At 38.6% G+C, this 144179-nt stretch overlaps 2 protein-coding genes across 3 annotated transcripts; one reads left to right on the forward strand and one right to left on the reverse strand.

Annotated features, from left to right (window-relative positions):
- Window positions 1-5476: 5476 nt before the first annotated feature.
- Window positions 5477-49744, forward strand: ttc33 (tetratricopeptide repeat domain 33). Of its 2 annotated transcripts, none has more exons than XM_041227338.1 (5): window positions 5477-5902; window positions 7351-7569; window positions 32007-32088; window positions 35802-35933; window positions 48629-49744. In XM_041227338.1, the coding sequence occupies exons 1-5, from the start codon at window positions 5844-5846 to the stop codon at window positions 48998-49000; spliced, it is 864 nt and encodes a 287-aa protein (XP_041083272.1). In that variant the 5' UTR covers window positions 5477-5843; the 3' UTR covers window positions 49001-49744. The 2 variants fall into 2 exon arrangements, with proteins under 2 accessions (XP_041083272.1, XP_041083282.1); XM_041227348.1 differs by lacking the exon at window positions 5477-5902 and adding an exon at window positions 6426-6688.
- A 6510-nt stretch (window positions 49745-56254) lies between these two features.
- LOC121299567 (prostaglandin E2 receptor EP4 subtype-like) lies at window positions 56255-61401 on the reverse strand. The gene is made up of 2 exons (XM_041227359.1): window positions 60115-61401; window positions 56255-57904 (listed from the first exon to the last, which is right to left on the reverse strand). The coding sequence occupies exons 1-2, from the start codon at window positions 60913-60915 to the stop codon at window positions 57311-57313; spliced, it is 1395 nt and encodes a 464-aa protein (XP_041083293.1). The 5' UTR covers window positions 60916-61401; the 3' UTR covers window positions 56255-57310.
- Between the last annotated feature and the right edge of the window lie 82778 nt (window positions 61402-144179).

Below are 144179 nucleotides of genomic sequence, written 5' to 3' on the forward strand. Positions count from 1 at the left end.
TATCTTATAATGTTTTGCTAGCTCTCCAGGACCAGGGTTGGAGAACCCTGATTTAGAGATGTCTGTATTTAAAGACAAAAACATTTAAAAAGATATCTGAAAATGCATTTTAGATATTTCATTTAAAGCTCCATTTAAAAATATCTGGAAATCATTTTGAGAAGTGCATATTTATTCCTATAGGGACTACAGCAGCCACAATAAAATTGTATTATTGAATGGATGTGTTTTCATTCTGGTAGGGTTAATTACAACTATTAGGTAGTTGATATTTCTTTTATTTTTCTTATTATTTTTTATTATTTTCTCCTCAATTTAGTAGTGTCCAATTAGTTTTAGGCTCAGCTCACTGCTACCACCCCTGCACTGACACACGTCCTGTCCTCTGAAGCGTGTGCCATCAGCCGACCACTTCTTTACACACTGCAGACTAACCATACAGCCACCTCAGAGCTAGAGCGTCGGAGGACAACGCAACCCTGGGCAAGCCTGCTGTCACAAGTAACGTTGAATCAGCTAGGCTGGTCAGTAAAACATTGAATCCCTTTGCATGGAGGATCTCAGTAGCTAAGGCTCATGGTTCATCAACTGATTCAGATTCAGTTCTATTGTGTCTGCCAACTGATGATGTGAGGCAGAACAGTAATTGGATACCAGAAAATATGAATAACAGTGAGTTTTGGCCTTCTTCAGTATTCTGGATGGAAGGCATACCTTGCAAAGTGACCTTGTGTGAGCAGAAAGAAATGTATAGTAACAATGTGTACAGATCCAGAACTATTGTACATGGTGCAGAAGTAACCCTGACACATAAATTAAAACATAATCCTCTTGTTATGTGTGCATGTAATATGTGCCAAAGCAAATCATCAGTGACTGGGCCCAGACTTTGTCCGGCCTGCAGTCATTTGGCTAAACACTGTAGAATCTTGTTTGAATGCAATGATCCTACAGGAGTTTCTTTCTCTCATTTAAATGTAAACCCAAAAGATATTAAGAGGATTGAGTGCATGAGTTGTGAAGGAGGTCACTTAGTGAAATGGGCACATCTAGGTAAATTGGAATGTGTAGAAGGTGTCCCAGCTAAACGTGTCCAAGTATCTTGTAGGTACGAGGTGAGGAAGATGGCGTCTCACACCTGTGATGCTAAACTTTGGATAAAGAGACCTGTGATGGTATTTTTGGAACCAACCAGAGCTGAACCCGGCACAGAAGTTGAATCCTGCTGGGAACGTGGGGATATGCTGGACATGGACTAGGCAATTTCAAATATGGAATGAACTTTGATATAAAAATGAAGTGTTAGAGGCTTTTTGGAAGGAGGGATAAAGAGGGAGTATCCTTGTACCACTAGTAGATGGCTCTCTTGTTCCATGAAATAGGTCAGTCTACACATGTTTTTAATTAAGTACTTAGTAAAATGGGAATTTCTAAGAAAATATATAATGAACGAACCACTTGTATATCTTATCCTTAGAAAGCATGACGCTAGATAAAAAGCACCATTTCTGCTAAAAAGTGAACGTTAATCTACAAATTTATGTTCAAACAAAATAAGATAAGAAAGGGATTCTTAACCACAATAAACTAATATTAATCCTTGAACAACCAAAGTCTTAAGAAAAAAAAAAAACTGTCTCAGCTGGATTTTGTATGAACAAAGAACAGGGTCAAGCCTAGTTCAGTCATTATAAAAATATGAGTCAAATGCAGTTATATTAGTTGATGTTTGAATTTAAATCTTAGAGGGAATCACCAAAGAAATAAAGTGATATTATAAATTCTAGGAGCAACTGTTAAACTGAAGTAAATTAATTGAAAGATTATCTTATAATGAAACAGGTTCAGTGCTAATTGATACTGTTTATAGTTCATAACAGTTAAAAAATAGTAATTAGACAGAAAGGTATTATAAATTAATAAAATAAATGATTAACTCCCTTTTTTAGACAGCATGATATTTGAAACTAAAAATTATTATTTGATTTCATTAGATTAATAATATGTTTTAAGTATTTGCTATAATAGAAAACATTATTTAAAACTGACAAGTATTATTGCTTGTTCATGACTTTGTATTGATAAGAAGATTAAAAGCTGGAGCAGTATTCGATTTAATTAAATGGGAAAATGATACAGGTTCTTTCTCCTTCTATTGAACTGCTGCATTGAAAAAGGGGGCCTCTCTCCTTATCCAAAAAGGAGGAATGTCCTTGGGTTCCACTTCAGCAAAGCTGCAAGTCTTATAGATTTGGAGATTTAAGGTTTATGGAGTTAGTGGTTTAGCACAGATAAGAATATGCGGCAGGCTTTGGCGGGGTGAACGTCCGCATGAAACCGTGTGTGTCTATTCTTATATATGATCTTTATTATACCTTTTCTAGAAATAATATGCAGAAAGTATGGCTTAACAGACATTTATAGGTCATAAATATAAAAAAGTGTTTGCACAGACTCTGGCTTTGGAGAAAGCAAGAAACTGTGGAAAACTGCTTGGAATAGCACATTTAAAAGTCAGTTACAGGTCAGAGCCTGGTTAGTACAATTTTTAAGGGATAAATAATTCTAATGAAAACTATTACCACTTAAACTTAGTGAAACTAATTGACTTAAACAATCTTTTGTCAAATACTCTGTTAGACATTGGTATATGGAATTAAAACTGACTCATTAATAAAATGATGAAACAATATGAGGTTAAAAGAAACACATACCTTTAATTTAGTAAAACATAATCAATTAGAAGATGATGTCACATATTAAGAACATCTCTCATATATAACACATATAAAAATAATGTTTTGCATGCACATATAACAGTAGTGTTTTTTTATTATATTATAAACCAAGATCCTGGGAACATTGGTTCACTTGACTTTTCAGATAAAGGAGGGGCTCGGAGGAAAACAAGGAATGAAATCATAAGAGTTGAAACAAATGTGAAGTTTTGAATTTATTTGAGTACATGACACCTATTAATTCTGAAAAGTTAGTCCGGATCTTTTGAAAAACTATTATTTGTAAAATGGATAAGAACTGTCTCACTGATTAATGATTGGATTTAATTGAGGCGTCCCATGTATTCCAATGGGATGAAAAACCTATATAACTCCTAGGTAAATTACAATAGACTACCACACTTATCACAGACAGGGTAAGGTGGTCCATCTTCTGCAAACCAAAACACAATTGAGCTGAATAAACTCAGTTTAATTTGCCTGGTGAAGAAATCCTATCCTTTTACGATCTATATTCAAGGGAAAGCATTAATCAATTATTATTTAATCTCACATGTATTGCATGTATTGCTATAAGGGACTCACACTATGTTTTAGAAATTAGAGAGTGATTTGTTGAATGTGCTGAAATAGACCATTGGGTACTTTAAGTGACATGTTCTTGGCCTGCTTGTCGGCCTTGAATACATACATATATACATGTATTAAAGTGTTAACGTTGATATCTGTTAAGACTCTGGACTGCCCAGTGTGTCTGTCAGCTGGGGATACGAAGTAGACTGTAACTACTCTATCCAATACTTAACCGTTAATAAACCGAAGAAATACTGATCATACTCCGATTCGTAAAAAAACTGTCAATTTCTTGGGTACTATATTAGTCATCTGGATATATTGCAGGTCCAGTGCAGAACAATACCCCACTAGGAGTAGTATCGACTCTGTCCTCCTATCGTCTCCCCTGAGATAAGAGTATATGCTGAGCGATATGGAAAGAGTACGTAAAGAAATCTGAACCCACGGATTTCGTGACACTGCAGGCACCCGGCCAGACCACAGGGGTCGCTGGTGCGCAGTGAGCTGAGACACCCTGGCAGACCTAGCCCTCCGTCCCTTCCCTCAGCCAACTGAGGGCCACCCCCTAGGAACTCCAGGCCACGGTCGGCAGTGACATAGCCTGGTTTTGAACTTGCGATCTCCAGGCTATAGGGCACATCCACACGGAGGGTTTTACTGGATTTTTAAATTGAGTTTTAGATCCTACTAGAAGGAGTTCAGATTTGTTAGTGTTCAATTAAAGAAAATTGGCAGGCATCCAGGTCTCAATGTCTTGAATGCAGGCAGAGAGCTAGACCATGGCAGAGGGGCTTCCAGGGTCGAGTTTTAAGTAGAGCTGGGTGTCATCAGCATAGGAGTAAAACATGGTCACAAAATAGTCATTGCTATAAAGAAATAATACAAACGTATGTATTGTGCTGTCACGTGAAGTAATGAGTGGTATTCTAACAGGCAGATCTGGGATTCTAATATAAAGTATGACTCATGAAGTAATCATTAAAGCCCATTTCCACCACATCAAACAAGAAAGGAAAACAATAACAACAATAATATAAAACAACTTAGGATTTTATTATTTTGACTCACTATTTCTGCATATATCGCTGTTGTGGGTAATAATAAACAAGGCTAAGGCAAACTGGATTTTGGCTTTGCTATGTTAATTACAATGGACTATCTACAATTATCTAGGGACTATTTAGAAGTTTTCCTTTTAGAAGTCAAACTAAAGCACAAAGTGGTCTGACATCTCCAAGGATTGTTCAATACCAAATCCACCACAATGATGAAAAAGTCCCATCTCACGATTTAGCGTATATTTATGTAGTGGAAGATCCAGCTCAGGTATTATGTCACGCAAAATATTGAAGGTCATGATGAATACACATAAGTGATATACCAACCCCCAGCAACACAAAATAACTACACAAGACCTAACTTCCTCTCTGTAAAAGAAGAATTCAAAGGGTTATTGACATTGTAAAAAACATTTTAATAAACTCAAAATCACTCCAAAATGAGATGCTTTTCAGGTGTCAATATAACAAGTGAGAAATCTACATGATCACTACAGGGATATTGCTAAAATTACTGACTATATCTCAGAATTGGTGCGCAGTACACTGATTTCCAGAGTCACTTTCGACTTACTAATGGACAAGCTGAGGTAGGCAGTTGTGACAGAAATATAGCGTGTCCGTTCATGTCGCGCAAACTTGTGAGAGTGTGCGCAAGTCATACGTCAAATGACACGGTTCTGAGCGCATACCCTGTCCAACTTCAGGCAACCTGCGTGACCGCAGCCGGATCTGACAACAGATATCACGCATCCCCTTGGCGAAAATCCTGCGCATTCAACACAGACTCTAAAAGGGGCTGTGCTGGAGCAGACACGTATTCTAAACAATGGAAGAGGAGTGTAGAGAACGACATGCAGCGATTAGAGAACGTGTACTGCCACCTAGGATGGGGGTGTGAATAACACAGAAAAGGAGCTTGTATAAGTTACAACCTACTGTATTGTGAATGACAAAGACATCTTAAACAGTCTTGAAATTACGGAAGTGACTTTGCATAATTTATTTTCCATTTTAATGATTATGGAACTTTGTGGGATCAGAGAGAAAACTATAGACACACACACATACTCATAGTGTTCGTGAATCTTGATTTATAAAATGCATATTTGAAACTATAATTCATATGTTTATTTTCTTTTTGTTGGGTTGTGACTTATTTGATCCAGATGATGGGTACAACTGCTTAATAACTCTTCTACTATTAGAATTTAAAAAATTCAACAAAGTTAGCTGACGTCATATGTTTATACGTCTTCTATGCCAGTCTATTTCGAGTTTCCACGCATTACAGAAACTTTGGGACAATTAAAGCATTTAAACGTAGTAGAACACGATTGAGCCAGTGGTAAATTTTAACTTCCCTTCTGTAAAAACGTCTTTGATCCTTGTAATAATATTTTGCATAGGGCACTGTTGTTTATTTACACCATGGAACAAACGTGTATTGAGACACTGTACCTTTAAGAAAATGTACCATTGCCGGGGTAAGAGTGGAAAGTTGAAAGTTCAGAGACACAACAACAAACAGTAAGTGCTACGCTGAATTAGTTCGTATTTCACTTCTGTGTGTTGGAGACATATGCTGCACAATTACACACAAAACATTCTGTTTTCTTTGGTTGTGTGAAGAATGTGCCACAAAATAAAAATGTTAAAAACAAATTTGCGATGGAAAGTGGATTGGCCTGGAGTAGATAGTTCGCAGCTTCAGCTGTTAACACAACGTTGAAGAGCAGGATAGTGGTCTTAAACGTAAACAATACTGCTATGGTATATTATTTAGTGCCCGAATTTGAAAGTATTTATTTTATAAAACAAATATAGTTGTTAGTTTTAAAGTGTTTTTAAGAGATGCAGTATAGGCTATTGCTGTAGCATCCGACAGAGTATTACAATTTAATTAGAACAGTGAACTCCTATAACCGGAAGCAAAGTGGGATTTTACACGCTTTCACTAGGGAAGAAAACTATTTTTTATTCGTTTATTTCAATACAATATAAAATCAAAATAATATATATATATATATATATATTTTTGACAACTTGAGTGATTATTACATCTACTGAGATTGCATTGCATCTTTGAACAAGGATTTCCTGACTTTATAAACGTACTATTCATTAGCATGACAATATTCTCACAATTCCTATATTGTCGTTTTCCTTTTGGCCCTTTAAGTTGTATAGGCCTGTTTATATTTCTAATCAATTGGAGCCACAGTATTTTATATTTACAGTACTTGGTTTTCTCTTCACGTTCTGGACCCATCTGAATCCATACTTTCAGGATAGAGCACAAGTGAAATGCTTATGGTATGCTGTTATTAATGCATCACTTGTAAGTCAGTGAGTTAATTTGTAGCAATCTGGCAAGATAAACTGGCTTCACAGTATATCCAACTCATTACAAAATCGGGAAGAGATTAACAGCAAAACAGTAAGGGTCTTTTGTGAATGTGGTTAAATGTAAGAGGTGCCTTGGTTATACACCTTTTAAAAATTACTACAAATTGATCACGTTATGGAAATAAAATGTCAGCAATCTACCAGCTCGTCCTTGAAGTATTATGTTTTTACTGCTTGTGAATGTCTTTTTATTTTTTTATTTCTGGTGATATAATTATTGCCTGCCTTTGCGGCTGTCGTTAGAACACAGAGCAAGTGGCACAGGTGAAAATGTTCAGTTTAAAACTAGTAAATTTTGATGTTTATGTAGATTTGCACTGTTCACATTCTTTATTACTGTCATTGGACTACAACAAGGAATCCATATTTTCAGAACTGGTTTACATCTTGTAATGGTCTGGAGATTCAGTGGTTTCGGATTGGTACTAGGGCCCTGAGTCCATTTACAAGAGAGGTGGAAAAACATGGGTTAGCATGGAAAGGCTTTAGTGTGCCAGCCCATGCTAACCGCTCTTCTGAAAGGAGGAGAACTTCTTATCTGTAAAAACTGCCCCTCCTGTGCTTTGCAGCATGGCATCATTTGGCTGGAAGAGGAAAGCTGGTGACAAGGTGTCAAAGGTGGCCGCTCAGCGATTTGAAGCTGAAGCTAGTGAAGAAGCTGAAATTGATGGCAATGAGGTTGACTGGCTCCACGTCATAAAGCGGCGCAAGGAAGTTCTGCTTGAAGACTGTGCTGCCAAGAGCAAACGGCTAAAGGATGAGGGAGCAATTCTGGCAGGAAATGGAAGGTAAGGGTCCGTTAACAAGACTGCATTTTATCACAACCAAGTGACTTGTGGTGTAAAATCTCATTGAAATGCAGCTCTAGTGATTCATCTATACAGCACTTCTTCCACTACAGTACTTCTCTAATCTCTATCATTGCAACTGGAGGTGATAGGGGAGCCATGTCTAGTTAGTAATAAAACAAATGAAATACAGCATTGTGGCAAAGTGGGTGATAGTGTGATCAGTGAACAGACAATTATAATCCAGGTGCAAAGTTTGTTTAATGATCTTTTTTTTTTGTGTCCAGTGCCTGATGGCAAAACAAACAGTAAACAATAATGATGTTAAGTAACATAGCAGCGTGTATTACTTAAATTATAATTCCCGGGTTTGCCCTGCAAATAATAGTCCTGTTTTTATTACACGCCCATACGAAACACAAAACACATACACAAGTCCGTTAGTGCGTGAATGAGTGCTAGTGGTGCAAACACAGTTTATTGTGATACAGTGCAGTGCTGTTCCAGGTTTGTGCTGGCCTCTGGCGTCAGCTCCGGAATTGTGTTTAGCCTTCTAGTAATATACAACACAAGACAATTACAGACAAACTAAACAAAACACTCATGAGCATTTTTATTTCTCCCAGAGTCTCTCACAGTCCTTACAATTCAAAAGCTTTAAACTAAAATGAAGGAACAGATACATCGCTTCGACCCCTGTATATACTGTCACTCATGACCCCTTGGTAAATGACTGCAGCCGCGCCTGTAATCTGCGGCTGCCACATAATTTCCCTTCCGGGTCAGTGAGTTAGTGTACTGAAGCTCCGTCTCTTTTCTACGTGACCGACTTCCTTTTAACCCTCGGAACGAAGTGTCAGGCCAAGTAGTCCAGAGGACTCGTAAGTTCTTACTTGGCGCCCTCACAGGTCGGGAGGGAGATTTACCACCAGGAATAATGGTCTTTCTGTCACAAGCATTTAGCCTTATATTGGTTTTATATATGAATTTAATAATTATGTTTTTATTGATTTAATCAGAGATTTGACACTGTTGTAACTTTAGTATTACCATATACAGTGCCTATTGAAAGTCTATACCCCATTGAACTTTTTTCACATTTTGTTGTGTCAGTGCCTCAGACTTTCATGCATTTAAATTAGGATTTTTTCCCACTTCTCTCAACACCATACTCCACACTGTTAAGGGGAAAAAAGTTTTTATTGAGAAATATTAAAAATTCAAAACTTAAAGATCATAATTAGATAAGTCTCCACCCCCCTGAGTTAATACTTGGTGGAAGCACCTTTGGCAGCAATTACAGCTGTGAGTCTGTTGGGATAGGTCTCTACCAACTTTGCTTACCTAGATTTGGCAATATTTGATCATTCTTTTTTACAAAACTGTTCAAGCTATGTCAAGTTCCTTGGCTGACTGGGCCACTCAAGGACATTTACCTTTTTGTTCCTTAGTCACTCCATTGTAGCTTTGGCTGTGTGCTTTGGGTCGTTATCATGCTGAAAGGTGAACTTCTGTCCCAGTTTCAGCTTTCTTGCAGGGGCAGCAGGTTTTCCTCAAGCACTTCTCTGTACTTTGCTGCATTCGTTTTCTGTTCTAACCTGACAAGTGCCCCAGTCCCTGCCGATGAGAAGCATCCCCATAACATGATGCTGCCACCACCATGTTTCACAGTAGGGATGGTGTTCTTTGGGTGATGCGCTGTGTTGGGTTTGCGCCTAACATAACGCTTTGCATTTAGGCCAAAAAGTTCAATTTTAATTTCGTGACCACAAAACTTTTTGCCACATGACTACAGAATCTCCTCAGTGTTTTTTTGCATACTTCAAACGGCATTCAAGGTGGGCTTTCTTGAGTAATGGCTTCCTTCTTGCCACCCTACCATACAGACCAGATTTGTGGAGTGCTTGGGATATTGTTGTCACATGCACACTTTGACCAGTCTTGGCCATAAAAGCCTGTAGCTCTTCCAAAATTGCCATTGGCCTCTTGGTAGTGTCTCTGATCAGTCTCCTACTTGCTTGGTCATCCAGTTTGGAGGGACGGCCTGATCTAGGCAGGGTCTTGGTGGTGCCATACACCTTCCACTTCTTAATAATCGTCTTGACCGTGCTTCAAGGGATATTCAAGGCCTTTGATATTTTTTTATACCCATTCTCCGATCGTGCCTTTCAACAACTTTGTCCCGGAGTTCTTTTGAAAGCGCCTTGGTGCTCATGGTTGAGTCTTTGCTTTGAAATGCACTACCCAGCAGAGGGAACCTACAGGAACTGCTGAATTTATCCTGAAATCATCTGAATCACTACAATTTAACTGAAGTGGAGGCCACTTAACTTGGTGTGTGATTTTAAAGGCGATTGGTTACAGGGGGGTGGACACTTATCCAACCAAGCTATTTCAGTTTTTATTTTTAATTACTTTTCTACAAATTTCTAGAATATTTTGGAACACTTGGAAGTTGTAGGGTAGGATGTGTAGATACATGAAAAAAAAAACAACTTTTAATGCATTTTAATTTCTGACTATAAGGCAACAAAAGCTGAACATTTTGAAAGGAGGTGTAGACTTTCTATAGGCACTATACACTGAGTGTACAAAACATTAGGAACACCTTCCTAATATTGAGTTGCACCCCCTTTTGCCTTCAGAACAGCCTCAATTCACTGGGGCATGGACTCTACAAGGTGTCAAGCATTCCACAGGGATGCTGGCCCATGTTGATTCTAATGTTTCCCACAGTTGTGTCAAGTTGGCTGGTAGTGGATCTCTACTCCGAATAGCTCGTTCCATCTCATCCCACAGATGCTCAATTGGATTGAGATCTGGTGACTGGGCAGCCCACTACAGTAAGCTGAATTCACTGTCATGTTTGTGGAACCATTCCTGGATAACCCAAGCTTTGTGGCATGGGGCATTATCCTGCTGAAAAAAATCCATTAGCAGATGGATACACTGCTGCCATGAAAACACACCCCACACCATCACACCACCACCACCAGCCTGCAGTGTTGACATGTGGCATGATGGATGCATGTATTCATGTAGTTTTCTCCATACGTTAGTCCTCCCATCAGTGTGAAACAGCAGGAACCAAGATTCATCAGACCAGGCAATGTTTTTCCAATCCTCCAGTGTTTTCGTTCCTTAGCCCACTGCAACCAGAGTTTGTTGTGTTTTGCTGAAAGAAGTGGAACTCTGTTAGGTCATCGACTGCCATACCCCATTCGTGTCAAGGTACTTTTACTTTTATGGATCTTTTGGCACCAATGTTGTACTGGACTGTCAGTTGACTAACTGTAGCCCGTCTGTTGCTCTGCACAATTCGTGTCAGCCTCCTTTGGCCTCTTTGATTTATGAGCTGTTTTTGACCACTGACCTGCCGTTGACTGGATGTCCTTTGGGTGGTGGACCATCCTTGATAAACATAGGAAACTGTTGTGTGAAAAACCCAGCAGTGTTGTAGTTCTTGACACACTCAAACCGGCACGTCTGGCACCTACTACCATACCCCGTTCAAAGGCACTTAAACCTTTTGTCTTACCCATTTACCCTCTGAATGGCACACATACATAATCCATGTCTCAATTGTGTCAAGGCTTAAAAATCCTCCTTTAACCTGTCTCCCCTTCATCTACACTGATTGAAGTGGATTTAACAGGTTACATCAATAAGGGATCATAGCTTTCACCTGGATTCACCTCGTCAGTCTATTTCATGGAAAAAGCAGGTGTTCATAATGTTTTGTACACTCAGTGTATAACCATTTGGCTCTATTTATTCCCTTTTTTCTTTTTCATTTCCTCTGATAAATTTGCATGATCAAATGCTTTTCAGCCGAAGTGACCTCAGGGTTTTTGCATGCTGAGCCTTCAGAATCACTGCTGGGAATTTCACAGACTGGTTTGGGACCAGCTGCTTTATGTACAGTAAATAACATGAAGGAAGCAGCCGCCCAGGTAGAGAGCTGCCAATAAGTTTTATTCATTCACTGATCCAAGAGGTACTTCTTATGGGGCTGTAGCCAGCATGGATCCAGTTCTTAAGAAGCAGAGGCGGCATCTTTAAAAAGCCTTGCTGATCCATTTCTGGCATGAGAAACTTCTGAGCCGAAGATAAGAGACTTAGCAAGTTTCAGTAAAAGGATTTGGGATTTCCACAAGAGTATTAATGATATTTGACATATGGCCGCCAAAACGATTACAGTCATTTGGGGGTAAAAAAAAAAAAAAAAAAAGTGCAGACCAGAAGAATAAACAAAGTGCTATCCAGGTTTAAATTGTGTTTTGTTTTTTGGTTTTTTTTTTTTTCGAAAAAATAAAAGCAACAGGTGTTAAATAAGTTCTGAAATTACATTCAGAACAATTAAATAACATTTTGGTTTTGTATTATGATGCTTTCAGTACTTGATGTTTTATCACTCTGTTTACTTTTCAGTCAGACATGTACACACAACTGTCAGTTAACTTTAATATTGCACATTAATAGACATCAGTCTTGGACGTAAGTAATGACTAGATTTTCAATTTATATAATAATGATTAGCTATATTTGAAAGAAAATGCAATTAATGCTTTCTTTGAGTGGGATATATTTTTGTTCAGTATTTTTAACTATCAGTAATCATCTGTCACAATCAAGTTAGTTCAAAATATCTAAAAATGAGCTGACAAATTAGAAACCTGAATGAGTAGTTAGTCCAGCAGATGGCGCTATAACCCAGGGCATGGCTCTGTGCACCGTATTTTTAAAGCCGCATTATCCTAATCTAGAGATGATGTTTGTCTGTTTACTACAGTCACAGGCATAAGTACTGGCACTGAATATAATAATTCAAGAAAACATGTGAAGTACAAGCATTTATTAAACAGTAGCCACTAATTAATATGACAAAGCGCAAAATACACAAGCACTTAATGTAAAATATTTGTTCACTACAAAGTTATTGGCACATTTACATCTATAAAGTCTAATTTACAAATATATTCATTAATTGAAAACCATTAAACAGTAATTAAGCTGCATTATAAAGTCAATAGCCAGTAAAATAAGTAATTATTTCCAACATCTGTTTAAGAAGAATGTTTTGACAACACAGCAGATGGTTGTCAAGGTAATGAACCTTGGAAGGTTCAGCACTACCTTCGAATTCCTGGCTAGCGAACGAACCTTCGAGCAGAAGGCTTGTCTGAACCTTTCCTTTGAGATTTCCAGATGGAAATTGATTGGCAGAAAAGTTATAAGAAATTGATTATTTTGGTATTTGTTGAAATGTACTAACCAACTGTGGAACCTCCCAGAGAGAGGTGTATTTAACCTGAAATCATGTGAAACACCTTAATTGCACAGAGGTGGACTCCTCAACTAATTATGTGACTTCTAAAGACAATTGGTTGCACCAGAGCTTATTTAGCTGTGTCATAGCAAATGGGGTGAATACTTATGCAATCAATTATTTTCTGTTTTGTATTTGTAATTAATTGAGAACAATTTGTAGAATTTATTTTTCACTTTGACATTATAGACTTTTTTGTGTTGATCAGTAGCAAAAACTCCTAATTAAATCTATTTTGATTCCATGTTATAACACAGTAAAATATGGAAAAGTCCAAGGGGGGTGAATACTTTTGAGAGCCACTGTACTTCTAAAGTAGAGGCGATATCACTTTCATATTGCTTAGGTGTGCTCATAATTTAACTGACTTTCTGTATGCAGCTCTGCTCCTGTCTTCCTTCTTTACTGTCTGATTTAATGACCCCACAAAAAGGCTTCAGGAAGAAAGTATTGAAAATGGCCCCATCTTTGAAGGGCTGAAACTCCTTGTAGGACACAAGTTAACAAACTTGGTGGGCTTATAGATGAGGATTTGAAGGACTTGTGGTAAAATAATTGATTTAGTAATCTGTCTCCTTCACAGTTTAACCCTTTGCGGTCCATTTATTCCACGCCTGTCAGGCGCATCAGTTCCAATTTATTTTCACGTGCACTGTTTATTTTACACACACTGTTTAAAAGTAATTTTAAATATAGTAAAACAGGTTTAAAAGACACTGTATATCAACAGGACACTCAGTACTGCATCTCCAGCCCCGTCCCACCCCTTGTTCGCTGTATTTATCACATACCTCTTCATAGTAGTGCATACTGATAAATCATCTCCTGATCTTTTGTTTTATCACCAAAGTCCTCAATAATGCGATCCAAGCCATTATTTTATTACTTTAGCATCTCAAAAAGCTCTGCAAATGTCTGTGATATTCTTTGAGCGCCAGATGCGGAAGCAGCTATCTTGTTTTTTTTATGTCCATGTTATGTCCGTGGTGAATGGACTATGTGTGTTGCTCAGATCCGCCTCCTTTTTTTCGTCTTCTGTCGGTTTCACTCAGCTATTGAAAGGTTTTCTCTGCTTTTTCCGAAGAAAAAACGACTGTAAAAAGACCTGTGCGTGACATCTTTTTGATGATGTCGGAAAGGGAAAATTGTAATGTCGGACCTGGTCCGACATAAGACCACAAAGGGTTAATAAATGTACAAACATGAACAACACACATTTATGTTGTTTAGAGTTATATTGTACAATATTAGCAAATAGTTTGAGTTTATACCAAGAGAAATCATAAATCGTGTATAAATAAATCCGTAAAACTAAAACCATAAAATGTGTTTAATCATTATATGCAAGTGGTTTGTAATAGGGCTACAGAGGTACTGTTGACCTCTTATTTCTTCTTTGTTTCCATCTTTAAAAATTGATTCTTGCAAAGTTTTGAAACAAGCATTCATGGGTTATAGATGAGCGTTTGAAGGACTTGTGGTGAAATAGTTGATTTGGTAATCTGTCTCCTTCACAGTTTAATAATTCTCTGTCAAGGTGGGGCACCACCACTATATAAAGACTGTAATCAGTTGACAGCAAGTCACAATCCATCAAAAACATGTCATAAGCCCGATATCTGTTCTGCCCATTTAATTTTAAATCAGATTTCAAGAACATTGTGTCACACGCAGTTGTACCTGTAATTTAGATATCTTAAAAGTAAATACCTTTTTTCTGTACCACTGGAAAAAACAAATGGAGACGAACATTTAAGTCTGTGTTAAATATGGCAGGGCTGGGGTTACAATCCCCTCCATGATAAAAACAGGTGTGGACTGAGGCCAGGTGTTAAATGATTTATTAATTTGCCAGTTAACCCTTAATTCTTTCCTTGATTCTTTTGTTATTTACAAGCCTGGAGGTGAATCGGAAATCCTTACAAGTGTTGCACCAGAGTAAGTAGACCGGGATAACCGCCAGAATATGAGTTCATTTAATGGATTTTAATCCCATGAAAGTATACAAGGGCATGTCAAAAAGAAGGCTGTTGGAGTAGGACCTTCCTTATAGTGGGAGCAATGCTTAGCCACTGTTTTAGACAGCTTTTGTTTTTGTTATCTGTGTTCTCCCCCCCTTCTGGGTTTCGTTTTGCATTTTTGTATTTATTATTTTTGCTAATACTTATGTTTTTGTATTACCTTTTTTGGTTTTATATTTCCTAGGCTTATCTGCTGCTCTGGCAAAGGATTATCCGTCTAACGAAACTCATGAATATGAACCTGGTGTAACACACTGAGTGCTGCTTTGCTAGTTATGGCTTGCATTGGATGTAGTTACCAAACACACCTTCTGTTCAGGATCTATACATGAGCCAAAAGAGGAATGGGAGAAATACTGATAAATTCGATGATCAGTATCCAGGAAGAATAATTGTAGTTTAGTATGATAAAATAATTTTATTGTAATATAATATGGTATTCCAAAGTGGATTACCTAATATATTGTATTTAAATGGAAGAATTTGAGTCACCACAATAATTGGAATGAAATTCAGATTGTATGCCAGGGCTGTTACTTGCTCCATGGTTGTAATAGGGTTGCAGTTTCAAAGTCAAAATGTCCTTTATAAGCAGAGATACAAGACAAAAAAACAAATAAATGACTCTTAGGTTGGCTACATACACTTTCATTTTTCTTTTAGTTTTAGTTTTTCATTGTCCTTATTAATTGGTGGAGCAGAGCTGTTTTTACAGTATATGATGATTAATTATCCTGCACCTAAAGCATATTTTATTTTCAACAACAATACAAAGATAACAATGTCCAATTACAATATACAGTTAATGCCAAAAGTTGCATCACCTAGAATTTTAGGATTGAGATATAATTTAAAAAAACAACAACAACTATATGAACATAAATTAGATATTTTATTTAACATCATGTAATCGAAGAAACTACAAAATGGTATCGTAAAAGTGTAAAGGAAGCCATAATGCTAGTACAGGATTTAAAAAACGTCACATTTAATGCAACGTTAAAATATATACATTTACATATACTACTGGACGGCATCCCCAGGCAGGCATATGTGGTGTACCTGGGTGACATGCTGGTACACAGACCGACCTTTCCAGTGGCCCTGCTCCACCTGCGGCAAGTGCTTCAAGGGATCCAGGCCACTGGGCTTCAACTGCATCTGCCTTGAAGCTCCACAATGTTGTCCTGCATCACATATGGCAAGTTCCATCCACCGGAGAACCTTGATTGCAGCTGGTGGTGCCTGCCTCGCTTAGACGCACCGTACTAAAGGCCAATCACGGGGCAACAGGAGTGGGGCATTTCCGCGTCTCCAAAACACTGGCATGCCTCCACAACTGATACTATTGGGGGCACTGCCGTCGTGATGTGCAGACCCACTGCCGGCGGTGCGATGACTACACCGCAAAGAAAGGTCTCAAAGCGACGGTTTGGTTGAGCGTTTGAACCGCACACTCGGCACCCAACTAGCCATTGTCACCAGCGAACACCATCGGGACTGGGACCAGCACCTGCTGCTCATCCTGCTAGCCTGCCGCACCGCAGTACAGGAGTCTGTGCTTCACCCTTGCTTTGCTGATGATGGGACAGGAACTGCGGACGCCCTCTGAGTTCCCCCATGGACGACCCCCAGAGGTGAAGGAGCCACGCGGGATGGAGTATGCCCAGTGTCTGCAGGATCGCCTTGACAGCTCACACTCCTTTGCCCGTGAAAAACTCCAAGCCGCCGGGTTCCGACAATGCCGGAATTATGACCTGCGAGAAAGAGGCCGCCACTTCCAGCTGGGTGAGTTGGTCTGGGTCTACAGTTCACTCCGAAAAAAAGGCACTCTCCGAAGCTGGACGCATCCTGGATGAGCCGTGTACAGCCCTAGCCCAGGTGGGAGAGGTGGTATATCAGGTCCAGCTGCTCATCCGGAATCGCAAGGTAGAGCTCCACCGGGACCGCCTGGCCCCTTATCGGGGACTGAGGCTGGCAGCCGTGCCTCCTTCCCCAGCAGCCGCCTCCCCTGTTGTCACCTCACCAGCAACTGGATTGCTCCTCGCTCCCTCGCCGGTGCCACGGATCCCCCTTACCAGCTTGGGACCTGCAAGGGACTCTCCCTAGGGTGAGGCGCGGACACATCGACCCCGTCGGCCACCTGCTCGCTACAGGGACTTTGTTGTTTCCAGACAAGCAGAGAAGCAGGTAGAGCAGTGGACTCTACAGGATGCTGAGAGATAGCGTCCTAATAAAGTGTTGGTACAGAAAACAGCGTGTGTGTATATAATATATATATATATATATATATATATATATATATATATATATATATATATATATATATATATATATATATATATATATATATTATTATTCTTTAAATAATTTATATAAAATGTGCAATGCAAATATTTTTAAATAGCATGTTTACACAGATAACCACGAATAAGGTAAAATAAAAAAAAGTGTAGAGAAGGTCTCGCTTTGTTTCAGTTTGACAGATTTGTCAACACTACTCTGTTTTAAAGATCGTTCATCTCCAGTACAGTTATTCAGAGAAAGTGGATTCGTAACTAAATATACTCCAATGTTTCCCTTGTCTGCAGAAATAAAAAATTTTGAGATAGAAAATTTAATTCTAAATACTGAAATGTATTATCTCAATAACAGTCTGCGAAATTCAGTGCTTACCCAGCATATTAACACCCTGCCTCTGCTCACGAATGATTAGACAGCTGTCAGGTCTTTCACTTTCCCTTTGGCTACTCACTTGCCTTCAATTTTCATGCAAATACCGTGAACGGCCTCTGTTTGCTTATGGTTGGACAGCTGTGTAAAACTTGGCAGATATTTGACTCTCCTAATGTTTAAACTTACAGTCAGTATCTGTACCTGAAAAAGACACAGTTTATGCCCCACCCAGCTAACTTATGACTGGGCTACCTCTGAGACAATGCAAATGTTCAATTGGTTAACCGTATCGCAGAAGCCATTCAGGAAAAAAAAAAAAGTCACATATGTACAAGCACAGCATAAGCGAGCAGCACTGTCAGCAGACTGCTGTGGCGCTTTTGTTGTTTAAAGCTTTCTTTATTTTCCCACGCTACGACCTGCCAGAAATGTGAGTCACGACCCATAATTTAAGCTGCTGCGGGCACGATGGCCTGGCTTCGTGGGCACGAATTTACCAGTGGGCACCACTTTGAGGACCACTGCCATAGCTATACATGTAAAGTATATTACAAAATGTGTAATTTTACATATTGTTAAAATCTTACAAATGTTAATTTCTACAGTTACTATTACGTAAAACAGCTCATTTCATAGCATATGCAAATATATGCAGTAAAGGTAATATTTACATTTGACCCTGTTTATGTCATGTCATCTTTCAATTTTTCATTTTGACAACCCCCCTCCCCCCTTTTTTTGTAAATATTGTCTGTGTCATAGTTTTTGTTTATGATTTTTCATGCTTCAGATATACAATAATCTTGATGAATCAGTAGCTCAGAAGAACCAAATGAAGTTTAACTAACCATAGTGGAAACCTGAAAATAATAATCTCTTCCAGTTAGTCTATTTAGAAGCGAGTAGTTTTTCGAGATTTACGATTGTACTGTAAATACAGTATAATCGTAAATCTCGAAAAACTACTCCCTTCTAAATCTTTTGTAGTCATTTTTGTATTACTTTAGTATAAACACATGTTAATTTGGATTCATATGCTGTTTTTTTTTTCTGACTTTATGTGAATGAAAAGACACATTTGCCCGTTTTCCCATTGGAAATAGTGATATTTTGAAATATCACTGTCCTGGTCACAAAAGCAAAGTTTTTGGGGAATAATAGCCATTTTCTATACTTTTGAGGCATAAGCAATTAGGAAATAACACTTACTACCCAGGAACAAAAAAAAAAAAAATTGTTACACGGTGTAATAATAATAATAATGATAATATATTTTTTTGTAAAGCATTTTCAGAATATTATTGTATTGCATGTCTTGCTATGACAGTTTTGAAAGAGGATAGCTGCTGTAATGACACTTTTCTCAGATTAGTCATTTTTAAACATGATGGAATGACTAACAAGAAAGCCAGTGCGGCAAGACTGACAGAATATGTAGGTCATTTAAACAAAGCTATTAGTTAGTCACTGTTTCTGATTAGGAATTGAACTTCATTTGGAAAAACACAGTGTGACAAAAAGGTCAATCAAACATATATATCAGAGGCCTCTGTATCAAATGGCAGTCTGTGTGCAAACAGGCACACCTGAATGTTGACAAAACCCATGCCAGTACTATGTAATCTCCAATCATTTTTGAGAAATTGCCATTCAACCAGTGTGAGTGCAGGTATAGTTGAAAATGTAAAAAAAAAAAATAAATAATAAAAAAAAAAACATCCAAATTGTTTTTAAAACTAAAATACAATACTTGAATACCTACCCCAAAATAAGTGTAATAAGCAAAGAATGTATTACTGTAATGTAAGAAAACTTAGTATAAGTGATTAAACATAGCTATATAAACTGCAGTTCCAAGAAAAGGTAACATATAGGAAATAACAGATGTGTACAGCTGCAATAAGAAACTACATGTTCAGTCTGTGTTCTAAGGACATTTGGAGTCAAAGGCTGATTCATAAGCTCAGCAAATGTCATCCTCATAGTGTGCTGCATGTCTGCTTTTAAATGTGTTAACAAGTAGAGAAAAGGTTAAGCAGTCACTGGAATGATACATCAGAATATACTGTATTATGTTTTCAACTGATCTTAATTGCCAAGGACATGTAATCAGAGAGCTATAGATTTGTTTTCCTCCTAGTTATATATTAATAACAATATTAAAATAATCATCCAACTCTTTCAGCAAATAATGGCGTCTGATATTTGTCACTATTCCATTGTATCCTGGATGTATTGCCACTTGGCAGGAGATTGGGTGAGGAAGTCGTTAACAGATTATTGGCTTCATACATTTATGTCCAATTACATGTTGTTTATTGTTACATGTTCTATATTGCTGCCCTGTTTCCTGCTCATCTAATTCTGCCTTTCACATTGCGCACAGCCGGTCCCATGTGCTGTCAAGGACAGACGCTATTGGTGAATCAGGGAGATGAAAGTGCTATAAGCAGTCATGTATGAAACAAAGTGTAACAATTTAATTGGCTTTTAGAGTTACTGTGTTGATGACGTCTTTCTTGGAGATGATGTGATGCAGTCTCAGAAACTCGATTGGGATTTACTTATTTATTTATTTTTTAAACAGCATTTTATTTTGAGTTTATATTTAAAATGTAAAGTATTTATGTCCAAAGAGTCCCATATACACCACAATCTAATATTTTTTTAGAAATAAACTGGAAACAATTATTTAGAAATTATCATAGTTTGGCCACTAGTTCTTAAATAACTATTAAATATTTGATGTAAACATTTCACCACTGTATCAGTTTCTCCATAAAAAATGATAAGATTGTATTTCCACATTTTAATAGAGAAATATCTCAAACTTGGCTTTATAAACTTGCATGGGTACTATATTTTCAGTAACAGTGATAATAAACTTTTTGTTTGTTAGTTTTTATGACAGTTTTAATGTTTGCAGCATCTTTGTTTTGTAGAATATTTTGTAATTAATTTTGTGTTTGGTCACAAAATCCAGGTTGCGATGCGGGTTTGTCCACCGTTTTGCTTTGTTGTTTGAACAGAGGAAGCAGTGTCATGGGTGCAATAGTTGGATCTATTTTTGGTCATGTGATGAGGTTTTAACCAATCACATGCCATAATAATATTTATATATATATATATATATATATATATATATATATATATATAGATATAGAGAGAGAGAGAGAGAGAGAGAGAGAGAGAGAGAGAGAGAGAGAGAGAATAATGTATGGGTCAGAATATATTACCACACAATAATATGTCTCAGGTTACTTTTGAGTAGATTAAAACTAACAAGTCATATTTTTGTGTGGTAATATATTCTGACCCATGGTATTATTTAATATATTCTTTATTTCTTACCTTCTAGTTTTGTTTTGTTTGTGTAAACTGTGGCGTGCTGCTATAGAAAATGCTGCATTCATAGTTATGTCTGTGCAGGCTACGTTGGTGTGCTTGGGAGAGAAATTTGTTCAAATTCGTCCCTATTTCTGTTTTAATTTTTTACAGATGAGATGAAATTCGAAAGGTGTATGTCCAGGTCTTTATCAGGTAGCTGGTGAAGTTTTCTTGTTTCTCCTACTGAACACAAAGTATGACATTATGAGGTTTATGTCAGCGTGTTTCTTGTATTTTCAATTACTTGCTCTTTTAAAAATGTTTGTCTTTACTATCTTGTTTTGAATGTAGCCTATTATTGTGTGGTTTAGCGTGCTTGCTGTTAGTGGTAAATGTGGGGCTGTTGACATTTAGCGATATAATAAGACACTGTACACTGAAGATGATGACGTATGTTGGAGTCTGATAAAAAAAAGTACTAGCAAAGTACATACAATACCTATAGAAAGTCTACACCCCTTGAACGTTTTTTACATTTTCTTATGTCAGTGCCTCAGAGTTTACTGCATTTAAATGAGGATATTTGTTCCACTTATCTACACACCATACTCCACACTGTTAAGGGGAAAAAAGTTTTATATTAAAAATACAAAACTGAAAGATCATAATTGGATAAGTCTCCACCCACCTGAGTTAATACTTGGTGGAAGCACCTTTGGTAGCAATTACAGCTGTGAGTCTGTTGGGATAGGCCTCTACCAACTTTGCACACCTAGATTTGGCAATATTTGACCATTCTTCTTTACAAAACTGTTCAAGCTCTGTCAGATTCCTTGGGGAGTGTTGATGGACAGCAATCTTCAAGTCATGCCACAAATTTTTTATTTGATTTAGGTCAGGGCTCTGACTGGGCCACTCAAGGACGTTTACCTTTTTGTTCCTTAGCCACTCCAGTGTAGCTTTGGCTGTGTGCTTTGGGTTGTTGTCATGCTGAAAGGTGAACTTCTGTCCTAGTTTCAGCTTTCTTGTAGAGGGCAAAAGGTTTTCATCAAGGACTTCTCTATACTTTGCTCCATTCATTTTCCCTTCTATCCTGACAAGTGCCCCAGTCCCTTATTTTTAATTAATATTCTCCACAAATTTCTAGAATTTTTTTTTCCACTTGGAAGTTGTGGGGTAGGATGTGTAGATAAATGAAAAAAAAAAAAAAAAAAAAAAAAAAAAAAAAAAAATATATATATATATATATATATATATATATATATATATATATATATATATAAATGCATTTTAATTCCAGGTGATAAGGCAACAAAAGGTGAACATTTTGAAAGGGGGTGTAGACTTTCTATAGGCACTGTACGTATGAATATAACTAATACCAAGATTACATTTTTTCCAGTTTATGGGTATGTTGCAATGGTAACATACAGTATATAATCATTGTGGACCAGATGGAGATATGTTGAGTGAGGAAATGTGTTAGTTTGTTTGTTTTCTTTCCTTTAAAATGTATTATATATAATTATATATTTTTTTGATACAAAGTAACAGTGGTCATGTTTTAAGTTAAAAGGATGTGTTGAGAGTGCGGGAATGATAATGCAGTTACGGAATATGTTACCAATCACAGTGACTGTGATTTCCCAGTGCTATGTCCGTATGGCCAGTCCTTCAGGGAGAATTTGTCATGTGCTTAGTGTTGTCATTGCCGATGTCATTAATGATGACATATGTGATGTCAAGTTTGACGGGAAACATACACATAAGGGTGCAGAGTTAAGGTAACGTGGCTGCCCTATATACTGAATTGGAGTTTCTTAGGGCTGAATGTGAAGGGGCTGAGTCAGACCATCAGAATAAATATGACTGTGCTTCTTTGCCTTCTCTTGGCATCACAGAACTTGCAGACTATAATTTAGTGCATACTGTGCAACATTTTAGTGCCTACTGAAATATCTTCTAGCTATTTCTAGTAACAGACGTTACTAGGGCTGTGTGAGGAGGAGGTTATAACTAGATACTGATTGAGTACAGATCACACTAGCCTTACACAGTGGCTCTCAAAATTATTCACCCCCGCCTTGGACTTTTTCACATTTTATTGTGTTACAACATGGAATCAAAATGGATTTAATTAGGAGTTAGTGCCACTGATCAAAAGTCCATAATGTCAAAGTGGAAAATAAAATCTGCTAAATTAATTACAAATATAAAACAGGAAATAATTGATTGCATAAGTATTCACCCCCTTGAGTCAATATTTGGTAGAGGCACCTTTGGCAACAATTACAGCCTTGAGTCTATTTGGATAAGTGTCTACCAGCTTTGCACAACTGGACACTGCAATTTTTGCCCATTTTTCTTTGCAGAATTGCTCAAGCTTCGTCAAGTTGGGTGGGGACCTTTGGCGAACAGCAATTTTCAACTCTTTTCCACATATTCTCAATTAGATTGAGGTCCGGGCTTTGACTAGGCTACTCCAGGATGTTGACCTTTTTGTTTTTAAGCCATTCCAGTGTGGCTTTGGCTGTATGTTTGGGGCCATTGTCCTGCTGGACGATTAATCTTCTCCCAGGTCCCAGATCTCTTGCAGACTTCAGCAGGGTTTCCTCCAGGATTTCTCTGTACTTTGCTGCATCCATTTTTCCATGAGCGTTCCAGGCCCTGATGCAGAGAAGCATCCCGATAGCATGATGCTGCCACCACCATATTTCACGTTAGGGATGGTGTTCTCAGGATGATGTGCGGTGTTAGGCTTGCGCCAAACATAGCGCTTTCGTTGAGGCCAAAAAGCTCTATTTTGGTCTCATTAGACCATAGAATCTTCTTCCACTTCGTCTCAGAGTCTCCCTCATGCCTTCTGGCAAACTCTAGCCAAGATTTGATTTGAGTTTTTTTCAACAATGGCTTTCTTTTTGCCACTCTCCCATAAAGGCCAGTTTTGTGAAGCACCCGGGCTATTGTTGCTGTATGCACAATGTCTCCCAGCTCAGCCGTGGAAGACTGTAACTCCTTTAGAGTGCCATAGGCCTCTTGGTGGCCTCCCTGACTAGTGCCCTTCTCGCCCGGATACTCAGTTTTTAAGGACGGCCTGTTCTAGACAGATTCTCAGTTGTGCCATATTCTCTCCATTTCATAATAATGGACTTCACTGTGCACCTACCCCTGATTGGTGCTTTTGAAGAACCTTATTCCGGATTTGCTTTTAATGTTCCTTTGTTTTCATGATGTAGTTTTTGTTAGGAAATGTACGAACCAACCGTGGGACCTCCCAGTGACGGGTGTATTTAACCTGAAATCATGTGAAACACCTTAATTGTACACATTTGGACTCCATTCAACTAATTATGTGACTTCTAAAGACAGTTGGTTGCACCAGATCTTATTTAGGTGTGTCATAGCAAAAGGGTGAATGCTTATGCAATCAATTATTTTCTGCTTTAATTTTGTAATTAATTTAGAACAATTTGTAGATTTTATCTTTCACTTTGACATTATGGACTTTTGTGTGTTGCTCAGTGGAACAAACTTCTAATTAAATCCATTTTGATTCCATATTGTAACACAATAAAATGTGGAAAAGTCCAAGGGTGGTGAATACTTTTGAGAACCACTTCATATGCAGGTTACGACGCAGGTGTATATGCAACACTTTCAGCTATGTTAATATATGTATACAGTCACCATGTACTTGTGATACTTAAGTGGGTTATGCTTAAAATAACTTTGAAATATACAAAAGAAACTGTAAATGTCTAATAAATGAATGTACACAGAGTGTGAGTTGAGGTGCAGTCATAAATACAAGCAATCAAACGGCATCTAATGTTAAAAAAGTTACTGTAGCAGGGGGAGATCTGTGCTGACTCTGCTGGTGTGTTCACAGTACTGCAGGAAGAGGGCGGCAGTCGTCCAACAACTGCCTGTGAGTCATGGCAATGACACGGGGAGGTGGGAAAGTGGGTGTGTGGACTTTCCCCCTCTCTGAATGGCTGAGAGGCGAGTCTTGGGAGATTGCTAGCCCTATAAAAAAATGCTCTGCTGTTTCCTCAGGTCTGCCCTTTTAAATGCGCCAAGAGTGCGAAAGCGCTGGTCCATGACAGAGAACCAGTCGGAGAGAACGGAACGGAGGTTCAGAGCGAGACAGTGAGGGCGGGGAACCCTTGGGCAGACCCCTTAAAAGTATAGCTGAGCAGGCTAGTTAGCCGGCAGTGTAGGACAGTGATCCGGGTCACACGGGCAGCGGCGACCGGGATATTGCTGCAGAGTGCAGTACCTTTTCTTTATAGTTTTGCTACTGTTTTATTTTCCCTGTTTCTTTGTGCCTTCTATTTTGAATTATTGTTTCGAAGCACCTGCAAGGGCGCCGGTATTGTGTACCCTCGCTTGGTATGCCCGTGGTTCTGTTTACCATCGTTGGTAAATCAGACCACTGACCCACAGTGCCATCTGCGGGCTAAAAAGAAATAGGGCACCCTTAAAAATAAAACTAGGCACCTGTGTGGTGTTTTCAAGTGCACCTGTCTGTCTCCTGGTCAGTGAATTACCCACAACCCTTCCACAGTTACATTTTGCCAAACACCTTTTGAAATGTAAATAGTGAATTTTAATTGACTGAGTGAGTACTTTGCTGACTTTTGATTAATATTACAAAATACATTAGAGGGAGATCAAGCTGAACAAAAATATTTATTTGATTTGCAGAGTTAAACATAACTGTTCCATTAACAATGACTTATTCTGCTTTGACCGTCTCGCGGGATACTATAATTTGGGACAAGACCCCCGCCCTCCTCCTAAGGAGCGCATTTATTTTATTTTTAATGTTTCATTTAAGTTAATGTCTTGCTGATTAAGCACCAAAAAGCCTTTCATAATTCCCTGCCACTTCTACATTTAGCTCCTGGTGTGTAAACTTTAAATTCCTCACTCTATTCTCCTTGGTTACTGTCATTTTGACAAACTCAGAACCGTACTTACCTTTTCTTTTGAGCGTCCTTATATCTGTGTGTGTGTGTCATTTACCACAGTGAATGAGGCCTAGGGTACCTTGTCACTGATCTAACTGTACCCAGGCAGTGCTGATTGTGAGTTTTAACCCTAGAGTAAGTAGGCATTTGCAGCCCCGGCACAGCAGTGATTGTTGTGCTTGTCCCTATTTCTTCAACAAAACATTGGAGACTGCAGTTTCCAAACCCAGCACTCATTTAAAAAATAACCACTTAGTATCTGGTTTATTAACCTTGTTAAAAGCCTGGACGTTGTACTGGAAAGACTGGCTGTTACGGCTTATTAAAATGGTTTCTCTTGGTGCTGCCTGAATCATCAGCTGCTTTGATGCTGCAGCAGTGATCACTACCAACTAGTTACCAGGAATGTTGGTTTGGAAATTATTGCACTGCAGTGGTTTAAGTCATTTCTGTAGTATTGATATACCAATGCGTATAACTCAATTAAACCACAGGGTTCAGTCCTGAAATAATAAAACATTAAACATTATACACACAAACACAACACGATCACAAGTCCAGAGTGTGTTCTCTCTGTAAAGGTGGTGATTTACAGGTTTATAGGTGCACAATGGTGAATTGTAGTCCGGGTTTAATTGTTGGCTGTTTAACTACAGCTCCCTGAGTTTAGCCTTCTATAATGACAAACGTAACAGTTTAATAGAGAAACAAAACACACAAAACCTCACAGTTTCTTTATAAAACAGTACTCCTTCACTGGTCCTTTCGTAACCATAACAAAGGACCAGATTGCTTTGCCTCATCCCCTGATATACCCTCAGTCACACCCCCTTCGGTAGCAAGTGCAATCACTTATCCTCCAATCCATGACTCACACTACCGCATTAAGACGATGACTTCTGGTATTGTGACTCCGCCCCCTTTCTGGATGGCCGACTTCCAACTGACCCTGGAGTGAACTGCCAAACCATCCATTCCAGGGCACAATGTTTCTGTTATACAGCACCCTCACTGGTCGGGAGGGAGATTGTTGTATAGGTTTCATTCGCTCTCTGTCACACCCCTCCACTTTCAAACTCGCCCACATACATTTCAACACTATGGAATCTTCCCCATATCTCTGAAACCTGTTGAGTTCCCTGTCACTATCAGATCCCAGGCAGCTAGGGTACAGAGAGTCACTGCACAAAACACAGAGCACTTCTGTACATTAAGACATTGTCCTAACTGAATGTGTGTGTGTGTGTGTGTGTGTGTGTGTGTGTATATATATATATATATATATATATATATATATATATATATATATATATATATATTATTATTCAAACCTCACATCTTAAACTTTCCCAAATAGAAATATTTTTCACTTAGGAGCAGACAGTATAGCATGGGCTTTACCCAGCTCACCTCAGGCATGAGCAGTTGTTGTAACAGGTTGTAGAATGTGTGTTCTCTCTGTAAAATGGCTTGTTTTTCAATTGCTTACACTGGATTAAAGACTGCTTGTTTGCCCAAGGCAAAAACAAAAACGAATGTTTAAACAGACGTTTTGAATATCAAAATGTAATTGTTATCCAATATCTCATTATGAGCATCCCCGTAAGAAAGCTTATATGAGTTTGTCAACTTGGTGACGCTGCCCCTACTACGACTACTACTACTACTTTAAAACATTTAAGATGGCAACTTCATATTTTCAGTGTTGTGGAATTTCTGTGGGCAAAATATGACCTAATATACCTGCCATAGGTCATGTGCCTTTTGAAGTTGCACTTCATAAAAACAGGAAACTTTGAGTTATTGTCTAGATGTTTGATGCATAGCTGTATTCTTGTATTTCTTAGTTAAGTTACATTACCAGTTTGGTCCAGTAAAAATTAACCCTTTAACTGCTGTATTGTTTCAAACTATGGTGATACTGCTCACATGCTTTGTCATAGGATGTGTATAGTTTATACACAGTTGTGTTCTAAGATTCTCTCCATTACAGGTGGTGTCCCGTGAACATTAACAGTTTCAGTGCCACATTGTTTTTAACCTCTGGATATGGCAATGATGCAATCTTTTTTTCGCATTTCCATTTTACATCTTCCCAAACCATTGTCTGATATGACACCCCTTAGATCAGTGGTTCTCAACCCTGGTCCTGGGGGAACACTGCCCTGCTGGTTTTTGTTCCAACCAAGCACTCAATTACATAATTTAACCCTTAATTGAACTAATAATTTGCAGAATATGACCTTTTTAAATAGAGTAGCTTATAAAAAGTTTAATAATTTATGTTCATTATTCTATTTTATACCTAAAGTGAAATCTCCATCTGTTTAAAATAATTAAAAAGCTCAGATTCAGCAAATTATTAGTTCAATTAAGGGTTCATTTGTGTAATTGAGTGCTTGGTTGGAACAAAAACCAACAGGGCAGTGTTCCCTTAGGACCAGGGTTAAGAACCACTGCCTTAGATGAAGCTACCATGGGTGCTTTGTTTTTGTTCTCATTTCTAGTTTTGGTCATTTTTGTAATCCTGACACTAAATACTGTAAAATGGATTTATTTTACAATCACAAGCGATATAACTGTAATACTCGTTATGTTGCTGCTACTGTATATTCTTAGAATCATTTATCTGTGTTTAGTTGGTGAATAGCAGGAAGTTGTTAACTATGTCGTAATGCTAACTTTCTGAATGGACTGGGAGGGGCGTCAGCTGAAACCCATAGATTGCATTTATGAAGTAAAATAAATATTAATGAATCTCTAATTGTAAACATAACTATATCTGGAAATGGAATTATGTGAATGGTAATTGTTTAGACCTTATAGAGGAATAAAAAGAGTATTACTTGTTGACAACATTAAACAGTACAGTTTATATTTGCAATAAGATAATTTTGGGCTTCATTATGCATTTATACTATAGTATAGCTGTTTACAAGGCAATTACTGAATTACGTAAGTTGCATTATATTTGCGTTTACATGTCATCTTTGTTGGTACTATGCTATCAGTGGGACCCTTTTGTGTAGTATATCTAAACTGTACCATTTTGTGTTATCAAAGAAAAAAACAGGATTTGGAACCCCAAATGAGACATGGCAGAGATTATACTTTTCATATGTTTCAAAATAATACACAGCTTATTACTTAAATAAGACTGTTGTCATTTTATATACTGCAACTACAGTATATGATATATGGAACAACTTTGAAAAGACTAGCAAATATATTTAAACAGTGGCAACATTGTAAGAGATGCTATTAAGCTGTAAATTCTTATTAGACTTGTCTGTACTGGACACAGTAAATTCTAGACATTAACTGTGGATTGCTTCATAAGCTATTTATTTGAAAAATGTGGGTTTATGTAGTATTGTATTTATATTTTTCCAGTATTTTTCATTGTTCTTCTTAAATCCTTCCTGAACTTACATGCATAGCTGGTATATATGCCAACAAAGTCACTCATACATGTTTTTTTTTTTTTTTTTTGTTTTTCCTTCATGTTTTACTACTAGCTTGATTAGCTACAGTATATATTTAACAAGCTCAGGTGTGTCTTACTAAACCCATAGTAAAAACAGGAATAGATCAACCTGCTCTGCAATTGGAGTCTTATTTCCATCGCTAGTTTGTGTATCCTCAGTACAAAGTATTAATAAATAATCTTGTCTTAAAATGTTTAATCTTGAATGTATTAGCATTTGCTGTGATGGGAATAGCAATACTGCCCAAATTTAAAATTTCTGCCTGGATACCATGATATTAGTACATTTGTGAGTGGTATTCACTTACAGCACTGGCTGCGTTATTTGAATGGCTTAATTAGGTAAATGGAAACATTTCCGTGGGTATTCTTCTTGAAGATACTTTTAGGAAGCAATGCATTTTTCTTATTTTTGATAAAATGGGTGCTGCCAGATGTAAGTGCTGTGTACAGTACGTGGGAGTAACTCAAAGGCTTGTTTAACATTATCCAAAGGTATGAGAGCAAATTGGAAAAAAAATCAGAGTACTGGGTTCTTTTACAGATAAGCTCTGCTGATTATAGCACATTTTTTAAAAGTGAATTGAAAGGTGTTTTGGTTGTTTTTATTTACCTGGAAATCCCTCTTGTTCCCAGTTGTTCCTGAGAATGTATTATTTGATGGTTAGAACAATATCTTTCTTTCTTAAACTTTTTAATATTCAGTTGTTTTCAGAATTTCTCCAAGGCAGTAGAGCAGGCCAAGTATACTGGTACAATTGTACATGGAAGTTTAATTTACGCAGTGATAGGAACATGTCTGTATGTCCTACTTTTTGAGCTGTATCTTAGGCAGAACCTTTCATACAATTGGGATAAAACTCAGTATGGCTATTCCTTCGAATCCTCACTTTGTAACACTTTTAATGGGCTCTGATCTCTCTGGCTATTGAAAGCTATAGCATGTGACTGTCTGTCCCACAGCACAGATAATGGGTGATTGTTTTATTCCATATTGTACGTCATCATGGTGATTTATTTTAAGGTTATCTTGGGAACCGGACACTTTTATGTTATAATGAGCTATTATGTGTCAGTCCCAGCAAGTTGCAACATTTAGTTAATAAAAAAAAAATGTTATTATCTCATGAAGGCATTTAGGGCCTCATGCACTGAACGGCAGTAAGTGACCTGAAATATTGCGTGGCAAGGGAAGCCCTAATGCGTGCAAAAAGGAAAGCACTACCACTGTATTCACTAATCTAATAATATACACTGATAAGGCGAGCTAAATTATTCATTTGCAAGCTGTCACTGCGCAGTGTATTCTGCATGCAGAATTCTGCAAGAGGTTTTTACACACAGTTTATTATAGTAGCTTATAATAAGTGCAGTCATCATAACCTGCTTTGTACGATGTACATGGGAAAAACAAATAGCCTACGGAATGCTGTACGAGTTATGAAATGGAACGCTGTTTGTATTTTTGTTTTTTTTTAAAAAGAACTGATTCTTTTTTAGTTTTTCGGCTTTTGAATATATTCCAGGGAAAACAAACAAGGAATCATTTAGTTTTTCCTTGTTTGTTTTGAGTAACTAAAAATGAACAATCAACCAGTAGACTTTACATTATTCAAAAAACTATTTGTTTATTTTCTGAGCAGACGCCCCTTATCCAAAGCGACAACTGTAGTTGTTGCTAAATATTACAAAATATTTACAAAATATAGTAAATTATATAGCGATTAAGAGCATATTCAAATAAAATCATAAAATACAGATCAATTTCAAATAAGAGCAACTTTAAGGCATATAAAGGCAATTATGTTCTTGTCTTTATCTAGGTATCACCTCCTCCTTGATGCGACCCTCTCGCTCTCCTGTACACTGATACATTCACACTCTTTGTTAAAACCAGGAGGTTCATCTCAACCCCTCCAAACAGTAGAGATTAAATTCATACTGTTACATGAAGTAATACTTTCTTCTTGATTATTTGCAAATCCAAATTGAATTTAAAACAACAGTATCATGACATGTATCCCGAAACTGTGTTTCGAAGTGTCAGTTGTCTGCTTTTGGCAGGCAACATTTTTTTTTTAATTAACGTTACATGCAAAATAATTAAGTAACTAAATCCAGTCGGCTTACAGCATGGGAAATCTTGTTCTATAGGATAATGTCAACTTTCTTAAACTTATATTAGAGCGATTGCTAAAGTAAGATTGGATGGACTTGCAGGTAGGATGTTTCTATGGTCCCTGCTTCTGCGATACAGTATCACCAGTGGTCTGCCCTATTTACTGAATGTTGTGAAAGTGTACACTGCCTGGTTTTCAAACGTAGTATTTTTAACACAAAAAATGTTAATACTCTTTAGTGAATAAAGGCTTGCATATTAAATACCTCCCTCGCGGAGTGTCCATCATTAATATATTCAAATGACTAGACACAGTACTTTTTTCATGCATTGTTTACCACACTGCTTTGTGAATACAGCAGCTGTACAAAGCACACCTAAAGAGGCTTACTGCGTGGTAAACACGTTACAGCTGTGGAGTGCATGAGGCCCTTAGTCTATTTTATTGTAGCTGCTAATAGCAATGAACCAAATTAAAATAACATTTGCTCTTGCCTACTTTTAGACACTGGGAAGCAATCGGAAGGTGGGATGATGCTATCCAGTTAACCCCAGAGGATGCTACTCTGTATGAGATGAAATCACAGGTACAGTAATAGAACACCTATGGGTAAGCTGTGCATTCATGTTATAGGAAGGGTATTTATCAGTTTTCTATGCAGCATAAAGGTTGCCACTTGGTAAAAACAAATGTGTTCTTTTATAATGCTTATTATGTCATCACCCTATGAACAGTCAGTGAAATTAGTACAATCTTTATAATATAAAGTTATTTCTCATATTCGCTTGTGTGTCCTTATCTTTTGCTTAGCTGTAGGGGAGTGAATATACCATTCAAGACTTAAAATATTGCTTCAGGAATCTGTACTTTTAAAATTGAGTATTGAATTGAAACAATATTTATGATCTATCCTTGGTACAAAAAAAAATACTCTTTCAACACACACATAAACACATATATCTACTGGCTTACTAGACATTCTTTAAATAAGCAAACTGCTTGTATGGGTCTAGGTTGATACCAGTTAGATATTGACACTCATACCAGCATGGTTTAAAAAGGTGATAATTAAGAATTAGTTTAGACTACTGACAGTGGGATATTTAAATATACACATTACCTTTTGTTGGTTACCACTTCTGATCCAGTTTTAATATACACACAACATAATTTAGCTATCTTTATTGGGGGTTTATAAACAATTTTTTCCCTTCTGAAAATCATGTTAATGGGAAGTAATTGTAAATTATTTATTCACAACAAGCAGTATTCAGATTGTAGTGAACACATTGCAAGTTATATGCTATATTTTGTGTAGATTTTCAGTAGCATTTGCACCTTTTTTAATGCACCTGCCATAGATTATATATTAGCACGCCGTGATCTGAACACTAACTTGGAATTGCAGTCTGGAGCGCTTTTTGGGTTGCTATGACCAGTGTGTCCAAGTAAGATGACCTGGACAAATTCAGGTAGGTCCAAGAGGCCTTAGCTACAGATGAGGACCAAAGGTTTCTAATTTTTATAAAAATAACAGGGTCTAATGGCACAAATTATTGGAGGCTTAGTGGTTAAGCTACTTCCTCTGTGATAACACTCTTCCGAACAGCTACACCCCAGTAACCCAGATAGTGTACTTTCTGCTTGATATACCTCTATTTAATAGACACTATGAAGTATTAGCACTTTAGATTAAACTCCTGTCAGGACAGGCACTGTTTTAGTCCAGTACACAAAATGTTCCATACTATATGGCAGAACAATAAACATTAGTCTGCTGGACTAAGATATTTTTCTATGATATGATCACATGTTTAAAGTTATGGATGAAGTACTGGCATTATGGCAATACAATCTATAATCTATATTTTTAAATCATTTGATAGCTGACAACTTGCACCTTGATAGAAAATAACCATATTATGACCTTATTTCTGTATAATTGTATTGTAAACTTGCAGACAAGACACTGGCTTAACATCGGTTCTATGGGAAAATTAGTTGAGATGTCCTGCATGGATAACTTCATGGAACCAATGTCAAACCAGGCTGTCTTGTCAAATTTTAAGTACAGTGCTACAGAAAGAGCTGTAGGCAAGCATTAAAGACCTGTTACTGACTTTGAAAAAACAATATTACTATAAAACACTAACATTTTATATCAACTGATAGGTGACAATATTCCATTCACAGAAAACAACCACTTAAACCCAGAAAGAACAGACCATTATGTTTTAATTTTTAATTCAGTTCAAAATGTTTGGTTGTACCACAAAAGAGCATGACAGATACACAATGAAAGTATTAGAAAGGGCACAGTGGCATTTACATATCTTATTATAGAGAGAAATGTACTTCAAAAGAAAACTGGCATTTTCATTGCTCATATATGATATATATATAGTTCCACAGTTGATTCAATGGATAGTTTAAGTGGATTAGTTTTAGAAGGTGTTTAACTTCCTTATGACAAACACACATTTTGTATGGCCAGTTGATGTAGTGTTGTTCTGCATGCAATGACTGATTGACACTTTTGGTTACACCCTTGCTAAGGCCTGGAAAGGTATTAAAACTGTAAGCTTAAAGGTGAAGAATCTCACCTTAACCAAATTGGGTCCAGTACCGTTTTCACTGGTCTGCTGGCTATGAAAGATTGCAGCATTGAGGTTACACTACTACTGTGTAACACTACACTTTGCATTTATTATCTACCTAGGGGCTGAAATAATCTTTTTTGGTTAGGGTTCTTACTTGAACAAAAAAAATGTCAACAACTTATGTGGCTTAAAGAATAACCCTGGCTGCAGTGCTAAGAGGGAGAGGCTAAGCCACAGACCACTATAAGTAGTCTCGCAGAAGCCAATTTGAGAGGCTGTGGTGTGATGGGTTGAAATTCAGGACATTTACCGCTTTTAATATCTTTGGTCAGCATAAAGGACCAGCTTTAACATTCTTAGAGGAGGGCTTTCATTAATGTGTCTCATAAACATCCTTTGGTCAAGCATATTAGAAGACGCTAGTCAGGAAATGTTGAGTATTGTTACTAAAATGAACTACTTCAGGACACAAAACAAATTCTGTCTTAGATATTTATCACAAAAAAACAGGAAATTTTCTATTGTGGTTGAACTGGGGTGAAAGGATCCACAGACATCTGTATGTAAAGATAGTATCTTGAATTATTTTGAAATACATACACAGTAGATCTCTGAATAACAGTTCAAGCTTGCCATCTGTTGTCTTTTGTTAGGAGTTTGTGTTTAACAAATCATAAAATGCATGAAATTAAATCGTGATCAAGTTGTAACCCTGTCTTCTATTCCTTCACCGCATTTTTAGGTAAATATACAGTATTCCCTCCCTGTTTATTGCCCCTTTTGGTGTAATTAGTAAACACATGGTTTTACTATATGTGCATTAAAGTTAATACAGTACAAACACACTTATTGCAGGTCAGGTATATAGAGTTTTGTGTTGTAAGAAGTGTCAGGGGAAAAGAAGTGGTAGTAGTCAACCATGTAAAGTGGTAAGAGCATGAAAGGAAGTCAGAGGAAGATCCTGGGGTGAGGTAACAAAAATGAGTACTGTACAATATATCACCCAGGCAACTCAATCAAGAGCACCTCAGTGCTTTACTTTTATTTGCATTTAACATTAAGCCATTTCGATAGTGTCTTCTTGAATATGTATAAAACATGAGGCAGTTCACAGACTCAAGTCACTTTTGTTCTTCCTTTGCTCGCTGTAACACTCACTGGCCAATGCCGTTGATGCTTTCCATTAATGTACAGAACTTGAATGCTTTAAGCCACTGCCATGAATAAAGGGATTCCATTATTAAGAGTGTATAATTTGGAGAAACCTTAAAAGGGTAGGAATAAAGCTATTACCCAACCCTGGTAAGACATTTTTGTGCAGGAGGCATGCCAGACGCTCTTTTGTTAACATTACAGGAGATAAATGAAACATTAATAGGAGTAACTGTCATTTGGATTAAATGATTGTAAGCAAATCGTTGTCAGCTGTAACTTGAAACCCATCTGAGCCGATCCTCTTTATCATACATTACCCAGTGTACATTTGGGTAAATGTCAGTACAAAAAGTGTGGAACAAGAGGCCCAAACGTTTTAATTAAACCTAAACAGAAAAAAAAGGGTTGGACAGGTTAGAGCAAACCAACATATTTATTTTGCCATTGCCTCATCAGAATTATAATCAGTGCTCTGAAAAGCTGTGTGTGGCTGTTGATGTCTGTTTGTGTTACCTCAGGCTTGCTGTTCCATCCATCCTTCTAGGTGCTGACACTCCTGCAGGAAGTATTCCCAGCAGTCCAGGCTGCAGAGATGGCAGTGCGACTGAACCCCCGCTGGTGGGAGGCTTGGCAGACATTGGGAAGGGCACAGCTTAACCTTGGAGAGGTTGCATTGGTAAGCACGAGTCCAGAAACTGATCCAAACCTGCACTTCCGGGCCTGGAGGCATACTGAGAGACAATGTGTCAGTTATCTTGCAAAGCTTTGTAAACATCTGCCCACAGACATTTCTAGGGCTCCTATTCCTGAAGAGACTTGCAGTCTGAATTTTATATTTACATAGTGTCCCGCCTTAAAGGTTTATAGTATAAAACATAGTGCTAAAGACCTCTGCTTACTTATTCAGAATATGTAGGTTTTTTTTTTAAATACAGTGTTATAATTAAAGTTTTAAACTGCTGGTTCCTGGTTCCTAAAAGACTGTTTGAGTGAATCTGTGCTACAACACTGAAACGACTATTTACAAAGCAGCAGCAAGGTTTTAAAAAGAACAAAAGGCACAAGGTCAATTATAATAATGTTCAAGGTAGTGCATTTAAGATCTACCTAGGGGCTGAAATAATCTTTTTGGTTAGGGTTCTTACTTGAACAAAAAAAATGTCAACAACTTATGTGGCTTAAAGAATAACCCTGGCTGCAGTGCTAAGAGGGAGAGGCTAAGCTGCAGACCACTATAAGTAGTCTCGCAGAAGCCAATTTGAGAGGCTGTGGTGTGATGGGTTGAAATTCAGGACATTTACCGCTTTTAATATTTTTGGATCAGCGTGTCTCTTTGGTCAGCATAAAGGACCAGCTTTAACATTCTTAGAGGAGGGCTTTCATTAATGTGTCTCATAAACATCCTTTGGTCAAGCATATTAGAAGACGCTAGTCAGGAAATGTTGAGTATTGTTACTAAAATGAACTACTTCAGGACACAAAACAAATTCTGTCTTAGATATTTATCACAAAAAAACAGGAAATTTTCTATTGTGGTTGAACTGGGGTGAAAGGATCCACAGACATCTGTATGTAAAGATAGTATCTTGAATTATTTTGAAATACATACACAGTAGATCTCTGAATAACAGTTCAAGCTTGCCATCTGTTGTCTTTTGTTAGGAGCGTGTTTAACAAATCATAAAGTGCCTGAAATTAAATCATGATCAAGTTGTTACCCTGTCTTCTATTCCTTCACCGCATTTTTAGGTAAATATACAGTACTCCCTCCCTGTTTATTCCCCCTTTTGGTGTAATTAGTAAACACATGGTTTTACTATATGTTCATTAAAGTTAATACAATACAAATACACTTATTGCAGGTCAGGCATATAGAGTTTTGTGTTGACTGCCTTTTATTACACTTTCTTCCAGACTAGTCATCTGTGACAGTGGAATTGGAGGAAGGAAATTACAGTGAAATTATTTTATGGGGTACACACTCTAAGTGTTTACTGCTGTGCAGCTTTTGTATCAGATTTTTTTTTTCAAATGGGAGAACAAACTGGTAATGCTATATATTAAAGAGATTCTTGCCATCTACATATATTTCATACCTTTTTTCTCCTTTATTCACTATTGCTGTTTCTCCTTAGACCATTAATACTGTACTGTAATGCTTATTAACAATAAAAAGCTAAATTTTTTAAGTGAGGTGATTTGAAAAAATTCCCTATGATACAAATGTTCTATTTACTGTTCAAACCACCCTGTTTCAGAAGTAGAACTAGTTAAAAGATTACTTTTTTTTTTTTTGTTGGAACAGGATATTGAATTTGGCCCATTTTCTTTTTAATTGAAGAAAACTTACATTGGTGTTGTCTGCCTTGAATGGAACTTTCTTGTGTCTAGATTACAGCCAGTTCCCATTAGGAGGGTCACAATGTCCTCCTCTTTGACTAGTCATACCCCTGTGGTAAACATAAGTACACATTGGTGGCTTGGCATTGCTCTTTATAATTCCATCCATCTGGGGACATTGTAAACCATGAGAGCAAAGCTTGAGTAGAACGGTTGTTTCTTACATTGACAGTTCTGAGCTACATTTTTGACATAAAAAGGGAAAAAAAAAAAAAAAAAAAAAAAAAAACAGTATTTAGTGGATATTTACTTGTTAAGTTTCTGTATCACTAGCCAATACAGGTGCTAAGAATGTTTCTAGACAACCCAGAAACAACTTTGGTTTAGAGACAGTTTAACACAAATAGAAAGCTACTGGTATGGTGTTTTTGCCACTGTAGCTCTAGCACAGTAAGAGTGAATGACCGAATCTGTTTGAGAAATACAAACCAAAAAATAACAACCCACTATAGTTAAAGCAACATAGAAAGTACAGTGGATGTTTAATTACAGGGATAGAATGAGTAGATTGTTTAAGTTGTTAAAATGTCTGAAGTTATTTATCAAAATCTGTGAACATAATTTGTTATGATTTATTCAAACATGGATCCCTCAGATACTCTAGTAAGAGAAGGAGAGATTGATGTCAAATCATTTATGACTTTTGTTTATTTTTTTTTTATCATAGTATCCATTTGTAAAAACAGCTTTCATTATCTCATGTGCCAAAATAGGTAGCAGGTGTTTGAAAACGAAGGGACGGACCTGTATTTTAGTGAATAGTCATTAAATATATGTTATTTATTTGGTATAAATATGATTTGCAGGGAGTAAATCAAAGAAACATATTAATAGGACCTCCTGCAACTTCATGTGGAAAAGAAAATGTAATTCATTATTGCAGGAAGCTATATTACAGTAAGTAAAAACACTGCACACAGTACTAGTTATAATTTCTAAAATCTGTTTTTCTATGGGCAGCTATATGTTGGTATCTCATTACTTTCTCTTTTTTAACATGGTAATTTACCACAATAAATCAGTCTTGACATCAATATTGACATCTGTACTTATTTTTTCTTTCTTTCCTGCTTAAGTGAATTTATGTGGGATGCTGCAGATAAGCTTATTATGAAACTTAAGTGTTGTGTGATTATTAATAGTCTTTTTCTTTTGATATTGATACTTGTTATCCTGAACATTAACTTTTTTTTTGCCACTTTAGCTATAACACAGTAAGACTGAACAACCAAGTCTGTTTGCAAAGTAGAAACAAAAGTTTTTGAATAGTTCTATCTAGGATGAATAAGCATACTAGATAGAACTTCTACAGTACTGTAGCATACAAACAAGCTTCTGTAAATAAGTATAATTACATTAAAAACTTCTGCATGTCACACAGTTCTACTCAGTTTCATTGCTTCATAAAAAAAAAAAAAAACTTTCTCATGAAACATCTAATTTACTGTAAAGCAGCTTCCAGATATTTGACTTGACTCCAGGGGGGTTTGGATCTGTTATTATTGGATGAGGGTTCCGGTGTCCGCTGCATCCCTTTCACTTGTTTTGCAGCTTCATCGGAAGAGAATCAACAACCTTTTTAACTCAAAAACTTCCAGGTGTGGCTATTAATTTCATATGATGCATTTTTCTAAGATTTAGGCTATGAACATGAATGCCTATTGTATATTTTCACTTTCATTATGAGCGCTTTATTTTGAAAATGTAGAAAAATAACACAAACTACAAAACAGTAGGCAAACCTATAAAGATACATCACTTGTGAGCCAACGTCTACCACCATGCAAATGCAGTTATTGTAACATACACGTTTTGTATTATTATTATTATCGATAACTAAAAGGCAACAACAACGTATGCGTATAATCAATACAATTTTTTTTTTTTTTTTAAAACACTCAGGACAAGTAATTACTCATAACCTCCTTGACAACGTACGCCTACCTCAAGAATAACTAAGCATGGAATGTATGTATTTTAAATTGCCCTAACTTGCAGTACAAGTAAGTAATAAGGCACGACAGGGTGTGTGATGTACTCTAATATCACCATGCTCCAGGTGCATTGCAAGTGCGTTGAGTGGCTTCAGCCGCCCAGGACGTGGTGTTATTAAAGTATGTCACACACACTGAAGTGCCTTATTGCTGTTATAAAATGGGTTAACTAAATTAGAGAAAAAGTAAAAACGTTTTTCAATTAACAAAAAAAGTTATCTTTATTAAATATTTTTCTGCCTAAACCAGAGCTAAGAAAAAATAGTTCCATGTAACTTTCTAAAAAAACAAAAAACAAAAAAGGAGTTAATTACAAAAAAAGCCATTTATAGATGTTAAATTGAACATTGCCATTGAAAGTGCAGTTTTTTTCTTTATTTGATTCGTTATACTAATTGTAATTCTTGGTCTGTTCATTAAGTTTTAAAGTAAAATATTACTGGCCATTTTCATCATGACACAGCACAAATGAGACTGCCTTTAAATCACACAGACTTTTCCTCACAAGACCTACACCAGTATTAGGTGACAGTGCTTTTTTTTTTTTGTAATCATCATTAGTTATCCGGGATAGTGACAGGAGGAATCCATACCATATTTGTGCTACCTTTTCACAATGGCGAGAAAGACGTTATTTGCATTATGGGATACCTGGTTACTTATCAGACTGTCTTTGCAGTCTATGGCTGGACAATGTGGAGAACTATTAGGCCTGTGTTAAAAAGCAATTTAAAACAATGCAGGGCACAGCAGAAGAGATGATACCATCATACCTGGATGAATATATGTGGACAGAAAGGTACGGCAGGAATTGTCAAGATGTGTTTATAAATATTCTGCGTGGCAAAAAAACATCCATTTAACCATCAAAGGCTGTTTTAAGAGCGACCCAAATCTTTTGTAAAAAGCTGAAAGTTTAAGTTTTTTTTTTTTTTTAAGTATTTATTTTCAGAATGGGATAGGGAAACGCTGTAGTTCACGGAGAGATCAGAATGTCGAGTTTTGAATTGATTTGAAATGCTGACCCATAGTGATATGCTGGAGTATCAACACCCCCATGTGACCTGTTTTGAACAATAAGGATAGACTATTTAAAATACCCATTTTACAAGATAGTTCAACACACTCATTCATATTTTCCATTACCAAAAAAAAAAACACTGCTAACTTACCCAACCCCAACAGAAACAATGGGTAGCTGTTCTTCTGAGGCAGATTCTGATAACTTACTCGTTTAGCTTTGAGAATATTGTGTAAGGCTTGTGTATTAATTGCTGATGCACAATAAGTGGGTTCAAAAGCTTTTATTTGGAGAGCACACAGTATTAGGTCTACAGAGCAAGATGGATAGTGCAGCTGTTTAGTCTTGCTTTCAGTCTCACGTTTCTCTCATTCTCACTTCCTGTATCCCCTACATAAAGGCCAACCCCCAATCTATATACGGGAACCTTAACAGTCCAAATCCAAGCATTACGTACATTAATTCAAATATGTATTTTAAAGCTTTAGACACATATTTAAAACATAGTGTATCTGATATAAATTACTTATTTACTTTCTTACAATTGTTTAAAAACATCTACTGTCGATTTCTGGTTGCATCTATTTACTATTTTTAAAAGATTCAATGCCGGCACATTTATTCAGCAGGAATGATTGTGTTTTTCTATAAGAACTTTCAAGAAAAGAGAGGTTTGAGCATAGCAATGACAATGATGTCATCGTACTGACTTTTTAAAACCGTGGGTTCTGTTGAGTCTTATTGGCTGACTCCCATTAAAAATAGCGTTGTCAATGAATTCCCTGGTTCCCAGTGTCTGTAAAAATAAATAAATGTCTGATGGTTGTAAGGATAATTTTTATTAAATAAATGTCAATACAAAATTAAAATTAAATGATGCTTTACCCATGTATGATGCAGTCATGTTGTCCAATAACCTCTTTCTTGCATTTTATTATTTTTCACTTTTTATATTTTCATGTTTACATATCTTTTAAATTACAATTCTGTGGTGTACTACATCCCCAATTCATGAATCATCAATTTTTTGGCTAAAAACATAAATAAACAATAACACGTATTACCCAATGAACAACACCTTATGTTGCTGTTGTACAGGACAGTTTGATAGCCCAGTCAGGAGTTTTACCAACATTAAAAGACTTATGATTCTGGCACTCAGTTCTTTGTTGTGCTGCCTTTAGGCAGTTGTCTTGCATACATGTTAATAGTATAATAATTTTGAAGACAACTACATATTTTTGTGTTTTTGAAATCAAGATCATTAAAACCTTATTCACACTACATAATACTATTAGAACACCCCATCGCTTCTGTTGTTTTGATTTGTTGTGCATATGAAATCAATCACAATCACTGTAATTGAAAATCTTGGAAAATTGTCAAAAAAGTATTTTTAATGACTTTGTAGCAGGGAGAGATCTGTGCTGACTCTGCTGGCGTGTTCACAGTACTGCAGGAAGAGGGCGGCAGTCTTCCAACAACCGCCTGTGAGTCATGGCAGTGACACGGGGAGGTGGGAAGGTAGGTGTGTGGACTTTCCCCCTCTCTGAATGGCTGAGAGGCGAGTCTTGGAAGATTGCTAGCCCTATAAAAAAATGCTCTGCTGTTTCCTCAGGTCTGCCCACTTAGACGCAACGAGAGTGTGGAAGCTCTGATCCAGGACCGGGAATCAGGCGAAACAAGAGTTTCACAGTGAGACAGAGAGAGAGCGGGGAACCCTTGGGCAGACCCCGGCGTATTGTAAAAGAGCAGGCTAGTTAGCCTACAGAGTAGGACGGTGATCCGGGTCATGCGGGTAGCGGCGACCGGGATAACGCTGCCGAGTGCAGCACCTTTTATTTGTAGTTTTAGTACTGTTTTATTTTCCATTGTTCTTTTCGCCTTCTGTTTTCATTATTATTTCGTTGAGCACCTGCGAGTGCACTTGCTGTTCGTGTACCAGCTGTGGTATTTCCGTGGTGCTGTCTATCATCGTTGATAGGCAGCCCACGGTCAACAGTGCCCTCTGCCGGAAAAAGCAAGAACTGTTCTCAAATAAAACTGGGCACCTGGGTGGTGTTTTCAATTACACCTGTCTGTCTCCTAGTCAGTGAATTACCCACACCCCTTCCACACGTGGTGTTAGAGGTGGGATTCACTGGCACTGCCCCAAGCAGTGCATGTTCAGAAGGAGCAGACTAGCATGGATGCTACCCAGTCTGCGCAATGATGGAGATCCTGCGCCAGACGATCACCGCGGCAGTGCAGAGGGCGGCTAGACCCGCAGCTCCAGACCACTCCATATAGAGACCCACCAAAATGACGGCCGAGGATCAACCAGACGCCTACTTGGAGGTGTTCGAGGCTATGGCGATCTTGGCCGGGTGGCCCCAAACCCAGTGGGCTAGCTATGTGTTGCCCCAACTCACCGGGGAGGCTCAAGCAGCTGCGAGGACGCTGTCCCCGGAGCACATGCTGGATTACCCCCGGCTGAAGGCAGCCATCCTAAATCTTGTGGGGGCCACACCGGAGGGCTACCGGAAGAAATTCCGGGAGGAGCAGTTTGCAGAAGGGGAGCACCCACGAGCCATCGCCCACTGTTTGAAGGATTACACCATGGGTTGGTTGAATCCGGATTTGAACACCAAAGCCAGGGTGGTGGAGATGATCGTGGTGGAGCGCTTCCTGGAGTGTCTAGCCTCGGGACCTCGGCTGTGGGTCCAGCGGCAGGCGCCAGACACGCTGGACCGGGCGGTTGAACTTGCCGAGCAGTACCAGGCAGCGAAGCCAATGCCTGTGAAACTGCCCGGGAGGAGGGTGGCTACTGGATCGTCCCCTCAACTGGCCCCGGAAAGGGTGAAGGGACTGGGGGGAAGGGGTAGTCCAGGATCTGGTCGGGGGTGTCGGCGGGAGCTCCCGGCCCGTGAACTGGGGCAGGGTGGGGATACCCATGGGCTGCTGCAGTGTCGGACCGGGGTCTCGCGCGGACGCCTTATCGGCTCGCCTCTTTTATGGCTCCAGTGTTTCCCCCTTTTGCCAAAACTTCGGGGAGAGAAACCAGCCCACCGAGGTGTTGGACGTGCAGGGAGGTGGGTCACCTCGCCTGGGACTGCCCTGTGATGGAGTGTGACCTCAGCCGACCAGGTAGGCGCGTTCAATTACCTCAGTCACTTCAGCACAAGGGTTTTGTTATTCCTGTGACAGTGGATGGTACAAAAACCCAGGCTCTCCTGAACTCAGGGTGTGGTCAGTCTCTAGTACAGGAGAGCCTAATCTCACCGGGGCATAAACAAATATTGGGACGGGTGCATATTAAATGTATTCATGGGGATGTCTGCTTCTATCCCAAGGTCAATGTATATATGAGTATTGGCCAGCAGGTGACGCAGGTGCAGGTAGGATTATGTTCTCAATTGCCGGTACCAGTAGTTCTGGGACGGGACTGTGAGCAGTTTAAAGATTGGTTGGCTGCCCTGACAGCCCCGTCTTCTTTATTGGCTAAGAAAGAGGAAGTAATTGGAGAGATTTTCCCCTTTTGCGATCCAGAATGGTTTTGCCATAGATTTAAACCCCGTAAAACTAAACGGGAGCGCCGGATTGCTAAGAACGAGGGCTGGCAATGGAGGGAGTCGGAGAAGTTTCAGGTGGGGGCGGTTGGTGAAGAGTCCGGGGGGGAGGTCGCGGAGCCAGCGCAGGGGTCTGGCTCGGCTGCCTCTGCTCGGGATCGACCTGACCCCGAGTTGGAAGCCATGGGAGCTGATTTCTTAGCTCGCTCCCGTGACTTCCGACTCGAGCAAGGGCGTGACGACGTGCTGGGCAGGCTCTTTGACCAAGCAGCGTTGGTTAATGGTCGGGTGGTCGAGCCCAGACGCGCCGCCACGTACCCCCACCTTGAAATTGATCGAGACCTGCTGTACCGTGTTGATAAATTACCCCAGACTGGTGAAGTGCGTCATCAGTTGCTCATTCCTCAGCCCTTTAAGGAGGATTTGTTGCAGCTGGCTCACGCTATTCCCCTGTCTGGTCATTTGGGAAGGGATAAAACTAAAGCAAGGCTTGTGTCACGGTTCTTCTGGCTGGGGCTGGATGGCGATGTCAAACGGTTTTGTGAGCGTTGTGGGGAATGTCAAAAGGCCAGCCCTAGAGCCGTTCCACGAGCCCCACTGGTGCCTTTGCCCCTAGTGGAAGCTCCGTTTGAGCGTATTGGGATGGACATAGTTGGGCCATTAGAGAGGAGTGCGGCAGGATACACCCACCTACTTGTCATTCTGGATTACGCTACGCGTTATCCAGAGGCAATTCCCCTCCGATCTATGTCCGCTAAGTCTGTTGCCAACGAGCTTGTAAAGGTTTTCTCCCGGGTGGGGATTCCCAAGGAGATACTAACCGATCAAGGCACCAATTTTATGTCCCGGCTAATCCGCGGAACATGTAAGCTTTTGGGAATTAAGACCATTAGGACCTCGGTGTTTCATCCTCAGACAGACGGTTTGGTGGAACGCTTTAATAAGACCCTTAAGAACATGTTGCGCAGGTTTATTCGTAGTGATGTGCGTTACTGGGACCAGCTGATTCCCCCCCTTCTCTTTGCGATCAGAGAGGTTCCCCAGGCTTCCACGGGGTTTTCACCATTCGAGCTGCTGTATGGGCGGAGACCCCGGGGCGTGCTCGATCTGGTCAGAGAGATGTGGGAGGAGCAGCAGGACAATTCGACCAATACCGTCCGGTATGTGTTGGACCTGCGCAAACGTCTTGAGTCTGTGGGGAAATGGGCGCATGACAATTTGCAGCAGGCACAGCACAGACAGGAGACACAGTATAACCGAGGAGCCCGGTTGCGCACATTTCAGCCGGGGGATAAGGTACTTCTATTATTACCCAGTTCTGAGTCGAAACTCTTGGCTAAGTGGCAAGGACCCTTTGAGGTTACACGCCAGGTTGGGAAGGTGGACTATGAGATCTGCCAGCCGGAGCGATGGACAGAGAAACACATTTACCATATCAATCTCTTAAAGCCTTGGTTACAACCAGAGGCGTTGTTAGTGGCGCATGCAGATGATGTCACGGACCTGGGACCTGATCTTTCTGTGTTGGCAAGAAAAGGATCGGTACAGATTGCTGAGAATCTGACACCAACGCAGAAATGTCAGGCTCGCGGTCTGGTGGCGGAGTTTCCTGACGTGTTCTCTTCCGTCCCGGGGCAGACTCGAGTAGCCCATCATCACATTGATATTGAGCCGGGGGCGCTAGTTCGCCAGAGGCCGTACCGTATACCTGAGCGTAAAAGACAGGTAATAAAAGCGGAAATTGACGAAATGCTGAGACTGGGAGTAATAGAAGAGTCCCAAAGTGACTGGAACAGTCCGATTGTTTTAGTCGATAAGCCAGACGGGTCAACTCGATTTTGCATTGATTTCAGACGAATCAATGAGAAATCGAAATTTGACGCTTATCCGATGCCCCGGGTAGATGAGTTGCTGGAGCGTCTAGGCACAGCTCATTTTATGACGACACTGGATTTAACGAAGGGGTACTGGCAGATACCCCTGACTCCGGAATCTAGAGAGAGGACGGCGTTTTCGACTCCCTTCGGGTTGTACCAATTTAGGACCATGCCCTTTGGGTTGCACGGAGCACCCGCCACTTTCCAGCGGATGATGGATCGCATCTTGCGGCCCCATCAGCAGTACGCCGCTGCTTACATAGATGACGTGGTTATCCACAGTGAGGATTGGCCGAGTCATCTGTGTAAGGTGGCGGCGGTGCTGCAATCCTTGCGGGAGGCGGGGCTCACTGCTAACCCAAAGAAGTGTGCCATTGGGAAGAGTGAGTCGGAGTATTTGGGGTATCGGGTAGGGGGCGGCCAGATCAGACCGCTAGTTGCTAAGGTGAAAGCCTTGGCTGACTGGCCGGTTCCTACAACCAAAACCCAGGTGCGCTCTTTCTTGGGACTAGCGGGCTATTATAGAAAGTTCATCCCGAGCTTCGCTACGCTCGCTGCTCCCTTGACAGACCTCACCCGGAAGGCTGCTCCAAATACGGTTCAGTGGACGGAGTCGTGCCAGAGGGCCTTTCTCACCTTGAAGCGGAGGCTGTGTAGTAAGCCAGTGCTATGCAGCCCAGATTTTGGTAAGAGGTTCACCCTACAGACGGATGCGTCAGAGACAGGTCTCGGGGCAGTGTTGTCGCAGGAGGTTCGGGGAAGCGAGCACCCAGTCCTGTATATCAGCAGGAAGCTCCTTCCCCGCAAGAAAAATTATAGCACCATCGAGAAGGAGTGTCTCACAGTAAAATGGGCAGTCGAGGCACTCCGGTACTACCTCCTGGGGCAACACTTCACCCTGGTTACAGATCATGCCCCTTTAGCATGGCTTCACCGGATGAAAGATAGCAACGCCAGAATCACACGGTGGTACTTGGCCTTACAGCCCTATGCCTTGAGGGTAGTCCACCGAGCAGGAAAGTTGCATCAAAACGCAGACTTTTTCTCTCGGGAAGGCATGGGGGTGTAGGAGTTTCGAATGAACCGGTGGTGTCATTCTGAGGGGAAGGATATGTAGCAGGGAGAGATCTGTGCTGACTCTGGTGGCGTGTTCACAGTACTGCAGGAAGAGGGCGGCAGTCTTCCAACAACCGCCTGTGAGTCATGGCAGTGACACGGGGAGGTGGGAAGGTAGGTGTGTGGACTTTCCCCCTCTCTGAATGGCTGAGAGGCGAGTCTTGGAAGATTGCTAGCCCTATAAAAAAAGATCCCGGCGTATTGTAAAAGAGCAGGCTAGTTAGCCTACAGAGTAGGACGGTGATCCGGGTCGTACAGGTAGCGGCGACCGGGATAACGCTGCCGAGTGCAGCACCTTTTATTTGTAGTTTTATTACTGTTTTATTTTCCATTGTTCTTTTCGCCTTCTGTTTTCATTATTATTTCTTTGAGCACCTGCGAGTGCACTTGCTGTTCGCGTACCAGCTGTGGTATTTCCGTGGTGCTGTCTGTCATCGTTGATAGGCAGCCCACGGTCAACAGTGCCCTCTGCCGGAAAAAGCAAGAACTGTTCTCAAATACAACTGGGCACCTGGGTGGTGTTTTCAATTACACCTGTCTGTCTCCTAGTCAGTGAATTACCCACACCCCTTCCGCAGACTTTAATAGGCCACACATGCAATTAATTTAAAATAGTAAAAGAAAGGGAACACATAACCACAAGTGGCAAAATGCATGAGACTTTTTAGAAGTTGTTTAAGGTGCCTAATTAAAGCACAAAGTGGTCTAACATTTTCACATGAGAGCTTATTGTTTCTATATCACTGATTATTGACCCAGAGGTTTTCATACAGGTAAGTATATAAAGGATGTAAATGACACATTTGCAGGTGTTCTAATACATTTGCATACTACTACACCACTATAAAGTTGCAGTGTAAAAAAGACCCAGTTATTATTGTTGATCCATTCAACAGATTATTGATTCAGGCATGCAAGCTGAACATTTGTGTTTCCTATTTTCTAAACTTAAACTGTTGCAAATGTACAGGAAGATTTAGGTTCAGCAACACAGAATGTTAGAGACTTCCTAGGTGATGTTTAATGTAGATTGATGTGATTCTGGTAACAACAGGCTCACTAAGGAATAATTAGTTGAACCAGCTAATAATGCAGAGCCTAATAAAATAAAATCGTTCTGGTGTTTGTTATTGTACATATTACATTATACACAATTGCAATTCACACTAATGGGTACAATTCCACTTTCTGAAAAGCCAGGATAGAGTGGGGATGAAAACTGAAGATGATCCTCTAGGGTAGGATTGAGGCAGATTGGTAGAGCAGTGTGTAGTTTAAACTAGAGCTGCCTGGACTGTAACTGCTTCAGTTTCATGTGCTGTCAATCCAGTACTAAAATTAACACAAATCCATGGAAGAGGGAAATGGAAGTGTGGTACCAAAATCCATCTCTTTTTCTCTCTCTTTGCCCACAGGCAGTAAAGAGTTTCCAGACAGCCATCCACATCTGCCCAGCAGAGTGCCACCTGTGGGAGGAGGACCTGTCTTGGGCCCTGAAGCTCAGAGAGCGGCAGAGAGCTGCTGAAGAGGCAGCCAGGCTAGAGGAAGAAGCTGAACAGCAGCTGCTTGCTGCTCCCGAGCTCATCCCTGACTACGACTTTGAAAGTGATGAGGTTGTGGCAGCCTGCGTTGCCATAGCAGAGAGGCAAAAACAAGCTGAAAAAAACAAGAAAACTACCGTCATCATGACTGCATCCAGCTCTGTAGAGACTGTCGGTGAGAATAAAGACAGCAAGACAACACCTGCTGACCAACAGTTTATCAAAGCACGAATGCTGGACCATTAATCACCAGGTCACGGAGGACTTGCTAACCAGGACTACAGTATATTGTTGTCTCTTCATTTAAGCAAAGAGTTCAATAGATCCACAACAAGGTCATTCTAGAATCAGAAAGCTCTCTGTTTTATCTGTGTGATAGTTATCTATTTAGGGTCAGAGACAGATTTAGCTAAAGCAATTTGCAATGTTTTTTTGTGAAACATAAATACAACTTTTAATGTTACAAAACTAGTAACTATCACTGTAGACACACTTTTTAGTTCTTTGGAGTAGTTTTAGTAGTTTTTTTTTTTTTTTTTTTTTCTCTCACCACAAATTTTTACAAATTGCATTTTGATGTAAAGATCTTGATATAAACCCAAGCCAAAATGTTTTGTCTGGGTTAATCAGCAACAGTTATCCAATTTCCCCCTTCAATGTATTCCTGAAAACCATCCTTTGCTAGATTGTTTATATTATGATGTAGTTGGTCGTAACGGAATAATGATTGTAACTAGTATCACTGGTTTAGCCATTGAAATCTATTTAAGCCCACCCCTGAATAATTGATTATATATGGAAAAGGATGATACTCCAGAAACATTCACAGTTCCAGAATTATTTAGATGAGGGAGGACAGATGACAGAATGATAACAAGACCCCAAAATATAGTGTAGTAAAAAATAACCATGTTTGCAGCAGCTCATTTTTAATACTTGGAAGGGTTGCGTTGAATCTGAAGTGACGGATGATTAAAAGAAATACCTTGACTGATGAGGAATCCACTATCAAGCTCAACAAATGTAGTTCTTGTAGCATTGAGAAGCCAGAACTTGCCCCAGGTCAAAGGTCAACCTCACAGTAATCCATCATTCCAATATGAAGATTTAAGCACAAGGGAAATAATGGCATGCAATAGCGATTCATTTATAGACAGGAATAAGGGTGTTGGATGTGTCTTGCAGATTGTGTGTTGATACATTCAGTGAAAAAGGCTCTGGGAACATCAGCAGATGTAAATATAAACTTTACATAGTTGCATGGTTGATAGGGTAGCATCCTGGGTTCCAATGTGTGAGAGGTTTGTGTTACAGTTATTTATTTATTTTTGTTTGGCTAGGGTTCACTGATTAACATCAGGGCTGAAGTCATTGAAATATTTACATTTAATAGGACTATTTAGAGAGTGAAACATGGGGAGTTATCAATTCCTAAGATGAATGACATTTTTAAATATTTCAGAGCATTCTGTACATATGGTTAACGGAAGGATATTCTGCAAGGAATATTCAGTTTGCTTGTAGATTGTTTGTGCATGTTTCTAGATCACTTCTCTCCCGCAGGAATCAACAACCTACTATTGTCTGGCACCCATTCCTCACCACTCACAGCAGCCTTCATTAGTGTGGCAGGCTGGTGAGTGGATAGAGGCCCAGAGACACTCTGAAGTTCAAAATAATAACTTATTATAAATAAACACAAAAATTAAAGTGTGCAAGGGCAAAATAAAAAAAATCTTCAAACACAAATAAAGACAACAAAACAAAACTTACAAAAAATAAGGTTTCCAGGCTGAGCATTGCCTTCACTGGAATCAAACTTTCAAAAATACAAACAACAAAACACCAACCTGCTTCCTCAACTCCCTCCTCCCAAATGAGAAGCTGAGGCCTCCTTTTATGTCAGGTGGCTGGGCACTGATTGATCGTTAATTAACCTAATCAACCCCAGCCACCTGACCATAATAAACCCAGGCAGGTAGGGGAAATTAACCCCATCCCTGCCAATTTAAAAAGGGCAGAGCTTTGCTCTGCCACACACCTCCCCCCATGTACAACGTACACCGGCCGCAATCGGCCAACTCCCCCCCTCCCCCCACAAGTCCAATTATGTCCCTTGGGTGGGCTGTTATGGTGGGTGGTAGTGGGTGGGATTGATTTCAGAGCCCCCAAGCCTTCTTTGGTTGAGGGGGGCCCGGATCTCCAAGGTAGTACGGCGATGGCGGCCCATCTCCCTCTGGTGGCGGAGGCGGCGACAGCGGCCCAGCTCCCTCTGGTGGCAGAGGCGGCGATGGACCCTCGGCAACCCTAGAAAACAAAAAGGAGACACCAGCAGTCCCAAGCGATGCGGAGCAGCATCCTTGGGCGGTACAAGGCAGGTATCCTTGGGCCATAGCTCCTCCCCTCTGGGCTCTGAGAGCGGCAGCTCCTCCTCCCTCTCTGGCTCTGGGAGCAGCGGCAGCTCCTCCTCCCTCTCTGGCTCTGGAAGCGGCGGCAGCTCCCTCTCTGGCTCTGGGGAAGGCGGCTCACCCCTCTCTGGCTCTGGGGAAGGCGGCTCACCCCTCTTTATTGGAGTCACCGGGGCATCTTCCCATGTCTACCGCCAGATAATTAACCATCAGAAGGGCAACCTCTGGGAAGGATGTTGATAACTATGGGGGGAGATCGTGGACAAGGTCTGCCTCAGGGTGCATCAACCAGTCCCAGATCTGGGATGGTGGTGAAGGCGATGGTGCTGGAGGTAGTGGGGTGACCCCTGATGCCCGGGGTGAACACTACACCTTTTCCTGGGCTTGGTTGTAGGGGCATCCTGCCCAGTTGTGGCAGTCCTCCTCACACCGGCCACACCAGTTTGCCGGTGGCACATCTGGGCAGGACCGCCAAAGATGGTCCTCCTTCCCACACCAGGAACACCAGGGGAAGAGGCTGGCTGGGTCCTCCAGCTGTGGCTGCAGCAGCTTATTTTTCTTCAGCTGCTGCTTGTCCTGCCTTTGCCGCTGTCTGCTTTTCTTTCCCATGTTTTTTTAAAAAAAATAAAAATAATCCGAAAAATTCAAAAAAAATAAATAAAAAATACTGTTCTGAGCCTCTAGGTGGCACTATCCAGCTTCTGACACCAAATGTGGCAGGCTGGTGAGTGGATAGAGGCCCAGAGACACTCAAGTTCAAAATAATAACTTATTATAAATAAACACAAAAATGAAGTGTTTATTTAAACACAAAAATGAAGTGCACAAGGGCAAAATAAAAAATCTTCAAACACAAATAGAAAGACAACAAAACAAAACTTACAAAAAAATAAGGTTTCCAGGCTGGGCATTGCCTTCCCTGGAATCAACCTTTCAAAAACACCAACCACCAACCTGCTTCCTCAGCTCCCTCCTCCCAAGTAAGAATCAGAGGCCTCCTTTTATGTCAGGTGGCTGGGCGCTGATTGATCGTTAATTAACGTAATCAAATAATCAACCCCAGCCACCTGAACATAATAAACCCAGGCAGGTAGGGGAAATGAACCCCATCCCTGCCAATTTAAAAAGGGCAGAGCTTTGCTCTGCCACAATTAGACTTTGAGTTCAGCAGATGCCCTCCTAATTCCAGTTAGACCATACTGTCTGGCACTTTTTCAAGCAAATTCCAAAAAATCAAATGAGCAAGAAATCAAGGAACATTCCTGAGGGAAATGAGCATGAAACCAAGGCACATTCTTGAGGTAAACCTTATATTCCAGGAACTTCACTCAGTTTTGTAAATAATTACTTTTTTTTTTTTTTAACTACTTTTCAGCTGAAATAATAAAATCCTCAACAAAACTAGTAAATAAATCAGCGTGCTGGAAATAATGTAATAATAAATAATAATAACGCTAATTATTAGGATTATTTTCATAGATTGGTAGCTTGGTGTTGAGTAAAAAATCTGAATCACACAATTACCAGTACTTAAGTAGTTTCAGCTAACAATATTTCATGAATATTAACTCATGTACTTTCATTTACTATATATGTCTCAAATGTGCAGTTTCAAAAGAAGCATGCCATTGCAAGCATGTACATGTAAAGTATTGGCACCCTACACTTAATATAAGATCATTCAAGAAAAACATATTACAGTAAATACACGCATCTAGCGAACCTTAGTAATTAAAATGACCAAAGTACACAATTTCTGGTAGTTTAACAAACAATCTTCATAAAAAATCAAAAGCACTGAAGCAATTTCAGATATTTGTTAATGACAGAAGTATTGACACCTTTACATTAAAAATGTAATAGAACCAATTAAAAATATATATTAATTGATTGAAAACCATTACACAGTAACTAAGCTGCATTATAGTCAATAGCCAGAAAAAGGTAATTATTTCGAACAGCTGTTGAACTAGAATATTTTGGTAACACAACAGATGATGGTCAAGACAAAGTTGGACTCACATTTGAGAAAAGCACTTGTAGCAAACTACAACAAAGAAAAAGGCTGCAGAACAGTATCAAAGAAATACGGAATACCAAAATCCAGAATCAGATCAATAATCAAAGAAGTACCACAGAACAAATTCAACTAACTTGTGAAAGAGGTGGACATACAAAGGCACCTGAACACAAAAGAATTGTATGCACCTAGACCTCACTGCAAACAACTTTTAAAGACAATTTATAAAACAGATCGTCAAAAATATACAAAGAAATATGAACAGGAATCTGAAGCATTCTTCAACAAAATAGAACTTTTTCTAAAAATGGAAATCCTTGTACCTACAATTAAACATGGAGCTGGTTTAGCAATTCAGGGACTGGAGACATTCATGTGATTGAGGATTGAATGTATCAAAACATTTTACTTGTTTTACTTTACTTGTTATATGTTACTTAGTAACATTTTACTAAGTGCAATGATACCATCTGCTAGTAGGCTGATTGGCAGACAGTTTATCTTCGAACACGACAAAGACCCAAAGCATACAACTAAATCAACCCGAGTTCTTGAAAAAAATCAAGATAAAAGTTCTGGAGTAACTTTTGCAATCTCCAGATCTCAATCCAATAGAAAAGCATTGTGTGTCCAATCTGTCCTAGCTGAAGTAAATATTCAAGACAAAATGGGCCCAGATTTCACCAACAAGATGTAACATACTGGTTTAGAATTATGTAAATGTGTGAAATCCATAATAAAAGCAAAAGGGGTGCTAATGTTTTTGTCAGGAACGAATACTTTAAATGAAATGTTTGTTTTTTGATAAAAATTATTAGAAATTGTGTATTTTGCTTTTTGTTTTATGAAAGAGTGGTTAAAGTTTATAAAATGTTTGTCCTTAATCTGTTACCTTAAATGGTATAATAGGCATAGGGTACCAATGCTTTTATCTGTGACTGTATTTAGATTTTTAAACATGACATAGGCACCGCACTAGGTAAAGGAACGTCTTCAGTTTGCTTACATTGTCTTCCAGGAATTGTGTTATACTTTAGGTACAATTTGGGTACATGTTCCATACGCTAAAAAAGGTTTAAAGGATCAGCATACTAGACCCTGGTACAGCCTTTAGAGATGACAAACTGATTATGAAAGATGTTAAGGTCATGTGAACTGAAAAAAATGATGCTATGTTGTTGTCTAATTTAGTATTTCACCTCTTTCATCTGGGTTTAAATCTGGCTCAGGTAACCACCACACAAATTAACATTGCAGCTTGAGAGAAAATTGGGACTCAATAGCAGGGGGTGTTTTGTCAGGATTGAGGTGTGCTATGTTCTCTTATCCCTGAGTGCTAAATTCACAAGCATCAGTTTAAATAAATACAAATGCATGGCACTACTATGTTTGAGGCTCTTGAGAATGGGTAATGCATGCAAAAATGTAGTTAGATTATATTTCCAAAATGCAGGGTTGTAAATTGTATGAAAGCTTGACAAGCAGATCTAATGCATGGTTAAAAAGTCAATGTACAGGAAGCCGCTGGGTAGCTGGGCTGGATTGTCTCTGGGAGTGGGGTTTGTACTAATGATCCCTGAGGATTTCATGTTGCTTTCCTGCAGTTCATTCAATTTGAATGAGTATAAGCTTGGTGATTGTGGGTGAATCAACATTCTGGTATGTTGAACTGGCAAGAGCATTATTGCCTAATAACTAGTAATCTTTGTACTTGTCAAGAAGGCAGAATTATATGTACATACATTTGGTAAAGCATGGGTAAAGTTTCACATGTTTGATTACAACGTTAATTACAAAAACATGGAGAATAAGTGGAGAAAACTTGTTGTGACTATATATTCCCCCAGCAACTAATCGGACAGATGAACCAATGCTGAATAACTGGAGGTATTTCCCATTTTACCTCTCTCAGATCCCTTGCTTCTAAATATCTTAATGCATCTTTATCTCCCACTGTGCAGGTTCTTCAAGGTATATCCTTCGATTAGAAAGCCAATAAGGTACTATGAGTTTTTAATTCACATAAAAAATCTAAGTCTGCCGCATAAGTTAGTAAATAAGGGTCCTTGAAATAATGTTTAGTAATGATGACTAGTCTGAATATTTAAATGAAAAAGATCTGAGTACTGTGACCATGTAAGTCACCATATCCTACATTCAGAGAATGCAAAATCATGTATTGCAACAAAACAAATGTCAATCACCAAACATATTACCCATTTCTAGCAAGCAAGTGCCACTTTTGCCACCATTCTCTCTCCCTGAAAGAAATAAAAACATTTAGGGGCCTATGCCTAAAACTCTCTTTTCAACAAGCAGGGCTCTGTTGCTCTGTAATGAAGAACTGTGTTTGAAAAATGTATTAAACTGAAATAAAGTAATATAACCAGAAAATGTCTTGCAGATAGACTTCCTGTTATGTTTGCCTTTGTGGTTCATCTAATTTTCATCATCCACTAAAGTACTTAGTAACTGTACAGTAACAGTAAATGTAAACCACAGCTCTGTGGAGGGTAGCAGACATTTCATGTCCAAAGGAGCAGTATGATTCAACTGATGGTGTTGGATGAATTCCATTGATGAGTGTTTGGTTACTCCCTAACCCCTGAAACAAGTTTCACCATGATTATATGCAAATTAAAGTTTATTGTTCCAACACCCAGTCTTTGAAAAAGAGTTTTCAAGCCTGTAAGACTACTTGTGAACCCTTGTGTACGCCAATGATTTGCTCAGGCTACTGGCTCATGAGTTACAGCAGTTTGACGAATTGAATGACGTTTTATGTTCGTAAATCTTAAAATATTTAATTTGTTAAAACATACTTTTAAAAGATTATGTAAAGAAGCAATGAGGTAAAGCTTTGTGAATAGGGCCCACTGACATGATTTTAAAACTTGAGCTCAATTTTGGAATTAACCCATATAGAAAACTAAACCACACTAAGTCTCTTTGCCTTATACTCTTGTGGCATCATTCTCCCAAACTGGGGTCTTTCATGTCAGAATGAGGTATGAGATAAGACTAATAATAATTTAAACAATAATAAAAAAAAACCAGTTGAATGAATTTAACTTTGATTTTATCATTTATATTTTAATAAAAAATATTTTTAGTCAACACAATCAGGCTCAGGAAGAAAATGTGTGACTTAATGTAAGCAATGCACATAAACAAACAGCAACATTTTTAATAAAAATGCATAAATCCATGGACAACTATGTACATGTTATTTACAGAACAGCAAAGCTGTAACTACACAACACTTTAAAAAGAAAGATCCCGTCTGTTCCATAGCAAATACTTGAAAGCTGTTAAGTTAGTGAAGGCTTATATGACAAATTAACCTTGCAAACTTTTTCAATGCTAGGACTTATTACATATCTCACTACATATTTCTATTCTGAAATATGGTTAAACTGCACAGTGAACACAAGGGGAGTCTTAATTTTCAAAGTAGTATTAAATGACTTGCACACATAGTGACACTATGTGTTGTATTATTGAGGTGCAACAACTTCTTGTTTGTAGTAAGTTAACTGTGGTTATTTGATATTCTTAAGATAATCACCTGTTTGATGAATGAGAATGTTGGAAAACATAAAATTCTATTTTTCTTTAATAAATTCAACTGCTATCATGAAATGTTTATGTTTCTAACTGCCAGCAGCTGATTTTGAAATTCAAGAGCCTGTTAATGCTCCTCTTAGTGAAACCTTCTCATGGAGAATAAATTATATGTAATCTGTGCTTTCATAATTACTGAATGGAGCAGAAATTCACATTATATCACATTGTGACACACAACATTGACTATAAAACACATAACAAGGGGTAGAGGCCAAAATATAGTGGTATTTAAAAACATCTCCTTTGACGCTGTTACTAATGTTCAATTATTAAGGTTCTGAGCAGCTCCCTGTTTGATGTCCAACTTTAAAATGATTCCCTCCTAAATTACATCCTAGGTATACCTTAACCATACATTTTGGACTAAGTGCTGGTAATAATGATTAGACCAACTTAACACAAATATGAAGCAAGAAAAGATGCTGAAAAAACACCATCATAAGAAGTCATTTAGAAAACAGCATTTCTATTTACATCTTTTGTAAATGTCTTTTGTCAAAGCTATATACATTTTTCTTGAAGGTTCAATGTTTCATCCGTGAAAGTCACATGGAGGGGATGGGTTTTTTGATAAGAAGGGGGCCGACTACTTGAATGTAAAAAGCTAGATGAACCAGATTGATTTACTGAAGTCCTGTTTTCTGAGTCCTGCTCTTGTAAATAATTAGAGCTCTGGAAAGCCCTTAATGAAGAGCTTTCTGTGCTAGAGTCTGATGTCCCCCGCCCTATCCTACAGCTGCCAAGGAAGTTCTCGCTGTTCTCCGGAAGGTATAAAAATGTCTGTGATGTGCTGCTGAACTCCCTTAGCTCCCGAGACACAAGGGAAGGAGAATCTCGAGACATCACCGAGGAAGTTCGCTGGCCGTCTATGCAGTTGAAATTGTGACCTGATCGCTGACCGGGTCCCCCAATTCTACAGAAGAGACATTTGATTTTCTCAATGAGTTTGAGGAGAACTGCCTTCCTCAGGAGAATATAGACCCATGGGTCCAGGATGGGGTTGACCGAGGCAATGCGAATGGCCTGGAGATCAGGGTTTTTGTAGATCTCCTTCACCACTTCTGGTTGGTACAACTGATTTACAAACACTCGCACCTGAAATAACAAAGAGCAAACTATTAACAATCATTCAATAAGAAAACCATCAGGTCCATTAATAAATACAACACAGATAATAATAAGGTATTTTGCAAAATCTACTGTATATTATATTTTAAGAGCCCAATAAGGTAATGTTGTCACATGCCTCCTTGTGTGACAAGTTAGAGTGTGTCTTGAAAGCTTATAACTTAGTGGCTGGTAACTGGAAAGGTCTAATACGTTAGGACCAAAAGTTTGGGGAATGTTACAAGTATCTAAACTGTGGATATCAAAATACCATATGGGTTCTGCTTAGATAAATAAAATAGGGGCTGACATGTACTGGAACCAAGGATACAAAAAACAAACACTGCATGTGAGTCTCTCAAGCACGTTTCAGTCAGTAAAATATTTATAAATCGACAGTGTGTCATATTTGAATGATTTGAATGATTGTATTTAGATCTGTCACCGTTTAGATGAATAGATGCCAGTATGTTTAAATTCAATACTACGCTATATACTCTACAGTAAGTATGGTTCTCTATGTAGTCTGACTCATTTACAGTATGTTACTGCGCTACAGACCCCACCCCTTTGGAACACTTCTGAGGAATTATTTAGTTGGACTAACCAGGAGCAACAATATGGAATTCTGCAAATGATTACTACCAACCCAGGTAACCTTGCAACCGGGAAACACATACTGTAATTATTGTTGTATGTTTTTTTTTTACATCACATTCACTACACAGCGATTTTGTGTGGATGCATGCTGGAACACGCTGGACTACATACAGTACGTTTATCACGTCAGTGCCTGTAGGTGGCAGAGCTATACAACACTATAGCACAGTGCAGTACAATCCATCCTTCTAAGTACAGAATACCATGTTAACAAGAGTGCACAGGACCACTTGCTTTATGTAGACAAGATAATATCCCAACTAAATAGTGAAGCATATAACTGGACAGATTAATGCAATATTGTATTTTGAACAGGTTATAATGCCTCCCCACGTTTAACCATATTTGACTAAAATAGTAGGTTATCGTGTTAGACTGGGGCTAAAACTTAGCACTTGGAAAATTAGGCTATACGCAACTGCTAATGTAGGATTACATATAAGCAATATTGTATAGCCACTGATTGTAACTGATCATGTGTTTTTGCTATTTAAGTTGAATACATACAATGGCAAGAAAATATCAGTATTCAACTTTAACAGTAAAAACACATTAGCAGCAACGACTACGTTCCTGAACTATAATATTTTGGGCGAGTCGTTCAAACTATGAAAAAGCTAACTTTCAGATACCATTATGGTGTTCTGATTTACCTTCACTTCTGCACTTTTTTAAACAATGATCTGATTACCTTTCTGAACAATCATCTAAACACACCGTAAGGTTCTTTTTTTGGTGGGTCACATACATACAGCACAAAGTGGAAACAATGAATCTGTTGCTCTTTGTAATAACTGGAATATTCCTGTGAAAATCCTGCGTTACTTTTATTTCATGTTTTGTGAAAATTCAGAACTAGAGTACATTTTTAAAGGAAGCCAATATGTCACACAACAAACCTTGATATCACAACCAGAGCGTGATCACACGTTGCTTTAAAAAGGACACACGCACTCAACTTGCGTATTGTTACCAAAAGAAACGCGCGCTTGTATAATACTGTTGTATTTTATGACATCGTGACCTTTATTATTTATTTATTTAACAAAAATGTAAGTGCTTCCTAACAGGGGTCGTACAGTATACTGTATTGTCTTATTTTCTTAAACAAATACTTTATTACTGGTATCTGAATATTATAAGAAGTTTTCATATTTTTCGTTTAACACAACTTAGTTGATCGAAGATTTAACAAAACATAAACACAAAACATTTTTTAAAAATCAGAATAAAATTGCTATGCACAATGAATTTAGTGTATTCTTCGGATGCAAAGTGCACACTATTATACACCAAATCAAATTCAAGATGCATAACAGAAACCAACATGTTCAAATTAAAAAGCGGCGTGATGTTTCATTCAGCAAATAGGCCTGCAAATGTGTATGTTTTTAAAATGTATTTTTACGTTATCTAAAATAGTGTGCGTATTTCAAATTGTGGTAAAATCAATAAAAAAAAAAAAAAAGTGCCGACTTTATACTGTACTGTGTATTAAGCAAGCAGATGGTTCGGTTATGCATTAAACTTCCACTTACCACTAGCGGAATGGAACAAATCAACACCACCACCGACGTGGCTATAAGCAGGATCACCATCTGGATTTCTGCACCAGCCATCCGTCTGAAACTCCGTCTTCTTCGAAACTCTGCAATCCTGTTCTGATCCGTGCCAAGGGATGTCCTTCTCACAAACTTTCTGTGCATCCTGATCAGTGCCCCGCAGACCAAGATATTGCAGACAACAGTGGTCAAAATAAGAAAAGAACTAAAACCCGCATACATGTAAGAGAACGCAGCGTTGGTGCTCACGTTGCTTCTCCAGTCTATGAAACACCAAGTTTCAGGGTACTGCTTCTCAGCCTTGCCAAAACCCATGCTGGGCAAAGCACAGAACAGCACGTTTGAAACATAGATCGCAAGCAATGTTAAGCCTGCCAGCTTCTTGTCCACATAGTGGTTGTAGAAATAGGCATGGTTAATAGCCATGTATCTTTCAACTGACATGGCACATATTATGCTAAGTCCTGCCAGCCCAAAAAAGAGGAGAATGAAAGCACTGTACTCGCAGAGCGAGTCCTCACCTGGCCAACATCCTTTCACATAGGTGGCAATGGTGACCGGACTGACGAGAATTGTGCCCAACAGATCGGTGAATGCTAGTCCGCAGACCAAGGTGTAGAAGGTAGTCTCTTTCTGTTCCTTTCTGGACTTGCAAAGAACAACAATTGCTATCATGTTTCCAACAACACCAAATATAAACATAATAGCGGGAACAGTAGGGTCCATTGGTTTACAATGATCGCAAATACTGCAGTTGGTCGAATTGTCTTGCGCCATGCTTTGGCTTAGTTTTATAACGATACAGAAGATCAATATACGTACATATGTCTCTATTTAAAAATAAATTATATATACTTAAATATCGTAATTCACCAAGTTAATTAATACAAAAATAAAAATATGGTTTCTAGTTTGTAATACAATCCCACATTGTTCACCTGTTCAGAAAAAAGTGCGATTTTAAGTCCGCCAAAAAGCATTGCTTTAGAAACTACCTCTCATTTCATTTCCAGCAGCTACCGCTTTTTTCAAGGTTACTGCTTCAAGTGTTCTGTTATTTAAATAGGTCAACTGGTTCTAATAAGTGACCTTTCCCAAATCCTCCTGTGGTCCTCTTTTGTTATCTCCAGTGTTGCCTTGCCTGTTAAATTAGTTTCAAAAACATGATCGCGTAACTGCCTCTTACTCACATACTTCTGGTTCTTTTAAAAGTTATACTTGTAAGTTCCCTTTAGAACAGCTTCTGTTGCTCCGCCCAGCGTTGTTTTATTGGACAGTTACAATTCACCACAGCTCACTCAATAATTATCCAGGGCCTCAATACTGTGGATTGTTTAACTCACAACACCAACTAGATCGATTTAACAGCACGGTGACTCCGTGTGAAGTCGTGAAACACCTTTATATAGTCTTGGGGTTCGGGTTAGGGCTGGATAGCGCGTACCACTGACCCGTTTAGTTTCTTTTTTGTGAATAAAATATGTGATTTTTTTTTTTTAATTGAATGTTTATACATAATTTATTTGTTAAGTAAATTATACAAAAAGTATTACTATAATACGTTTTAACATTTTGTATTTGAGTGTGTAAACATAAGAAATCGCACAAGAAATATGAATGCCCCTTTACCTAATAACAGACTATATGACATAAACTGCCTTACAGTACTGTTGGGCTTTATTATGGATTTAACTAATACAAATAAGGTGCAAGTCTTTCAGCAAGCATGCTGGCTAAAAATATATAATTTTATGTCTCTGGAAATAATCCAAACCCCCATCTGTTGCCGAATGGCTGAATATGTAATAGAAGTAATACGATTAGAAAAAAATAGGATGGTAGCAGCGGCACAGCTATAATCTTTTTACCCTTTTCATTTTCGTAGCGTCACCGTTTTTCAACTCATTTTTTACATTTGGTTTCCAAACAGCAGAAATCAGAAGAGTATTAAAGTATATGCAGATCAACATTTAGTTGAGAAACAAGCAACAATCTACAATAATAATAATAATAATAATAATAATAATAATAATAATAATAATAATAATAATAATAATTTGGTGCAGTAGTTAAGTTTTATTAGTTAAAATTGCAATAGTATTATTTACAAATGTTATACAATGTGCATTGTGAATGTTTACTTTTCAGGTATTATATAAGGATAAATTACTTCACCGAAAAGCCTGTGATTCATTTTCCTATGAATACAGGTGATTTCAATTGATGGCACCCCTGTTATACTTTTAAACAGAAAAGTCTGTCTTATAGTATACTACTTTTCTCTGGACCCTTTCCATGCTTATTACACTTATGGAACATCGAGCAGGCTACAATGAAGTTCAGTATACATGGTGTTTTTAACTGTAAAACGTATGGCGTAATCATATATTGTTTTTTTTATTAAGTTGTGTGAAAATCACTAACATTCATTATAAGGTTGTCCTGCTGTATAATTTAACTTAGAAAATGTTAGTTCAATTAAACAAAAAACTATGCAGTTGCTGTTTTGATATTTCACTGACACTGCAAAGAAGGGGTCGATTTTAATGCTTGTCCGTTTGTCTTGGACAGCTGTATATTCGGACGGACAAACAAGTTGGAAGCCCTCAGTTGTCCGTGGGAGCAGTGTGTTTTCATTTCAGTCGACGAGTTATTAAGTTTGTTCTTTTTTTACATCATGTAGTTTCTATTAATAGTGTGAAAGTCCTTCTTGATGACACAAATTCAAACACAACTCTTATTCCAGCGCAGCCCTAAATGTCGTCCAGAGAATACTTCTCATTTTTTTCTGCAGACTGAAAGAGGAAACACCAAAACATATATTGTTTTGATTATTCAACACCATGAAATACGATTAATAAGACAAAAAAACATAAAAAAAAAAAAACATTATATAAATTCTAAATATTCATTCAATGTGAACAAAACACAGTGACGTAATAAAAACCGAGGTGCCCTACATTGTCAGAAATGATACCACCCACACTGCTGAAGTAACACTAAGTAATCCAAGAACATCTCTAAACAGGGTTTGTGAAACTAAGCGATTAACAAATAAATCTAGTGTTTAAAATGTATTTACTTACAGGTGCATTAATCATGATAATATTCTCTGATTACAGATTTCTTGTTTTTAAATTTAAAAAAAAATGCAGGTTTCTAATTTTCCTTTTTGGATGCTGAACTAAAATTACTAGATTGTGTTTTTATTTAAAATAATAAGTTTGGAAATCACTGTTTTCTGGCAACAAACTTAATTTATTTTTAATTCTGCATTACTGTAATGTGCCACAACATGCAGTAGGCTCCAGACTCTTCAACCTTACCAGAGTAGTTGGAAACTTGTGGGGTATGCTACAGCACTAAAAAACTATGAATAAAGAAATGAGCAATACTGGTGATATAGGGTTAAAATGGTTATGGAAGGCATCCCAGTTCCAGTGTATTTGTTTATTTCAACGATGTTTAACTAAGTTAATCCCTTCTGGAAACTACAGGTCTCATTTCCAGGGAGGTCCTGGAGATATGTTAATATTGGAGCAGCAACCTTAATATAATAAGGGATACAAATTAACAAATACATAAAAAATTAATAATAATAATCATAATATTTACAAAAATACACAGTAGTTAAGTGACTGAATTTGGAAAAGAGCAGTATAGTGAATTGAATAGTGAATTGACTTTAAACACGCTAACCAGAGAATTGTGAATTACTTTGAAGTATAAATCTATTTTTTAAAAATATGTAGTACAACAAAGTAGAATGTACAGTATCAAATAGGTCAACCTGTATGCTGTCTGTACATTGTTAATTATAGCACCATGTATACCCAGTCTTGGGGTTGGGTTGGGATTGTGGTTAGGGCTGGAGCATGCATAACCCTGTGCACTTCACCATACACCTTTATTTAATACTCAGTCTCAAACCATAATCTGGAACAGGGGTGGCCAACCCTGGTCCTGGAGAGACACACAATCCATATATATATATATATATATATATATATATATATATATATATATATATATATATATATATATATATATATATATATACAGTACCGTGAAAAAGTATTTGCCCCCTGTCTGATTTTCTGCATTTTTGCATATGTTTGACATTGAATGTTATCAGATCTTCAACCAAAATCTAATATTAGATACAAGGGACCCTGAGTGAACAAATAACACAAATATGTGATACTTATTTCATTTATTTATTAAAGAAAGTTATGCAACACCCAATGCCCCTGTGTGAAAAAGTAATCACCCCCTCAGGCTCAGTAACTGGTTACTCCACCTTTAGCAGCAACAACTGCAACCAAACACTTCCTGTAGTTATTGATCAGTCTCTCACAGCGCCTTGGAGGAATTTTGGACCACTCTTTCATGCAGAACTTCTTCAACTCAATGACATTTGTGGGTTTTCGAGCATAAACTGCTCATTTCAGGTCCTGCCACAACATCTCAACACTTGAAGATTGCATGTTTGATTACCTTGCACACCAAACAATTGAAAGAAGCACCAACCTTTGGTGTAATTGTTTCTCTCAGACTCCCTCTATATACTACTACAACCCAAAGGGTGTTAAGAATGACTAAGATTATATGAGGAACACAGTATATGAACAAACACCACCACACATTGTGAAGTGACACTGGGTAAACATAACTGCTGTATAGCTGGCTTTCCATTGTACGAACAGTTCAATTATCTATTTTTAGATAAGGAACTGTAATAAATTGAGCAATACTAACAGCTGTGCAATAAGAACCTGTGACTCTTTCACATACATTTACAGATAAACTCTTATAGAAATGACCTGTTGTTAAATAATACATAGGTTAGTATTCCTTTGGAAATGCATATTAGTTTCCAGGGATGTCTGAGTATGAATTACATCTAATCAAAGCAGTGAACAGATAAAAAGGATCATATTTTCAAGATTTTGGTATAATAAGTTTAATGCTTTAAGGTAATTGCAGCCATCAGTGTGTATTATAATGCAATGAGCAGAGCAGTTTTGTTTAGGTTGATATGAGCGACATTCTGCCTGACTTACCGGCTGAGTTCACCTGATGCGTTCAGAGTCTCTGAGTTAAACTAGTTCTGAAAAGAGACGAAGACAGCGCGTTTGGAGAAATAAAAAATTGAAGGTGCAGATCTCGATTATTGTATTAGGGAAACAGTGATTTCAAACGCTACTTATCAAAGTGTATGAAACATGTACATAGGCAGTTGTATTTGTAGTTTTTCAAACTGCACTTTCAAACTGAATTTAAACTTGAATATCTATTTTTTTTTTTTTTTTTTAAATACATTTGCTCAGCAGTTTGTCGAGCAATTTTGCAGCTTCATCTATTTTGCACTGGCAGAAGGATATATTACATAAAACTTAATTTAAAGTTTAAAATGTTATTGTTTTATGTTTTCTTTTTATAAAATCAACATAGAGGCCTCACAACACACACACGTCTTACCACACTTCCTGTCCTGGGTTATTGCTTTCTTGATATATCAATAAAACAATAAACAAGGTAATTCATAAACGCTATAAAAAAATAAAAAAAAAACACTTTTTTTAGAACATTTCTTTTTTGCACTGTCATGTGGCGTGACCTCCCTGCTCACTGGACTTGATGCCCTTGGGTTACTTCTTGCCAAATCACAGGAAAACATTCAACCCAGCATTCTGGACAATGTCATTGCTAACTGGAATTGAATAATTTCTAAGTACCAGGACAATGACAGAGCTTGATGTACATTAATAAAAATCATATGGTGTGTTGTGTATGTCCAACTTGCAGATATTTTTCTAAAATTCAATTCTTGAATTGGCAGCCACCATATTCAGTCCGTTACCCTAAATACTGGCACTGAAAGGATTAGACATTATGGGGTGAGATGGGAATTCAACCACCATGTCCATTTAATAGTTGGGCTCTTGACGAACATAGTGACATAAATTGTAGGTGAGTTGAAACTTGTCTACTGGAGAATTAGACTGACACCACAGAGATGGAAGTTTCAGTTTCAGTCAAGAAATGTTCAAGGCATGCTAACCCTTTTAGGGTTTCTGTTTATTTTTTAGTAAGTGGGTTGTGGCAGCAATTGAGACTGAAAATAATTGTCTAATATTGTGTGAGCAGATATAGTCTGTATTTCCTACAATGTTCTGCCAGTAAGCATTAACCCTGAATTGTGGAAAGTTCATCATATAAAACAGCACTAAATCTGACCACTGTTAATGCTAGAATTTTTTAGAATTATTTTCCCCAAGTGACCAATACCGTGGATGTAACTGTAGTGAAATGTTTGCAGGCATTTATGTTATGCATTAAAATATGCATTGTGGTTGTAGTGACAAATAAAACAAATCTTCTAGGTGTCTCTGAATGGCTCACTCGTTAAAGGCTCAAGCACAGGTTTGAATCCTGGCTGTGAGATGTTGCTGAATTTGCTGGAGATTCCACAGAGATCATTGCATTGAATCCCAAGAAGCTAGGGAAGCATTGGTGTGGGATTGGAGAATGCCTACTGACCCTCAGTTCTTCTTAGCTATTGTGAGGAGTTGCTGCGGTGAGGGAACATAACTGGACATTCTGAAAATGGAGGTAAAACAATTTGGCATTACTAAATTAACAGATCTGGTGATTAGAAAATAACAATAAAAGAAAAAAATAAATCACTGATTAAAGAAATGTGACATCCAGATTTAAATAAAAATTCAATGCTTTACAAAAAATGTATAGTGAACACAAAAAAACATTAAGTGACGGTTCTAACTCTGGTTCCCTGAAAGTGAAGACGAACACTAACAATATTTTTGGGACATGCCTGTCATTGGTAGGTATTCGCTGAGCAATTTATATCAGAGTTGCCGATAGGCTCTTCTTGGAAGTGACGTCCTCAGTCTCACCTTCCAAGGGAACAAATAGTCACTCCGCAGAGCTCACTTCCTCTTTTGTATCAAACCCGTGAAGGTGACCGATGTGACTTTTCAGGTTGGTGGTCATCTTCTCTTTCAGGGAACCAGGGTTACATCCGTAACCTAACGTTCCCTTAAAATTCGAAGACGACCACCAACAATACTTTTGGGAAAAGTATACCAAAGCTGGCACGAGGGAGCATGAGTGGAGGCAGCACACTAGGGACATCTCAAGACAGCAACCATAATTTGCGGTGCAAGCGTGCAACATCGAGAACCCTTGTACCCAATGATGGCATAGGAGGATCTACCACGTTAAGTCGGCTGCACCTGGTGAAAGTATGCGGGGTAGCCCAGCTAACCGCAGTAGACATATGTGTCAATGAGCCTCCTTTAAAGAGGGTCCACGATGTGGCCACCTGCCCAGGTGTGGGTAAGCCAACATTTGCATATGCAGTCGAAACTGTGTCCACAATCCAGTGAGACAGTCACTGCTTTGAGAGGGCTTGACCTAGGGTCCTTGCACCATAACAGACAAAGAGCTGGTCAGACTGATGCAGAACTTTAGTTCTGTTAACATAGCATCTCAATGCCCGGACCGGGCAGAGGGAGTGTAGTCTAGGATCCTCCTCCGAAGAGAATGGAAGGGGATGGAAAGCCTCTAGCTCTACTGATTATTCAAGTGGAAAGCCATAACCAACGTAGGGAGGAAAGCAGGGTTCGTGCACAACGATACCCTTTTTCCTTGTCCCAGACTTGCATACAGGAGTTGTGCACAGACAAAGCCTGTAGCTCACGAAACCGCTTAGTAGAGGTGATGGCCAACAGAAAGGCTGTCTTTATAGAGAGGTGTTTCAACTCTATGGAATGAATAGGCTCAAACAGAGCCTTAGTAAGAGCTTCCAGTACATGGTCTAGACTCCACTCAGGGAAGACGTTCTAGGTTGACGTAACCACCAGGAAATGGGCACCTGGGGACACTGAGTCAATAGGAATGTGGCAAGCAGATATGGCTGCCAGGTACACTTTAAGCATAGAAGAGGATTTTCCTGCTTTCAGCAGTTCTTGTAGGAACTGGAGAGTAACAGCTATAGGGCAAGAGACATGACCCTGGGTCAGACACCAGTCTTGAAAATACCTCCACTTATAGGCATACAACGACCCTGTGGAAGAAGCCCTAACATTCTGTAGTGTACTTACAACCATGTCTGAAAGACTTAAGGAAGATAGATGGTCCCATTCAGGGGCCAGACCCATAATTGGAGCCTGCCCGGTTTTGGATGCCAGTGAGTGCCTCTCATCTGGCTGAGGAGATCCAGGTGTAGCGGAATCTCCCAAGGCTGGCCTTGCAGTAGCTTTCAGAGTTTCAAAACCCAGATTCTCCTGGGCCTACTGTGGGCGACCAGAAGAACTGTCGCTTCTCTCTACAAACCTTCTCTAGGAAGGCCAGGAGCAACGGTACTGGCGGGAATGCGTACAAGAGCGTCCTGAGCCACTCGTGGGCTATCGTGTCGACGTCTAGTAGACCGCCGCAATGGTGGAGGGAGAACCACAGGGGGCAGTGAGTTGTCTCCGCCATGGCGGAGAGATCGTCTCGGGCTTTGCCAAACCGCTCCCAAATGCGTTCCACTACTTGAGGGTTAGCAGGTTCTGATTCGCCCACGTCAATAGCCAGAAGGCTATGCGATATAACCCTGGGGACCAAAGTCCTCCTTGGTCATTAACATATGCCACTACTGACATGTTGTTCATCTGGATCAGGACCACCGGAAGAAAATGCTGGAGAGCGAGGTGAACCGTTTGCTTTCCCGCGCATTTATGTGCATGGATGTCCAGCAACCATGGACTCCTCTGCCTGCCCAGACTGCTCCTCAACTTAAGTTGGACACGTTTGTCGTCACTACCTGACGGCAGTCGATTGCCTCAATCCTTACACCTTTGCGCAGGTGAGAGGTTTGTCTCCACCAGTGTAGAGCTTCCCAACATAAGCGGGATGCCAAGCGGGTGTATGCCAGTGTCTCGCGCTATCCTACACCGAAGCGAGGGAAGGGAGCATCGAGGCTACCTATCTAGATGCCTCATGTTCTTGATGGGAGCATTGTAGTATCTCCTCCACCGCTGGCTCGAAGGTATGGCCAGGAGATATATCGGCTCATCCAGCAAAGTTGATTTGTCTGCATCAGGGACCCTCTTCTGGGAGGCTCAGGCTCAGGGCCTGACCTTGGCAGTCAGAAATCTGGATACTAGGTGCAGCGCCAAAGCCACTGGCTCAGAGATGAGCGCCAATTGCAGTATGCCATCTAGGTAAGCTAAGTGGAGGCTTGCCATTTTGTGCAGGCCCATGACCTTCACTTCCGCCCCATAAGCCTTTTTTAACTGGACCTCTGTTACTCTGCATTAGCTGTTAGGGCATTCAGGGTCCTTAGGTAGGCCACCTACGGGAGGGGCAATTCCGCCAAGCACAATGCCCCTGTTCCTCCAAAGAAGCCAGAGGGGCTGCCCATTTCACCATGCTCTGCACCGAGGCCAGGTGGTCCCAAGAGGAGCACACTTCTTCTAAAAAGTGATGGAACACTGGGAAGGGCTGAAGGCGGTGCAATGCTACCTGAATCCTGAAGACCGATTGGCGTGGTTCAGACGCTGCCATCCGAGGTACCTGGCAGATCTTGGAGGCTCGCTCTATAGTGCCGGGATCGAGCTTGGAAGAGGGGAGACACCAGCATCCGAAGTTGTTTCGGAGTTGGGGCCCGTCTCAAGGGTCAGTTCTTGGGTGTCTCCTTCCTCTTGAGGGAAGGGGCTACCATCCCAGGACACCACAATTGATATCGTATCCTGGTCTTCATCGGCTACTATCAGGTCCGGTTCAGAGGCATCCAGGCCAACCACTGGCAAGGGAGGGGTCAGTGCTGGGTTAGGTGTTAATGGTGGAGCCAAGGCCTGAGCAGGGGGTTGGGCCTGCTGCTTGGCCAAAAAACTCCAGGACTTGAGCCATCTGGTCCTTCAGGTCAGAAATGTCCTGTGCCTGCTGTGATTGCCTCGCTCACTTAGTCCTCCTCACAGGAGATCTAGAGTGGCTGCGAGCCTGAGGCGTTGGAACCTGAGCGCAGGGAATACGCTGAGGGGCTCTGGGACAATTGAAGGATGGGAGAGACCAGGGCTCCCAACGCTGCATAAAGTTTCGTCAAGCTAGCTGGGGAAGCCAAATCAGTAAACCTGGTGAGTCTCTTGCTATAGCACCCGCTGCTGGAGTGCTGCGCAGATTTCGCAGGAGGGGGCATCTCCTAATGCAGAGGAGGCCTGCTGCATGCCCACAGACCTTACACAGGTCTCTGGAGGCAGCTTCCTGCTGCATGATGTGCAGGCATGGAACTTGCATGCATTGCATGCTCGTCATTGTGTATACTCTGTGTGCAGTGTCAGAATCGAGGCACGAGTGTGATTGCCCAAGCACTGAGGTGAAAGAAGTTTTCACATTTTGTTGGCATCTGAGCGTACTCCATGATGCTTTCAAATTAGACTTTGCATGTAGAATCTACACAAACTACTCCACACTGATAAAGTAAAAAAAATGCATAGAGAATATAAATAAGTAAGATTTACTGAAAAAAAAAAAACAGAATAATTTCAGTTACATAAGTATTCAACCCCTTTGCTACCCTTTGGTTTCAGCCTGTGTATACTCAAAGTAGTAGATAATTTCCCTCAGGTATATAAAGACTTTTAAGCTGCAACTCACATAGTGATCCAACAAAGCAACCATGAAGACCAAGGAGCTTTCGAAACTAATCAGGGATAAAGTGGTAGAGAGATACAGAGCAGGAGAAGGGTACAAGAAAATTTCAAAGGCAATGATTATCCCTCTCAGCACAGTGAAGTCCATCATTAAGAAGTGGAAGATGCATCATACCACCCAGACACTACCCACATCAGGTCACCCTCCCAAACTGAGCAACCGGGCAAGCAGCAAACTGCTTCAGGATGTCACTCTGAAGCCAAAAACGACCTTGAGAGATCTGGAAAGTTCTGTGTCTGAGATGAGAGTCAGTGCACACAGCAACAATAAGCCGGTCCTTACACAAAGCTGGCCTGTATGGATGGGTGGCAAGAAAGAAGCCATTATTTGAAAAGCATCATCTTAAAGTACATATGGAGTTTGTGAAAAAGCATATAGATGATACAGCAGACATGTGGAAAAAGGTTTTGTGATCAGGCGAGACAATAATTGAACATTTCGGTCTAAATTCCAAGCATTTTGTCTGTCAAGCATGATGGTGGCAGCATAAAGTTATGGGGATGCTTCTCTTCAGCAGGGGCTGGGAAGCATGTGAAGCATGTGCAAAGAACAGGTGAATCCTTGAGGAAAACTTGTTTGAAACAGCCAAGACTGAAACTGGGGAGGAAATTCACATTTCAACAGGACAATGACCCGAAGCACAAAGCCAAAGCCACACTGGAGTGGTTGAACAAGAAGAGAATTCATGTTCTTGAGTGGCCCAGACAAAAAGACTCATAGCAGTAATTGCTGCAGAAGATGCTTCTACCAAGTACTGACTTAAGGGGCTGAATACTTATGCAACCAGTAAATTTCCTTTTGTACATTTTCTTTGCATGTTTTGCTGACATTTAACCTCCTCCTCATATAACAGTGTTCAGGTTAACCACTACAGCTTTGAACAAAAAAAGGTTGTTTGAAAGAAAAAGAAGACAGTTCAAATCCAGGCCGGTAATTCGGGTGGTTGTGTCTGGCCTTGTTGTTACTTGCTTTTCTAAGAGTTTTCCTGACTGACATGAATACATTACTGCTGGATTTAAACTCGCTGTCAGCAGAGATGTTAAAACTTCTACTGTTAAAATATGTATTTAGTCCAGCTCAGCGTTATAAAACTGGAGACTGAATAATGGTCCTCAGCTGAACTTCTTGCACTGGCATAAAATTCCTTTAAATGTTGTTGAGATTTTTTGGATTTATTTCCATAAAATGAATTTCCTTTTTTTTTTCTTTAAGTACATTAATCAGCCCATGCTGTAGTTTTTTTTATTTGTTTGTGTTTTTTTCAATCTTTGTTTTCTTCTATTTCATTTAGCTGTTCCTCATCTACTGTTATGTGTCTACTCTTGCTGGGCACTAATTATTATTTTTTTTCAGATGGATTGCTGTCTTCCCTCAGAAAGTTGGTGTTGTACCATTTATGTGGAGTTTCATACCCAAATATATTAAAGGAAATAGGTGAAATGCCATTCATTTTTGGCAGTGGTTTTGTAACTAATAACAAATAAAATGGCAGTTTGTCATGGAATTTGAATGCGGTGGTGCGCAGTGATTTATTCAGTGTGAAGCTCATTAGTATGCAAGCCATGGTATACGCTATATATACGCACGGTCATGTGATGCTGTTTAACCAATCAGAGGTGGTTATTTTTCCAAGCTGTGTTACATATATATATTATAGTTGTGTCCTCAATCTTAATCCCCTAACTTTGCACTTTAATAACTTTGGCGTGGTTTGTTGGAATTGCCCACAGATTTGCATGTTCCATTGACTTGCAATGGTGTGAAAGCGTGGAGAGTTTCATGATGCCAGCTTATGCGGTTTCTGAGATCTGGATACCCATTTTATTTAGTAAGAATGCATACCAAATGGCTTTCACAAGCGCAATTCTACTTAAATATATACTGTATACATGCTGCGGAGCGCCGTTTAATGTGAAGGCAGCAATAAATAACTTAGTGAAATGTTTAATATAATGACAATTATGTTAAATAAGAAATTTAAAACGATATCTTCTTAGAGATGTTTCAATACATGGTTATTTTGGAATAGAATGCAAGTGAAAACACTCACCAAATAGCAGGTTAAATGCCAAACTTTCCAAAGAAATTCTGTCTGTAAAAATTACAAATCAGATATCCTAAAAGTCTTAATGTGAAATTAAAAATGATTAACATGGCTAAATGTGCTTAAATGTAATCCAAACCTTCAGAAATTCTGGAAACAGAAAGTCTAGTACTCCAATGCTATTGTAAAATATTTTTATTTTTATTACTAGCATACACAGTATACTATTCACGCCATGCCTCCCATTTAATGTTGCTTGAAGTTACACAAGCCATTTGCTGACTGTATGTAAGTGACGTCAGGCCACTGGGGTCTGTAGCTCTGGGGAAGCTTGTAAACAATGCAGTCACGTAGACACTTGCGTTGTCTGGTTTCTTTAGCTGCATATGTGGTGGTGGGAATATATATATATATATATATATATATATATATATAGAGAGAGAGAGAGAGAGAGAGAGAGAGAGAGAGAGAGAGAGAGAGAGAGAGAGAGAGAGAGAGAGAGAGAGAATGTATTTTCTAAAACAATATTTTTATCACAGTTCTGTGCTGCAGTACAGAGGAAATAACACATCATCAAAGTAAAACCCCAATGTTTTTTTTCACCTGCAAAGATACTGATAAACAAAGCTTTGACGTGTGTGTGTGTGACCTCAGACACATCTAGCAGAAATCCTACAGGCCTCAAAGTAGATCACCCAAACTGCGAAACAGTTTGTGAGTATTGTTTACTCTATATGTCTGTGTAGCGGGGTGATGTATTACATACGTGAGTCATCATTGAATAATACTGAGACAGACACAGAGCATTGGTCATCACATGCCGTACAGATTTATTTACAACACAAGTGCTGACACTAGGGTACCAGCAATGGTAGCCCTAGTGTCATATTTGCTAAAGAAACGAAAACAAAACAAAGCTAAAAATAAAAGTTTGACACACAAAATGGTGAGCGCTAGTCCCACTACAAGGAACGTCCCGCTCCAAGAACCTGCTACTCTGCGTAATCCTCGCTATACTGTGGTGGGTTCAACATCCACTAAACTGACCTCCCTGCTTTCTCACAGAGTCTCCTGTCTCTTCACACAATCTTGGCTAGGCAATGCCTTCACGAGCACCGTCTTGGAATGAAAGGGTTTCGTAGTAGTTGTCCTGCGGAATGGACGCTCCACTCTTTGATGCAAACTCAGTGCCCGTCTGTGTGTCAATGGCATTGCAGTAGCCCCGAGCTGCAGTGCAGCCGCTTTTTGCGCGCCACACCGCATCCATGGCCACGCCCCCCAGCCAATCCGGACCTCTCGGTCAGCTCAGCGCTGGGCGAGCCCCCTGCTCAACTGTTGCATGTCGCAGCTGCTTACTCAAAGGCACATACACACTTCACGAACCAGCGATAGGGATCTCCTTGTCACAGTCTGGTAATTCATTTATTAACTGTGTTAAACAGGTTTTTAAAATGCATGTAGTATAAATGCATTTCTTTTTTGGCATATAAACATAATGTACTGTATATTTCATGAAGAGAAAATCATGCAAACATTAGAATGCATAGCATTCAACAATAACAAAACAAAAACAAAAAGGGCTATTGTATCATCAAAATCGGCATGTAATGATACAATCTTTTTTGTTCCTAGTGCCTAGCCTTATTCAAATACAAGGCTTAGAAAGACTGATTTGATTGCCCCATGGACTTATTTTTGCCGTGAGATATGCCAGAAGAGAGAATGTGTCACATTAGAGCAGTCTGGAGTGTCTGGGTTAAAAAAAAAAAGACCACTAATGTAATTGTACAACAGACAAAAGTTAATAAGACTTAGTTATTTCTTTTTTTGCAGAACGTAGCTGTAATATTATTGTAGCTGTAATTTGTTACTTCTCTGTCCCTACCCCCGATGCTGTACCAAGCCTCTAGATCACTAATATTGAAACAGAGTCTTTGACTGTAGATCATAATGGCAGATATCGCTTCTTAACACAGACTTTAAAATTCTTACTAAGACCCTAGCACACCATCTTGAATCAGTTCTCTCCTCCACAATCTGACAGGGTTTGTGCAAGGCAGACACTCTTATTTTAATCTTCACCGTCTGTGACTGTAGATCATAATGGCAGATATCGCTTCTTAACACAGACTTTAAAATTCTTACTAAGACCCTAGCACACCATCTTGAATCAGTTCTCTCCTCCACAATCTGACAGGGTTTGTGCAGGGCAGACACTCTTATTTTAATCTTCACCGTCTGTTCAATATCATATATACTCCTTCTTTCCCTGTGTTTTTGTTTATTACCTATTTACTACTCTACATCAGTTTGGCTTTAGTCTCAATTTTATTTCATGGATCAAACTGTTATGCACCCCCCTTTCAGCCTCCATTCGTGCAAATAACATGCAATCTAAATATTTTCCTCTCCATCTGGGTACACGACAAGATTGCAATCTGAATGAACATTATTTATCATACAGGGTGCAGAACATGATGGCTCTGTTGGTAGGATTAAATGGGTTAAATGTAAACTTTTGAAAAGTGGCTTGAATAAAGTGACAGTTTTTCTCATATTAAACAAAATCATCAATAACAAAAAACAGAGACCATGAAAAATACACAAGTGGTTAAAAAAGTAAGAATAAATAGCTTATGTCATTTTCTGATCTGCTGTAAAATATTAATAGCAATATACTTTTTTCTATAAATGTATTGGTATATAGTTCCATTACTCCATCACCCAATTTATTTAAAAAAAAGTTATTTTCCAACATTTACCTCTGAACTTTTTGAGGTAAAAGCTATATATACCCTGCTACATGCACACACACACACACACACACACACACACACACACACACACACACACACAAACATATGTGTGTGTAGCAGAGTCACGCAGGAAAGAGTTTTGTGCATTAGGGTAATGTTGCATGGTTCTAAACAGCTTAAACAAAGATGTTGACAGAACAATTTGAAGTTACCATCACTGTAGCACAACAGGAGAGGAAGCGTTCTGTTTAGCTTGGCAACAAAGCACTGCAAATCTTTCAGGATTTCTTTTTTCATGCAGTTGCCAAAGTTGTGGAATATGACTTATTCAAGACATTTTTGCCAAAGGTACTCAAATAATTATTTTGACGTTATGCTGATTGAGCTGGAAAATGTCCCCTACTACAAATAAAATGAAGACGTTACAATAAATGAACAACGAGAAATACTATCATCAGCTGCGCAATGGCATCTGAACATACATCTGAACAGTATCTGAAGCAAGTGCTATGACATGTACGATAATCAAACAGAGAGGCCAGCAATTAAAACAAAACAGTGCTGGTGTTTTCACTGTTATCAAGGAATCACAGAGTAAAAGATTAGTTTGGCCTGACTTCACAAAAAGACAGTTTGGAGTGCCTTTAGAGAATGCCACATAACTGGAACACAGTGTTGTGCATGCAGTACAGACACAAACACTTCCATTGCCATCGTGATTTGGGTGTGAGTTAATGCCAGAGGTGTCCTGTTGTGCTCCTGAATGTAAAGAATGTGGTTCAGCAGTTACTTCTAATAGGGAGGATTCACATTTAGGAACACAAAATGAACGTCAGTGACATTTTAATTAAAATTAATTGATTGGCATGTTATATACAGTATGCATTGCAGCAATTTTCTTACACACAGTAATATTTACTGGAGTGCAGGTGCTTTGTGAACACCTAAAATAGTATTACAATCATTTCAAATACCTATTTCAATATTATTGATGGCATGTCATGTATGCACATTAGTTTCTTTTTTCAATATTTTTATCTCATTATGGGTGCTTGAACCCATTGGGTTTCATATCGAAATGGACTTGTGTTCAGTTATAATGAGCACTGGGACAATTCTAACACTAAAGGACAAAATCTGAAATATTAAAAACATGCCAGATGCCCGATTCTCCACGCCCGGAAACATACGTCTCCCGAAGGGACAGTAGGTTCTGTTGGGCCCAAATCAGAAGCCTGAAGGATAGGTGATGCAACCCCAGGGACTGACAGCCACCCTGGTGGTTGATGTACGCCACCACTGACGTATTGTCTGTGTGGATCAGCACATGTCTGTTCCACACCACAGGTAGGAAGTGCTGGAGGGTAAGGAACACTGCCTACAGCTCCAACATGTTTATATGCAGGAAGTCCAGCGGCCCGACCAGGGTCCGCTGGCTCCTGTGCCTTCGCAGACCGCGCCCCAACCCGAGTTGGAGGCGTCCATCGTCACTACCCTGCGGTTGTAAACCACTCCAATTCGGACTCCTTGACGCAGGTGAGAGAGAATCCTCCACCAGCTTAGGGCTGCCGTACACACTGTCAGCTGACGGTGCCTGTCACGTTTGGGATGTAACCGGAACGCATTGAACGACGCCTGTAGCGGGCTCATGTGCAGTAAACCCAGCTCGATGGCTGATACGGCTGCTGCCATCAGACCCAGTAATTGCTGGCACAAAACAAGGGGCACCTTCGATCCCTGCCAAAACAGGGAGAGGTGGTGCTGTAAAGCTGCTACCCTGTCGTCTGACAGGTATGCACGAATCGTAGTGGAGTCCAGCCGGAGCCCCACAAACATTATGCACTGCACCGGTGTCAGCCGACTCTTGGCATCGTTGATGGTGAGGCCCAGCCTCGCTTTGTCACTAGCAGCGTGTGGGCCACCGCTCCCTCTCCGAATCCTTTCTGTTTTAGAAACCGGTTGAGTAACCGCAAGTCCAGGATGGGGCGAAAGCTACCGTCCCACTTTGGTACCAGAAAATATTTCGAGCAGAATCCCACTCCGATAGAAGTGGGATCTACGAGACAAATCGCGCGATTGCCCAGCAAGGCTGCCACTCCAGTCTGGAGTACCGAGACCTGAAGAGGATCCGTTACAAACTTAGTCATAATGGCGTGTAAAACACGGGGTCCCAAATGAAACTGAAGTACATAACTGTGTTGTATGGTTGCGAGCACCCACACATCGGAGGTGCAAGCGCGCCAGTAGTGCAGCTGTTGTGTCGTGAATTGGGTCTGTGGCTGCCAGCCTTCATGGGCCCTGCTGGGGAGGCAGCGGGGCTAGTGGTGGCGGTTGTCTAAGGTGGAAACCCTGGAACAGCCTTCTCGGTTGTTGCTGCGTGGGCTGGTTACAGCCACATCCACCACGCTGAAGGAGGGTCCTGCCTCTCGTCTGAGATGAGGCCTGTAGGCGGTGCCTAAGGTCACCTGGCAGGGCTGTGGGAACCGGCACTGTCTGGATGACTGTACGCATCTACGCAGAGTGCCAGCGGCTTGACCTGACCCGTGCCGGAGCGGGGGGAGGGAGCAACGCGGCCACCTGTCTCGACGCCTCACGTTCCCTAAGACTCTGCTGCAGGATCTCCTCCACTGCTGGGCTGAAGGTGTGGCCTGGTGATATGGCGCATCCAACAGCGTGGCATTATCAGAATCAAACACCAGCTCCTGCGACAGCCACAGCTGTCTGCGCGCGACCACTACCAACTCTGCATACTGAGCATAGTGGACGTGTTTGCTAGGCGGGTACTTTGGGCCCCCGCCACATAAGCTCTTCGGACGTGCATCTCCATGATCCTGCACTGCAGGTTCAGGCACACAGGGTCCTTAGGCATACCTCCCACTGGCGGAGCCTTAACCAAGGCTGCAATGGTGGAGTCCACAGGGGGAAACCCAGCCAGGTCCAGCTTCTCTGCCCCCTCCAGTGAGAGAACCGTGTCTCAATTGCGCTGGCGCTGTAGCTGAGTGGTTCCAAGAGGAATGCACCTCCTCCATAAAATCGGGGAAAGCTGGGAAGGGTTGAGCTCAGGGAGCCACGTCATGCGGTCAAAAGAAGGAACGGCATGGCTCTGTCTGTGCTATCCAGGGGACCTGCAGGTAGGCCACCACCACGCCCCATAAGCGCGGGCACGGACCCTGCTAGTGGCAGCGTGCTAGTAACTGAGGCAGCCTCGGAACTAGGGGCCGTATCAGCCTGGAATTCGGGCTCCGCCTCAACCTCCATATCTGGAGGGAAAGCGGACCCACGAGGCGGCGATAGAAAGCGCTCGCCCTGCACTTCCCCGGAGGGACATAGACAGAGACTGCGACCAGCTCAGGGGATGGGGGAGATGCCACATGGGGGTCCACACCGAAGCCAGTGGGGCCTGCCTCTCCAAAAGCTCCATGATCCAACTGATCTGATTCCAGCGCCTGCCGGAACTTCATCCATCTAGTTGGAGGTGATGGGGAGAGGCTGCAGGTTGATATGTACGCCTGAGCACAGGGGATCTCCCCGGAGGGGCTCTGTGATGGCGTTGGGAGGTGCGAGTGGGAGGGGCACGCTGCGTGGGACGAAGGACGCCCACGTGCGACTCTCTCCAGGTGGCTCGCGAGCACACAGGCCCGAGGAGGCATGATTGGGGCCTAGGCATCGTGCGCACGTGCTGTGCCTGTCCTCCTGTGGGATATTGGTCCTACAGGCCTCTCAGGCATGTAAGCCAGCCCTGTCCGTCATAGCGGCGGGTTGAAAACCACTGTGTGCACCACGTGCACCGAGCACCGTGAGTCGTGTGGCACCGGGTCTAAGAGCACCGAGTGCTACGTGCACCGCATGCACCGAGTACCATGCAACAATAAATACTGCACACATCGCGTGCAACGAGCACCGGGCGCACCACTTGCACCGGGCACTGCGTGTACCGTGCAGGACAGGTATAATATGCACCGCATGCACCGTACACCAGCCTACAGCTTGCACCGATTACTGTGTGCACAGATGCACCGAGTACCATGCACTGCCAGGCACCACGCACACCAAGCACACTGAGTATCGTGTGCACTGAGTACCGTGCTGCACCGGCGTGCTAGCCTATATCAATACAGCGAGACAATGGGCACTGTGCGCACTGTGGTACCCAAGTAGCATGGGCAGAGTCTTACACACTGCGGTGTTACGGGGCAGCTAGGCACGGTGCCTACCCTAACCGCGTGGTCTCACGCCTGAGCAGCGCGTAGCGTACAACAGGGGGACAGGGCTGAAGCCACGGCGGGAGATTAACTTACACCCAGTATATACATTATAGTGTACACATTATAGGACAGATGGGGGAGAGTACACTGTCTGTAGATTGGGCGACCTACACCAGAGGTGAAGGCCCACGCAGCCCGCGCACGTCTCAAACCAACAACAAGGGAGTCTCGGTGAGGAGTATATGGCTAGCCCGGCTGAAGCAGCCACAGTGCGGCTAGTCCTCTGCAAGAGCACGGGGACGGAGACGCGTAGATACAATCAAAACAAGGCCCAACAGCCGCCTGCAGGCGGCTGGTGGGCTAACTCGACAACGGGGCCAAGGCAAGCAAGGTCCCGTGGCGTAACAGTGCTCTCCGAAGCAAGAAAGGTTGCAAAACACACACAATTCTTAACAATACTTACCGTACTAAGACGGACAGACAGAAAGAAGCAGCCTGACACGTGGAGCGAGCGGGTGCTGATAGTCAGAAATAGAGTAAAAAGGCTATGAATTTTTAAACCACTGATTCCGGGAAAAGCAGCGATGGCCAGCTTTCAGCAGAAAGTGCATGGGAAATAGCAATAGCTTACGCTGCACTTTTTAGGAGAAAAGAGGGCCCATTGCAACACAGAGGTCTTACCGTACCAAGAAAAAGAGAATGAATCTCCCCTGTGTGACGGTTAAGTACCCTCGGGAGGCGGGACCGACGGGGTCACCGAGGGGAGAGGGCCTATCGGCAGCTTTGATAGAAAGAATGTATCCCATAGCAATGTTTGGTGGCCATCTTCGAATTGAAAGGGAACTACATCTGTATTAATACATAATGAATGCCCAGGCATAATAAAACCACTGTGATTTATGTTTGAATTAATGATAAACACCCCAAGATACTTTAGAATGGATAAAGACTGAGGGGCATTGCCCAGCATCAGGCTGGTAAGGGGTTACTTTTATAGTCTGTAATTCCAAAGACATTAATTTGGACACTAAAAAAGAATATTAAAAATTAAAATAACATATACAATAGTGCTCAAAAGTTTGGAAACAAGTTACAGCAATTTACAGCAAGTGCCAGGTGCCGATTTTTCCTCACTCAGACCCCTCAGTTACTAAATATCCTGGTATCTCTGAATAGATCATTGTCTCCTCTTTAACAAATATTCTAAATATTTTAATGAGCAAAACATCTCACAAGTAGAATGGTACCCCTCAAATGTTCTCACTAAATATCTTGGTATCCCTGAAAATAAAATGATCTCCTCTTTTAATGACCAGTCTCTCCCACAAGTGCTGTGGTATCGCAAACATGATCCACTAGCAACCAAAGTGGAATGATTGGGTGTGATATTTTCTCTTCATTTTACACTCAGATACAGGGTTCTGGCTAAGGACTGCCTAGGACAACACTACATTGAATATTATAAGTCTTGGCAGTCACCACTTAAGAAAAAGATTGATGGGGTAAAATAGAGAACAAATGCTCCACCCAGTCATTCAGCATTGTTAGCAAATGAAGCATATTTAGAGTGTCACTGAATTTGAGATGGATTGCTCATTAAAATCCTTAGCTTATTTTTTAAAGGAATCACAGATGACACCAAAGACATGTCCTATGGGTGTATCGTCAAAGGGCCACCACCTATTTGGACCAGAAGAACAAGTGCCAGAAGATATCGGATGCATAAGGCTACTATATTGTATTCATGTGACGAACTTAATGAAGATTTAGGTTATGCATTGCCAGTATCACGCACAGCTTTTGTGCTGATGCACTTGTTTTATTATTATGTTCTATTAAATGTATCTTTTCTTCTTTCTCCATATCTCCTGAAACATATGCCTGTTTTTACTACGTTCACTGATTGAAATTCTGAAATGATGTAAAAACTGTAATGTGTGTCATTAAGAAATAGGTTTCTCATTTAAATACTGAATAGTTATTTTGCCAGCTGGACATAAATTGCACCCATTCCAACTGTCGGAAAACAGCAGAAAAGTGCTTCATTTTATGATGGAAACAACATTCATATAGGAGCTTTTTTATGAAATAACCCTGAAACCCTCAATTAGGTGGACAAAATAAAGAAAACTCCCAGACAAATTCTCTGAAGTCTGCAGCCAGAAAAACATTGACAGTGAGTAGGACAATAAAAACACCACCCATTTGAAAACAGTAATATAGGCTCAAAATAGTCAAGTAGTTCCTAAAACTACTACTGACCATTACCTTAACTCTAACCTTAACTCCACATCCAGAACAGTGGTTTAAACTTACAGTTTGGAAGATGAAAGAAATAATGTGTAACACTAAAAACTGACAACCTGAGTTATGTCAGTGCTTTTTCAATAGCTTAAGAAGAAAAATATCGAGATTTACTTAAAAACAGTCTCGGTGACTACGATTTAGGTGCTGCAAGATTTGTATATAAAAGGCGATATGTTTGGTGTTTCAATTATCACTTGTATTAGAGCACTGCTAAATTGATATATTATAATTCAACAAAAATAGGTTGATTTGTCTATAGATATGACAGAGAAGGCCAAATACTGAACAAAGGGATTAGTTATATCAACCTAAGTTTCAATGAACTAACAAGAAATCTTGAATCCCTCAATAAACTAAATAAACAGAAATTTCTGAACAACCTTGAACCACCCAAGTCCTTGTTTCCTAAAATATGATTTTCATAACCAGCCACATTACTCGTTGTGTTCAATAGTTGATAGCACAAATTTCTTTCCTTTTCTCAAACCACTCCAAGACACCACTTTGCTATCACTTGGCCTGGTTTGACATGAACTAACTGGTGCACAAACTGTTCAAATTACTTACTAATCAGTTTCTTTGAATACTTTAATAAACATCCTCACATAGATCTTTGTTCCTAATACATTGTCTGAAATAGTTTTTAGTGTTTTATTATATATTTTGATTTCCATTACATGAGAGTAGATGTTAAAACTTCAAGCTGATTTGAACTCGGCTCTCGCCAAGATAAGCACTAACTAAGACGTAGTTTTACAGTAAACTAATGTGATCCATCTGCATCTCCATCCATTTGTGTTTCTTTCCATCTGTTGATGTAGATAGCCTTCTGCCTGGTGTTGATGGCTGAAGTGTAATGTTGTCTCCAGTGATCAGCTTATATTGCCTCCCCAGCGCATCAGCACACACAATGGCTGCAATGCTGGCTCCGGGGATCAACCACAGTGTGGTCTCCCCAGCGCATCAGCATGACAGCCCTCTGGATTGAGCTAAGTAGGATACATCTCTGGGGTCTTCACGTGGGCACCTTCTGTTCTCGGTGTTTCGTCGACTAGGCCACGACACCTCAAGAGGGCTCGACAGTGATTCTGGCATTCCAGCATCACACCTCTCCATCCTCCACTCAACTCAGCCCAGCTTACTTACCTGTACATCAGCGTTGCTTTCTTTCTATTGTGCTTGAGATCCCCATCCAGAATCTTTCCATCTCAACCACAGCCAGTTGCTGCTCTTTTCTGCTGCTTCAGATAAGTTCTACACTGTGCAACGCAACTCTTGGCCACTGAATCCGACATCTCTGAGAAACCGAGTTGTAAAGTGTGCCACAAATCCTCCACTGGGTAAATCCAGACTCTCCATCCTCGCTGTTCTGCTTCAGCAGCTAGTTGAGCATACTGAAGTTTCTTCCTCTCATATGCCTCATCCACAGCATCCTCCCACGGCACTGTTAACTCTACCAGATGAACAAGGCGTGCTGATCCAGACCACAAGACAATGTCTTGTCGAAGATTAGTAGTGGCAATCTCAGGTGGAAAAATAAGCCGTTGACCAACATCTGCCGGCATCTTCCAGTCTCTAGCAGCTTCCAGTTGTCCTGGGCGAGGCTTGGTTTTAACACCTTTTCTCAGTGGTTGTTCTCCTGGATGGAGGAATATTGTCTTTTGTGTGTAATGCTTTGATGGAACTGGTAGCAAGTTATTGGTCAGGCTACGCTTGTCTTCCAATGCTAAGGCCAAGCATCGCGGCACCTGATCATGGCACCAAGTAAATCGTCCTTGGCTAAGACCCACCTTACACCCTGTCAAAATGTGCCTTAATGTTGCAGATGATGAACACAAAGGACATGAGGGATCCTCACCCACCCAGAGGTTTAGGTTCTGTGGTGATGGGAGAACATCTTATGTTGATCTGATGAGGAAACTGTTCCTTTGTTAATATGTGTTGCCAGCCGATCTTGCGTTGTTCCACATTCCCATCTCAACCATTCTCCCTGCTTGGCCTGGGAAACGGCCTTTACACACCTGATCCTCTTCTCCTGCTTTTGCACCTCATTGACTACCAGCTTCCTCCATTGAGCTGGGGTTGCCTTGTGCCATGTAGGAGGAGCTGAACTGAGACCAAGACCTCCTCTTCTATGCTGAACTTGCCCCATAATATCTCCAATTCAAAGGGCAGCCTTAGCATCTTCCACAGCTTTCTTTGCCTCCCATTTTCTTCCAGTTTTCAACACAGGTGCTGCCTCCCTTATGCATTTGTCGCATGACTCTTGGTACAACCTGTTTTTCCCATGCCACTTTCATCAGTTTCCACAGGATTCATAGAACTCCTGAAGCACTCTTGTACACTTTGTATGGAAGTCCATTAGGCCCTGGAGACGATGATGCCCTTGCTTTTTTCACAACTTGCTCTACTTCTTTCCACTTAGGTGCACAGTCCTCCATTTGGTATTCAGGTGGATTGATAGATGGGATGTCTGAAGGAATTGACATAGGCTCCTGCCTTTTTTAATCTGTATGTGTTTCCTCCAAATATCTCTCCAGCTCAAACTTAGATGCTTTTAGTGTGCCATTTTTCTCACTGGTGAATATCTTCTTTACAAATTTGAATGGATCTTTATAAAGTTAGTTCTCGCACGCGTTTCTGTAGGCGCTCATCTCTGTGCAATGTTGCAAGCTTATCTTTTATAACCCTTTGTAACAGATTGAGTACCTCCTTCTGACTTTGTTCTGCTCTTCTCCATTGCTTCCTCAGCTGCCTCCTTTCTCTAACTAAACGTTCAATCTCCTGCCACTAGACTTTCCAGGAATAGTTTGTACTTTTTCCTTCCTTTTTTTAACTCCAAACCTCTCGCTTCCATATGCATAGATGTTATCCCCAAATTTATCCAGCTTCTTTTCAACTGTTCCACTTAACCTTTCCAAAGTAAAACAGAGATCCATATTTATTGTGTCCCACACAGTTTTTTCACAAGCTCTTGGCCATTTAACTCCAGGCTTGTGCCCGTTGAGGTTTTTTTTCTCTCTTATGCTGGTTTGTCTGACTGGGTTCACAAGGATCATTAGGTTCATCACTAGTTGTATCCACACAAGTCCTCCTCACATCTATGACAGGGGTGTTGATATGGTTTGCTTCCTGTCATTGGATTTCATTCGACTGACTTGACTGACTTCCTAAGAAGTAATGATCAATGCGAGGCCCTTGTCCCTTCTCCCTCAAGCATTTCATTCTCCCTTGATGAATCTTCAAACCCCTGACCATTGTCGCTTGCTCCAGCCGCAGACACAAACCTGGCATTCCATGTCTTTGCTAACTGCAGATCTTGAACTAGTCTTTTGTGAAGTACTTTCCATTCTTATATCCGTTTCCGTTCCTAAGTCTTTAACTGTGTTATTCAATGTTGAGTCATCTTCTGTCCCCACTCTCACAGACTCTCGGGGTATTTTTCTCTTTAATTTTTTAGAGGCCTTGGGTAGTTGTCTCCAGTATCCTGTTTACCTTTGAAAACATAGAGATGGATAGCGCTGACAAGGGTAGCTAACCCTTGCTTGCCACAGTAGGGGTCTCTTCCTTCCATTAAGCAATGAACCCTTTGCAGTCCTATGTCGGACCAGGTCCGACATTACAATTTTCCTTATCCAGTCCAATGTCGGACCCTGTCCGACATCATCAAAAAGACATAAAGCACAGGTCTCTAGTCATTTTTTCTTGGAAAAAGTCGAGAAAACCTTTCAATGGCCCAGTGAGACTGATAGGAGCCGAATGAAGCCGAAAAAAGGGGCTTATCTCATGCTTTACAGAGATAACACGGACAATAAAGGAGGTAGCTGCTGCATCCAGCGCTCAGAGAATATCACTGACATTTGCAGAGCTTTTTGAGATGTTGTAGTAATAAAATAATGACTTGGATTGCATTATTGAGGAGTTTGGTGATAAAACGAGTAATCAAGAGAGGAATTATCAGTATGCACGTCTATAAAGAGGTATTGAAAAATACAGTGAACAAGGGGTGGAGCTCTGCTATAGATACAGTACTGAGTGTTTTTCTGTGATTCAATGCCCTTTGAACCTGTTTTACTCTAAAAAAAAAATGAAACAGTGTGTGTAAAATAAACAATGCATGTGAAAATAAATTGGACCTGATGTACCTGACGAGCACTGAATAAATGGACTGCAAAGTGTTAAACAGCAAAATATTTTAATCAAATTGTTGAAGACACTGCCATGCATACAGGCTTCTTGGACACATCAGTCCATGAATGACAGATGTCTTGTATTTACGGGAATTTGTTTATTACTGTTCTAAATGCTCAGGCACATGTCGTACGTAACTTCGTGCAAAGTTGACTAACAACAGATGTAAAACAAATTAATATTTGTGATTTTGTCTAGGATGTTTATCTTGTTGTCTTTGTCGTTATTTCTAAAAACTACAAGCTTGAAACAATGCATTTTCAATGTCACATACAACCACAAAATACATTGCTACATAAAATGATAACAGTTTAATAGTTTTTCTACTGGCTGGAACAGCTTGAGAAAGAAGTAACTGATGTTGTTTCTCACCTGGCTGCATAAGGTCAAGATCTGGTTTCCACTTCAAAGATCACTAAATGTTGTTTTAGCATTGCTAAAACACAATTATTTTGCTCTGAGGGCCAGAATCGCACAACTCAACAGAAGCAGTGCCTTAATCACAACTTGTGCAGGGCTTATTTCTCTCATTTCTAATTGACCACGCTTGTGCATGTTAGGGTTTTATTCCTTTCTGTCCAAGCTGATAGAAATTACTTTTGTCAATATTTTTCAATTCTTTTGTAGCTGTGGATTGCAGAGATACATTTAAAATATGTGAAACGGTGAAAGGAAAAGTAATTTATACAACAAGCATTGAGTTGTCTAGCATCTAGCAACTCTTTCATATTCGGTAGTCTTGAGTCTCATTTTACATTCACTCAGATCCAACAACAGAATGAATAGGAAAAACACATTGTTCCATGATTTCCATTACATTAGAGTAGGCGTTAAAACTTCATCAGCTTTCACCAAGATAAGTACCAACTAAGACAGCTTCTTTTACTGTAAACTAATGTGATCCATCTGTGTTTCCTTCCATATGATGATGTAAATATCCTTCTAGCTAGTGTTGACGGCTGAAGTGTAATGCTGGCTCCAGGGATCAGCCTATTTTTGCCTCCCTGGCGCAATCCGCCAACAGCAGTTGCAATGCTGGCTCCAGGGCCTCCCTTGCGCATCAGCATGACAACTGCCTGGACTGAGCTGGGTAGGGTACTTCCCATCTTGCTTAGCAGATGCAGAGTTTGGTCTAAGTTAACAAATTATCTGAATTCAGTAGTATAAATTAGATTTAAACATATTTTTTATATAAAAAGAACACTCTTGAACATTCATAGAGTCCTGTAATTACAAATCTATACAATATAGTCAAATGTAATATAAACATTATTTAACTATTTACTACAATATCTTTAATTGCATTTATTCCTTAATTAAATATAAAACACTGGATGTATTATAGTTAAGTTAGGAACATGACTAATAAATAATTATATAAAGCTATATATTAACCTGTACTGTACTTCTAAAATAAAAGTACAGTCAGCGTTAAACTGAAAGGCACCTCTTTGCTAAAAGTATAAATATTTTAGTTTGAAAGCAAAATATGAACCTGCATTTTAGTTTGGAGATGTATTGCAGTTCAGTTTGCTATTAGCCTGATAAGCAGTTGCAGTACATGTTGCAAAGGGATTCCTAAACCTTTACTGATGTGATGTGCCTTCCCACCCTTCCTGTATGTTAACTTTATATTCCAGAGTTGCCTGTTGTGTCAGAATATAGAAAAGGGTAGGCGGTTCCCAAGCCTCTAGCAGTCAGACAAGATTGGATCTGTTCTTTTTTGGTCTTTTGATCACAATGTCTACAAGGGAATATTACTGCATTAATGAACCTCTAAAACGAGTGTGGAATTATTACAATACTGTGTTAGCTTCCTGAGCTATCCTGGATCTGAAGAATAAAATAAGGTCACTATCGCAGTGCTAATGTGGCTAATTATCTTGGAAAAAAGAATTCCTGGCTCTGTGACAGTTAATTGCCTAAAATGAGGGCAGGGTTCACTATGTATGCTAAGTGAAAAATGTGCAGATAATTGTAGGCATTTAATAAATGATAATAATGTACAGATACTCTAAATAAATCATTCATTTAAAGAAATCATTCCACTATACCACTATTTTTGTGTGAGTAATAGTTAAGTAATAACAACATTTCAGCAGGCAGTATGCATTTGCTTTACTTGTCTGCAGCAGGTTGGCTCAGCTGGCCAATCACACTTCAATGGTTTTATCAGCAACACAAGTTACACCTTTTTTTTCTAAAAATAAAACAAAATGCCATTATTAGAGAGCTTTAAATTGCTGTTTAGGTGCAAGGATTTAAATGGGTTCTGAATCGTTCCCTGATGTGAAAAGTAAGTGGAGCCTGCTTTGGAACAGCGTTTTTTTAATGCACGGACAGCATGATCAACACATTTGAAAAGGTAATTGTGAATGAAGTGAATTCTAGTCACAAGGAACGTGTGTGGATTGGTCACTATTCAGGTAGTGTGGATAGGTTATACAACTTCTCCTGTCTCAGGATATTTCGGTCTTAACTGACATTTATTATTTTAAAGGTGTGAAAAAAAATGTGGACAAACACTTAGCGTTCGAAGAGCTCAAGGGGTTGTAGGAGAGCAGTACACTTGGAGTAGCTGTTTTTTTTATTTTTTATTAATACTCGATAATTGCACTACTTAATGTCATCTGTGGGGTTTCAAGGAGCACTTACAACTCAGACCTGAGCTGGCTAGGTTCATTCAGATTAAAAGATTCTTATCATTTGAGCCATCCCTGAAATGCAGTGTGTCCCTGTGACAAAGTGCCTGCCCCTGTGTATATTATCTGATATGTTGAGTGTGGTGTTTTAATGTTGGTGTATAGTTATCGGTACACAGGATATAAGTGGGTCTGTGTAACACGAGTGTTTAAAATGTATATTTGTATTTAGGCACGAGGATTGTACAGCACTTCACGTGCAAGTAAAAAGTAATAATATGTGAGCACGGGGAATTGCACTTTATTAATTCACGTGCAGTTGTACCGTGACTCCAATTGAATGATTGATTAGCAGTCGAGTCACGGTACAGCTGCATAAAAGCAACATGTTTTCACCCACTCGGGGTTGTGTGTTCAGTGAGTGGAGAACGGGATTGGAGACGGAGGTAATAATTGTAATAATAATCGTTAGCTAAAATATCTGCTCACCGTGGTTTGCTGTTACGCGACGAGGAGAAGCAATCCCTGCCGGTTCCCATCCCCCATCCCAGGAGTGTCAGAATCAATGTGACGCCCCCTTTGGGGTCCCCAGCAAAGTTTGGCCTTTTTGCACAACCTAGACACAAACTGGCAATGTCCAAGCTGTGTGAAATCAGTTTTACTATTAACATGTTTCTCAGCTGTGATTGAGATATGCAAAAGTCTTAACAGGTATCAATTGATTTTTTAAAGGAAAGTAGAAAAGTGGGTGGAAAATAGAAGCCCTAGTTATAATTCAGATAAATTATAATTATACCATTTAATTGTTCTTCAGCTCCTGAAGTAAGTGATTTGTAGTTGTTCAAAAGCTGTCTATAGACAACCTCTTAAATTAAAAGTTGACTCCATTTAGCTGTAAAGAACTGAAAAATAAGCAACTAGGTTTAGATAGCACCAATTTTAAAATGTTTTCTTATTTTAATATTTTACGAGTTAACTTGTTTAGTTATTTAGCATTGCTTATTCTAATGAAAGCATGACTAATGTTACAACACTTCTCTCACAATAAAATGTTAAAGATATTGTTAACCTTCCAGAAGGTCTCTATGCACATGAAACAAAGGAAATGGCTGTGGTTCCAACATGACATGCTAAAACCAAAAAAAAGGGGAAGGAATGAGTAATGGTAACAAAACAGGATTGTGATAAAATGGAGGGTTTACTGTATTACAGCATTTATACTGTTTCTCTAGATTCATTAGCGAATACCTCTATATAGTTAAAGCTTTAGTAAAATTACCTTTTCAGCCAAAGAGCTTAAAGAATGCCTGTTACTTCTGATGGAAATTTTGTGATTTGATTTAAGGACTTTTTCCCATTGGAAACAGACTGACCAATGACAGTTTTATTGTAAATATTTCTTTATTAATCAATCTGAAAAAGCACAGTTTGCAATGAGTTTTCAAGCTGTTCAAAACAGATAATCAAAGATAACAGAAATCCGTTATTAGTTCGACAATGTTAGTTTGTCAGTGTGTTGTAAACATTTCAACATAAGAGTTCATATTGGCACCAGAGCAAAACTCTTTTACCATCAGCACTGGCCAAGCCTGGCACCAATAGACAATTTGAGTACTGGGTTTTGTTCAAATCTATTAAAATATCCAGAAAAACCCTTCTAAATACTGTGATCAGATAGTAACAGTTGATTTTTTAAAGCTTAAAAAATTAAAATTGCACTCCTAAGAATGCGGTTTTAGTAATGCCTAAACGTTTCATGTAATTTTACAAGTTTACAAATAAGCTAGGCATTGCCTAGGGTGTTTGGCACTCCTAGCAGTATATACTGTACATGGATCATAAAGTGAAAGTGACATATTTAGAAGGCCTTCTATGCGGCCTGTGATTGTTAACTCTTATCTTGTTTCCTGATTTTAGATTTTGATTTCTCTGTTATCAATATCTATTAATTAATAGTTGAAAGCATGTGTTTGGCAAATACATATTTGGTTAGAAAATACATGTGAAGTGTTTGTATTTTAGCAGACTTCTCTCAATCTCTACACTGAACAAAAATATAAACGCAACATGCTCCACCAAACCACAGTCTGAGCCATATTGTCCAAATGCAGAATGTTTGGGACAGTAGTGAATCTTTGTAAATTGTCCGTCCTGCCAAAATCTCTCCAAGAGCAAGGCGTAAAATCGTCCAGGAAGTCACAAAGAACCATAAAACAACATCCAGGGATCTGTAGGCCTCTCTCGCCTCGGCTAAGGTCAGTGTTCATGACTCCATCATCAGAAAGACACTGGGCAAAAATGGGATTCATGGCCAAGTAGCAAGGCAGAAACCACTGCTCACTAAAAGGACATGAATGCTTGTCTCAAGTTTGCCAAAAAGCACCTGGATGATACTCAAAAGTTCTGGAACAATGTTCTATAGACAGATGAGTCAAAAGTTGAACTTTTTGGCCATCATGGGCCCCGTTATGTCTGGTGAAAACCAAACACTGCATTCCACAGTAAGAACCTCATACCAACGGTCAAGCATGGTGGTGGTAGTGTCATGATTTGGGGATGCTTTGCGGCATCAGGACCTGGACGACTTGCTATCATTGAAGAAACTATGAATTCTGCTCTGTATCAAAGAATTCTATAGGAGAATGTCAGGTCATCTGTCTGTGAGCTGAATCTGAAGCGCAGATGGGTCATGCAGCAAGACAATGATCTGAAACACACAAGCAAGTCTACATCAGAATGGTTGAAGAACAAGAAATTTAAAGTTTTGGAATGGCCTAGTCAAAGTCCAGACCTAAACCCCATTGAGATGTTGTGGCAGGACCTGAAACAAGTAGTTTATGCTCGAAAACCCACAAATGTCACTGAGTTGAAGCAGTTCTGCATGAAGGGTGGGCCAAAATTCCTCCACGGTGCTGTGAGAGACTGATCAATAATTACACGAAGCGTTTGGCTGCAGTTATTGCTGCTAAGGGGGTGATTACTTTTTTACACGGGGGCATTGGGTGTTGCATAACTTTCTTTAATAAATAAATTAAATAAGTATCAAAATGTTGTGTTATTTGTTCACTCAGGGTCCCTTTTATCTATTATTAGATTTTGGTTGAAGATCTGATAACATTCAGTGTCAAAAATATGCAAAAATGCAGAAAATCAGACAGGGGGCAAATATATTTTCATGATACTGTATATAGTTTTGGGTTTTAAACCTACCCTTATTTGAAATCTGACTGAGGTTGTGTTAAAACAAGAAACGTGCTAGACCATCAATTTAATATCTGACTGATTTAGGCACTGTCAGAAATGACTGAGTTTGGTCCATAAAGTGCTGAGTTAGGACTTGAACTGGGGATTTTTACAAAGTAATTATGTTAAAAGTATACGCATTCTTTTACTTACAATAGATGCTTGTTGGTTTTCAGGTCTTTATTGGCGCATTTGAATGGGGTGATAATCATTGATAAAGTTTCAATGAATAGGCTGATTTAAAAACCCCAATGGGCATGTAATGGAACTAAACTACAACTGTTTAATATCCACTTTTGCGTTTAACTGTGAAGCTTGCTATGAAAAGGTTTGATGGTTTCAATTAAATGTAATGAATTGTTAGAAGTTTTATTTTTGCTGTACAAAGGGGGAACGAAAAATGGGATGGGGTTATCTGACACTTTATTTAACTACAAATCCATATGTTAAAGCTGCACCAAGTCCAGCGCAGAGACTGAGGCACTGGTTCAATATTCCAGGGTGGAGGTGTGGGGTGGGTCCCCCCTGGAGGGAGGGGAGGGGGGAGGGGTGGGGCCCCGATACGAGATAACCAGTGATACACATGCAGATAACAGCCTTGCAATGTCATGGTCAGATTTCAGTGTGGGTGGGTGTAACAGGAGTCTTGTTACCTGTGATGTTAGGAGTACTTACAAATTAATGACTGAGTGAATTATCTTTCAGCAGAGTACTGAAATTCTTCTACTTACAAAAGAATGTTCAAGAACACAACCCAAGCATCTCCTGGCCCCGAGCAAACAAAACTAATTTCAACTGTCAGTGGAATTTTACCCAGTATATCAATACCAATTTCACCTACATAATTCCCTTTCGCTTTTCCATATATAGAGCTTACAAGCTACAGCACTCAACACACACCCACATTTCCTGTAACAGAACTATACAACTCATTCCATATACACTTCATCTTATTGCAGGCTTCTTCTTATCATGTGCCTGCATGTCTGGATCAGGGTCAACACCAAGAACATTTAGAGACATCAGCTACCACAATTTGTGTCAGCGCTTTTCCACTTGTGTTTTTCCATTCCATTTGTCAGTCTTTTCTTTCATGTAATATAAAATAGGTGGATGGCATTGCACATCTTAAACAGTTAAATAAGCATACATAGAATCAATGTAGTAAGTATTATATCCAATAAAACATGTATCATTATAGGCATGTTCTACTGGCTCAATTGAATAATGGCACATAAAAATGTGTTTGGTAAGTATCATCCTTCCATCCACATCCCAGATATGATTTTAATCTATACATAATTACACATAATTACAGTTGCTTCCTGACAGCATAATCTCTTCATGGCAATTAATATATACCATTACTGCCTACATATATCATGGGATGTTTCAGAACCATGTAGCCCCCCACATCTCACCCTGAAACCTGCCTGCAAACTGACACGCAGACACTTATATCATAGGAGACAGTGTGGTCCGGTCGTTAAAGTCCAGGCCTTATAACCATAAGGTCACTGGATCAAATCCCACTATATGACCCTAAGCAAGTCACTTCCCCTCCTTGTGCTCCATCCTGTGGATGAGATGTTAAATCAATGTCCTTTTGTAAATGACATATATGCATAGTTCACAGCCTACCTCTGTAAAGTGCTTTGCGATGGTGGTCCACTATGAAAGGCGCTATATAAAGATATTGCTATAAAATTTGGGTTTTGAAAAATCTAGCTGTGTCTCCAAATTCTTGTGCTATTTGGATCCAATTAATTTGCAACCCATGTGAAAACAGGGTTTCTCTCATTTCTGTAACACCAGTAATCTAAATTGTATTGAAATGACTCCATACCTTTCCGTATTCTACTAATGCCCTTAACTAAAATGACTTTCTTTATCTTGTATTTGATTTTACTCTTATAGGTATCCGTATTCACATTTTTTAAAATGTTTTAAATCTTTTTGTAAGTGCTCTTATTTGAAATCATTCTCATCCAATTATCTAACTTACTATGTGCTCTTACGGGACTTTACTCGTATAAGGCATATTTTTACTTTAAGTTAACTGCTCTTAGTTCAAACTTGCTCTTAAATTTAATTATTTGCTGTATTGTTTTTTTTCTATTATTTCAATTTGATCATATTTGCTACAAATTTTATTGGACTTTATAACTGCTCTTATCTGTAATATGATATTCTGTTCAATATTTTCATTGAGCTAACTAGGCTATTGTATAATATCATAATTTTACAGAAACTTAATACATACATCAAAAGTAAATATAAATGGAACTCAAGTTCCATTTTGTATGATTCATACAGGCTTGTCTTTAGGTACATCTGGCTGTGACTCATCTTCATTATGAATGTATGCATTTGTCCTACTTGGCAATACACTTACAATTAAGATTGAATAGACCAGGAATGTACTTCCTTCAATTAGATATGTATGAATGGAACTTATAAAGCGAATGTCACATATTCCTTAGGTAGCTCAGATTAACTGAGAAAAAAATTATCACCTTAACAACAGTGGCATACCTCCAGGTCATTTAAAATTATTTGTAAAAGCTTTTCAGTTGAACTGACAGTACTGTTAATGTTACTAGGCAATAACTTAGCAAAACAATATACCAATATTAAGTTATGAATTGGCATCTCAGCCCATTGAATTGAATGGGACTTCTATTCAACTCAAGAGCAAGCTCTGCAGTCAAGAGGTAAGTATGTGTCTTATTACAAAAAGTAAATAAAAGCAAAACATGACAGTAAAATAGCAACTATAAGAAAAGTTTAATTGCCTGTTTATATAGTATACAAACTACCTATGCAAAGAAAATGAGAGTTAAAACAAACAAAAAATATCTAACAATATTATGATATTAAATGTACAGGGAAAAAAAAGTACTGATAATTTTCCTCAGAATTCAAATCAGGCCAAAAGCATTTCATTTGCAAAAACAACCAATTTAAGAAACAGTAATTAACAACATAAAGATGTGATACTTAACTATTGTATACAAAGATACCATGAAAAATATGAAACAAGACTACTGAGGCAAGCTTTGGATCCTTTCCATTCATAAACCAAAGTTTTTGGAAACCTTTGAAGTATGTGGGTACTTGTTTACAAACAAACTTTTTTAGTTTTCTTTTTTTTTTTATTTGAAATATAAGTTTTGTCTTATTTGAGCCATATGACCATATAACACTCTGTAACAATTTTTTTTTTTTTGTTCCTGGGTAGTAAGTGTTATTTCCTAATTGCTTATGCCTCAAAAGTATAGAAAATGGCTATTATTCCCCACAAACTTTGCTTTTGTGACCAGGACAGTGATATTTCAAAATATCACTATTTCCAATGGGAAAACGGGCAAATGTGTGTCTTTTCGTTCACATAAAGTCAGAAAAAAACAACATATGAATCCAGATTAACATTTATTTATACTAAAGTAATACAAAAATGACTACAAAAGATTTAGAAAAGAGTCGTTTTTTGAGATTTACGATACTGTAAATACAGTATAATCGTAAATCTCGAAAAACGACTCACTTTTAAATCTTTTGTAGTCATTTTTGTATTACTTTAGTATAAATATCACTGTCCAGGTCACAAAAGCAAAGTTTGTGGGGAATAATAGCCATTTTCTATACTTTTGAGGCATAAGCAATTAAGAAATAACACTTGCTACCCAGGAACAAAAATTGTGTTACATAGTGTAATTATGAGACAAACGGTATTTTCAATAACACATTATTAGATATTATCATTAGACAAATCAATTGCAATATACTGACTTAGAAAAAGTGGACCACTAAGCCTCAACCTTCTAAACAACTAAGTGATGTATGACCACAGACATGCAGATGCATTAATTACATTCATGCAAAGTAGATCATTACTATATTATTTGATGTCAAATATTTTCTTTACGCTATTTGAGTCACATAAATTGGCATCCTTGTTTAAAAGAAAAACATGCCCAGAACCACCCTTGTTTCCATAGAAACAAAGTGTTTTGTATTAATAGGAAATGCATGTATCCACTTTTTGTAGTACACATATAAATGCCTTGACAGTGCACAGCTGTATTTATTCTCTGAGTTTGTAAGAATAAACTAAAAGTGGAATGGATTGCAATGTTTCAACAGAACATATGTTGCACTAGGCAGCTTTTTGTAAAGTAAAACAATATTGTCATGTAGGCCCGACTCCAGAGTTCATCTGAGGGCTCATCCGGGGTAAGTTTCTGCATAGTTCATGAAAATAACACCAAGATATCCTATTCTAAACTCTGCAACTTGAAAGATAAAAAAAAGGATGTTTGACTCTCAACTGCTTGCGTCTCATACTTAATAGAATAATAAAATAATAAAATAATAATTTAAAACATTCACTAGGCAATGGGACATGAACTTCCAATCATCTGGACTGTAGGTGAGTGCAATAACCTCTAGTCATCGATGGCAAGATCCCAGGTATACAAGAACTCTATTTTAAGAATTAACAAGTTATGGGTAATATTGTGGCAGTTAATATTCTTAAAAAAATAACCCTGTTTATTATAAATGTATAAACGTGTTCTCAATATCACTCTCTAAAAACGCTAGCAGATTTACACGTTTACACAACACACTCAAAATAGACCACACTCTATTTAATTTAAAGTTCTTAAATTGAAGTTGTTACACTGGCAACTGATCTACCAGGAATCTATTTAGAAAAAAGGGAATTTATGAAACATGCATTAAGTCTAATAAATTCGGAAAATCACAAACAAGCAATGCAGAATGTCACCGTAAACAATTAAGCAGGAAATACATGCATTAAAACAATGGCACAGTCAATATTACATTAAACAACATTACAACAAACAAGGCACTTAGACAACAATTTATCAATGAAATAACAATATTAACATTAAAGTAATTAGTCAAAGCAGCGTTTTAGGAAATAACTGTAAGAGATTCTCTCATAATCCGTCATTTTAGAACTGTAAATTGCATGCAATTACGATGGAAACTCCTAGATAGTTTACCAAACACAAATCAAGAAATAGACTAGTGATGTGCGATTATCACTTTAACACGTCGATTCGATTATCAATTCGATATTTGAAAATAATCCCTAATGAGCTAGTTATTACTTTTATTAGCTAACAAATTATTGTCAAGATTTTAGGAATCCGTATTTTTAGAACTATATTTTTTGATGTGATTTTCACTTTATTGAAATAGTTTAAAAAAAAGTTTGGATGTTTTGTCCAATATTGAGTAATTTTATTAGTAAACATATTATTATTAATTATTTTATTATATGAGCAGATTTACCGACGTTTATTAATTAATTATATTACTCAATTCTTTAATTCACGGTATGAAACAAGTCCACGGGAAAAATATATAGTAACAAGTATTAATCACTTTAAGTACATTTATCTTTAAATTTAATTTACAATTATATAAAAAAGGAATATAATTGTGTTGACGGTAACATTTTTAATCTAAGTTTACATAAAAATTGGAATTATTGAACTGGTTCTAATTAAAAAAAAAATAAAAAATTTTTTTAAAAAAAAAAAAAAAACAAAAGAATAAAAAAAAAAATTTAAAAAAAAAAATAAATAAAAAAATAAGAAAATAAAAAAAAAAAAAAATTTTGCAAATTTAAAAAAATAAAAAAATATTAAAAAATTAAAAAAAAAAAAAAATTAAAATAATTTTTTTTTTTTTTTAAAAATTTAAAAAAAATTAAAAAAAAAAAAAAAAAAATTCAAAAAAAAAAAAAAAAAAAAAAAAAATTAAAAAAAAAAAAAAAAAAAAGTTACACTAAAACTTCAATAACTTTTATCAACAAAAAAAAAAAAAAAAAAAAAAAAAAAAAAAAAAAAAAAAAAACAATCTTTTATTGTTATTTCTAAATAAAAACTACACTAAAACTTCAATAAATGAGAAAGGCGTAAAAAATTACATTTAAATTTCACCTCGTTTAATGTTCGTGTTTGTCATAAACGGTTTCCCTTCCTTTATCAAACAACCGGGTGCAAACCAGGACAAAACCGTGACGAGGACGGAGCGGATATAATAATTATATACTACGATGATTATTTTAATAAAAAATAATAATAATAATAATAATAATAATGGCAGTTTATTAATTAATTAAATATAACTGAGTACAAGAATATAATTGCAACCTGAAAGAAAATACTATAACAAATAATGAACAATATTTTGTTTCAGGTTGCCATTCTTTATTATATTATGTTTCATTTAATAATAACTAATTATTAAATTAAATGTAATATAAGAAATAGTCATTTGAAACATGTTTATTATTAGAACAAATGTAATTTCTTAACCTGCCTCACTGACCAAACCAAACTGAGAAACCAATTCAACAATAAGATATATAGTCCCAGTAAAACAATACAATACCTTTGGGTAGTTCACTTATAAATACATATTTATATTAAAATCCACGAACCTTTTGGTTTCGGGGGGGGTGATTGATCTCACATGGACTGACCCTATATTTATATAATTTAATATCTGCATTTTAAGTTCCTGCTTTTCTCTTTCGAAATTAAACGTCTTTAATAAGATTATTGATAAATGTGTAAATAAAATAAAAACAGTTTGTATTTATGAACTTGCGGTATTTTTTTTGAACAATTATTTTTATTCATTTCAGCAGTAGCTTAAGGCCCGTTTACACCGGACGCGGTGTGCATGCTGCCTCTTTGCGTGTCTCTCTGCATGGATGCATGTACAAGTGGATGCATGTACAAGCAACAAACAGTAAATGCCAGCGGGAAGGGAAAACTGTTTATATATATATATATATATATATATATATATATATATATATATATATATAAAACCTAATTTTAACCCGCCCCCACACACACACTCATAATACCCCCACAATTACCCAATATATCAGGCAATTGTGTTGTTTAAAATAAAAACATGTTGCATTTAAAAATTGCGATATTTTCTTTCTTTGTGAGTTTTGTCTGGTTTGCTGGGTATAGGCAAAGACCGTGTGAGGGGGGAGAAATCAACAAAAAAACAGAAGGGAGACCACATCAAAACAAGAACAACAACTCAGGTAAGACAACCATTAAATGTATTTATCTAAATGCTAGAAGTATCAGAAACAAAATTCTAGAACTTGAAGCTACTGCACTAACAGGTAACTATGATGTGATGGGTGTTACAGAAACGTGGTTGTCTGAGAGTGATGGGGACGAATTTAATATTTGTGGATATACACTGTATAGGAAAGACAGGCAGGACAGAAGAGGAGGAGGGGTAGCGCTATACATAAGAAACAGTCTTGAAGCCCAGGTGTTAAACCTGGACAAAGAAAATAAAACTGAATCAATATGGGTCAGAATAACGGACAAAAATTCAAAAGGCATAATAATAGGAGCATGCTATAGACTGCCAGATTCAGACGGTGAGCACAATAATCTGTTATACAATGACATTAGAAATGTGTGTAGCAAAGGAGAAGCCATACTAATGGGGGATTTCAACTTCCCCCAAATAAAATGGGAAAACACGATGGGTAGCGCGAAGGATGAAATAGAAATGGTGGAAATGACAAATGACTGCTTCCTAACACAATTTGTGAAGGCACCGACTAGAGGGGAGGCATGCCTTGATTTAGTCTTTTCAAATAACGAAGATAGAATAACTAAAACAGAGGTCAGAGAACCACTGGCAAACTCAGACCACAACATGGTCTCATTTGAAGTGTTTTTTAAAACCCCAAAAGAAATGACTAAAGCTAAGGTTTACAATTTTAGAAAAGCAAACTATGAAGGTATGAAACAGAGACTAACAGAAGTAGATTGGAGTAAAATAGAGAAAACACCCACAGAAGAAGGATGGTTGTTCTTCAAAAATGTAGTACTAGAGGCACAAAACAATTATATCCCTAAAGTAGACAAATCTAAATGTAAAACTAAATTGCCAAAATGGTTTAATAGATCAATTAAAAAAAATATTCAGCGAAAAAAGGCACTTTACAGAGCATTAAAAAAGGACCAAAAAGAAAGTACGCAGAAAGAGTACACAGAACTGCAAACGCAAGTCAAAAAGGAAGTTAGAAAGGCCAAGAGAGAAATAGAAATGAACATTGCTAAGGGAGCTAAAACCAATTCCAAAATGTTTTTTCCAATATTACAACAGCAAGAGAACATTCAAAGAGGAGATTAAATGTTTAAGAGATACAAATGGCAAAATCGTAGATGAAGAAAAAAAAATAGCAAATATGTTAAATGATTACTTTTCACAAGTTTTTACAAAGGAAGATACTGACAACATGCCCCACATGTCATCCAGTTCCTATCCAGTTTTAAATAACTTTAGCATAACTGAGGCAGAAGTGTTAAAGGGACTAGGAGCTCTTAAAATAAACAAATCCCCTGGGCCGGATGAGATCCTCCCAGTAGTACTCAAAGAAATGAAAGAAGTAATTTACAAACCGCTAACCAAGATCATGCAGCAGTCTCTTGACACAGGGGTGGTACCGACAGACTGGAAAATTGCAAACGTAATACCGATCCACAAAAAGGGAAACAAAACTGAACCAGGTAACTACAGACCAGTAAGCCTGACTTCTATTATATGCAAACTTATGGAAACTATATATAAGATCCAAAATGGAAAATTACCTATATGGTAACAGGGTCCTGGGAGACAGTCAGCATGGTTTTAGGAAAGGGAGATCGTGCCTAACTAACTTGCTTGATTTTTTTGAGGATGCAACATCCATAATGGATAATTGCAAAGCATATGACATGGTTTATTTAGATTTCCAGAAAGCTTTTGACAAAGTCCCGCACAAAAGATTAATTCTCAAACTGAACGCAGTTGGGATTCAAGGAAACACATTAGGTCCTCTGCTATTCCTAATCTACATTAATGATTTAAATTCTGGTATAGTAAGCAAACTTGTTAAATTTGCAGACGACACAAAAGTAGGAGGAGTGGCAAACACTGTTGCAGCAGCAAAGGTCATTCAAAATGATCTAGACAAGATTCAGAACTGGGCAGACACATGGCAAATGACATTTAATAGAGAAAAGTGTAAGGTACTGCACGCAGGAAATAAAAATGTACATTATAAATATCATATGGGAGATATTGAAATTGGAGAAGGAATCTATGAAAAAGACCTAGGAGTTTTTGTTGACTCAGAAATGTCTTCATCTAGACAATGTGGGGAAGCTATAAAAAAGGCTAACAAGATGCTCGGATACATTGTGAAAAGTGTTGAATTTAAATCAAGGGAAGTAATGTTAAAACTGTACAATGCACTAGTAAGACCTCATCTTGAATATTGTGTTCAGTTCTGGTCACCTCGCTATAAAAAAGATATTGCTGCTCTAGAAAGAGTGCAAAGAAGAGCGACCAGAATTATTCCGGGCTTAAAAGGCATGTCATATGCAGACAGGCTAAAAGAATTGAATCCTCTGCTGGTTCAAGGAGCCCAAAGGGTGAAATCTTGAACAAAGAAAGACACGTGGCGACCTATTCAAAGCATTCAAATTTTTCTAAAAAGGATGACAGTGTCACATACTACCCAAGGGACTGTTCAGTCTTGAACAAAGAAGACTACGTGGCGACCTAATTCAAGCATTCAAAATTCTAAAAGGTATTGACAGTGTCGACCCAAGGGACTTTTTTCAGCCTGAAAAAAGAAACAAGGACCAGGGGTCACAAATGGAGTTTAGACAAAGGGGCATTCAGAACAGAAAATAGGAGACACTTTTTTACACAGAGAATTGTGAGGGTCTGGAATCAACTCCCCAGTAATGTTGTTGAAGCTGACACCCTGGGATCCTTCAAGAAGCAGCTTGATGAGATTTTGGGATCAATAAGCTACTAACAACCAAACGAGCAAGATGGGCCGAATGGCCTCCTCTCGTTTGTAAACTTTCTTATGTTCTTATGTTCTTATGAGTTAAATGCATCATTATGCATTGATATTACTGAGCATTAAATGCAACTACTGCTTTACTGATCGTATCATTTTTTTTATTTTGGGGAGACGGGGACAGACACGACGACTGTAAACGCAGAAACAATCACTGGTACTGTGCATCTAACAACACAATACCTGGAACAATGAACAGCAAACAAAAACAGATAATTGCGATCGCTCTGCTCTACCGGAGAAAGAAAAAAAAATGTAACATTGCTGTTGGTCCATGACATCGCACTAGCAAGTCACAAGGCAGTGACGTCAGTTCCCTAGCAACAAGCCTCCTATGTTGTCCATAGATTCTTTCAATGCAATGGGTTTGTGCATTTGAGAAAGGGAGAGGAAGACTCATGCAATTAATTGGACTCAAGTTGACGAGAGGCAATTACACTCCGCTGTACGAATTAAAATGGTGTGCTGCGTAGGATTTATACAGGACCCTGACGCCCCTGATAAAACGTGGATGTAGTTGTACAGTATTTGTTATTAGCCTATTTCTTTTTCTATGGGTCTCTCGCTATATCGTGGCCCTCGATATATAGCTGATTAAAATTGGACCCCGACACCCACGATATATCGAGTGGGTGGTGTAGTAGGGGTCTACTTAAATCGAGTAGCCCCTAACTTACAGAATTTAAACGCTTATCTTTCTCTGACAAGTATTTATAACGAACATTCTGACACTGCGCTACGCTCCCTGTATGTTTTTGTTCGTGACGCCGTTTTGTATGCATTATGGGAGCAGAAGGGCGGGTCTCGAGGTTCCCTTGGACTACAGATCCCAGAGTAGAGCAGATTCAGTGGTTTCCTGACAGAACCACTGGAATCTAAAGTGGTGAGATGCGGAAGTAAATTTCACGGTGAGTGTCCATGTAGAAGACGTGAAGTTTTATAGTATAATAATCGATTGAAATTGTGCAGTTTATTAATCGTACGAAGTCGGGTTTGGTGTTTAATTTAATAATCAGAAATTAACGATATTTTAGGTTAATTGCTCATCACTAAAATACATATTTAGGATTTTTATTTTATTTTTTTAAATGCAGTGATCTGTTAAGTTATATATCTGTATCCATATTTTACGATATTCTCCACTAGTAAAGCAAACCATGCCTGTTTATCTATTTAAATAAAAACAATATTTAACCACAGTCCTTGTTACAGCATGCTTCCCATGAACGTTTAGAGCAAACTAATCGAAAGGGTAGCCTATACCGTTATGATCCACTTGAATACTGCAATTTAGAAACATGTACTTGTAAAACAGGTTGTACAGTTCTATTTTATTTACAGTAGTCGTTGAAGACAAGGACGGTTAGAAAACTTCAAAGGTCTCATTAGATTGCCACCGCGTGATTTATAAAATATCGTGTCCCTGTTGTTACAGTCAGCACTGTTAGGTCTATTATCGTTTCTGTTCAAAAGCAATGTGAAAAAGACACAGTGCATTGCACACAGAGCTCATAAGATTCACAAAACTAGCAGGATTTATCATTACACCTGCAGGTGCACCACACCCCTGTACTTCAAGCCAGGGGGTGCTACTGCACCCACAGCACCCCCAGTCCCCGCATCCCTGCTTTCGTAAGACATTCTCTAAAATGATTTCACAATGAATACCACATGTTATCAAAATTATAATATGAACTCTATTTATACGGGTAGATGCATGCTATCTAATCACATATACCATATATTTGTACTATATATTGGGTTTACCTCTGTTCTTAGGTAAACCTGATAAGCATTAGCATCTTGTTTGAGTATGGAGACCGACTTTCTCCTCAAAGCAATTTGAAGAACATGGTATCACACTAATAGTTTCAAAGTCATGTTTGAACACCAGGATCCATGGTACACAAAATCGACAGCTTTGCAGCCCTTAAAAAAAAGCTTGTCTTAAAGGGATTTGGAACAAAGGGAGACCAGAAAAAGTTTCTGATTGGCTAGTCATATCAGACCCCAATTATAACTTCATTGTTATTTAACAAATCGGTATGTAACATCGATTTTGGCATTCAGGCAGTCATTATGTCTATTTTGTTATTAAATAATCATGCTATTGTGATTTCCCGAAGTTATGTTGATTTTTTAAATAATGTTAATATCTTAACAAGCAGTGCTTTTTGCGACTATGTTGTTTGTGTTGGAATTTAAAAGCAAATCCGTGTTAATTGTCAAAATTTATCAGGCGCTAATTAGCACTTGGAAAAGTAGTGTTTTAATTAATGAAAAGTATACGACTAAACTTGAAACAGTATTTAAGTTCTTTGGTCTTAAAAATATCTAATAAAGAAACTACAGTATGGGCTTGCTGGGAGTGGCAGCAGCAAATGTAATTACAGAGCTTGAGTGTGAGCCTGAGGATTTCATTATTTACTCATAGGTAAGAAATTAACTCTGGTCCTGTATACAGAGTGAGGGTGTGCAGGGCCAGAGTTAATTTCTTACCTAAGCGTAAAGCGTAGAAAACAGTCTACTAGATGTTGCAGTAAAGTTTCCTTACAGGTGACTGCGGATTTGCAGTGCGTCCCTGGCTTTTAACACCTGTATCTAATCCACACACAAACGAAGAACAGGTGTATAATACGGCACACAGGTCCACTAGGAATGTGATTGAGCAGACCGTTGGCTTTCTAAAAATTAGATTTTGGTGCCTCGACAAATCAAGGGATGTGCTTCAATACAACCCCCAAACTGAGGCTAGGATCTTTGTAGCATGTTGTATCCTGCACAACATATACATTGAAGATTGCTGAGTGACCAAGAAATGCTTGACGGACTTGAGGAAGGTGATGAGGAAGAAACGCCTCATCTTGAACCACTGGAGCATCCTCAGAATATTCCTCCTGGAGAAGCCGCCAGGGCCAGGGCTGTCAGACAACAGATCATTGACATGGATTTTACCTAAACATATTTATAATTACACACACACTTACTGTATGTACAGTATACATTTCCATCTTCACATGTTTGTAAGCACATCAAATGTTCTTATAATACTGCAAATGTTCGGTGGCTACTTCTAATCATGTTGAGTTCATTTATCGTGGAGGCGAGCAAAGAGTGCCGGAGAAAATGTATTCAACATGATTAGAGGAATTAGCGTTCTATCATAACTTAACTATCTTAATAAATATATAATTAAGTGTTACATAAATGGTATTAATGTATAATAACCAGAGGTGAAAGTAAGCCGGTACAGCCCAAAACATTTTCGTGTGCTCAGCAAGATAATAGCAGAGTAGACTGAACAATACAGTACCAGAAAGAAATGAAAGTTACTTGCAATCCTGATAATAACTACAACTGCAAACACAAATGGCACTTGAAATGTGGAGAGGGAAATAACAACAAGAGAGAAATGTCAGTTCAACACAGAGGAGGTAGGTTTATTTTCTCTTTCTGCATGCATGCATTTTGATAAGTTCCACTTACGTAGTCATTGAGAAAGGAAGTGATGTACGTGACCTGCGACAATTATGATTTTTACTGAGAAATTACTTAATTATCGACTCAATTTCAAAGCATTATTGGATTGATTTTATTAACAAATTCCGTTTGAAAATCACTTAGCATTAAAGCTGTTGTAATTATACCATGAGTTTGCTACAATAACGCTGATTTTTTAACCCCCGCCTCCTCCAGACACATCACACCTTAAAGCCTCACAGTTGTCAAAGGCTCATAATGTTTTATCCCAGAGCTGTACTGAACATTGGTAATTGTATAACACACCCCTAGCTGGGTTGCCCTGGGGCAGGCATCTAGTTGGAATCAGGTTGAATCAGGGTTGTTCATGTGACGGTACATGGGACACAATGTCTTCTCATGGTACATTGGGTAAAGGTATTCAGAATAGCATGGCTAGCATTCCTCTATTGTACTTTGAATACAAGTGAAAGATCGGCACGAAACCAATTAAAGTCAGTCCAGATAAATTTAAAGCAGCACCTTTGTGAGGTCTGTGTCATGCTGTTTTCACCTCCCAAACGCTTCACAATAGTTGCCATGAACAAAAACTAAACAACAGGTAGTCTACTTTTGACCACCAACATTGTGATTTGATAAATGCTTGGTGATAAAACCTCACATCTCACAACTTCATATATGGCTGTAAAACCTCTGGTCACAAGCTAGGAATAAGTGTAAACAAATGTCAGAATAAGTCTTGACATTGTCACATGGATACAGAATGTCCATTTATACAACAGATGGTCCTGTTCCCTGTTTATTGTCTTAAGTGCATGTCATCTTCTGTAACATCCTTTTAATCAGTAACCTAAACAGGTCCTTTGTGTATTTAATGAGTCAACTCCATTAAGCCTAAACCACAATTAATTTCATGTTCTGATAATATTTACAAACATACAGTTTGAGAATGTTAGTGGGGACGCTGACAAATGAACAAGCCGGTTTTATATATATATATATATATATATATATATATATATATATATATATATATATATATATATATATATATATATATACACACACAGTAATGCCACTTGCTGTGTTTCCAATTCACTGCATAGCTCTTGGCATCACTTTTACAGTGCGAAGAAGATGTGTTGTTTAACATTGTTAAACTATTGTGTGTTGTACTTTGTTGAGTTATAACGTCTAGGGTGTTTCCACTTGAATTGTAACTTTTTTCTCACAGAGAAATCTAAATGGCAGTGTGGCAAAGTGCCCGCCCCTGTGTGTATTTTGTGTTGTGTGTTAATGTTGGTGTATAGTCATTGGTACACAGGATATAAATGGGTCTGTGTAACACAAGTGTTTAAAATGTATATTTGTATTTAGGCACGAGGATTGCACAGCACTTCACGTGCAAGTAAAACGTAATAATATGTGAGCACGGGGAATTGCACTTTATTAATTCACGTGCAGTTGACCCGCGACTCCAATTGAATGAATGACTAGCAATCGAGTCACGGTACAGCTGTATAAAAGCTGCATGTTTTCACCCACTCAGGGTTGTGTGTTCGGTGAGTGGAAAACGGGATTGGAGATGATTGATGGAGATTTTGTTTTGGCGATGAGTGCCGTGTCCGGTATTTTTGTGTACAACCTTTTTATTTACTGTTCTGTTCACTCATTAAATGCTGAGCAAAACCATTCGCTCAGCTCCACCAAACTCCATCTCTCTTGTTGTTTATTTCCTGTTTCTGGACTGACGTCACCCACTCCGGCCGTCTTTGTGACAGGCAGTTAAATAGGGTTAATGATATCTGCAAAAGATCTGCAATATTTTAAAATATATTAAAATGGAATTTGAAAAATCTCTAAATGATAATTTGGCTTGCCATATATGCCAGTGAATGCATATGACCACAGAATCCCAGCCAGTAAGTAGTTAATAGTCCTTTTTTTATTCAACTTTAAACATGTACAAGACCAGTGGACCAGATAATCTTCATGCATGTCACTCAGATCAAATATTGAGCACAAGGTGCTCCCATTGATATTGTTAATTCAAAGGGATCTTGTTTTCATCCAGCTTTTTGTTGCTTATTGAAATTAAAACCTGTGTGTGCCTAAGTGTTAATCATTACGAAACCATATTACTCAGACTTGTGCCAACAATGATACAAGTTAGACTTTCTAGTCCCTGGTTCATAGCTGGTAGCAGCTCTACTGATGAGGTAAGACTAATGTCAACACATTTTGTAAAAGGGGCAGGGTAACTGAAGCCCACAGAGTAATGGGAGCATGCACAGCCACAGCTGGGGCAACTATGCTCAGGCTAAACCACCACCATGCAGTAATCCGACTGCAGCAGCTCTATGAAGAGCGAGCAACTAAAATGTGATGTTAGCCAATTTTGCCCACATTTACAAGCACAGGTTATTTTATTGGGAAAGAGCAATGCATGAACAAGAAAAGTTGAGAGCAAGCAAAGGTGGAGTTTGGTGTTTTTATTTATAAGGTAAAATATGCTTTTCGCATTTATAAAAATAGAATATATCAAATGGATCCTCTTTTCCAGGGCTTCACACTCACCTCCAATGGAGTTCAGGTACAGAGCATCGGGCACGTATTTCATTAACTAAATAATTCCATTCTCACAGCTATCAAAGAAAGGAAATGGATTTTCATTTTACAGGCTAAATAATCACATATGAGCCATTCTAGATCTCCCCCTACCCCTCTCACTACAGGCAGAGCCGGCGCTGGGCTAAGAATGTAGCAGCAGTGGCAACATATGAGCCACAATTGCTATAACCGGATACACACCAACATCAGTATATGCCACAGTTCATAAAATTCACACACAAAGTCTCAGTTTCTCACCACTCCTACTTCCCAGCCCAGCATCCGTGCTCACACAAACTGCTCATTATGCTGAACGTCCTCCCAGCTCTCTCCTCATTCTTCTTAATGAAGCTTTAGAAAGTATTCAGTTACAGACAATTGGACTAATTAATCAATTACAATGTGATTTCCTTAATCACACTGACACATGCTTTAAAAAAAAAAAAAACATATCAATATAAAATAATCAAAGTGCAATAGAAAAATGACACATCTATAAATTATAAGTACAAAATAAAGTGCAAAGAAAGCTTAACCCTGCTACAGTTGAATCACCATGAAATGTTTAAAGATTTATTCATGTTAAATGGAGAGGAGCACACTTCCTTTAGAAAAGAAGAAACTGAGGGAATTATACTGGGGTAAGTACATCAGATAGTATTCATTAATTATGGAAGTAAATATATGATTTCCAAAACAGTGCAAAAATATACATAACAAGTAAACACTTGCTATAAACTTGGAAGATTGCCGAGAAAATGGTGTCAGTTGGGAAGCTGGAAGGAGAGATCTAGACTAGACTGACAGAGCCTGGCAACTTTGTAACAGCAGAGAACTGTTGATGCAGAGGGTTTCATAGGTGGAGAGCTGCTACTGATAATTTCAGAGAGAGGAATTACTTCCAGGAAAAAACACTGGAAAGGGAAATGTTCTTGCTGTCATCGGGCAGAGAGCTTATTGCGAGACTGCCTGGGAGCCATGGAGGGCCATTTCAACATACAATTGTTAATAATTTAAAATAAAATACTGTGAAAACTGCTTAAAAGGGGATAACAATAAACTACACAACATCAGCAATATCACCTTGTGGCATCATGCAAGAATTCTGGAAAAAATACAAAGGATTAGGAAATTTAAATGAGAAATACTAATAAAAATGAGCATATTAATCTAAACAATGGTGAGTTCTTGTGTTTTAGACAGATAATAAACTACATTTTTATAAACCAGAACCACATTCCATAAACACTTTTATGATCTATTTACACTGTGTGGTGAAGACCGAGTGTCCAAATGACATATTGTACAGGCAGCTGCTGAAAGTTGCTGGTTTAATTTCAGCACAGGTTGGCTGTGATCCGGAAGCCATTTAGTTTGAAGACGGCCCTGTGCGTGATAAATGCAGGTGGTATCAGCACGGGTCCAAGCAGAGGAAGGCATCGCAAGATATTAACATCACAACATTACAAAAATATCCTGAGTCATTGTGCGCTGGCAAACTACTTTCAAAATAACCTCAGAGAAAGTATAATACCTGGTGAGACAGGATAGAGAGATCTATTAATGGATGTATAGTGTAATACTGTATTCTTTTATTTTTTACCCTCTATTAAATAATAATTGACACTAAAAACAGGAGGTGTGTGTGATCTGTCCAAATGTTGTGTCTCTATCAGCAGAGCGTATGTCTGTATGTATTATGTTTATTTAGATGCCTTTTGTGGAAATCAGATGTTCCTGATAATACAATTAATTTAATCAACTACACTGAAAAAAAATATAAACGAAACATGCAACAATTTCAAAGATTTTACTGAGTTACAGTTCATATAAGGAAATCAATCAATTGAAATAAATTCAGTAGGACTTAATCTATGGATTTCACATGACTGAGAATACAGATATGCATCTGTTGGTCACAGATACCTTAAAAAAAAAAAAGATAGGGTGTGTAGGTTGTAAATAAACAGGGTTCCTGACTGGCTCAAGTGCTTGTTTCTATTCAGAGGTTTGCTTTCTCTCAATATCTACACTGAACAAAAATATAAACGCAACATGCAACAATTTCAAAGATTTTACTGAGTTACAGTTCATATAGGGAAATCAGTCAATTGAAATAAATACATTAGATTATTCACATGACTACAGAATACAGATATACAGATATGCACAGGAATACAGATATGCATCTGTTGGTCACAGATACCTTAAAAAAAAAAGCTAGATGCATGGATCAAAAAACAGTCAGTATCTGGTGTGACCACCATTTGCCTCATGCAGTGCTAGACATCTCCTTTGCATAGAGTTGATCAGGCTGTTGATTGTGGCCTGTGGAATGTTGTCCCACTCCTCTTCAATGGCTGGGCGAAGTTGCTGGATATTGGCAGGAACTGGAACACGGTGTCGTACACGTCGATCCAGAGCATCCCAAACATGCTCAATGGGTGACATGTCTGGTGAGTATGCAGGCCATGGAAGAACTGGGACATTTTCAGCTTCCAGGAATTGTGTACAGATCCTTGCGACATGGGGCCGTGCATTATCATGCTGAAAGGTGATGGTGATGGCGGGGAATGAATGGCACGACAATGGGCCTCAGGATCTCGTCACGGTATCTCTGTGCATTCAAATTGCCATTGATAAAATGCAATTGTGTTTGTTGTCTGTAGCTTATGCATGCCCATACCATAACCCCACAGCCACCATGGGACACTCTGTTCACAACGTTGACATCAGCAAACCGCTAGTCCACACGACGCCATACACACTGTCTGCCATCTGCCTGGTACAGCTGAAACTGGGATTCATCCGTGAAGAGCAAACTTCACCAGCGTGCCAGTCGCCATCAAAGGTGAGCATTTGCCCACTGAAGTCGGTTACGACCCTGGTGAGGACGACGAGCACGCAGATGAGCTTCCCTGAGACGGTTTCTGACATTTTGTGCAGAAATTCTTCAGTTGTGCACACCCACAGTTTTATCAGCTGTCCGAGTGGCTGGTTTCAGACGATCCCTCAGGTGAAAATGTCGGATGTGGAGGAACTGGGCTGACGTGTTTACATGTGGTCTGCGGTTGTGAGGCTGGTTGGACGTACTGCCAAATTCTGTAAAATGACGTTGGAGGCGGCCTATGGTAGAGAAATGAACATTCAACTCTCTGGCAACAGCTCTGGTGGACTTTCCTGCAGCCAGCATGCCAATTGCACTCTCCCTCAAAACTCTGTGGCATTGTGTTGTGTGACAAAACCGCACATTTTAGAGTGGCCTTTTATTGTCCCCAGCACAAGGTACACCTACGTAATGATCATGCTGTTTAATCAGCTTCTTGATATGCCACACCTGTCAGGTGGATGGATTATCTTGGCAAAGGATAAATGCTCACTAACAAGGATGTAAACAAATTTGTTCACAAAATTCGAGAGAAATAAGTTTTTTGTGCGTATGGAAAATTTCTGGGATCTTTAATTTCAGCTCATGAAACATGGGACCAACACTTTACATGTTGGGTTTATATTTTTATTCAGTGTAGTTGAAGTTACCTAAGGCTGACTTTAAACATGCATGTGCAGTATCATATAGCTTTTTACTTCCAGTTCAGTCAGAGATTCTACTGTTTAATCACACTGGTACCCATGCAAATGCATGATACTACATCATTGTGTTTGGATTTATCCTATTTCTTCCTATAATAACATGAATCACATTAACATACACAATAGATTAAGATATTTAAAAGTTATCAAAGGCTTATAATATAGTAGCTCACAGCACTGAAAGAATATTGGATGGTTATTGTTTATTGTTTGTTTTACCAAGGGAGCAAGAATTATTTCAGTATTTAAGTCATTCAAATTCAGCCAGACATGCAAAAAATAAATGCACCCCCTCATCTCTCAGGAGAATTATTTCTATTTTCACAACTCACTTTCACAAAGTTGCTTGGCAAAAAACCCAGTTAAGGACTAAGTTAACTGTTTTTATTTCAACTTAAAATAGGATATGGCTGCATGACATTAAATTTATGCTTTTTCTCAGGGGAAATTGTGAACGCAATAAGACTGGACAGGGTGTTCAGATATGGTCCAGTATCTGCATGGCTAGGGGTTGTGCTTATAAGATCATTTACTTCAGAGGGTACCCATATTAATTTTCATCCTTCTAATATGTGAAGAAGTATGCTTTACAGCACAACTGCCCACCAATGTCTGAATGCTAAAAAAAATATAAAGTCCTTATCAGATAATGAATACGTAAGAAAATGTGTGGTTGGGCTGTGGGCACCATGAATAGAAATCTATAAAGAATAAATATACTATTAAGTATTTGGGTGTGGCAGGAAATGGCTTTGCGGGCACCCAGATCAGAAGAAGCACAACCCAAAGCAGAAGGTACGATGCAGTGGCACGTGAGTCGTTTTATTAAAGAACAAAAATAACCAAAATATTTGAACAAAAAAATAGCACTTGCTCACAGAGCAAAATAAAAGGTTTGAAATAAAACAAATCTCGAACACAAAAAATAAACCCTAAGGTCAGGCTGAGCAACTGCCTTCACTGATCCTTATTTTCTTCTTAAATATCCCTCTCGCCTCTCGCCTCTCTCTCTCCAATTTTGAACACCCCCCTAACATGGAGAGCTGCAGGCTTTTTATACAGGTGACCATCTCTCGATTAGCAATAAATTAATCGCCTAATTAATTCGGGAGATGGCCACCTTCTGCAAGGGTTTTAACTGCACTGTGTAACAATTTTTTTATAAGTGAGTAGTTTTTCGAGATTTACAATTATACTATAATTGTAAATCTCGAAAAAATACTCACTTCTAAATCTTTTGTAGTCATCTTTGTATTACTTTAGTATAAATACATGTTAATTTGGATTCATATGTTGTTTTTTTCTGACTTTATGTGAACGAAAAGACACACATTTTCCCATTTTCCCATTGGAAATAGTGATATTTTGAAATATCACTGTCCTGGTCACAAAAGCAAAGTTTGTGGGGAATAATAGCCATGTTCTATACTTCTGAGGCATAAGCAATTAGGAAATAACACTTACTAACCAGGAACAAAAATTGTGTTACATAGTGTTATTAGCGTGGATGGGCTTCATCTACGCTGAAAAACAAAAACGAACGGCGGTTCGCCGTCAAATACATTTTTAAAATGATATCACAGAAATGCACGGCTGTGCCGTCATACAAAATAATAAACAAATACAAAACACACAGCGGTTCGCCGTCATCTATAAACACAAATCTAAAATAAACCAATACAAAATAACACGGACGGAAGGGGAGATCCCGTTCTAAAATAAACACTGTACAGGGCTGCTCGCCCTGCTACATTGGGTTATTATGTTCTAAGGGGAATCTGTACCCTTATAAAAATATGCCATGAAAAATAAGCTTTTCCTAAGTTTGTAATTTATCATGATTAACTGTACTCCAGCCCTTTGCTATGATTTATTGACTACTAGTCATCTTTCATCTACTTATACAAAACAATGTCTGCAATGCTTTTGTTCTCCAGGAACCTGATATGTTCAACACTAATCAGCAGGGTTAACATCCTTGCTAGTAATTTGTTACTTAGCAATCAAGCTGACTTTGTTTCAAGCAGAAAGAAATAAAAAATAAAAAACATTAATAAAGTGACAGTTAATACTGGCTGGATCAGTATTGCTTATTTTGTGGCTGTATTCTATTATAAATGTACAGTAAAGTAAATTAATTGTTTACAAAATGTGACAGGTATGCAGCACCCATGCTGACATAGGCATATAGGTTACATTAATTTGACATGGTGCCATTCATGATGGGCACAGTTTGCAGAGTCCGGCAGCTAGAAATGTTTGCCTCACAATACGTTTTCTATGACATTAAATATTGTAAGAATAATGGTCTACTCTATATCATTTTATTTTACAGTTAATGACCATGTTTCTTCTATTTCTTGTGAGGAAAGTCATTCAAATAAAATCTGTCTGAGGCTCAGACTAACCCAATCTTTTCAACACCAACCATACTGTCTGTCTTTACCAATGAACACATATTTTAATAGTGCAGACCAGCCTTGCCCGGAATGTTAGGTCACATATGGGTCTGTGACAGAGAGCGAATTAATCTGAGTCAGCAATCTCCCTCCTGACCTGTGTATAACAGGAACAGTGTGTCCTGGACTGGATGATTTGACAGTTCATTTCATGTTCAGCTGGAAGTCGGCCATCCAAAAAGGGGGCGAAGCCACAATACTGGAAGTCAGCACCTTACTGCAGTAGGCGATGTGTCCGTCATGGATTGGAGGAGACGTGATTGAACACAGGGGGAGTGACTGAAGGTATATCAGGGTGTGTGGCTGAAAGACCTGTAAAGGATGTACAAACAAAAAAGTACCATGAGTGTTTAGTGTTGTCTTATCTGTCTGTTTAACTGTTGTTATTTGTTATTCTAGATGGCTAAATATCATGGAGCTGTCATCCTACCGGCATCAAACCCGGATTATACTGCATTATTGTTGTCATCAATTATTGTATTACATCACCACTTGCACTAGGAGAACTCACTATTGGACTTGTGATCGTCTGTGTATAAAGTGTGTGTCATTATTAGCATTATTATTTCGGAACTGAACCCCGTAGTTTACATACGCCATACACATCGTTGTGTAGAGACAGGTTTTATTATTGTTTATGGTTGCCAAACAAGCCCAGACACAGAAGCTGTAGTTTAAGTGCTTTTCTGCATACTTTTAATAATAACAAATCAAAGACAAACATAGGAACAAAATAAAAGTTTAACAAAACATTGCCAACACAAGCTAAACTCTTCAAAACAAACAAAATGGTACCCAAACTACACCTTTCTGTTTCTTTCTCCACTCTTCTACACACCCTCTCACAACAAACACTCCTTTGTACTTTTATACCATGTGGCTAAGGGTTGATTGATAATTAATCATCCAGTCACCACCAGGCCACATTCCACATTTCTGCAATCAAACAATTAAACTATCAAACAATGCCAAATGGCTGAGCAAAGGGTGGCCATCTTGGTTCAAGACTCCTTGACCAAGATGTCTGCTAGCTACAAAACTCACACATACACACACATTCACACCCACACACCCGTGCACCCATGTGCAGAGCCTATGCTCTGTCACTATATATATATATATATATATATATATATATATATATATATATATATATACACACACACACATACACACACACACACACACACTGCCTATAGTAAGTATTCACCCCCCTTGGATGTTGTGTTACAACCCGAAATCTCGATGAATTTAAATGGGATTTTTTTTTCCTTTGATTTACACAACCTATTCAACACTTTGAAGAGGCAAGAGAATTTTTATTGTGAAACAACAGTTAATAAAAAAAAAAAAAAAAAACTGAAATGTCTTGGTTAGATAAGTATTCACACCCCCCCCCCCCCTCCCCCGAGTCAATACTTGGTAGAACCACCTTTGGCAGCAATTACAGCTGTGAGTCTTTTGGGTGAAATCTCACATCTGCATCGTGCAACATTCACCCATTCTTCTTGGCAAAATTGTTCAAGCTCTGTCAAGTTGGATGGGAATTGTTGGTGGCAGAAATTTTCAAGTCTTGCCACAGGATTTAAATCCGGGCTTTGACTGGGCCACTCTAGGACTTTCACCTTCTTGTTTTTATGTCACTCCAGTGTCGCTTTGGCTGTGTGCATGGGGTCTTTGTCATGCTGAAAGGTGAATCTCCATCCCAGTCTTAGGTCTTTTGCAGATTGAAACAGGCTTTCCTCAAGGATTTGCTTGTATTTAGCTCCATCCATTTTGCCCTCTACCCTGACAAGCTTCCAAGTCCCTGCCGATGAAAAACATCCCCATAGCATGATGCTGCCACCACCATGCTTCACAGTAGGGTTGGAGTTACTTGGGTGATGTGCTGTGTTGGGTTTGCGCCAGACATAGCGCTTTGCATTCAGGCCAAATAGTTCAATTTTTGTTTCATCAGACCACATAATCTTTTGCCACATCATTTCAGAGTCTCTCAAATGCATTTTTGCAAATTCCAAGCAGGATTTTACATGGGCTTTTTTCAGAAATGGTTTCGTTCTTGCCACTCTTCCATACAGGCCAGATTTGTGTAGTACCTCAGCTATTGTTGAGTACCTCAGCTATTGTACAGTTTCTCCCATCTCAGCCATGGAACACTGTAGGTCTTTCAGAGTTGTTATTGGCCTCTTGGTGGCTTCTCTGACCAATGCTTTGAATACTTTGGTTAACAATCGAGCCTGATTTGGCCCAGCCCTGCCCAATATAAATCTGACTAACTTTGGCCCTTACCATCAAAGTGAAGTTGTCAGCACACAGGTTCTAGAGGCTCGTCATGCCACGATCAAACGGAATTCCTGAAGAAGATATATATATATATATATGAATAAAGGCTATATTTGCATCCTGAGCCATTCTAAAAAAAGGCATAGTGTCACAGTAGTGACTTCAAAAAGTGATAATTCCTCTAGAGGAAAATATACTTGACCCATTAGACTCCTCGAGACCATCACTTTTAATTCAAACACAAAATGTCTTGTTTTCAATCACTCGACAACACCCACAGTACAGAAATGTTTACTAATGATAGACAAAATGAGAATACATAAAAAAAAAAAAAAAAAAAGATGTAAAGCTGGTACATTCGTATCTCAGAGAAATCGACATAGAATGTCTGTACAGCACTGAAACACTGTATTTAAAAAAAACCCAAACTGTACTGCTGTACTACCATCACAAGGGTATCCATGTATTATAAAAAATAATAGATTGGCCGCTTCAGTGAGTTACAGGAAAACAAATCCATCTCGGGTTTCTGTTACAGTTTATAAATTACTCGACCTTCAGTCTCGTAATTTATGACGTCACAGAAACACTAGATGAAATTGTTTTCCTGTAACTCACTGAAGCCCATCTATTCCTCTCTCTCTCTCTCTCTCTCTCTCTCTCTCTCTCTCTATATATATATATATATATAATATAGATATATATAGATATATATAATATATATATATATTGAGATATATATATATCATAAATAGATAATATAGATATAGATGATAGATAGCTAGATATTCTTTTTGACCCTTTACGTGTTAAATGCATTATAAGATCATATTATTGTGAGTGCTTTAAGTGGGCAGGAAGAACTCAAAGCAGATGTATTCCTTTCTAATTTACAGCTGTAACGTTTTAACATTTCCACATGCTTTTGAAATGCTTGCGGGTATATGCATTTTGAACTCAAATCTTTTTAATCCCTAAACTGATATTGCATGTCAGAAACTTTCCTTTCTTCTGGTTACTGATTTATCCACCCTCTTAAGCACATCATATTGAATGATTTTTAAAACAATGGAACGGTCTTGGGACTGTAATAACAACAACAAAAAAATTATCTGTGTTAAAAATAAATAAATAAATAAATACATAAATAAATACATAAAACCTGAATCAAACAAAAAAGCAGTTAACTTGTAGTTGGTTCAAAATGTGGGCGAGTGCCACTAAATAAGGAATTTAAACTGGTTCTAACATGAAGAGTCTTCTAAAAAAGAAACATTTATTTTTCTCTCCGATATGTTTTAATATAATATAATTATAGGTCTTTATTAATTGATGTTAACCTTCCAAAAACGTCATTATCGATTTTGTTACATATTGTTGAAAGAGATTTTGGCTTATATGTAATTGTATTATTATAGTGGAATTTTTTCAATGTTTATACAAAAAATTTAGTGTAATATAGCCTAATGTGGAGTAGTCTTTTATACATGTGGTCTTTCCTGGTCAATCAACATTACTGCTGGGATGGTAATTTTATAGCCAAGCACCAACATCATCAAAAAATAACACCACACTTGTCTGCCCCATTTAACAGTTCTGTCAGAGTTTCAGTGGTAAAATTGTACAGCAGCTTGTTGGTCTGCTAGAAGACTATCAGTATTTCAGAAGACATCTACCATTTGGGCTCCCCGATCAATTTACATTTTGTATTAGTATATATTAACAGTACAAACCTATAATACAGTATGTCCAAATCTGAATCTTGCATCCATCTTCATCCACCCTCTCTCTCGATCTGTCTCTTTATATTAAACAAATTAAAGATTGAGCAATTATTTAGGTTATTAGTGTAGAGTCTTTTTTTTTGCGACCTCAGGCACAACTATAAATCTTCTTATTTGCTTTTCTAGACATCATATGTATTTTTCTTGCACTGGGAAACACAACAACACAAGGTTTGAGGATTTTAAAACACTATCCCGTTCTGGGATTTTGTGGGTTTGTAATTTTCCTACAAAACTTGCATGCAAAAAAAAAAAAATAAATTAAATAACATTCTTGCTACATCTCCTCATTAGGGTTTGGTTCATTATACGTGATTTATAGTCTTACCTAATATACAAATGGAAAATCATAATAAAGTATAGCAATTAAAGGGGTCGAGCTTTTCTTTCTTTCTTTGTAAAATATTTTAAAACATATTTTAAAACCTTATTTTAACTAGTTTATTTTATCAGAGGGAGTTATAATTATACTTAGTTTTTACTGACTGAAGAGAGTGCAAATACAATGACATTAATCGTAGTGTGACAGTCAGAGAAGTGACATTATTCATGGTTGACAGTACTTAATTCATAATTTACCAACTTTTCTTTAAATGAGCCTGAAGCACAGTCTGCTTTATTGCAGTATTTTGGGATTAGTAATTATTACAATTAGTTTATTTTAAAAAATATAACATGCTTGGGAAAATAATCCTAAAAGCAGCTTATATCTAACAAGAAACATTTTTATAGCTTCTGAAGTTATTTATTATTGTTTAGAATCTAAAGTAAAAAAAAAAAAACAAAAAAAAACTGATTTTTATTTTAGTTTTGAAAAGTGAAAGTGTCAACATCTCTTAGGTCCTCACAGTAACGAATTTCAAAGCTTAGGACCTTTGTGGGCAAATTACCTTTTAGAAACAATTAATACATTTAATTGCAGTATGTGTATACTAGTGAACAAATAGAAGAACAAACAGTTTTTCAGTTTTCTATAGAAATGTACTGTATTTATAGATAAATGTACAAGATTACTTGAGAGTTTTTCTGAGTTACACTCAACCCAGCTATAGTTATAAAAATTACACCATGTAACAAATTTTTTATTTATTTTTTTGTTCCTGGGTAGTAAGTGTTGTAGGGTCGCAAAATGAAGTGCAGCGATGATCAGAGACAATCGATCACACTGATCGTTGCATCAAAGGTTTATTGCAGTGGTCATCAAAATACAAAGCACTCCGGAGAATAACAGTCACTTCATCAGTAACTAGTGTATTCTGCCGGGGTAAAGCACATACATGGGTTATATAGTTCCTACATAAAATTCCCTGCTCCTATCAGGATTTGGCACGCAGCAGACAATTCATCCATCCCTACCCCCTAAACTCATATACTCAACCAATAGAGGATAGCTGTGGGGCATGATTGCCCTCTTCGTTGCGGTTGTTGTGATCACTTCAGCCTGGAATTTATGACCCAGCAAGCAAGCAGGCATTGCCCTTCTTCTACCATCCCCCCACTGCCCCTGGACATCTGACCCAACCTAATGGTGTACTGAAATATTCTGCCCTTCCCCCCTCCTTTCACAAATTCCTTACTAAACATTGTAAAACCGCACCCAAATGTTCGTTGGTTGATACTGCTATCCTGTTCAGTTCCTTCAGTGTTATTTCCTAATTGCTTATGCCTCAAAGTATAGAAAATGGCTATTATTCCCCACAAACTTTGCTTTTGCGAATTTAAATACAGTATGATCATAAATCTCAAAAAACTACTCACTTCTAAATCTTTTGTAGTCATTTTTGTATTACTTTAGTATAAATACATGTTATTTTTTATTTGTTTCAATTAAATTAGAATAATATGATGATCTAGCCAACAAACACCAGAGCCTTCCTATAATTAACCAGATGGCCCTTCCATGAGATTTAATGAACATGCAACTTAGATTCCCTCCATCTCCGTTCTAATTTACAACCCTCATATTTCAGTTTAAGGGTTATATGATTAAACCACAATGTTTTTTTTTTTTTTTTTTTTTTCTGGAAGACACTCTCCGAGTTTTAAATGGAGCTGGAGGTGTTTTAGGTATTAACCAACTCATCTACTGATAAGGAAACTTTACAGCAGTTGAAGAATGAGTTTTAATTGTATCGTTCACAATCTTTGTAGATACTTGCGGATTAACTTTGAAAACAATGGCAAGATGATCAGAAAAAGTGAGATCCATCGTTGTGACATTTTTAACAGTTAAACCATGAGAAATTAGCAGATCTAAAATAGGGCCACGATTATGAGCAGAACCTTTTATATGTTAGTCTACGTAGTTCAGGGGGCGTGCAGCTGGGGGCTTCCAATTTCCTGTCAATTAATACCTATTCTCTGTTTAAGCCCTGATCACTTGCACCTTCTCTGTCTAGTGTTTCTTTTTTGTAGGAAACGCTCAGACGCCATCATTTTGTGCTTCACCACTAATCTACACTTCGTTGCCTTTCACTGGAGGTCAATTCTCTGTGCAGCACTCCCAAGATATTATCAATTATTTTCCTACCTGCTCCAGTGCTTCTTTTCATCATTCAGCTTCTCTATTCAGCTGCAGGAGCTCCAGCGTTAGTCCTTCCTGCTCCATCCAGCTTCCAGCCCAGCAACAGCACCATCCAAACCACAGCTTCATTACTCAACTTGTCCGCGTCTTTAATAGTCAGACTGGCCCTCCACTAAAACTTTCAAAGCTCCTTCAACAAGACATCAACATTCCCGTCGTCAGCATTTGCCTGGCCATAGCTTCGCTATTTAAATCCACCACAAAGCTCTGTGAGATGAATCTTTCTTTACTCTTCGCTTGCAATCAAGTGCCTGCCCCACTCCCAGAACCAGCACAATTTACTGTTCCTTCAGAAGATCCTGCCCTGGATTTTTATTAGCTACATTCAACGTTTTTAAGATCTATCCAGCCCATTTCATACTCCATTTCAATCTGTGGTGGCTTGTGCTTTTGACTAGTCACAACCTGCTCCAACAACACTGCTGTTTTGCAACTTTTCCACCGGCGCCTCTCAGTCCATGGCTACCATGGCAACGCCCTCTTTGAGTGACTATGGGGAGTAGTAAGTCGCCATGGTGACCAGGCAGCTTCATCCAGCACTGCGATCTCCGTGCATCAGTACTGCAATCTTCTGGCTTGCTGTTGCTGCGCTTTCACAACCTGCGAGGGCTCATTCAACTTGCTGAATTGTGACATCTAAATACTGCGTTAACGTACTCATATACATGACTAACTGTCCTAAAACATGTAATGAATATATTAAAATCTAAAAGAATACGCAATTGTTCTACATTGACAAGGATTTCAATCACAATAACCAAATCTATTCTACACGGCTTCACTTAAGCCAATGGTTAATTCCAATCATAAACCTCTAGATGGCAGTATAAACAACAAAAATTCTATACAGTCTTTAAGTTGGTTTGCTATCACTGTGAAACTTGCACACTCCAGTTTTTCCATACATTCCTGCAGTTTGTTGTCATTCCGAGGGATTCTCAGGAATTCCCCCTCCTCCTCAACCTTTTGCCTACCTATATCAACTGCCAATCTTTAATTTCAACTCTTCCCCTCTTCAAGAACTTTACTCAGCAGTTTTTGAGATGCTCAGTATCTGCCATCATAGTAATGCCCTGCTTCCCTGCATCACACATCCATTCCTGCGACTTATTGCTGTTCCCAGATTTGTGTTTCCTCATCTAGCGCTACTCCTCCAATCCGACCAGCTTCATCAAAGTCATAATTTCATCAACGTGAGCCGCCAGTCAGTCACGGAACCATGTCCTACGATATCAACGTTCCAGTCAATGTCCTCCTACCCCCAATAGACAATAAACTGCTCCTGATCAATCAATAGGTTTTGCAGACGCCTCGGAGCACATTCTTCATCCTGTCTGGTTCTGCAGCGGTCTCAGATCTCTGCGTTCTTCATCTCTGACCAAAAGCAACCCCATCTCTGGCTCCATCTAAATCTGTCTTGACACTAAAAGACCAATATCTACTGCACTCAGCAGATTCCTACTCTCTGCAGCAGACCACCGCACTCTACCGGTGGTAGTCCTCAGTTCTCTATTGCAGATCTCTGCTTCTGCAGATCTCTGCTCTCACAGCTGGGCCTCTGCACACTACTGACAGCACTGTTCAGCAGATCCCACCCTCTACTGTTAATCGCTCCTCACTACAGCAGATCTCCAATCCCTCTTCAGATCAGCTCATTACTGCAGCATGCAAAAGTCGCTCTAGTTTACTGTTTAAATCTGCAACCGCACTTCGAGAGCCTACATGCTCCAGCCTTCCTCCAATATGCAGAGCGTGGCAGCATTCCCACAATCAAAATACGGGGCACTTCCTCAGCAACTTATCTCCGCTCATCCTCCCAAATGTTAAAGCATTAATACTTGGTTTGAGACGTGGTACGAGACTGGAAATCTGTCCTGATTATGAGCTAAGGATTTCCACTATTAAGAGAATAACTGGCGTTGCGAAACCCAAATCTCTGAATGTGAGTTTACCTTTTCCATTTCAAGCAGACATGATAGTAGCAAACCGCTGATCAATCCTTTATTAACTAACACATAGAAAGGCGGCATCTCATCTCTCTCTGCCCTCATTTCTAGAATATGGGGTGCAAAGGCGCCGTGCTTCCCCAGTAGCCGATTCATATGTTCGTTCAGTCCGGCTGCCACCTCAGCCCTCAGTTCCATCTTTCTTTCTACCTCCACTTTTGGTATCCAAGTTCAGTCAGTTGGTCCCATTTGCTTCCACAACCCCCATCCAGAATCCTCAGCTTCTCCAAATGCTATCTGACTGAATCCTACTCTCAGTAACCTCCATCAGTCTGCTCAGCATTACATGTCTGCAGCCCTCCACCTTGTTCAAGAGCTTCTATTCTACAGCCTGCTCAGTGTCTTCAACCCTCTGCGCCCAGATTCAAATAATCATAACCCTTCAATCAAAACCTGGCTCTCATGGTCCATGGTAGAGATTCTCTCCAACTCCCTCCAGTCTCCATATTAGCATTCTGCCTGACCCTCAGTTTGGGATTCTTAAGAGCTTTCCCCCTGCATCACCTTCCTGTCTGTCTACATCAACATACATTCTAATCAACCTTAAGGGTTTTTTTCCTCTCCACTGAGCAGCAGGTATACACATAGTTACATCCTACTAAATTACTAACCATCCCTCTGTTTGTCCCGTTTGTCCTTTTGGTCTTTTGTTTGTTATGTGCTGGCATGTGCTGTCTTGTTTGTCTCATGGTGTGGGAGATTTTGTGAGGAGTCGGGGTTCCATCCTTTGAGGGGGAAGTGCATCTCACTTGCCTGACCTCAGGGCTAGGCGTCAGCCTCCCTTTACCTTCAGGGGGGTTCTCACCATGTGAGTCAGAGTGGACCCCCGGCCAGTTTTAAATGTGCCTCACTCAAGGCTCTGTTCCATACTCTGCCTCAATTCGGGACGTGGCTACTACGTGCTCGAGTCCCATACTAACCTCTATGCCTTGTTCTTATTTCAGGTCCCAGGCAGCGTGAAGTCTTGGCCAATTGGGGGTCTAATGAGCGCCCCTTCACAGAAGTCTCAAACGCTGGGTACCTCTCTCTCTCTCTCTATCTCCTTTCATGTCCCGGTCTACCGGGACCATCTTCCTCCCGAAGGGCGGATCCCTGAGTCATAACCATTGTATGTGTTTTCGGTTGCTGGGTCCTTTGCCCCTGGGTTGTGTCGGCATCGCCACCCTCAGTCAGTGACCATCTTTCTATATGGTTTCGGTTGCTGGATCCGCTGCCCCTGGGATGTGTCGGCATCGCCGCCCTCGGTCAGTGACTACCTTCTATCCTAGCTTCCATGTCCAGCTCCGCTGGTCTGCTACTAGAGTGGGCCTCAACTGCTCTTCTATCCTAGGTCCGGTCCTTTCTCGCAGGCACTCTGTCCTACTAACTGCTCCCTTCTGCTTCTTCTGCCCCATCCTTACACCCCCGGCTCACGCCCCGTGAAATGCAAGATATAGTACAAGGAATCCAGTAGTCTCAGAAATTCCAAGGAGTTAGAATCAGAATCAATCTCAACATGAAAGTTAAAATTACCCAGTAAAAGAATCTTATTTACTTGATTGTCATATACATAGCAGATGACCAAATTCGGACAAAAATAATGGGTTTGACTTACGTGGACAATAAATAATTACAATATGAACAGGCAATGGGCTATTTAATGTCAAGGTTACAACTTCAAAAGATGAATTACCTTCAACAATTTCCTTTTTTATTCTACATTCACTATGGAAGACAAGTCCACCTCCCTGCCCATTAGAGTGAGTTTTCTGGAAAAAAAGAATAGTTAGGTGGAGAAGACTCAATCAAGGAAATGTCATTAGGCCCAAGCCACGGTTCAGTTAAAGAGGAAATATCAGTGTTGTAAATCCTGAATAACCGGACATCACTGACAGAGCCTTAACAGACAAAGAACCTAGATGTACATTATCCCATTCCAGGGTATGTGATTGAAGCAGGGATAATAGGAATTTGCCTGAGATTACTGCAGCACACACAGATACTTTAACACTAGAGGCGTCAGAATTTCTAACTCCCTAGAAGCACCAAACCAGTCATTTTAACCACAGCTTTTTAAACAGCTGTAATATGATACTGAAATACAAATGACTGTATAAAACACCACATTTAAATGGAAAACAAACCTTTTTTTTTTCAAAGGGAGCAGTACAAAACAAGAAAAACTTAAATAAAACATAAATAAAATAAACATTTCACTGGTAACTATTTTGTAACAGGTCTCTGTACATAGAAAATTGTATTAACATTTTGCCACCTGGCACTGTTTCCTTGTGTGTGTGGCTGCAGCACTTCCAGAAGGGACATCTGTCTCTGCCCATTGCCAGTGTTTTGTGCATAGAGTTGAGAATAATCACTGTTTTTTTAATAGAGCTGAGAATAATCACTGTTTTCTTCTTTTTGCACTTATAAACAATGATGGTGGCAAAATCGCTGTGCCTGAACAGTGTAGTCGAGTGCAAGGGTGCTGGCAAACCTGGAGCTGATGGGGGTAGTTCACATATCGCCTTATTTACAATTCCTACCAGGGTGTTTTTTTTTCTTGAATTATCTGGCCAAATGCAGTGATGTGAAATAAATTGTTCGCGGTCACATTCCTCCCTTTGTCGAGGTACAGCTCTGTCAGCCTCAGCTCCACTCTGTCTCTCAGTCTCTGGCCAGCAGGGCAGAGTGCCCAGGTAAGGGAAACCATTGATGAGATATTCTGAAACAACATCCACTGCCAGCCAGAACTTGATGCCAAACTTGTGAAGTTTGTTAGCCATGTACTGGGTGAATAGATAGTGTGATCTTATAGGAAACAGCTGCTCATCTGACGTGATGTTTTTGCCTGGCTTGTAAGAGGCAGTACTGTTTGTAACAAAACCATTCCAAATGTCCGATGCCAAGGCAAATTTATCAGTCAGAAGGCGTGTGACTCTTGCAGCTTTCACATCAAAACAAATATATTGCATTATTTCTCTGAACCGATTGCGTTCCATTGTCTGAGGAAAAAAAGAAATTCCCCACTGCCTGGACTACAAGCTGTCCAGATGAACACTTTTGCTCCTGTATAATTTTGCCCATTGCAATAAATGCTTGCAACTCCTCCACAGATAATGTCCAAAAATCATTATATTGTATGCAATGTGCCTGCGTTACTTTGCTTTGTACTATATGCAGTGGCATTTGCATGTTGATCAGCAACATAAGAAAGTTTACAAACGAGAGGAGGCCATTCAGCCCATCTTGCTCGTTTGGTTGTTAGTAGCTTATAGATCCCAAAATCTCATCAAGCAGCTTCTTGAAGGATCCCAGGGTGTCAGCTTCAACAACATTACTGGGGAGTTGATTCCAGACCCTCACAATTCTCTGTGTAAAAAAGTGCCTCCTATTTTCTGTTCTGAATGCCCCTTTGTCTAAACTCCATTTGTGACCCCTGGTCCTTGTTTCTTTTTTCAGGCTGAAAAAGTCCCTTGGGTCGACATTGTCAATACCTTTAAGAATTTTGAATGTTTGAATTAGGTCGCCACGTAGTATTCTTTGTTCAAGACTGAACAGATTCAATTCTTTTAGCCTGTCTGCACATGACATGCTTTTTAAGCCCGGAATAATTCTGGTCGCTCTTCTTTGCACTCTTTCTAGAGCAGCAATATCTTTTTTATAGCGAGGTGACCAGAACTGCACACAATATTCAAGATGAGGTCTTACTAATGCATTGTACAGTTTTAACATTACTTCCCTTGATTTAAATTCAACACTTTTCACAATGTATCCGAGCATCTTGTTAGCCTTTTTTATAGCTTCCCACATTGTCTAGATGAAGACATGTCTGAGTCAACAAAAACTCCTAGGTCTTTTTCATAGATTCCTTCTCCAATTTCAGTATCTCCCATATGATATTTATAATGTACATTTTTATTTCCTGCATGCAGTACCTTACACTTTTCTCTATTAAATGTCATTTGCCATGTGTCTGCCCAGTTCTAAATCTTGTCTAGATCATTTTGAATGACCTTTGCTGCTGCAACAGTGTTTGCCACTCCTCCTACTTTTGTGTCGTCTACAAATTTAACAAGTTTGCTTACTATACCAGAATCTAAATCATTAATGTAGATTAGGAATAGCAGAGGACCTAATATTGATCCCTGTGGTACACCACTGGTTACCACACTCCATTCTGAGGTTTTTCCTCTAATCAGTACTTTCTGTTTTCTACATGTTAACCACTCCCTAATCCATGTACATGTGTTTCCTTGAATCCCAACTGCGTTCAGTTTGTGAATTAATCTTTTGTGTGGGACTTTGTCAAAAGCTTTCTGGAAATCTAAATAAACCATGTCATATGCTTTGCAATTATCCATTATCGATGTTGCATCCTCAAAAAAATCAAGCAAGTTAGTTAGACACGATCTCCCTTTCCTAAAACCAGGTTGACTGTCTCCCAGGACCCTGTTACCATATAGGTAATTTTCCATTTTGGATCTTATTATAGTTTCCATAAGTTTGCATATAATAGAAGTCAGGCTTACTGGTCTGTAGTTACCTGGTTAAGTTTTGTTTCCCTTTTTGTGGATCGGTATTACGTTTGTAATAAAAGCACTCAGTACAGTGTCAACATTGCATCTGGTGTGGAGATGTTGTCTCTTATGATAGTGGTGCTGAAGCTGGCACACCAGCGGGGCTGCAGCAGTCTGAACTTGTCCAGCTGGCATGGGAGGTGATTCACCTGTTCTGGAGCTTTTCCACGACCACAACTTCTGGCTCAGCGCCTGGTTGGTCCTGTTACAGGTAGGACTGCTAGCAATACTGTAGCGCTGACCTCACCGTCACTTTTAGAGTGGTTAATTTCTAGAACCCGTGAATGGTCGCTGTCATTCCCAGTGTCACTGATGACACCTGCATCAGAGTCATCTTCCTCCACAGCGTGTAGCATTTCTAGAACATGCTCTCTGGTCATAATTCATCTCAGAGCCGTTTTTATTTTCAGTGTATCACTCTCAGTATGCCTACTCAATCTCAGTATAGTTGTAAGAATGAACCTGCAATGCTATACACGGGGGGGGGTACCTATGACTTAGAGAGGTTTGTTTTTCAAACACTCAAAGAATGTAGACAGGTAGACGTCACTTGATCACGGGACTAATTGTACTGAAAAGGACAGGTGATTGTATTAAAATGGACAAGCAGGATTATAGGCTATATTTCATAAATAAACATGTATTGTAATAACTGGATAAAATGACCGGTTTTGGTTCTAGTTAAAACGTGCTTATAATTATCAATTACTTGCGACTATGCGGCTCAAACACGGTCAGTATATCTAATACATATATTTAAGAAAAGTTACGAATGGGCATGTGCATTACATTCCGGAACGCAGAGTAAATTAAATTTTAAAACTGACCATTTAGAATGGTCAAATTGACCGGCTTGGTGCTTCTAGTATTAACTCAATTTTAAATACCTCTTTAGGATTCCCTCTCCACCCCAATGCCTACTTAATTTTCTACAGTACACAGATTATTTATGTTTTCACCTGTATTTAAAAACATATTAGAGCTGTGCATATGCTGGCATGAAACCATCTTGATTTTCTCTACCTTTAAACTATAACATGCCCTATTTATATCCCCTCCCACCCTTTCTCATTTAAATGACTGGATTTGCAGTGTTGGCTGCTAGTATGTCTGCTCCATGATGGTTCAAATGCAACCCATTTTTCCTGTAACAGTTTGGCCGATTCCAGAAGCTATCCTAGTTGTCAATACAGCCAATATTTTCCTGAGCACACCATATTGAAAGACATTTATTTATTGCCAAAATTCTACTTACAATTATGTCACACCTTCTACTTACTGGTTAAATACCTAAGAAAATTACCCTACAGTGTTTTTCCTTCAGTTTACAATACAACTTTTAATTTATTTTTTAAAACTTGTCAGTCTGTCATGTAAATCATTAATCCCTGCTTTCCTACAAAAAGTGCTATCAACAAAGCACAATATAGAATCCCCCACAACTGTATTATCAGGCTGATCCAAATCATTTTCATAGCACTGTTCACCGTAGACTAGTAAATTGTTCTGATGATTTATATTCTGTCCACTTTACTCTCCTTCCAGCTCTCAGTTCTAACAGTAACCCAGTTCTCTTTAAACTCCTGTTTCTTCTCTCTACCCTCTTGGTCGTTTGGTGGTGGTAATCCTGAAACATCCTTTTCCGAAGACCAACCGTGAATTGTTCAAATCATCATCAAAAGTTGTGTCAATGGATTTCTCATGTAGACTTATGTCTCTAAGTGTAACAACCTGATGTTCAAGTTCAACAATCCAATTTTTCAGAACACTAATAAATTGGCATTGTTCACAGCTGTAGCTATCATTAAAGTCCTCAGAGTTTACAACATTAAATATTCCACAGGTAACACACCTCACTGCACATTTAGAAGAATCCATAATCCATAATAATCCAAAATCAGACATAAAAATAAATTAAATAAATGAATGAAAGTCAACACCAAATGTTTCTCCATACTGTAAGTGCAAAAGAGTTAGATAGACTGGGCCCCTGGTGCAACGCAGCTCCCTGCTGCTTAAATGTGTTTGAAGTCAGTGTCACAGCCAGCCCTCCCTGGAAATGCCAGGGGTGACAGAGCCCCAAATCAAGCAGGTCCACTGCTGGTGGAACTGTGGGCAAAACACACTGACTTGGAATCTCAAGGTTTGGTTACTTTTATTTCCAAAGAAAATTAAAGCAATTTGGAAGAAAAAAGTCTCCTTGTTAGACAAACAAGTTCAATTATAAGATGATACTTCAATAAACCTTGGAGTTCAGACATTATGACCTGCACCTTACATAGGAAGTCACCTATATTGCTAACTAGGTTAAGCAATCTGGTTTCCCTACATTCTTGTAATGGTCACTGTGCTAAAACGTGTCAATACTGATAGGAAGTGACTTTCACCATTGCATGCTTAAGGGTCTGCTAATGATTGAAAAGGAAACTGGAGAGTAATTAATGACAGCAAAAGTAAACACCAGTTCTAAGCACCATAGCAGTGATTCAGGGTTGAAGAAATACGTACCATTTTGTTTTTTCACATTTGTTCTCGAGACAGTATAATATTTTATATTCACCTACAGCGGGTTAAGATCTGTGAATGCACAGATACATGGAATGCAATGTTGCCAATGAAAAACAAGCTTTTTCATGGTACATAATCTATCATGTCTTTAATGAAATGTTTAAGCAGGGATTTTCTAGGTTGTATTTTGATACCAAATTCTGGTTCAGTTAAAAATGTAAGGAGACCACTTTCTGCTGTTACACAATATATTTTTAGGGAGAGGCATTTGTTTAGCATAATTATGGGAGTGCTTCTTTAGGCCATAAAAAAAAAAAAAAACTCTGACATTAAACTAAAGCCTTCTTTGAAAGTGGTTTTGTAACTAACTTTTGGTTGTGACACAATCATAAAAAATATCATAAGGCAACAGAAATAACTGGTTGTACATATTTATCCACTTAGATATTGTTTTATATTTGTGTGCGTGTCTGTGTATTGGTTGGTTAATATATTTTATGAAAAATAAAGCTGAGGAAATACTTTGTAAAAGCTAAAGAATTTCATGTAGCAATTAGGTTTTTGCCAAGGGAAATCGTTCTAAGATGTCACTGTTTGTTTTGGTTCCTCAGTAGAATAGTGTAACACTTGTCTGGATCCTGGGAACCTTTATGGCTCAGTGAATATGGATTAAGTCATTCTGTTTAGAAGTTTTATTATAGATCTAAAGCAGATGTGAAGAAATATTCTGTCCTGTTAATTGTTTGGCTTATGATTATATTCTTTCACCATCTTACTTTAGACAGTACTGTCATGATTATATATATTATATATATATATAATATATATATATATATATATATATATATTATTATATATCTTATAGTATATATCAAATCAGAGTCCTTATAGGTATCTTCACAGCAGGTGTCATTGTAATATTTTGATTAAAAAGATAACATATGAGTACATTGTCCAATGATTGTTAACCAAATAACAGTGGGTGTGGGCTCAAGACAAACTGGTGATGTCCATACATGTTGACCCTGTGTGTTCTCTGGACAGCAAAAAAAAGAACTGCAAAACAAAACAAAAAACACATTGAAGGGGGTGTGCATGAAACCAAATGAAAGAATCACATTGCATTTGGAGGTGATAAGGATTCAGGGCAAACGCCAGAAATTTATATCCTAAAGCAAGTACAAATGGGATGGCACAAAACAAATGTAATAGTATAAAGCTTAATAGTAATTAAAAAAAAAAAAAAAAAAAAAAAATTGTATTTCAAGAAGGTGCATATAGTTTAAAGTTTGGCTTACTGACTAAATTATTTTCTTAGCCTAGAAAGGCACATTACAAGATGTACAAAACAATTATCTCCATTTGCATGTAATTTCTTCGGGAAATATCTTGACACGATCATTAGCCGAAATATACTTTACATTTTTTTTGCTTTCTTGTCCATTTCTGGTATTTTACCTCCAATGCTAAAAACTAGGTTTTAGCAACCTAAATCAAAACAATGCAGCACTGACTGTCCCACCCCCTACTGCACAGTACTGGTCACATGAAAGCCAGTACAGACACACTGATAGGCTGATTAAAACATTGTTGTCATTTGAACAGTAAACAAGAATGTTAACTGCATTGGGGAATTTTTTTGTAAATGTTATTTGTCTAAGGACGTTTTTTTTATTTTTGCCTAAGTGCAATGCACACAGGAAGGTGAAGGAATAAAAAAAAGGTTATCTACAGAAGGAAGATACGTAGTTTGCGTTGTCCAGTAGTTCATTTAAGCAAGGTTTCTTTCTTCTCTTTCTCTGTACTTGTCCGGTATGCATTGGCCACTAAAAGAGGTGAATTTCATGGTGACCCATCAATTTCGCGATTTTCGCAAAATCCCGATTTAGGTAGACCTCTAGAAATGACCAATGAACTTGAAGAATACGTAGTACTATTAAAATAAACTAAAAGTAAATTACTTAAAGTGAGAATACATGTTTCCTATAACATGTTCTTCTTTCAAAACTGTATAACACATACCTAAATAGCCATAGGAAGTGCATGGCAGGTGGGAATCTTTTTTTTTTTTTTTTTTTTTACTTTTGCTGTCTTGTGTACCACTCTATTACATGCATTATAATTTAAGGTTAAAGGATATGTTTCTGTGTCTGGAAAATGTGATAATGCATGAGCTACTTCATGGGAATGATTGTTTCAGTACATAAACTACTATAGTCATTTGCAGCCCTAAATGTTTCTCTGAGCTTTTGCTATAAATCAGCATCAACATTTAGAGAAAGCTTCCAGATGCCACCTTGGATTGCAACAACCTATTTAGTAAGAAGTTAGCAATCTGTTGCCAGGGGTAATTCAGAGTAATTCAACAATAGTAGCCTTTACTTTGGTATGTTACTGTTAAAAGGTATTTTGGAAGTGTTTGCTGTTAGGAACAACCTGGAATGCTCTCATTGTTGTTTTAAATACGTCTCTATCACTGACATCTTTTAAACAAGCATGAAATCCCTCCTGTTTTCACAAAGCACTTGTTGAACTTTAATTGAAAACTATTGATCTGGATTAAAATGATAATGCTAGAAGTTTGTATGATGTGTTGTTATAACGTGTATTTGGACCCCTTTAAAAACAAGATCTTCAATCTCATAGGGGCATCATGAAATGTACATTTTAAATAAAAATAACGGAAGACATACCGTTCCCTTGAGGTGCTTCATAAGTAGGGGTCTTCCTAAATCGCGATTTCAAGGATTTCGCGGAAATCGTGAAATTGAGGGTTCACTGCAAAATTCACCTCTTTTAGGGACCAATGCACATGGACAAGTTTGGAGAGAAACCTTGCTTAAATGAACTACTGCACAACGCAAGAGACGCAAACTACTTATCTTCCTTCTGTAGATAGCCCTTTTTTATTCCTTTGCAACCATGTATGAATTGCACTTAAGCAAAAAACAAACAAAAAAAGGTCCACAAATAACATTTACAAAAAGCAGTTAACATTGTTCTTTACTATTCAAATGAGAACCAAGTCTTAATCAGCCTATCAGGGCGTCTTTACTGCTTTTCTGTGACCTACTGTACAGTAGGGGGTGGGACAAAAGTTGGTGCATTGTTTTCATTTAGGTTGCTAAAATCAAATTTTCAACATTGGAGGTAAAATAGTAGAAATGGACATGAGAAAAAGCAAAGTATATTTTGGCTAATGAGAATTTCAAGATATTTCCCAAGGAAATTGTACATGCAGAGTGAGGTAATTGTTTTGCATATCTTAATGTGTCAGGAGAAAATACGATCAATCGCTATTTAGCTTCAGATTCATAACAAAAGGCTACTAGAGGATGCTGAACAGAACATAAAATAAACAGCTTTCAGAAACCAAACTGGAAAGTAAACCCAGACAAAAAGTATTCCTGTCTGCAAGTTAAATCAGTACTAAAACGATCTAGCACAGCCACCTCGCTTCAACCTGCTGCTTACTTTTTCGCAGTTGGAATTGTAGATCTGGATAGCCAAGCTTTGTTTTGACTCAGTATTAATAAAATAAATTCAGATGGGACAAATAATATGACAACGAATGTGCTGCATACATTGCCTTTACTAAAGTATGCCAGATGCTGTTTGGTAACCAAGTTTTGGGGCTTCGATTTCCACATCTATATGACTTTGGCAAAGATTTGCCTTAAACTTTCAACCAATTCAGTGGATGCAGATGTGCAGTCAATGTATGGGCAAGTCAACTGCAAGGGGATGATGCATGCTTGCCTTTAACAAATGACAGCATTCTGTTTTAGTAAGGAAGCAAGCACCATTATTTTTAGGCTTTATAGTGTTCTGAAACTACTTAGGTTTATTTAATGTTTAAACAGATCCACAAACTGTCTGCAAATTCCTAATTTTATTCCGCAACCTACCCATGAAGAATACTAAATGTACCACGATTTAAGTAGACCCCTAGTCATAAGTTGTTTTCTCTTTTAACAACCTTCTTAGTATTGGAAATTACAAGAAAACTAATTTCAAATTAGACTTTTTAAAATTGTTTTTATCTCTTATCAGTTGCATATTTTAAGTTAGCTCTAACATTTTATAAGTAACTTGAACTTTGAAACCGTTTAAGGCTGAAAACAGTTAAGAAGGTATAAGTAAGCAAATTATCAGTTCAATTAAGTGTCTAGTTAAGTAATTGAGAGCTCAGTTGAATTCAAACCAGCAGAGACAGGGGGTACCCAGGACCGGGGTTGGGAGCCATTGCTCTAGACTGACACCAGGCCACTTTGACTTTTCCACTCCCACTTTAATCGGCACAAGATAAGGATTTTAGGAATAGGTAACTTAACAATGGTTTTTAACCCATAATCCTTCTGGAGCCCCAGGCAATGCAGTCTGTAACGATTGGCTATCTGGGATGCCAGGCAAATGCATAATCTACCATTTTTAATCACCAAACCGCTACTAGGATATAGTAATTCACTTTTCTACATGTGACACCACTACACCCGATATATGCCCAGGGAATAATAACTCTGTAATTATTAAGATATATAAACAGGACAGAGGGAAAAAACAGTTAAAGAAGAAGCGCTAATGAACCATTCAGTCCTCAAGTTTTTTATTACATTCAAAGTAACAAGCAGGCCTCTTAGTTACCGACACAGGGATCTAACAAATGAAAATACTAGTCAGTTACCTCAATCTACCAATCACACTATTAATTAACTAAACTGAGCCCAACAAATTATATTGCACATTATTATATATTGCACTTAGATATTGAACCAGTTACATATGAATATGTTTTTACACACTTAATAAGCTTGTTATATTACACATAAGTAGCTAACATATTGTACATAATGTTTCTTAAGACAGTGAGCATGATAGATTAATTAACCATCAATTAAACAACACAAATCTAATGATTGTCTCAAACCACCGAATTAAAAGCACAAGCAACATTTCAATTTCAAAATCTCAAGTGATCAATTATCATTATTTAAAACCATTCATTATGCTATATTGTTTCTAATTGTTGTCTTACCCAACACTATTCTTAATTTGCAATATTCAATCAAACTAAAGTCAATGGCTTACCTATGCTATGCAAATATAAATAATAAAACTATATAGCATAACTAATAAGGTTGCAATGCATTGCAATACATTAAACAAATTACACTTTCATAACATGTAACCCAGCACAGAATATATTCATTAAATGTTGCACAAGGGTACCAGCACATTTATCCAAAGCAGCAGGAAAGATGAAAGAAGAAGAAATAAAATGCATCTGTGCGTAAAAATGAGTCGCAGTAAATTTGCTTTAAAACAATTAAGCTGGTAGTATGTTCTCCTTTTCCACCGTAATCAAATCATCATGAAAGTTAAGATTGTCCTGATTAGGAAATACTAATAGAAAAGTTTATTTTCTCAAACCCGATGTAGATTCGGCAGCAACACGTCTCCACGGGTTCCACACGCACTCCAGCCACAGCTCCCACTGCAACACAGCTCACTCGAATAATTAGTTATTTCTTCCTTCACTATATTCTATAAAACATCCAACAGCTATGCTTGAAAAAATATACAAAGCACAGCTAAACTTGTTATCTTCAATAACTTGCCGCCGTATTTTCAAAACTGCTTTCTCAATCTCTTTCTCTTGCTCAGCTCATATCTCCCACAACACACCTCGCGCACAACTTCCTCCCGTCATGCAACAGTGCTAGCTTTATATCCCTGTCCTGAAATCCCAACGTTACATAATTTTTATTTTTTTTTCTTAAAAGACAGCAAGTAAAATATAGCTAGACAAACCGACACATTTACCTATCGTCACACTCCCCCCCCCCCCTCTCCCCCCATATGGAGCTGGAATGTGGAGGAGCAACAGACTCTTCAATCTCTTTTTCTGCAAATCTCAGAAACTCCTCATCATCACTATCTTCATTAAAGATCTTCATCACTTTCCGCTTTTCTTGCTCCTCTAGTTCAGCTACAGTAGGGTAGCAAGGCTTGAGATTGGAAATGTGAATAACTCCTCCCCGGTCTCCTCCATAACTATCTGGAAGTTCACAGGTCCCATTTGCTTGATAATTCGATATGGGTCCTTGGAGCAAACTTTGCAGTATAACTGGTAGCAGCTTTAGATTGGGGATGATTACGAACCCAAACCCAATCCTTGAGATTAAAACTAACCTCCCTGCGGTGTTTATTATAATTTCTTTTCTGTCACTCTTGTGCTTTTGTTACATTTTCTTGCACGGCAGCACGTAATTTACTTAATATAGACAGTAACTCATAACTAGGCAAGTCAGGCCTTACATTATGTTGGAAAACCTTCTCCAGGGGTCCACCAAGTGTAAGTCCCAAATTCACTTCAGCAGGAGTGTAACCAGTAGATTCTTGTATTGCTGAATTAATAGCAAATCGAAATTCGCAAAGATATCTATCCCACTTCTTATGCTGTTATGACACGTAAGATGCCATTATAGGTTTCAGGGTGCGATTCACACGCTCAGTTAAATTAGTTTGAGGATGGTAAGCGGTTGTCAATTTTTGCACCACTTGCCATTTCTCACACACCGCCTGCAGCACATGAGAAATAAACTGTGATCCTCGATCAGAATGAAGATAATCAGGGGTTCCCCAACGAGTGAAGATCTCTCTGATTAGAACTTGACTGATAACTTCAGCTGTGGCTTTTCTTAAAGGGAATAATACTACCCACCTTGAATAATAATCCACAATGACAAGAAGTTGGGTATTTCTTTTTGCACTCCGAGGTAGGGGACCCATAAGATCGATCCCTAGCATCTCTCATGGACGACCAACAACAGTTTGTTGAAGTTTTCTTACCAACTGTCTAGTTTCTGGTTTTAAAGTTTGACAAATTATACAAATACGTACATAAGTAATCACATCCTTCCACATCTTCGGCCAGTAGGCAAGTTTCTGAATTCATTTCAAAGTTTTAACCCGTCCAAAATGCCCACTGAGAGGATTATCATGGAAAGCTGCAAGGACCTTGCTTCTTAAAGCTGCTGGCACATAAACCCGATAGTGATTTACTCCATTCGGGTTTTTCACTGTTCGGTACACCTTAACCTCCACAATGGCAAAGTTGTCGGATATGTTAGAGCCAGCCTCTTGTTCAGAAAGAAGACCTGTATATATTATTTTTATTTTGGGATCTACGCTCTGCGCTCTCCAGATATCTTCATCACTCAAAGGGAATGAATCAGTACACTTTTCCTTCCAAACTACGAGTTTGCATTCCCAAGAGGGTATTTTCTTGTGTCTAAATGGGAGCACGAGACAAAGCGTCAGGAGCGCAATTTAATTTTCCTTTAAGATATTCCACAATAAAATTGAATTCCTATAGCTGGAGTACTCAACGAATTAACCGAGAGTTCGGATTGCTGGTATTAAAAATCCATAAGAGAGAAGAATGGTCAGTAATTACTGTCAAATATCATCCCTCCAAATAATGTTTCCATCTTTCCAGGGCCCACACAACAGCCAAATCTTCTCGTTCCACCGTTGAATAATTCCGTTCTGAAACTGACAAAATACGACTGGCATAAGCCAGGACTACTTCAGAGTCTGGAGAAACACACTGTACCAATATAGCACCAAGTCCATAGGCACTGGCATTAGTGTAGACAATGAAAGGTAGCTTAATATCTGGATGCCCTAGCACTGGTGAAGAAGTCAAGCAATCTTTTAATGCCTGAAAAGCAGTCTGGCATTCAGCAGTCTAGCTGAACTTTGCACCTTTCTTTTTAATGCATTCAATGGCTCTGCAATTTGAGAGAAATTAGCCACAAAACTGTGGTACCAACCAACAAGTCCCAGAAATCTTTGTGCAGCCTTTACATTAGTTGGTATTGGGAAATTCTGAATGGCATCAGTTTTAGCAGGGTCAGCCCGCACTCCTCTTCGAGTTACAATGTGACCCAGAAATTTTATTTGCTGTTTACAAAACTGGCATTTCTTTAAATTTAAAGTCAGTCCAGCAACTTCCAATTGATTTAAAATAGCCTGAATATCTTGGAAATGCTGTTCAACAGTTGCTGTGTAGACTATAACATCATCAAGATATACAAAACATATTTTCCCTCTTAAATCTCCTAAGACTCTTTCCATTAACCTTTGGAAGGTGGCAGGTGTATTTTTTAATCCAAAGGGCATCAAACCCGATGTAGATTCGGCAGCCACACGTCTCCACAGGTTCCACACGCACTCCAGCCACAGCTCACTCGAATAATGAGTTATTTCTTCCTTCACTGTATTCTATAAAACATCCAACAGCTATGCTTGAAAAAATATACAAAGCACAGCTAAACTTGTTGTCTTCAATAACGTGCCGCCGTATTTTCAAAACTGCTTTCTCAATCTCTCTCTCTTGCTCAGCTCATATCTCCCACAACACACCTCGCTCACAACTTCCTCCCATCATGCAACAGTGCTAGCTTTATATCCCTGTCCTGCAATCCCAACATTACGTAATTATTATTTTTTGCTTAAAAGACAGCAAGTAAAATATAGCTAGACAAACCGACACATTTACCTATTATCACAAGTCGCATGGCATAAAAACAAGTGATTTTTACTTTCTTTGATGACATTACCAATGGTACAGCATGTGTCATGGTGGTTTGTTCTGGGATTTATTTATTCCTTTTAGTACACGGCACCTTTTTTGTGGCTTGGTTTTTTTTCCCAGATTGTGGCAACGATTAAATAAAATGCTGTTTGCTAAGCCTTACCACTGTTTTTGATCTTTCCATCTCTGGTATCTCTTGTGGACAAAACCCAAGGCTGAAGTTCCAGAAATGTAAATGATTATCTTATGTCGTACTTAGATACACTGCATAGGCATTGTGCAAATAAGTCTTGACCATGTACATGGCAAGCGTCTTCCTTGCAGCATTGTAGGACTCCAGCATCTGGTCTGACCTAGTCACACATCCCATGTATATATTGTAGTCCAGGACACACTTTGGCTTGTTTGTGTGAGTGTCCTCATCTCACACAGGAACTGCTACAGTAACTTCATTATGGATGGTGGTGAGGAGGTACACATCTTTTTGTCTGTGCACTTAACTCCCAGCAGTTCCTCACTTGCCTCTGTTTGTTGGCTGCCAATGCTGGCATGCCATAAAAAAGGATGGAATACAGGATTAAAAAATTAAAAATAAAAATTTATGAATTAAAATGTATCAATTTAAGAAACTGCCACCTAAACTCGACCAGATACAAACAATCTGACACAAGGTTTTGAGTACAGCAACTGGAATAAAAATAATCACATGGTTCCTAATGTTTTTTTTTTAGCCTCTGATCCCTACTCACACATCACTAGAGACAAAAAAAAATCCAGCTTTTTTTTTTAATAATCATACTCAGAAAACAAAAAATGGCCATACTCATAATGAATACTTGTTTGTACTCCTACTGAAGTACAACCCTAGTAGAGCCATTCATAAGAGCTGTTTTTTTCTCCTTTCCAGAATCCTATTGGAAAATGCCTTTGTAGTGCAGTGAAGAGACCTCTAAAGCTGTACATAATGCAATATGCATTCAGCCAAAATGGCTAATAAAATATCTGAGTGTGTTTTTTTCATTCTATACTATATTCTAAAGTTTCTGGAATTGACATGAAAGTTGATAACAAAATAAAGACATCTTAGAAATTTAAACTTTCTTTTTAACAGAAAACTGCTACATTGAGACGCCTTTCAGAAGTCATTTTACACATCTATTATTTGTTACATCTTTGGCTATGTTGTTAAAGTAGATACTGTATTTACCAATATTTATCAAAATTATTTGAAGCCTCCCTGAGAACGATTTTATTTAAGACCTCAATGAAGGACCAATTTCATTTTTCTTTTTTTCCTGTGGAAATCCGGTTTCTTCCAAGTAGTGCTCCAGAGGGTCTAGGGTTAATTTTCTAGGGTATTTGAAATAATGTAATGTGCATTAAAGGACTGAGTATTATTTCCCACAATATTCAAATATGTGTTAATTAGCTTTTCTTAACGCTGGCTTGCTATGTACTAGTCTTTAAACTATTATTGAAATTTTGCAATCAACATTTACCAATGACACTGGCCTACAGGTTTCAGACATACTGTAACTCAATTATTCTTCTAAAACAAGTGGATATAATGCACACTAAGGTGCATTTTACTAATTAAAAGGAATGATTATTTAGAAAATGATTACTTGTAACAGAATACCAGGGAAAGTTATTCAAAAGAATGGCAATACTTATGTGAATAATGCTTTTATATGTTTGTGCTATGAGCACACCACAAAATGGCAAATCCTTACCTTATGGTAAATGAATTGTGACTGGTGTATTGTTTGGTTTACTATAATTCAAATAAGGTTAACATGTTTTGAACATATGAGAACAGTGAAGTTGTAAAGCTATGTCTATTTATACCTCGATTTAAACCATGTTTTGCTCATAGCGCACAGATATAAGTATTATTCTTATAAACATTATAATGTTTTGGTTTCCATGTTACCCTGTACTACAGCTTTTTAATACACATATTCTACAAACCATATTATTGTCCCAGCATATACTCATAGAAAAATGATGCATTTTCATAACATTTTGAAACATTATCCCAGATTAGGTATGTTCTCTCTTTAGTAGAGGATATGATTGGTTGTTGTTGTAACGCTTGTGTCAGGAAATATATGATATTCTCATTGGTCGCCAATATATTGTACAAAACTCTAATTGGTTGAATCGAAATCCAATATACAGAGTAGTTAGTGGTAAGTTTAGCTTGCCACGAAATCTACTTTAGAGTGACTTAATATTTGTATGACATTAAGCTGTTATAAGAATGGTATATTTAATTTATTTGTTATTATATTAGGTTCAGTTCTCAAAGGTTTAAAGTTATACTTCAAGGAAATGGTTTAGTGATCTGTGGTAACTGTGTATCATAGCAACAGTGTAGGTAGGAAGCTTTCTGATCTGATCTAAATTTTCCTTACAAGCCCTCATTAAGCTTAAAAGGTTGGAGCAAGCTGACTTATTTTTAACACTGCCTGTGATAAATGGAATCAGAACTGGCATCCTTGGTGCCCCCAATAACAACATTATTTCCAGTGTTCTTGGGCTAATGGTATAATGGTGACGCACATCATTTTTTTCTCAACACCGTCACCAGAATCCCACTCCAGTCCACTTTTTGTTTAATTAATTCGATAAATGATTAGACCCGATGAACACAGAACACTTACCAGAGTGTCTGTATGCTGCGAGTGCATTGCAATGCACTGAAACATTATAAGACATCAGTTTAAAACAAGGATGATGATCCTTAAATTTAATATATAATCAGACCTACAGTCCTATATATATATATATATACTATATTATATATATATATATATATATATATAGATATATATATATACTATAAGTATATACAACCATATTACTCAAGTACCACTGAAAATGGAAGACTTCTGATTTCTACCACTGAAAATGGAAGACTTCTGAGTATATTTTGTCAACACATTACCCATAATATTAATTGGATCACAAACAACTTTCACATGTAATGGATCTTAATGCAGCCATTATTATATCATGAACACATACTAAGGTATTTACTTTTAAACTCTAAAAAAAAAAAAAAAAAAAAAAAACCCTAAAAAAATATGCTATCCTGTTTTTTCAAACTTACAAATATTTATTTTAAATGTGCTGCAAGACAAATTAGTTAGTGGGTCTCTCATTTGTAACTTTGAATTTATCTTCTGTACAAAATAACAACCAAAAGCATACATGCCAACTGTCCCTATGTGGTCGGGACAGTCCCGTTTTCCTAGCAAATGGCTTGCACCCCAAAAGTCCTGATATTTCTCCTTGGTATCATTTTTTTTGCTATCTTAGCAGCTGTTGACCTTTGTGCACTGCACTGGCTGACAGGGACTGTGTTCACACATGACTAGATCTCAGCTTATTGACATATGTCATATCTAGTCATATTGTTTCCTCACTGTTGCTGCAGTATGATTCAGACTAAAATGTGGGAACCAATGGAACTTGAAGGAATGGAGTTAGCTACAACCTTCATTTTCTGATGTAACAGCATTCGTTCATTACGGGAAGTCTGAAGGTTCTGTGATACATAACGTCAACCTGTCGTATCCAGCAATGGCATCTGTCAATGCAACAAAAAAAAGAAAGTGCTTATTTAACATTGACTGGAGTCAACAATATTCATTTATCCTGCACAGTAGAGAGTGAAAAACATGCGTTCTGCTCTGTTTGTGGCATTGACTTTATAATTTCACATGGAGGTCACAACGATGTCACCAAACATGCTGCTGCAGCAATGCACAAAACCACGGTAGAAGCAAAATTGCAATCTGGTAGCACTGCTTCGTGGGGATTAACAAGTGCCAGTGTGGATCTGGATAAGAAAGTTTCTCGTGCTGAACTGCTCTTTAGTGAATTCATTTTTGAGCTGTTATCCATTGCAGATAATGCAGGGCCTGTTTTTAGAGCGATGTTTCCAGATTTGGGAATCGCACAGAAATATTCTGCTGCTTGGACTAAAACCACCCACTTGCTGAATAGGGCAATTGCTCCTTCTATTCTGCACTCAGCCCTGACCGATATTAAGACATTGGGATCCTACTTCTCCATTGCTACTAACGGTAGCAACATAGTATTACCCTATACTCCTGCGGTACGTGTGGCTAAGATATTAACATACTGTATTTATTTATAAAAATACACATTAATTCAGTTTTTTCAGAGTTGCCATGCCTGAGTGATTAACTCAAGGATTGATCAGGTAAACCAGGAGGGAGAAGAGAGAAAAAAAAGATGGTGACTGCTCCCGTTTAGTTGTGTACAGATCTGACTGAAATAATCCAGTAAATAGTTTCAATAACCTAACAGATTAAATATCACTTAAAATTCTTCCTTTTCAAGAACTGTTTAAGAGAGCAATGAAGAGTTATGTTGTGTCAATATTTTCTATCATTAACTACCCACAGGAGGTGCAGAACTTTTATTGCAGACATTCTTTCTGCTTTATGTAATGATGGTGACAGCTTTACAAGTTCTGCATAGCCATAAAATGTATCACTTTTGTAGACTGGGCAGTCAGTTTAAGGTCACTTGTGAGATGTACATTGTTAATTTATTGTCCTAACTGAGGCAATAAAACCTGATTTTGATTAAACCAATACAGCTTCAAAATATTGCTCAGGCAAACTAGCTACTATTATGGTATATAACACAGTTTTCTAATAGAAAAGGTGTCCCTTATCTCTGCATTATTGATCTGGACTTGATAAGTTTTGTTCAAATATAAATAACAAGACATTATTTACTAAGTCTGTAATCAGTCCAGTTATATGCAATGTAAGGTATATTAACATACTTGTGAATTATATTTGTAATATTTAAGTTTAACAAAATTGTATGAATTTGTAGCAGTTTCAAACAATGTTGGTGATTACAGGGGATTGTGAAAAGATACATTCAGCCTATGTTGTGTGGAATAAAAATAATGATCTGTAAAATATATACACCTTAGACCTATAAAGATTTATTCAAAATTATAAACTACTTTAACCATTAACAGCCCAAGACAGCAATAATCCAGCTAGTATTACTGAAAATTAAAGACTTCTGGGCACATATTGTCAATTACCCATACAATTGTTTGCATTAATGAACTTGATTATTTGCCCCTCAGTTCATATTCTGGGTCCCTTTGGCGTTCTCATTAATTAATGGCCCTCTTGTATCCATGTCTGATAAGGCTCTGCTTAAGACATATGAGGGAAGCACAGTTTTTGCACTTTATACAAGAGGTGATAAAGATAAACTGTTCAGTCATGCACACAAAGCAGGGGGTGCTCCTTATATTCTAAACATTACAGTATGTCCTTTATGAACTGACCTGCACAAATACACATTCTAGCACAACATCTGTATAGTCTATAGAGCTTTAAAAAAATTAAATAAAACTAAATTCATATCAACATTTTTCCTTTCCCGTATCTCCCTGCAAACCTTATTGATTAGGTTGACGTTGATTAGGACAATCTTTAGAAATATAATTTATGTAA

Source organism: Polyodon spathula, chromosome 2, assembly GCF_017654505.1.
Source record: "Polyodon spathula isolate WHYD16114869_AA chromosome 2, ASM1765450v1, whole genome shotgun sequence".
In the NCBI taxonomy this organism is placed as follows: domain Eukaryota; kingdom Metazoa; phylum Chordata; class Actinopteri; order Acipenseriformes; family Polyodontidae; genus Polyodon; species Polyodon spathula.

What these genes read in the sequence shown, in the direction of transcription:
- ttc33 (XM_041227338.1), top strand. Translation starts at nt 5,844, where the DNA reads ATGTACCATTGCCGGGGTAAGAGTGGAAAGTTGAAAGTTCAGAGACAC. An exon ending in CAGAGACACAACAACAAACA is followed by an intron (nt 5,903 to 7,350) that starts GTAAGTGCTACG and finishes TGTGCTTTGCAG; the next exon opens with CATGGCATCATTTGGCTGGA. An exon ending in ACCTTGGAGAGGTTGCATTG is followed by an intron (nt 35,934 to 48,628) that starts GTAAGCACGAGT and finishes CTTTGCCCACAG; the next exon opens with GCAGTAAAGAGTTTCCAGAC.
- LOC121299567 (XM_041227359.1), bottom strand. Translation starts at nt 60,915, where the DNA reads ATGGCGCAAGACAATTCGACCAACTGCAGTATTTGCGATCATTGTAAA. An exon ending in TTTGTTCCATTCCGCTAGTG is followed by an intron (nt 57,905 to 60,114) that starts GTAAGTGGAAGT and finishes TTGTTATTTCAG; the next exon opens with GTGCGAGTGTTTGTAAATCA.